This window comes from Balaenoptera physalus (genome assembly GCF_965194825.1).
Source record: "Balaenoptera physalus genome assembly, chromosome: 2".
NCBI classification, from domain to species: Eukaryota; Metazoa; Chordata; class Mammalia; order Artiodactyla; family Balaenopteridae; genus Balaenoptera; species Balaenoptera physalus.
The window spans coordinates 118,181,376-118,289,836 of record NC_138883.1 but is presented as its reverse complement, the minus strand read 5'-3'; the positions used below and the strand labels follow the sequence as shown (position 1 = coordinate 118,289,836).

The following is a 108,461-nucleotide window of genomic DNA, read 5'->3' as shown; positions in this document are numbered from 1 at the left end:
CATGTGAGCCCTGAAACACCATTGGATCTCCAGCTTCTATGCTGACTTTTCAAACTTATGTCAATGAATTTTTATTTATTTATATATTTATTTTTGTTTGAGCTAGATTTCTGCCACTTGCTACTGAAAGAATTCTGACAAATACTATTCTATAATTAAAAGTGTTATAGACATGAAGGCTCTTCCCTATTGGAAGGGGAAAGGTAATTGCAGTAGTCAGAGTTGTTGATGGCAAGTGACAGAAACCTAGCTTGATTTGGGTGGTGCAGACTTGGGGTTTACCAGAAGGAAAGAGGTGTAGCTGGGCCTCCGGGGCTCTGGGAACAGAGACAAGGTCTTGGCCATGACCTGTGTGCTTAGAGCTCTTCTCTGAGTTTTTCTGGCTCTGGTTTCATTCTCTTCGCTCACTTCCTCCCTCTGGGTGGACAGAACGTGGGCTTACTCCTCACTGCTTGGCCGCCAGAGAAGGATTGTTGCTCTTTCCTCACATAAACTTCAGAAGGTTCTGGAAGGGACCATGAATGGTCCAGTCTGGGTGCATCGACACTCAAGTAGAACTGTCCTCTGTGGCCAGGACCCATCTCTGTGTTTTTGGGGTCTTTCCCAGAGAAGAGGCTGTCATCATGAGACAGGGAATTACCCCAGAGTGTCTACCACGGAAATGAAAATACTGGTCATCTATTCTGTGCCAGGCACTGTGCTAGATGCTGGGGATTTCTAAGTTTCCAGGCACATTCCTGCCCCCCTGCAAGTTCTGCAGTGATTAAGTAATAGACCCAGATGTCAGACAGGGTCAGATTCTCAGCTTTATTCTTGGATGGAAGAACCAGGCTTCCTTCCCATTCTTCCCTGACTTGACCTAATTTACTGCAGTCAAGACTGCTATCTGGGTGTGTTGCCATCAAGATAAAAACTACATTTCCCAGTCTCCTTGTAGCTAGGTGCAATCATGCAGGTAAATTCTGGCCAATGAGATGTAACTGGATTTGTGTGAGACCTTGAGGAAGGCTGCTTACATGGAGCTGGCTCAACAGGGAGGGCTCTTTTTGTCTTCTTCAGTTCTTCCTCCTTTTTCTGGCCAGAAGCATGGTTAGAGGTCTGACAGCATCTTGGACCATGACGTGGCCATGGGGCTGCAAAGCAGGTGCTGGCATGCATGGAGCAGGAAGATGGAGCCTGGGTTTTCCACAGGACTGACCAACTAGCCCCGGACTGACCTCTATGTGAGAGAAAACCCACTCCTATTTTGTGTAAGCCTGTGGTTTGGATTTTCTGTTTATCCATCCAAATCACCTTCTCGGTCATATGCAGAATTTTAGATGGAGCTAAAAGTGTACTACCTCCACTCTGAGAACTGCAGGGTAGTTCCAGAATGCAAGAGGTGAGGGGAGAGGAGAGAAAAAGGGCTTTGTAAGCCCTGGCCAGCCCTCCTGAGAGAGCCAAGAGGGGCTTGGGCATGCCTGCTCATGAAGCCAACCGCATCCCTCAGAGAATTCACGTTCCCATTGTGAAGGGCTTGGTGAGGGTGGACCATAACTTCCCATCACTTTTGAGAGGGTGAAAGTTTCAGTTTGGGCACTGGCAGGAACAGAAAGGGAGGAAAAAATAATATACATATGTATATATAATATATACATATAGGAAATACATATCTCTCTCTCTATATATATGATTTCATTACTTCCTACTATACTTGGTGGGGTGGGGCTAATTTTTCCATGAACAGATGAGGAAGCTGAGCATTTGCCACGAGCCCCACAGCTGGTTGGGGTAGATATGAAACTCGACCACATATTTGTCAGATTCTTAAAATTGTTTACGCTTTTCCCACGACATGCAGGTGTTGAACGGAGTTGGAAGTTGAAGGCATAGGGAGGGTGTAGGACCCATCAAAGTCTGAGCCCACGAACCTGGTCTCATTGCTGGGACTCAGCTAAAAGGTCTCCCTGGGTTTGGTTTTGATCTTAAAAATCTAGTATTTGAACATTCTGTCTGGGAAACAAAATGAGAAAATGCCAGCTGTGTGACTGTCCTGGAGTTTACTCTTTTTTTCTTTTTTTTAAAATTAATTAATTATTTATTTATTTTTGGCTGCATTGGGTCTTTGTTGCTGTGCACGGGCTTTCTCTAGTTGCGGCGAGCGGGGGTTACTCTTCGTTGCGGTGCGCGGGCTTCTCATTGCGGTGGTTTCTCTTGTTGCAGAACTCGGGCTCTAGGTGCGCAGGCTTCAGTAGTTGTGGCTCACGGGCTTAGTTGCTCCGCGGCACGTGGGATCTTCCTGGACCAGGGCTCGAACCTATGTCCCCTGCATTGGCAGGTGGATTCTTAACCACTGCGCCACCAGGGAAGCCCCATGTCCTGGAGTTTATTCTTTTTTAAAAAATTTTAAAAAAATATTAATTAATTAATAAATAAATTAATTTATTAATTTATTTATTTTTTGCTGTGTTGGATCTTCGTTGCTGTGTGTGGGCTTTCTCTAGTTGCGGTGAGCGGGGACTACTCTTCGCTGTGGTGCGCGGCCTTCTCATTGTGGTGGCTTCTCTTGTTGCGGAGCACAGGCTCTAGGCGCTCAGGCTTCAGTAGTTGTGGCACGTGGGCTCAGTACTTGTGGCTTGCAGGCTCTAGAGCTCAGGCTCAGTAGTTGTGGCACATGGGCTTAGTTGCTCCGCGGCATGTGGGATCTTCCTGGGCCAGGGCTCGAACCTGTGTCCCCTGCATTGGCAGGCGGATTCTTAACCACTGCGCCACCAGGGAAGTCTCTGGAGTTTATTTTTGACCGAGTCTCCTCATCAGCTGGAGGGTGCTCCTAGGCTGACGGTTACTTAAGAAAGAGCTCACTGGCTCCTGTGCGCAGGGCAGCCCAGTGGGTGGGTGGGCAGTGTCCTGGATACCTCCAGGCAGTGGGTGGGATTGTCCTTGAAATATACCATAGGTTGGAATTCCCTGGTGGTCCAGTGGTTAGGGCTCAGCGCTTTCACTGCCGTGGCCCAGGTTCAATCCCTGGCTGGGGAACTTAGATCCCACAAGCCGTGTGGTACAACAACAACAAAAATATATATATATATGCCATGGGTGACTGGACCATGTGACTCTGTGCTGTCTTTTTCATTCCTACCAGGGGATCAGGAGACATTCGATTCCAAGCAGTAGAAATCCCCACTCAAACTAGCTGAAACTATAAAGAAAATTCACCGGCTCATGTAACTGGAAAGTCTCCAAGTAGGCTTGGTTTAGAGCTGGTTTAATCCAGTATTTCTACAGTGGCATCAAGGACCTGATTTCTTTACATCTTTCTAAAAACTGGTTTCCCTTTGTAATTGCAAAGATGGCTGCCCAGAATTTGGGGGGCTGTAGGCTTCCTTAGTGAGGATTAAAATATGTCCACAAATTCCTTGACGCTTCCTTTAAAAGGTGGAAACCCAATTCCCTTCTCCTTGAGTGGGGCTTGACTTAGGGACTTGCTTCTAACAAACAGAAAAAAGCAGAAGTGACAGCATGTAAGTTCAGAGATTAGGGCATGAAAGAGAATGCAGCTTTCTGCTTGCTGTCACTCAGATCACTTGCTCTGGGGAAAGCCAGCTGCCATGTTGTGACGACACTCAAGCAGCCCTGGAAGATGCCCCTGAGGTGAAAAACTGAGGCCTCTGACCAACAGCCAGGGAGAACTGAGTCCCGCCTGCCAACAGCCACTGAAAGGTCTTGAGGTAGTGCCAGTTTAATCCAATGAGCTTGGAAGGTCATCCTTGGCCCTGGCCAAACCTCAGGTGACAGCAACCCTCATGAGAAACCCTAAGCTAGAGCCATCCAGCAGAGTTGCTCCTGGATTCCTGGCCCTCAGGAACTGTGAGGTAACAAACATTTGTTGTTTAAGCCACTAAGTTTTGGGGTAGTTTGTTAAGCAGGAATACATAACTAACATAGTCATCCTTGTCCAAAGAGCAAGATATGCTTCTAGAAATTCTTTCAGAAAAGTGAAGAAGCCTCTCTCCCAGAAGCCGTCCTCATACCCTTCCTCACGTCTTATTGATCACAGGCTCAGACTGATCACAGGCCTGTTCTTCAACCAGTGACTGGCCAGGGGGTAGGATGAGGCCGATAGCCTCTGGCCTGGGCCACTCCTGGGGGTCAGTGCCCCAGACACATGGGCTGAGCAGGAGGGATGGAGGCCTGACCAGAGTTAGGGTGCTGTCAAGAAGAGGACCATAGTCTTTCATGCCATGCCAATTAGGGTTCCTTCCACGGAGGACTGTGGGACCACTTAAAGGGATTGGCTTTAAGTCAGAAATATACAAATTTCACCTTGGTTCTAAGATTCTATGAAGGAAAACAAGTTGACTGCTTTTCTTTGTGGAAGCTCATTGCCCCAGTGCTGCCTGTGAGACTTGGCCTTCCCGGGCTGATGTCATTCCAGGCTCAAGGTCATCAGTGAGGCAAAACAGGCTCCCGCCAGACTCTCTTTATCAGAGTCATGCCTGGATGGGGCAGTGGCCCCTCCCCTATAGGAGAACAACGACCACTCTTGACAAGTGCAGATAGAAAATATATATAAATATAAAATAAACAAATATAATATACAAATATAAAATATACAAATATAATATATAAATATAAAATACATATAAATATAAATATAAAAAAATATTTTTTTTCTGAAAAACTGCTGCTCCAAATTTGTTGGAAGTGATCCAACACTATTGGAATCCTGGGTCAAGTGGCTGTGTAGGGACAACTTTTACTGTTCCGGGTGATCTACGGGCTGATAAACGCAACAGAAGGGTTAGGAGGATGTCAGCTTGTGAGTGTGTGAGCCCGTACGTGTGTGTGTGTGTGTGTGTGTGTGGTAACAGCTTTGTTGAGATGCAGTTCACATACTACACAATTCACTCACTTAAAGTGTATAATTCAATGGTTCTTAGTATGTTCAGAGAGTTGTACAGCCATTACAGAAATCAATTTTAGAACATTTTCATGTTCATCCCCCCCAAAGAAACCCATTCCCTTTAGATATCATCCCCTCAGCTCAAAGCAACCGCCACTCTTTCTGTCTCTTATATGTGTGCTTTAAATATATCCTTTATTTGCCAGCAGGTAACATTTTTGGGGAAAAAAAAGGAGAAATATCATATTGTCCAATGTAAAACATAAGGTAGAGTGTAGATCGTAGTCATAAAGTGTGCTACGTGGTGTGTGTGCTTCCTGACAAGTACGCTTTCATCAAGTAAGCTGTAGTTTTGTTGAAACTCTATTATGATTGATCCTTGCTGTCTGGGGAAGTGGTGGGTGCAGGGAGAAGCTGTGTGTGGTGGCTGGGATGGGTCTGGGGGTGTGATGTGGTGGGAAGGGGCTGAGGAGACAGATCAGAGAGGAAAGCAACAGAGCCAGTGTGTAGACTGGAATTGACATCCTGGGTTCGGTGGTGACCTGATTTGCCAAGATCTTGAAGTGAGTCCAGAGTGGCCTGACCGCAGACCTCAACTCAAGGGATCCGGGGCTCCTTCTGAGTCAGCCATGCTGAATTACAGCCCCAGATCAGGGCCAGCTGGGGAGGGATGACGGGGATTGGAGTTCAAGGTGAAATTGCTTTGTTTGTTCAAGTTCTTCCAAGGCCTGGGGAATAAAGGCCTTCTCATCACCTCCTCTTCTTGCTCTGGCCTTCCCCACTGTCATAGCCAGGCATCTAGTCTGTGGAAGTCTGCAGTGATTGCCCAGCTGGCCTTACACAGGGCAGGCTGTGGGGAGGAGCCAGCCATGCCTCTCCACATGGCCACTCCTTTTTTTTTGTTTGTTTTAAATGATATATCTTCTTTGAGGCTGAGTTTATTATTATTATTATTATATTTTAAAAAAATATTTATTTATTTATTTGGCTGTGTTGGGTCTTAGTTGCAGCACGCAGGATCTTTTGTTGTGGCGCGCGGGCTTCTCTCTAGTTGTGGCGCGGGTTCCAGAGCGCGCGGGCTCAGTAGTTATGGCGCACGGGCTTATTTGCCCCGCGGCATGTGGGATCTTAGTTCCCCAGCCAGGGATTGAACCTGCGACGCCTGCATTGGAAGGTGGATTCTAAACCACTAGACCACCAGGGAAGTCCCTCCAAATGGCCACTCTTGACTTGGGCCCCTCTGGCTCTTTTGGGGGCTCGAGGCCTGGCTTCAGGCTTGCTTCTGCTCCTGCCTTGCTCTGGTGACCCAGGGTAGGTCTCTGCCCCTCTCTGGGGTCTTCCGATCTGTACCATGGGAGACCAAAGAAATGACTCTTAAGGGCCTTTCTAGGTCTCTCAGCCTAGTTCAGTTAGGGTAATGAGGTCATCGCTCTACAGTTTGCAGGATTTTGTCACATTGTTACTGCTCTCATTAGTGTCCTCAGGCCCAATTCTCAGTGGCATGGTGATGGGGCTGAGAGCCCAGGCCTGGGAGAGGGATAACCTGAGTTTGAATCCCAACTCTGTCTCCAGTTAGTTCTGTATCTTTGGGCAAGCACCCATTCTGTCTATGCCTCAGTTTCCTCATCTGTAAAACAGGGAAAGCATTGGAACCTACCTCATAAGGGAAGTGTGAAGATTAAGTGGAATAATGCCTGTAACGTGCCCTGTACATAGTAAACATTCACTATATTCCATCAATACAGACAGGGAAAGTTACAGGGCTTTTCCAGGTGCAGAAATGAAAAACCAGGCTCTTTCTGATTTTTCTGAACCCAGATGCTTGGGAGACAGGCAGCCTGGGAGCACACCTCCCTACTTCTGCTGAGGCTGTCTGGTTGGCCCCCACTGGCAGTGTGTTGAAGGGGACTGTGGAGGATTCTGGAGCCATGGACCAGGAGGTCAGGATGAGACAGAGATGTGGGTGGCCTGTGGGGTGAGTGTCAGGCAGCTGAGCAAGGCTGTGTGCTGCTCACTGGGGGCCGAGTTCTTCCCTCTTGTAGGGGTGCAGGGCAGGGCCCCAGGCAGAGATGCAGTGCCCAGGGAGTCACTTCCCATCTTGCAATTTGTTTTTCTCCTCCCTCACCCTGAGACCTTCTCATCACTGCCAGGCATGGTGTGACTCAGAAAGAACTTTCTCTGCAGCCGATCTCCTTCCTGTTCCCACTGGCTTTGCCCCCACTCCCTCAATCCCCTGCACCTGGACTCCAGGCCCTGCCTCCCACCCTGGCCTCTCCTTTTCCCTCTGCTCCTCTCTGCCTACACAGGTTTCCCTTATATTGCCCCAAAGAAGAAAAGCGAAAGGTGCCCTGATTGGACCTGTCTGCCCCATTCGGGCACCGTCCAGGTTCCTTCCGCCCATCACCTCACTCCTCCAGGGGAAGGTCCACACCCATGGTTCTGGAGTGCAAGGCTTCTGCAGAGGGTTCTGAGGGCAGTATTCTCTGACTTCCGATGACCCTGTCAGGTAACTCATTTGACCGAGGTGGACACTCTCAGCGAGGATGCATAAGTTTCTCGGGTCACCAGCTGGGAAGAGGCAGAACCATAGCCAGCCTGGTTGGCTTGATTCTGAGCTGTGATCTAACTAACCCCTCCCTGTTTCATCCTCTCCCACTCCCTTCTCATTTGTTCTCTGGAACTGATCCTTCAACTGTTGCCTTGGAGAGGAGGAAATTGGCATGAAACCAGCAAGCTTCTCCTTTGTCCTCTTTCCTGGATTCTCATCTGAGAGCCCATGGAGGCCACTGAGCCTCAGCCAGAAAATCCCGCTTCATCCCTCTCTTTGGAGTCCAGAGTCCTTCTAGCCTTCCCTGCTTCATGGCTTTCGCACTGCCTCTCCTAACTGTGTTGTCCCTGAGGGCAGGGCCTGCATGGCCCTTGGACCCCTCCTCTAAGCCATCACCTGGCCCAGTGTCTGGAATAGAGGTGTCGAATGCTGCAGGTGTGGGAATAAATAAAAGCACCAGTCCCCCCACCCCTTGGTTGTGACCTGACATGATCTGTTCCTACCTTATCACCCAAGTTGAACTCTGAACCTCAGAGTTTTGAACTTAAAAGAATAAGGCACAGATAACCTCGTTCACAGAATGTGATGCAACTTTTCCAAGAGATAGCTCACTAGTATTTAATAATAAATGAGAAATGCTTATGACAATTTTGGTAACGATGCGGCAGCACAGAAAGTTGTATGAATGTGATGATCATAGCTGTGTGCACAGAACACCTGGAGGGTTTCTGGGTCAAAGTGTTGAGGTTTGCTCCTTGGGTTCATTGAACCAGGAAGGCTCTGGGCCTGGGGACACCAGCCACAGTGAGGCAAGTGAGAGGTCTCGTACTGAAAATTACAAGATTCTTCCTTAGGGAAAATGATCAGCCTAAGTGAAAAGTCATATAGCTGCTGACATTGGGGATCTGTCAGAATCCTCTCTGATGATCTTACCCCAAAGCCACAGCTGGGCAAGCCCTGCTCACCTGCTCCAAATTGGTCAGCCTTTTGGGTCCTGACTGTTAAATTTGGAGTCCGCGCAGGACAACTAGGGATCTGCCAAAAATTAGTAGGCATATGAGGAAACTTCTAACATGAAAGGTAGGGACCAAAACAAATAGAAAAAGGAACTCAGAGGAAACAGAGATGATACAGAGAACAAAAGAAAACTGCAAACAAAAAAACTTAAAAAAAACAACCCTATGATTAATATCTTCAGAGGTTTGAGAAGCTGTCATGTCCATATTGTGTCCAAATGTAGATACAGGAAACGGCCCTAGGAAACTAGACAATGGATAGTGGAAATAAAAATTGCAACAGAGGGGCTGGAGGCTGAAGTAAGGTGTCCCTCATTAGGTGGAATGAAGAGACCAAGAAATGTAATACAGGAGAGAAAAGAAAAAAAAAAGATAAATCCAGGAGGTTCACATATAACTACTAGGAGTTCTAGAAATAGAGAAAAGAGAAAATAAAAAGGAGAAATTATGAAATAAATTATACAAGAAAATGTCCAGGAATTTGAGGACATGAGTTTCCAGATTAAAAGGGCTTACTGGAACTTCCCTGATGGTCCAGTGGTTAAGAATCTGCCTTCCAATGCAGGGGAAGCAGGTTTGATCCCTGGTCAGGGAACTAAGATCCCACATGCCACGGGGCAACTAAGCTTGTGTGCTGCAATTACTGAACCCGTGTGCCACAACTAGAGAGCCCCCCCGCCACAATGAAGAGCCTGTGTGTTGCAACTAAGAACTGACGCAGCCAAGTAAATAAATAAAATAAAATAAAATAAAATAAAATAAAATAAAATAAAATAAATAAAAGGGCTCACCAAGTAACCAGCCCAAGAACTAATGTGACAGGATGCATTGTGAAATTTGAAGCAGCCAAAATAAAGAGAAGGTCCTATGAGCAACTGGAGGCGGGGAAAAAAGACAAATGTGAAGGCTCAGGAATCAGAATGGATTTGGACTTTTCAGCAGCAGTTCCAGAATTCTATATCCAGCTAAACTTTCAATCAGGGTGAGGGTAGAATAAAGACATTGTCAGATAAGCAGGATCCCAACATTTTGCATTTCATGCACTCTTTCTAAGTAAGGTACCGAAAACAGGAGAGACACAGGATCCAGGAAACAAGGACTAAGGGAAATACATCAAAATGTATGCCCACCATCAAGTTCCACCTACAGTTTACCCTAAAAGGAATGCAGGAATGAAGGAATGAAGCACTCTGTGCTCTGGGAAAACAGGTAGAACAGGCCCTCAGAAGTTAGATATTTTCAGGAGAAAATTGTCTGAACCCAGATTCTTGCATCTTCTCATACTTAGAAAAGCATTAAAATAATTTACTGAGATATCGGTTCCTCGTGACTAACAGTAACCTTCTACCGAGATGTGTGTTTGACTGCACGTACCCTTTCTCCAAAATCACGTATATACTGACCTCCCCTCTTACCTCTTTGGATCAGTTCCTCAGAGCTATCTGAGAGGCTGTCTCCTGGGCTATATTCCTCAGTTAAGTCCCCCAATAAAACTGAAACTCACAGTTCTCACATTGTGCATTTTTTTTCAGTCCACATATGGTTTATGTTTATCTCGGGGTGATGGAATGACAGGTATTACAGTGGCAGTCCCCATAACAAACCTATTTGTTTCCATCAAACACCACTTTGTTATGAGACTTCCTCTCTTTGGTTCCCAGAACGTCCCCATAATGAGTCTATAGGGCATAAATTAAAAGTAGGATGGTACATAATGATCCATCTTAGCTGTATTAATTTAGTTGCAAACGATGTTTGTCATGTAGAAGTGTGATGGATTTTAGCAATATCATAGTTGTTTACTATGGATTCGTTGAGCATTCTTAGTTGTCAAGAACAGAATTCACTCTAGCTAATATTTCTCAGGGAAGGAATTTATCAAGGGATACTATATAGTTCAGAAAATCTCCGGGAAGGTAGATAATCAGGCTTGGATGCCATGGTGTCAGGAACATCAGTTGAATCACATCCAGGGATGCCTTGGTGGCCACCCACTGACCCCACAGGGCTCCCGTGCTGCAGCTGGCCCAGGCTGGAGGTCTCTGCCACCTTGGGTGCTACATACCTTCCACATGGTGCTGCCTCTCCATGCCACTACCTTCTCAACTAAAATTTCACAAGGGAGCATTTGATTGGTGGAGCCCAAGTCATCGGCTTGCCTGTGTACCAGGTATAAGGGATGCTGGGAAAGTGAACTTCTGGCTTCTACCTCCAGAGGGGGTGTGGAATTGTCAGATGGAGAATCTCCAAAAAGAGCAATGTATGGGCATTTGTGCCTGGGCAGCCCAGCACTGGGTGTCCAGCAGTTTTTGATAAAAGCCAGTTTTTGATTCATTGGCCCCATAAACAGTGAGTCTGATGACTGCCTTCTGGGCCAGCAGGACAGAGGTTCAGATGTGGCAATTCTGTCATCCTCGCGGGAACCCACTGAGCGAATTGCTGCCCCTTCCCTGCCAGAGGGCAGTGCTGTGCAGATCTTCTCAGGGCCAGGGCTTCCAGTACCCTCCCCGGTCCTCTGGGCTCTGCCCCTAGTGACTATTCACTCATCCACAGCCAGGGACTTCCTTCCTTCCACTGTACCTAAGGATCGGAGATTTGCACTAAAGCTTGATTTGGGTTTGACTCCTAATTAGAGAGGCAGTGTCCTCTTACAAAGAGGACACTGCCTCTCTAATTAGGAGCTACATCGTTTTTTTTTCGTTTTGTTTTTTAATTTATTTATTTTATTTATTTATTTTTGGCTGCATTGGGTCTTCATTGCTGCCGGCGGGCTTTCTCTAGTTGCGGCGAGTAGGGGCTACTCTTCATTGTGGTGCGCGGGCTTCTCATTGCGGTGGCTTCTCTTGCTGTGGAGCATGGGCTCCAGGCTCACAGGCTTCAGTAGTTGTGGGGCATAGGCTTAGTTGCTCTATGGCATGTGGGATCTTCCCAGACCAGGGCTCGAACCCGTGTCCCCTGCATTGGCAGGCGGATTCTTAACCACTGCACCACCAGGGAAGCCCTAGGCCCATTGTTTTTTTATGGGAAAAAGAATTTATTAGAAAAAGATGAATATTTTTCTTTACATTTTAATTGTATATATTCCATAGGATACAAATGTCACAAGTTTATGGCTCAGGTGAATTTTTACATATGTAAACACACAGATCAAGACAGAGAAATTTCCAGCAGCCCAGAAAGTTCTCCCATCCCCTCTCCTAGTTACTACCCCATGAGAGAACCACTTCTAACACCATAAATTCATTTTGCCAATTCTTGAACTTTGTCAAAATGGAATCCAACAGTATGTACTCTTTTGTGTCTGGCTTCTTTCACTCAACATGAAAGACTCAGGAGATTTTAATTTTTCATGTTTGTCCTTTTCCTTAGTGTTCTACAGTGAGCAAACATGACTGTAATTCAGTTTTATTTTTAGATAGTAATATCTTTAAAAATAATAATAGCAATACCTGTTAATTACAACATTTTCAGAAAATATAGGGGTTTTTTTATGAGCAGAAAGAGTAGAACTTTAAAAATCATGAAACTATACAAAAACAGTTTATAATCATATACATATAAATAATGGAGCTGCAGCTAAGATGTATGTTGCCCCAAAGCTGCAAGGTGGCTCCGACCTCCTCTTGGGCCCCTCATTATTACCTCTAACCCCAGGCTGTCTGCACATCCTCATGGATGTCTGCCAGCAGCTAGTGTTACCGAACCAAATTTGGGTCTGTTTGTCTGATGTGCAGCAAAGCCCGTCTGCTGACACCAGGTTGTGGCGAAGGAAAGTACAGTGTTTATTGAAGGGCGCCAAGCAAGGGAGTGGGAGACAAGCCTCAGATCCACTACCACTCGGTCTTTGAGTTAAAGTTTTTTTAAAGGGGAAGAACAAAGAAGTTGAGGTTAATCACGGTCTTGTGACATTTCTGTGACATTTCTTAATCATAGGAGTCAGGATGTCTCTGGTTTACGATCTCAGGCCAAGTGGTCCATGGCTTGGGGGTCTGTTAGCTCATCTTGTCCTGGAGAAACAACCTGAGTTTGTACACTGATGATGATGGCTACAGCAGCAATTTTAGTACATTAACGATGTTATCGACAGCAACAATTTTAGTCATCTGACTCTGGTTAGCACAGTTAGCACAGGATTGAGGTCAGAGGGGATGAGAAAGGAAATAAAGTTTTGGACAGAGAGAGTAATCATAAACTCGGTAAGGGAATTCAGTTTTAGGTGGACTCAGTTTCAATGCGTCCCAGAGGAGGGGTTAGCAGGAGGACCCAGCAGAGGACTGGCACAAATCCATACCATTTCAAGGGCCCACTGGGGCTGGCACTGAGGACAGAGACAGAGGGGTCTCCTTGTGCTTTGGGGAGCCTCTCTGACTGCAGGAAATCCAGACCAAGCCTTGGTACTATCAACTGAAAAAAATGCACAACGTCAGAGCAGTGGGTTTCAGTTTTATTTGGGGACTTACTGAGGCCTGTCAGGAGGAAAACATTTTCCTCTACCTTTCTAGTTTCTTCTGGCTGGTCTAGGAATGAAATTGACACGAGACAGATTAACAGGAGAAAATAAAACAAAATTTAGTAACATGAATACAGGGGAAAGACTCAGAAGAACTGAGTAACTCGCCAAAATGGCTGAAACCTTCACCATAAACACCATCTTCAGCTGGAGACAAAAGAGGATGCTGGAGGTAGGGGTTTAGGACTTTGAAGGGACGTGGAGATGGGAAAGCAAATGTTTGGTAAATAAATGTTTGCTGGCCATGCAGAGACTATGGGATGCAGAGTGGTCTCTGGTCTCTAAGAATTTCCCTCACCACACTTAGCCCATATTCTTTGCCGATGTTTCTGGTGATTCCTGAAACAGGCCCTCTATCTAACTTCTTTAGGCAGTTAGGGAGAAGGTCAGAAGTTTCTTCCTGAGTCTTTTGATTGTTCTCATTTTGAAATACTCTGCATTCCAAAGATACATTTTGGTGTGGCAAGTTTTGCTTCCTTACAGTCCTGCCTTTGAAACTTTTTAAGAATTTTCACCGTCCAGAGGCTGAGTTGGTGGATTGTTCCACTTCCTTAAGCCACTCTCTTAGCCCTGACAGCAGGTCAGTTAAATTCATTTTAGGAAATGGTGATACAGGGGGATTCTCAAAGTTAGGCCTATGAGGTGCAAGCAATCGGGTATTTAATAAGAGGCATTAAGGATTGGAGCAAATTACAAACCCAGTGTCTGAGTCCTGAGAGCTGCCAGTCAAGAAGACTTCTAGACATCAGGGTCGAAGCATCTTTTGAAGTTTGAAATGTCTCTGATGATGTTGTCAGGTATTTAGGTAAGCTTCCTGAGTGGCCCAAACAGCAGAAATGAAAATTGTCTAAACATGAGCTATTGTGGTGATTTCTCTGAAGTTTCTATCAAGTCATCTAGCTTTAGTTTGCAGGGCTTCAGAAAAGTGCAGTTTTAGTTCTCAATGATTCCAAGTCAAAGTAGGAGAAAAATTGGAAAAGTTTGGAGCGTTGTAGTCAAATCTTTGAGGAAACTATAAGAATTCAGGATACAGTCCAATTTACTGATAGAAAAACAAAACCTCAAAGATGTTAAACAGAACTAGAATCTAATATCCACAACCGTTGTGTTATAGTTTCTGCTGAAACACTGGTTTTTTCCTCTCTTAAATCACCCATCATCCCAAGCTATTTTTCTTGCTGACAAATTTTGTAACAGAGATAACATAGACTTATCTGACTTTTGGTAAACCTGGGTAGAATAAAAGTTTTAAGTTTAATGCTGATAACATTAATACATGCCTATTTAAATTAAACCAATAATTTAAAATTTGCTTTTATTTACTAAAGAGTAGTCCTACATCACATGAACTTGAAAAACATTTGGGTTCGTTTCTATTACACTTTTGAGATTTAGAAATATTTCATTTATAAGTGCTTACTTTTAAGCCAATTAAATAAAGCTCTTTTACAAATTAATTTTGGCAATACTATCAAGAGGTAGAAAAATACTACACCAGTAATATACACATTGAGACCTATAGACAGACACAACCAGAGACCTCATAGCTTTCATTTAAAAATTTTAGTCATGAATCAGGCATGAACTAGAATCAGGCTGTGAACTAGATTTTGGGTAAGAGAGCCTTTCCAGCAGTTTGTAGTTTTTAAAAGGCCCCTTTTCCTCTTTTTTCCTTTGGTTTCAAGTTCTACCTGATCAAGTTAACTAGGCTCAGTCTCAGGCTATTGCGTGCTGTATTTATATTTCTGATTTTGTAAGTTTTGCAAGACAAAGACAGTTGCTTTCAATTCCCTAAAGAACTGGGCTGCTGTCTAAATGATATCAAAAGATTGATTTGCCCAACTACATTTTCTTTAATTTGCTTCTTTGTATCAGTGAGATTTCCAACTAAACTAGAAATCAAAGGATTTTTATGTTCTACAACTTCAGGGTTCAGTGTATCATGCCTTCAAAAGTTTGCATGAGGCATTCAACAAAGACCCTCTTTCCAAGCGCACAAGTCAACACCAGACCAGTTCACCCTAGAGGCAAAAATCTTCCACTATTGCTCATGTTAACACCTGAATATTAGTCCCCAGGTTTTACCTCACACTGTGTGGGTTCAGGCAACCCTACTGGTTTCTATAGCATGTTCAGTTAACATTGCCTGAAGGTTGGATTTCTATGCCCTGTCTTAAAATACCAGGTGGGGGAAGCATTCCCCAGTGAGAAACAATGTCTATCCTCACAATACAATCAGGCAAAAGAGATGCAACCATATTACAAAAAGCCCATTCAGATACACCAATTTCCTTACAAACTTTCATCCCAATTCTGTTAACTCTTTTTTTTTTTTTTTTAAATTTTTATTTATTATTTATTTATTATGTTTATGTTTGGCTGTGTTGGGTCTTCGTTTCTGTGTGAGGGCTTTCTCCAGTTGTGGCGAGCGGGGGAGCACTCTTCATCGCGGTGCGCGGGCCTCTCACTATCGCGGCCTCTCTTGTTGCGGAGCAGAGGCTCCAGACGCTCAGGCTCAGTAGTTGTGGCTCACGGGCCCAGTTGCTCCGCGGCATGTGGGATCTTCCCAGACCAGGGCTCGAACCCGTGTCCCCTGCATTGGCAGGCAGATTCTCAACCACTGCGCCACCAGGGAAGCCCCTCTGTTAACTCTTATACCTTTAACCATAGCCTCCATTAGGACCCCATCAGCAAGTCTTTATCTTACCCCTGCTATCAAATCGAATTTGGGTCCACTTGCCCGACTCCATGGCAAAGCCAATTTACTGACATTGGGTTGTGGTGAAAGAAAGTACAGCATTTATTGCAGGGCGCTAAGCAATGAGAATGGACAGCTTATGCTCAAAACACCTGAACCCCCCTGTGGCTTTCAGGGAAGGGTATTTTTTTGTTTTTTTTGGCTGCATCGGGTCTTAGTTGCGGCACATGGGATCTTCGTTGCAGTGCACAGGCTCTCTAATTGTGGCGCGTGGGCTCCAGAGCACGTGGGCTCTGTAGTTGTGGCGCAGGGGCTCCAGAGCGGAGGCTCTGTTCTGTAGTTTGCGGAGTGTGGGCTCAGTAGTTGTGGTACTCGGGCTAGTTGCCTCGCGGCATGTGGGATCTTAGTTCCCCGACCGGGGTCGAACCCATGTCCCCTGCATTGGAAGGCGGATTCTTAACCACCGGACCACCAGGGAAGTCCCCAGGGAAGGGCTTTTAAAGGCAACATTAGGGGTGATGGTTGCAGCTTGTGGACTTTCTTCTGATTGGCTGGTGGTGAGGTAGCAGGGTAATATTTCAGGAATCTTTATCATCAGTCTTCTGGTTCCAACCAGTCTGGGCTCTATACGTGGTCATCGTGTAGTCACCATCCTTTACCAGGTATGGGGCGGTCTTAATTTCTGCAGAACAACTCTAAGATATGCACCAGATTGTTATCTATAGCCCTTGAGGAGGAACTAGGACTCTGTTTTATCACTGAACTGTTGTTTAAGCTACCATTACTTTTCTTGATTGACTGCTTTTCCTTTGTTTCTGCATTCCCTTACTTCTCTAATTAACTTCTTCTGCCTGCTCTTTGAAACTCGGGGAAGGTCTAGGAGACTAAAGTTTTTTCTACAAAAAAGAAGTGGGGGACACAGTGGGGTCTTGTCACGGGGAAGGCCCTAAGGGTCCTGCTCAGTTTTAATCTCCCTTTTTCTTTGATACGCCTCAATCCTGAGGGAAACAGGAATGGCACAAGAAAAGGAATAAAGTTTTGGATAGAGAGGTTAATCATAAACTTGGCAGGGGAACTCGGTTTTAGGGGGACTCGGTTTCACAAGGAGTCCCAGGAACTTTTTCCTTGTATCCCCTGGCTGTTTTATCCACTCCTGTATAAAAGGCTTTGGGTCCCGACTGAGGTGGGGAGCAAAGGGTCCCAGGGCCTTTTGTGGCTCTTTAACTTGATTAATTGGTCTAACTGTTGCCCTAAGCAATTGCTGGTCAGGTTTTTCAGTGTATTTTTTTTTCTTCCAGCCTCTAAAATTTTTCTAAAGTAGGGGTAGATAGAGTAGACATGTTTGGGGCCCTTTAATGTTTGCGGGGATCAATAGGGGGTCCCTTTGGCCCAACCAAAGTTAGGTAATGCTGTATTAAAATCTTTGTTTCAATCCCATCAATGTCTGTTTTATTTATCCCATTTCTTAATAACCATCTAAAGATTTCCATTCTGCTGGAAAAGTCCAGTGACTCTTCCCTTCCCAATTTCTCTTTATTCCACTACTTTCTATTTTTTAAATAAATTTATTTATTTATTTGTTTTTATTTTTGGCTGTGTTCCGTCTTCGTTTCTGTGCGCGGACTTTCTCTAGTTGCAGTGAGCGGGGGCTACTCTACGTTGCGGTGCATGGGCTTCTCGTTGTTGTGGCTTCTCTTGTTGCAGAGCATGGGCTCTAGGCACGTGGGCTTCAGTAGTTGTGGCACGTGGGCTCAGTAGCTGTGGCTCACAGGTTCTAGAGCGCAGGCTCAGTAGTTGTGGCGCATGGGCTTAGTTGCTCCGCAGCATATATGAGGGATCTTCCCAGACCAGGGATTGAACCCGTGTCCCTTGCATTGGCAGGTGGATTCTTAATCACTGTGCCACCAGGGAAGCTCTCCACTATTTTCAATATTTATTTTATTTACCTTATTTTTAAATAACCCTTTAAAAATTTCCACCTTGTTCCCTATGAGGGGAAGTTGGGATACCAAACTCCATAAGGCTTCCCAAACTGTTTTGTTTTGGTTTTTTTTTCTCATTAGGGCGTTCTTAAAATCAGTTGTTATATTTCTTTGTATCCACCCTTTAGTTTGCTCTTTTCATAGGTACCAATAAAATAGCTATTTATGATGAGAGCTCTCTAAAATATTTTATCAATTTAGAAGTTTTTCTAATTTAAAGGATCCATCGTCTGGCCGTTGCCAAGTAGGGTCTTAATAGTGACTCAAACCAATAAGATGCAAGAGGCATCCCTACAAGATAGTGTAAAGGATGTAGCCCTCACAAGATCCAGAAAGTTCAGTCTCAAAAATAGTCTAAGAAATTAAAGACCTTTGTCGCATCACTAATAAAGCAATGAGGGTCAAAATGACAAAGGCCCCCATATGGACTGGGACCCTATATGACAAACTCCCCTGAGAGCTGGCATGGCTGGACAAAGAGACTGCTAGGAATCCCAGTTTATTCAACAGGCTGCCAAATGCACACTGATGTGTGCACCTTCCAGGTGGCAGAGACCAGAGAGACTATTCTCACTGGTTTACAAGCCAAGCTCTCAAGACATAGAGCAAGATGAAAGGAAAACCTAATCATTTGAATGGTTTTCCTCCTTATGAGAAAGGACACCAAAAACAGAGACAAAGGAAAACAGTGACCATTTCTGGGAGCAGAAGAATCAACAAAGCAAGCGTACCCTGCCAAATTTCAAACCAAGAGTTACCCAATCCAAGGAGCTGCCCACAGATATTTTCTCCAGCTAATCTATTTTAGAAAAGAGAAAAACTCACCAGTCTCGTTTCCAACAGACCCTGAAGGCAGAGATCCGGGAGACTGACATAGTAAGAATTCTTACATTCTGGGGCCTTTCGTCAGTTATCCCAGGGTCTCTTAACTGTAGCAGCTTTGGAGTGAGTAGTGTCCAGCCAGTAAAGTTGCATCCCACCCTCATTGCCACCTGTTGGGGAGGAAGACGTTTTCCTCTATGCTTCTAGGTTCTTCTGGCTGGTCTAAGAATGAAATTGACATGAGACTGATGTCTCATCAGAAGAAAATAAAACAAAATTTAATAACACACCTAGGGACTTCCCTGGTGGTCCAGTGGTTAGGACTTCGCCTTGCAGTGCAGGGGCTGCAGGTTCGATCCCTGGCTGGGGAGCTAAGATCCCACATGCCTTGTGGCCAAAAAAACCAAAACATAAAACAGAAGCAATATTGTAACAAATTCAATAAAGACTTTAAAATTGGTCCATATCCAAAATAAATAAATAAATAAATCTTTAAAAAAAGAAAAATAACACACATACATGGGAGAGACTCAGAAAAACTAACTCGCCAAAATAGCTGAAAATGTCACCTTAAGCACCATCTTCAGTTGGAGACAAAAGAGGATGCCGGAGGTAGGGGTTTAGGACTTTGAAGGGACGTGGAGATGGGAAAGCAAATGTTTGGTAAATAAATGTTTGCTGGCCATGCGGAGACTATGGGGTGCAAGGTGGCCTCTGGTCTGCAAGATTCCCCCACCACACGTAGCCCATATTCTTTGCCGATGTCTCTGGTGATTCCTGAAACAGGCCCTCTATCTAACTTCTTCAGGCGGTTAAAGGGAAGGTCAGTTTCTTCCCAAGTCTTTTGGGCCTTGATTGTTTTCATCTTGAAATAATCTGCATCCCAAAGAGACATTTTGGGGTGGCAAGTGTTGCTACCCAAGTCGTTTGGGCCTTGATTGTTTTCATCTTGAAATAATCTGCATCCCAAAGAGACATTTTGGGGTGGCAAGTGTTGCTACTGGACTATTGCCTAGAAGACAGCCTTTCAGATAGCTCTGAGGGTCTGCTCCAGAGAAGTAAGGGAGAAGCCACGATTTATATGAACTTTTTGCTGGAAAAAAACCATGTAGCCTAACATGAAAAGATTACCGCTAATCACAAACAGCAGGCGTCTCAAGTTAATGCTTTTAGTGCTTTTCTATGTAGAGGAAGGTGTAAGAATCCGGGGGTCATGGAAATTTTTCCTTAGATATACATCGTAACTCTCTAGGGGCCAGTATAATCCAAATGCTTCCTGTTTTTCTTCATCCTGGAGTCTCCCTCAGGGTGCACTGAGGGGTTCCCCTCAGGTGGGTGACCGCAGTGGCTAATGGCTTGATCTTTGTAGAACTGGAATGGTGGACAGCATTCTTTCTTTACAGTACCCTACCCGAGTCTGGGAGGGGCTATGCGGGCTGGAGTCAGCAGGAGGAGGAGGGAGGCTGACCGCTTTGTCAGCTTCTCGCTTAACCTTGAGCTGGTGGTTATAAGCTGGGGCCCAGGGGCCCAGGGCCAGAGTCACCTCGTCAGGCCCTGCTGCAGGAGGAGCAGTTGTAGGGGCAGCATGCTGGCCAGGGGGCTTCCCCTCCACTCAGTCCTGGTCAGAGGCTGCCAGCCCCTCCTGAGCACCCCGCGGGAGGGCCTGGGGCATCCCAGGGTGGGCACTGGAGAGGGAGCCGGCATCTCCACTAAAACCCCTCGCCCCTTCAACGAGATCCCCACCCCTGGTGACAATGGCTGGCTTAACCTATACCGTTTCTGGAGGGAGAAGGGCTCACAGAAAATCCACTATCACCACGTCCAGAACTTCCAGAAGTACGGCCCCATTTACAGGTAAGCCTGGCAGAGGTTGGGGGCTGGCGGGATAGGGCAGCCCTGCTGTGCTCCCCTCTGCTCGCATGGTCTGCCCTCCCATTCCAGGCTCTTGTTCACCTCTGACTTTATTTCTTCCTGCCTGGGGGTGGCAGGAGAAGGGATAAGGCTTCCCAGACAGTGGGTTCACTTCCCAGCCCTGAGGCCTCAACAGTCCCCAGGTCCTATACCCTTTGAAACTTTAGGGAGGTGGGAATGCTAAGAGAACAAGCCCTGACAAATGCCTCTCTGCATCCATTTTCTGCAGGACACCTTGCAAGGTAAGTTTATCATCCCTATTATCAGAAGAGAATGAAGTTCAGAGAGGTTAGGATTCTTGCCCTGGTCACTCAGCTAGAACCCTGTCCTGCTGGGGCGCTGGCCTCGCCCCTTGGCCCTGTGCAGCTCTGGAGCAGCTGATTTTGTCCCTTCCACTAGGCCTGGCTGGAGCCCCTCTTTCCCCAGGCATCTGCCTAGCTTCCTGCCAGGAGGAAGGGCCTTTGGTCTTTTGACCACTGTGTACCCCACCTTCTTGCCCTGGGATGGGGGTGGGGCCTGGGGGCTGCCCTTGGTGGGAGGCCTCACTTGTTCTGGTCTAGCAGTTTCTAAGGTGGGTGGGCTTCAAGACACACCTGGGTTCTTTTCTGAGAGCATAGGTGAGGGGGATGGGAGGTGGTGAAGGTGGTGGTTGAGGGCAGGAAGGGGACACCAGGAGGGACAATACTTTACTTTTACTTTAAGTGAAAGGGTCGAGATGGGGAAAGGGCATCGTAGGACATGTTAGCTCGTTGGATAGGTGGGCTGGGGGAGGCGGCTAGTTTGTGTAGGGGACCAGCTGCTCACTCGTCAGGGTCACTTCCTCCCTCTCCCACAATGCCTTTTGAAGTCTTAAGTGCCTTTTTTATAGCTGGCTGGAGGCAGGGCGCCGCCCCGCCCCCCGCCCCCCGCCCCCCGCCAGGCTGAATGTCAGGCTTGGGAGAAGTTTGCTCCTGAGTCTCTCTTCCTTGTCTGTCTGTCTGTCTCTTTCTCTCTCTTCCAGGCCTCTATCCCCAACCTCACTTCATGGAGCTCTCTCGTTATCCCCTTCTTCCTCCCCTCCTCCTCCTTCCTTCTCCGAGTCCCTGTAGGAACTCTTTATTTTATAAAGCCCCTTTCTATTTTCTGACTCACTTTCATCTGAGCCTTGGCACATGTCCTTAAAGTTGATGCTATTATCCCCAATTTACAGATGGGAAAACTGAGGCCCGGAGAGGAGAAGGGTCTTACCAAGGTCACACCGCTCATCAGGGCAAAGCCAAGGCTGGAACCCTGATTGTCTAACTTCCAGTTCAGTGTGTCACTATTCTAACTATAGCCTTGAAATAACAAACATCTAAATGAACGTGAGGAATTTAAAAGACAAGTGTTGTGGACTTTTCCTTAATACAAGGCTGTTCCTGTTCTTTATCAAACAATTTAGAAAAATTGAAATCAGATACAATCTCAGTTTTGATAATATTTATGTTCCATTCAGAATGTGAATATATTTATATGCTGTTTGGCATTGTCCTATAGCAATGTATGGAGGACTTCTTTCCTCTTTTCTCACTTTAAGATAATTTGAAAAGGCAGCATAGTAGCCCATAGTATGCATAAGGCATATTTTTTTAGCCAGTTCTTTAAAGTGGACATTTAGTCCACTCTAGGTTTTTTTTTTTTTGCTATTAAACATCCTTTTCCATTTTTTTGCTATGAACATTCTCATCCATCAGGCATCATTGTCTGATGTCAGATAGCTGCCTTGGGCTAGATTCCCAGAGGTGGAAGTGATAATAACAATAGCAGTTCAAGGACTTTGCTTAGCTTTTTTTTTAATGGAGTCAGTGGTTTGAGGCCGTGTGGCGGCTGGGAAAACACTGACAGGATTTTCTAGGAGGCCGTGGATTGACATATATACACTAATATGTATAAAATAGGTAACTAATAAGAACCTGCTGTATAAAAAAATAAAAATAAAATTCAAAAAAAAAAAAAAGGAGGCCATGGCTCGCCAAGGAGACTTTGGAAGGTAGGCCCAGGCTCTATGGGTCAGTGGTTAAAGCAGTGCTCTTTACATCTCCCCATCCTTCCCTTCCCCCTTCCCCCTCCCTCTCCTTTCTCCAGGAAGAGGGAGGAAGAGAGGGGAGGGAGGGGGGAGGGAGAGAGAATGAGAATTTGGCTTATACCTGTATGTTACATGATATTTTACCTTAAAGTGTATCTTTTTTTTTTCTTTAGAAATAAGTATCTTTTATTTTGCTATTTTACTCTAAGAACTTAATTTATAAATATATTTAATTCCTTTCTTTTTTCTTAACATTTTTATTGGAGTATAATTGCTTTACAATGGTGTGTTAGCTTCTGCTTTATAAGAAAGTGAATCAGTTATACATATACATATATCCCCATATCTCTTCCCTCTTGCGTCTCCCTCCCTCCCATCCTCCCTATCCCACCCTTCTAGCTGGTCACAAAGCACCGAGCTGATCTCCCTGTGCAATGCGGCTGCTTCCCACTAGCTAGCTATTTTACATTTGGTAGTGTATATATGTCCATATATATACTACCACTCTCTAACTTTGTCCCAGATTACCTTTCCCCCTCCCCATGTCCTCAAGTGCATTCTCTAGTAGGTCTGCGTCTTTATTCCCGTCTTGCCCCTAGGTTCCTCATGACCATTTTTTTTTAAAGGGTATCTTGAATTAACTTTCTTATGCAAAAGGCAGATGCAAGTGAGAAGTAGAATTTTCTGTTGTTTCACAAACAGCTGTGCTTTAATACTATCTGCAAAGTGCTTTGAGGTATATTTATACCCGGGGTCTGATGTTTTACTGTAGTTTTATTTTAATAGCGACAAGGTACTTTGCTGGACATCTGATTCCAGGGGGCAGGGCAGCCACTCCCAGAACTTCAATCCTGGAGCCTAGAAGGGATTGCCTGGCCCGGTGCCTGGCCTGCCTGGCAAGCTATGGAGTCACTTCAGTACAGGGTCACTCCAAGCTGCCACGACGGTGCCATGTTTCTGAGCTCTGCCTGGGTGAGAGGGTGGAGGGTGCTGAGAGTGTGGACACACAGGAAGAATGAACATGGAGGACTTGATGGTCCATGGAAGGCCCTGGGTAAGTCTTGGGGATGTGCTGAGGTAGGCAGGAGCCACTGTGATGATAAGATAAGCACAAAGCTGTCACTTATAGAATGTCTAACGGGAATCACACCCATAGACTTCATATCATCTTATCCTTCAGCAATCCTGTAAGACAGGTACTGCATTTATCTCCACTGAGGAAACTGAGACTCAGAGAGGGTAAGAGACTTAGGTCACACAGCGAGGAGGCTGTGGAACGGGGTCCACTCCCAGGCCTGTCTGCTCTGCGCTGTCAGCCACAAGGTGGTTACAGACGAGCCGAGACCTGTGTCCTGATTGCCCAGGGTGTGCGTGGCTCTCCTCAAACCTTACATCACAGCACCCCTTCTCTGCCCCTCCAGAGAGAAGCTCGGCAATTTGGAGTCAGTTTATATCATCGACCCTGAAGATGTGGCCCTTCTCTTTAAGTTCGAGGGACCCAACCCAGAACGATACAACATCCCACCCTGGGTTGCCTATCACCAGTACTACCAGAAACCCATCGGGGTCCTGTTGAAGTGAGTCTTGGGCCAACTCCCAGGGGCTGGAGGGAGATGATGGGCAGCTGTGGCGAGGGCAGAGGCTGGGGGTGAGGGGCTGGGGCCATGCGGGCCCTGCCCTTTCTTTCTAGCGGGGGCCTCTAGACAAATCCCTGTCATCTTCCTGCCTCCATAAAACAGATGATGGGGATGGTGAACTGCCCTGCCAACCTTCAGCGACATGGTCAGGCAGAAGATCTTGCTGAGTAATTAAAGACCTGAAAAGTTCTCATTTACTGGTTCATGCATTAAGTCCCATTTTACTGAGTGCCTACTATGTACCAGTCCTTGTGCTGGGTTCTGAGTCACAAGTAGGGCAGGGCCCTGCCACTGTGAGTCCCTTATAGCCTAAAGGAACAGTGAGAAACATGAACAAATCAGTGTATTTAAATGTAATAGGTACCGTTTTCCACCAAATTGCTCATCAAAAATTTAAAATGTGACCATAGCAAGTGTTGGTGAGGATATAGAGCAACCAGAATGCTCATAGCTTGCTAGTGGGGCTGGAAACTGATGCCACCACTTTGGAAAATGGTTGGACATTACTTCCTGCAGTTGAATATTCACATGCTTATAATGCAGCCGTTCTGCTCTCAAGGATATACTCCAAAGAATATCCTGCCCCCCGAGGCGGACATGTACTAGAATGTTTGCAACACGGTTGTTCATAATAGCAGAAACCTGGAAACCACTTAAATGCCCAACAGGAGCATGAATGAATGACAGTGGCATACCCCAGTCAAAAAGAACAGACTCAGTGACTCACAACAATACAGCTGATACCTAGAAATATAAAATTGAGTGAACAAAGCAAATCATGACAGCTTTTATAAGAAGTTGAAAACAAGTATACATTTTTAAAAAGTATGTTTTAGAAATACATGTCGGTCAGATAAAACTATATACAAAAGCAAACAAGGGATTCAGGTTGGTGGTCCCCTTAGCCGGGGAGGCAGGCTGTGGGAGGACCAGGTGGGCATCTGTAAGTTATTGTCAAGTTTCTAGTTTTTCTGCTGGGTGGTGAGTTTATAATAAAATTCTTGTAAACAAACAAAGCCCCAAAATGACAAAGAGGGCTTTGCATGGATTTATTTTCAAGAATGGGCCATAAGCTGAGAATAAGAATGGGCATTAACCCTATTCTGGGCACCTGAGATTCCCCACCAATGTGAGTAATGGGATGTGTTGGGGGTGCAGAGGTTGGTCAATTGTGTCTGTGCAGGGGTCAGAAAAGGGGATGTAGAGGGGCCCTTGAATGGTAGGAGGTGAGATTGGCCAGGAGCAAGGGGAAGTGGTGAGGAGGGCAGGCCTGTAGCAGAGGCAAAGACTAGAGGGTTTGAAAGTTGCTTAAAGGCTCTAAGAATATGATTTCCTGGCTTGAAGCAGCAGCAGCAGAGAGAGTAGAGCAGGGTTGGGGTTTTGTTCTCCTTCAGCCTCTTTTTTCCTGTCACACACCTCCCCACTTCTGTCCCCGTTGCCCCGCCCAGGCCAGGCAGAAGCTGGGAGGAGGTGACGGCAGAGGAGCACGTGGATGTGAGTGCTGGGCTCTGAGCTGTGGCTCAGCCTCCTGGGAGAGCCAAGTCAGCCCCCTCTGTGTTTGCCAGGCCTGGGGTTTGTGACCATGAGGGCCCGAGGGCCCATGTTTTCTCAGGAAGGCAGGAGCTTGGAAGAAAGACCGGTTGGTCCTGAACACGGAGGTGATGGCTCCAGAGGCCATAAAGAACTTCATTCCCCTGCTGAACCCAGTGTCTCAGGACTTCGTCGGCGTCCTGCACAGGCGCATCAAGCAGCAGGGCTCTGGAAAGTTCTCAGGGGACATCAGGGAAGACCTGTTTCGCTTCGCCTTTGAGTGTAAGGGGCTTGAACCTACCTGGCCACAGTCTTGGGGGTGGGAGAACCCAGCGTCCCACCTAGAGACCCAACACAGACCCTGAAGAAGTGTCGGGATTGGCTTGAGATGAGCCGCTGAACACATTCTCTGCCATCAGCCACCCAGGGTGAGCTGCATGCTCTCATCTGATTCATGCTATGGGGGCAAGAGTCTCTAAAATGTAGGTCCCTATTGCCACTTTCCTCCAAAAGCCAGGCTTGGCTTGGTTGGCCCTTCATTCCGCAAATCTCCCTCTCCTGGGACGGAGACCTTCCCTTTGAGGTCTGGGAGGGAAGGGGCAGGTTGGGTTAATCCGAACAGGGTATTGGAGGATGTGTAAGAGTTATCCAGATGGAATAAGGAGGTTGGACAGTGTAGGCAGAGGAAACATGCACATGCAAAGGCCCTGTGGCTTGATGGGGGCTCATGTGGTCACTTCAGGAGATTTGGAGTACCCAGAGTTTGGCATGAAATCAGCATTCAGATTCCTGACCCAGGAGGTAGGAAAACCTTGGAGTTGTTGTGTCTTCTTATGTCCAGCCAGAGTGGGCCCTGGATGGCCAATTACCAGGGATTGATGTCCCCCAGGCACCCATCTGACATATTTCAGGAAGTATTTAGCCACTTTGGTCAATTATAGATGAGAAACCTCTCTTTCCAGGAGGAAAGCCGAGAGGCTGCTGGGGGTGCTGGGGGAAGAGGGGCAGAGCAGTTTCATCCCAGCCTGGGCTGGAGGCTCTGCTTCCCACTCAGGTGATCCCTTTTTAGGGTCGCCACATGACCCTCTGAAGGACCTGACTGGCCGCCAGAAAGGCAGTTTTCCTTAGCCCTGCAATTTTAGCCCTTTGGGGCTCAGGCCTCAGTTTCTTTACTGAAGGAAGCTGAGGTTGGGTGCAGGGGCTCTTATGTGTTGGGAGGGATGGTCTCCTGGGAGCAGAGGCTCTCAGATGGTCGGGTTGGAAGAGATTCCTCAACCTTGCTTCCCCTGCAGCCATCACCAATGTCATGTTTGGGGAGCGCCTGGGGATGCTGGAGGAAGTAGTGGACCCTGAGGCCCAGAAGTTCATTGATGCCGTCTACCAGATGTTCCACACCAGTGTCCCCATGCTCAACCTCCCTCCAGACCTGTTCCGTCTGTTCAGGACCAAGACCTGGAGAGACCATGTAGCCGCATGGGACATAATTTTCAATAAAGGTGAGGGTTGTATCCTGGGCAGCCATATGTGGGGGACAGGAGAGCCCTGTCTACCTCAGGAGATGGGAAATCCAGGCCTGGGTTGGCGGGGATGAGGTTTGGGGGAGTGGGGAGAAAGAGACAGAGGGAGAGAGAAAGTCAGCTGGAAGCCCCAGATCTCAGCCTGCCTCTTTGTCCCAAGTTATGTCAATGAGCACTGGCTTGCCATGTAGAAAACCCACCCTCTGGTGGGCAGGGATGGGCATCAGGAAGGCCCAGGAACCCCTGAATATGGTGGGCTGATGGCTGGCTAATGGGGATGATTAGATTTTTCTGGAGAAAGAGGATTTAAGAGGCCCATCATATTCTTCCAAGGAGCCCGTGATTCCCAACATGGGTTAAGGACCAGTATTTCAGACACAGCTGTGCTTGGTGACAGAGTAGGACTTTGGTGAGAGAGATTGGTAAAGGGTGGGGAAGGCTGATTGGGATGTGGTGAAGATGCCAGGCCTGGAGTCAAATCCTGCCCCTGCCCCCTGACACCCTTGTGACCTTGGGCAAGTCATTATCTTAGATGGACTTCTGTTTCCTTATCTGTAAAATGGGGATGATAGCACTTACCCCAAAGAGCTGTGGTCAATAAATCAAAACAACAGATATGGAGGATTTAGCAGAGAGGGCTGCTCAGAAAGACGGCAGCCTAGAAAGTGCAGGGCTCTAGAATCCCAAAGCCCCTGTACCGCCTCCCACCAGAGATCGTGCTCCTTCCCTCCCCTCTGCAGAGAGCCTCACTCTATTTTTTTTTTTTTTTTTTTGGCCACATGGTACAGCATGCGGGATCTTAGTTCCCCAACCAGGGATCGAACCTGTGTCCCTTGCAGTGGAAACACAGATTCTTAACCAATGGACCACCAGGGAAGTCCTGGCCTCACTCTATTTTCTTTCTTCCTGCCCCACAGCTGAAAAATACACCGAGAACTTCTACTGGGACCTGAGACGGAAAAGAGAGTTCACCAATTACCCAGGTATCCTCTACCGCCTCCTGGGAAATGAGAAGCTGCTCTCTGAGGACGTCAAGGCCAACATTACGGAGATGCTTGCAGGGGGCGTGGACACGGTGAGGACACAGTGAGGTGGCTGTAGGGGCACATCCTGTCCCTTCCTGTGCCCCTATGCCCCCTCCCACCAGCCTGCCTCGCTGTCTGAAACCCTGTCCATGTGGGGTCCATCTCCCTCTCCTGACTCTACTTCCCAGATACTAATCTCCTAGGAGGGTGAGGTCAAGCTGGTCATGCATGGAGCATGCCTTGAGGCTGATCCACCATTTTTTCTTTGCCTCTGAGGAGAGAGTGACTAGGCACACGTGGGTGACACAGCTCACTCCAAGTCAGGAAGGAAGGCAGGACCTCAGAAAAGCTGCCCCTGATGTCTGAAGGCATCATCTGTGCTGTCTCCCAGAGGCCGAACAATACTCCAGAAACTTCTGTTCTTTATTTTTTTTTAAAGGTCCTGGATGGCCAAGTCCTTTTGAAAAAATAATTAATTAATTAATTAATTAATTCATTAATTAATTAATTTTTGGCTGTGTCAGGTCTTCGTTGCTGTGCGCGGGCTCTCTCTAGTTGCGGCGAGTGGGGGCTACTCTTCTTTGCGGTGCGTAAGCCTCTCATTGTGGTGGCTTCTCTTGTTGTGGAGCACGGGCTCTAGCATGTACGGGCTCAGTAGTTGTGGCTCACGGGCTCTAGAGCGCAGGCTCAGTAGTTGTGGCTCGTGGGCTTAGTTGCTCCGCAGAATGTGGGATCTTCCCGGACCAGGGCTCGAACCCGTGTCCCCTGCATTGGCAGGCGGATTCTTAACCACTGCGCCACAAGGGAAGCCCCAGAAACTTCTGTTCTTGAAAGTCAAAACTTCTCTATCTTATGTGCCATCCCTTTTTCCAATACCTTAAACTTTCTCAAGCTAATGTGATGGTGAGGGTTAATTCCTTAGTGTTTCGTGGTTATTAGTTATGATTTGGGCAGTGAGACTATAAAGGTGAATATAGTAGACTTCAAATCTCCCAGATGGTTCAGAGAGGAAGAGTATATTAGCTTGCTAGGACTGCCATGACAAAGTACCACAGACTGGGTGGTTTAAACCACAGAAATATATTGTCTCACAGTTCTGGATCAAGGTGTCAGCAGGGTTGTTTTCTGCTGAGGCCCCTCTGCTTGGCTTATTGATGGCCGTCTTCTTCCTACATCTTCACATGGTCTTCCTTCTCTTCTTATACAGACACCAGTCCTATTCAGTTAGGGCCCACCCACATGACCTCATTTTACCTTAATTACCTTTTTTTTAAAGGCCCTATCTCCAAATACAGTCACATTGTGAGGTGCTGGGGGTTAGGACTTCAACATATGAATTTGGGAGAGACACAATTCAGCCCACGACAAGGAGGTAGCACGGACACAGATGACTACCTCGCCGTATTATAGGGCTGGATGATGAGGCAGGTACCAGGTACTGACAACGCTGAGAAGAAGGGAGAGACTAACATGGCCTTGTAGGGCAGGGAGAGTGTTCCATAGAGTAAAATCAATTTGTCTTTCCTCTTGTTGCCAGGAGGAGAGAGGAGGAATAGCATTTCAGGCCTGGGGAGAAGCACGTGTCATGCTTAGGTGAATAGCTTGATTTCCTAGGTATCATATTTACATTGTGCTCTAATGGAGGCGTTTCTGTCCCTGGGCTGCAGATGGAGCCTTTGAGCATATTTTAAATATAGTTCATTGTCAGTCATGCAGAAGAGATCTCCGAAAAAAGCTCACCTACGCCAAAGCAGCTATTATTCTTAGGTAACATTTATTAAGCAAGTACTATATGGCAGGCAGGGTCCTAAGCTTTTCACGTGTGTTAACTCATTTAGGATTCACAAACAACCCTTTTTTAGATGAGGAAACTGGGGCACAGAGAGGTTAAGGAACTTTGTCAAGGTCACACAGCTAGTAACTTAGTTGACTACCTTATTAAACAAGTATCTCCTGAGTACCCATTCTGTGTCAAGCCTTGGAAGTACTGAGACAAATACATGCATTTGATCTGAGCCTTGAGGAAGGAGTACACGCTTGCTTCCTAGGTTGGGGAAGGGAATTGTAGGAAAAGGGAGCAGCATGAGGAAGATTTCAGGGTTTCAGGAGCTGTGTGTAGCTCCGTGTGGCTACAGCATGAGGAGCATGTTGGAGAGAGGTGGCGGTGGGCTGGGAGCAACAGGCAAGTGTTGGAGGGGGTCCATGGGTCCGGTCAGAGCCTCTGGACTTGATCTGGGGACTCCAGGGAGCCAGGCAAGGATTTCAAGCCAGGAAGTGACTGGATGGCATTTTTTCACAATTGTTTCTGCTGGGAGGAAGAAGGAGCATGTCCAAACCTCTTGGACCAAAATATGGTCCTTGGTTAGATAATATGCCAACAACTCGTGTCCTAGCCCTAGGGCAGAGGGCTGTTCCAGCCCAGGGTCCCACCACTGAGGAATCTGAACTGTGGGGCTTGATGAGGGTCACTCATACCTTCAGTGAAAGTTAACAGTCACGACCTTGGGCTAATACTGAGATTAGCTGGTTAATCTCAGTATATACCACGTGCTAATTGCAATACTGATAGAAAACAGGTCTGGTTGTTCTGGTTTCAGCATTTTTGAGCCTCACTTTATGCTATGCTGCTATAGGCAGATGCTAAGTTTAGGGGGAAGTTCTACTGGGGAGAACGCTGGTCATTTAACAGGCATTTCAAGATGAATGGCAATCATTCAGGAGTACAACCGTTACAGAAGTAGGATTTGGCCTCTTAGGGCCTCTGGAGTCCTTTGGAAGAAGGCATTAGCTATGTGGATGACCCTCTGCTGGCTGGGGAGATGGGTGGGCTCTGGTGACATGAGGGGGGAGGGTAGGGACGAGTGCTGCCCCAAACATTCCTGCCTGGGCCACAAGAAAGGTTTCTTGGACATTTGCCTTCTGAGTTGTGTTTTGCTTTTTGCGGCTGGTGGTTTCTGGATACTGGGAGAAGGGTGGGGAGAGGTGTTTGGCAACGAAAATTTAGCCTGGGTCTAGGTGCCCCAGGAGTGACCTGTCCTCTTGGTTTTCTGTACCCTCACACTCCCTGCCAGACATCCATGACATTGCAATGGCACTTGTATGAGATGGCACGCAGCCTGAATGTGCAAGACATGCTGCGGGAGGAGGTCCTGAATGCCCGGCGCCAGGCCCAGGGAGACACGAGCAAGATGCTGCAATTGGTCCCACTCCTCAAAGCTAGTATCAAGGAGACACTGAGGCAAGCCCGCCACCACCTATGCCTGTCGCCCCCACCCCCCACAAATCCCTGGGCAGGGTCAGGGTGGTGCCTGCGCGCAGGGTTACAAGGAGACTGGGAGCAGGAAGTGGGAAGTCTGGGGAAGATAGCTGGGACTAGGGAGAAGGGTCCTGCCTCCAGGTCCTCCAGGGTGCTGCAGCTGGGGCTGAGATGCCATGCTAGGTGCAGGACTTGGTCCAGGCCTTAGGGCATCAGCTTCTGAATGCTTTTCACTGGCAGACTCCACCCCATCTCCGTGACCCTACAGAGATACCTCGCAAATGACTTGGTTCTTCGAGATTACATGATTCCTGCCAAGGTAGGTGCAGCAGGAGGGCTGCAGGCTCTGTCAGTCAGACAGACGAGGCCAGAGGCAGATTGCAGTTGCATACAGATGGGGGCGATGGGGGCTTCTGTCCTGCCTTTCTTCCTGGAGCTGGCTGGTGGGGTCCTTGGTGGCAGTGGTCCAAGTCCGAATGAAGGGCAGAGGTGGTGGACACAGTGGGTGATGGTCTTTGGAATGTTGCTGGAGTGTAGGGTTAGGAGGGAGATCCCACTGGCTGCCTGGGTCTCTGGGGACCCTCTGGCGCTGAGGAAAGGAGCAGGACAATCCCTTGGGCCGTGCCTGGCCTAGTGTCTTCAGTCACGCCCATTTGATGGGCGAGGCTCAGGGAAGTGGGGGAGGCCTCGTTCAAGGTCACACAGTGGGCAGTGTCCTGTGCTGCACAGCTGGGTAGCCAGGCTAGGGACTGGGAGTGCAGAAGCTGGGTAATGCTCCTGGCTGTGAGGAGGTGAGGCTTACTCAGACCTCTGCTCACTGTGTCCCCAGACATTGGTGCAAGTGGCCATCTATGCCATGGGCCGAGACCCTGCCTTCTTCTCGAATCCGGACAAGTTTGACCCAACCAGGTGGCTGGGTAAAGACAGGGACCTCATCCACTTCCGGAACCTGGGCTTTGGCTGGGGTGTACGGCAGTGTGTGGGCCGGCGGATTGCTGAGCTCGAGATGACCCTCTTCCTCATTCATGTGAGTCAAGCCTGGGAACATCTGTCTCCCATTACTTTGTCTCGCCTCCTCCACAATTCCCAGCTGTCTCCTCTCTGGGGACATCCACTCACCACCCACTGGTGCTCCCTGGTCATATGTTCCCCACAGTGGTGATGGGATGGGGGTGGGGTGGGAAAGGTTTTGTAGAAACCAAAGTGAAAGCCCAAACCAAGGGGACAAAGCACTAGTGACGTGTTCAGGCTCTGCGCAGGGTTCAGTGGGAGCTGGCAGTAGACCCCTTGGAGCCTCTCAGATCACACTCAACAGGCACTGCTCACAGGTGAATAAGCCTGGCCTGGGGGAGACAGACCCTCCCTGCCTCTCTCCTAAGCCCACCACCCCTCTTTCTCAGATTCTGGAGAACTTCAAGGTTGAATTGCAGCATCTCAGTGATGTGGACACCATATTCAACCTCATCCTGATGCCCGACAAGCCCATCTTCCTTGTCTTCCAGCCCTTCAACAAGGACCCACCCCAGGCGTGATTGGAGAGGGTGGGCACTGCCCTTCCCGCCAGTCAGGCTAGCAGGGGTGTGGGAGGACGGCCCGAGGGGGTGGGGCCCATGGAAGTGTCGCATCTCCAGTGCTTGGTCCCCACCCCTGCTCCTTTCTGGCCAGCTCTGACCAGATGGAGTTGGCGCTCAGCCGAGGCACCCCTCTCTCACCCCACCTCTTCCCCCTCTTCTCCCATCCCATGAAGGCAATAAACGGCTGAACTCTGTAAAGTGTTTTCATTTCCATCTGACCCCTAAGGTATCCATCACTCCTGTAGAGATGCTCCCTGACCCAGATCAGCAAATAGATCTGAGCGTGAATGGGGAACCCAAGGCAGCTGCACTTGACACTGTTTCTGCTGGGACCCGCCCACCTACGGCAGCTCAGGAGCCAGCAGGATCAACCTCCCTGCTGTCCCGGTTGGGTGTGAGGCAGAGTTGGTGGAGGGCTATTGCCGCTGCACCAGGAGCTACTGGCACAGCAGGCAGAGGGACAAAGAACTTGGCAGAGTTCTGCTGAGAGTACAGGGCAGCCTGAGAGGTGTGGGCCAATCTTGGCTACCAGGGCAGGCCCACCTATCAGGAGGCTCGTATAGGGCTCTGCTTGGCTGAGCCCTGGGTGGGAGTTCCCTGCAGGGTCATGAGGACTTCCTGCCAAGGTCCAGCCAGAGTCTTGGGCATGTCCAGGAACGATGTGGTGAAGAGACTGTGGGTGAGGGGCTGGCGTGAGGTGACCGACCCTGGGGACGAGAGGACAGCATGCTTCCTCTACCCCACCTGACCCTTCTCTGGGCTTCCCCAGGCCTTAACTTCCTGCTCCAGCAGGACGTGCCCACTTGTCCAAGCTCTGGGCATTAGGCAGGGAGACTGAGGCAGAGTCTTTGGTGCATTATTTGGACTGCCTGACAATGGTCCCAATTTCGGCCACCTTAACCCCCTCTGAGCTTCATGACTCCTGACTTGACCAGGTACCTGATCCTTCCTGGCCCTTGGCTACCCAAGTCTAAGTTCTTCAGGTAGACGGGGGGCTAGTGCCGCTAGGGACAGCAGCCCAGCTGGCTTGGCCTCTTCTCCCAGGATCTGCAGGTTCTGAATCCATTCTTGGAGCCTTTCTGCTTTTCCTCATCACAATCCTCTTCCTTGTTGTCTTTCTCTCTCCTTCCTGCTTCCTTTCCTTTCTCCAGGCTTGAATCATCTTTGCTTGGAAATGTTAGTGTTGGAAAGGGCCTTACTGTCAAGGATGTTAAGCTCTTTGGGGATAGATGGGGCAACTGAAGCCCAGAGAGGTTGCTTGAGTCACCCAAGGTCACACAGCATGCTTGTAGCTAGAAGCCAGGCCTCCTAACTCTCAGTGGAGGGCTCTTTCTTCTGACCCTATCTGCTTTTCTGTCCCTAGACACATTTAGACACAATATTCCCAGCTCAGCCTAGCCCTAGCAAATGGGGTATTTCATACTAACATGTAACTGATTGTTACAGGCAGGTTTCAAGTCTTTCCCTTCCCAAGAAACAGATAAACCAAACTTGAAAAAAGGGATTTCAGATATGATAGATGTTTGGGTGCAGGTAGGAAGTTCCAGCCTCTCACACCAGCTGGCCTCTGGTGGTCTCATTTCTTCCAGAGGTCTGGACAGGCCTTGTCTCCCTGGATCCTGCTTTGGAAGGCCTCTTCTCCCCCATCCCCACCCGCCCCCTGTCTGGGGTCCACTATGGCCTTTGGCTCTCCAAAGATGGTAGCTCCTGGGACAGGCAGGAGGCTACAGGGCTACAGCAGAGGACCCAGGCCCAGAGTGGGGTCTGGAAGGAGGAAGCTAAGGCACCCCAGGCTGCCCTGCTCAACGAAAGAGGTACATGCTCACTGACCTGCAGCATTTAATAAAGTCATTTTAGGGAGTGGGGCTGAGACTCCTCAGTACACAGAGAGGGAGGCCTGCTCCAAGACTGAGGTCTGCTAGGACTCAGTCAGCTGGGATTTAGAGAGCTTGTTGAGCTTAGTCTCTGAGCTGGGCATCGAGGGGTCCAGCTTGGAGGGTTGCCTTTGGTTCTTGGAGAGGGTGGAGGGGTTCTGTGGTGGGCAAAGCAAGATGAAGTGAGTATGCCCCTGCCCCCAGCGGGGTGACTCAATAAAATGCATCTTGCCTGGCAAGTCATGCCTCAGAGGATCCGAAATCCAGCAGGCCATGACTTCTCAAAGATTTCCAAACCCACTTCACCACAGCAGGTCATACCTAATTTCTGCCAAAGTCTCCAGGGCTCAGCGGGTGAGTTTGAAAAGGTAGCCCTGTGTTCCTCCCAGTTCCCTCATCCTTTTCAGGCCTTTCCAGCAGGCTGGAAATGAGCAGAGTACTGATGGTTCAAGAGCGGAAGCAATCAGGGGGTTTGCTTTGGGGGGCTGGCTGGCCCAGGGCTGAGCTTGAGGGACAGTTGTGAATAATCCTATTTGTTCTTGGGCAGCTGGCAGTGTTTCTCTCTGGCAACATGCCCCCACCTCTGGCAGGTCTGCAGCACTGCAGTGGCCCAAGAAGTGCGTGTTCATGGGAGAATCTTAGGCACTGTGGAGTGGAGAGTGGGCCACAGCTACTCTACCCATGAGCAAATCCAGTCCTAAAGTACAGTCAGTGCCAGAGCATTTGAGAAATGCCCCTGTGGGCAAACTGTCAACCACAGCCCCCCCTTTTTGATACTCATCACCACCCGAAGGGGAGGGGGTGTCTTGGCAAGGTTCTCTATTCCCCTTAGACAGGTGGGGGATTGAGATGGGGCAGGGGCTTTGGCTGGTAACTGATCAGAAGTTGAGCCCAGGTCTTCTGACTACCAGCCAGGGAGCAGGGCCCCCTGGACAGGTTTTCACAAGGTCCAGTGACTCGGGGGGTGGGGTGGCTGCCAGACCCACCCCCCGAACCCCACAGAGCTCCTCCAGAGGGATCACTCACGAACTCATCTGTGATGATCGTGTTGGAAGGGGCCCTCAAGCCATACTCTTGCTCCTGCAGCTGTGTGGCCAAGTCCTGCTTCTCTCGTCCCCAGCGTCGAGCTGAGTCCTCTAACTATAGACATGAAGAGACACAGCTGGAGAACCACTGGGCAGCAGCGCCCATCCCTGAGAGCTGGGACAGCCCAAACCTCAGCCTGCTCTCTGAGCAGAAATCAAAACCCTGGGCAACGTGGGCTTGCTACCTTCCCAAGAGACCTCAGGATAACAAGGGTGGGTGGACCAAGCGACAGTTTGAATATGACTGATGGACCCTCTCTGAGTGCCACCAACATACGGAGCTCCAACACTGGTCACAATGAGCCCTGACCCTCCTGACACGCGGAGTCCCGTCAGTCCCCAACCACGGAGCTTCAACACTCCTCACGATGAGCCCCAACCCTTCTCAAACGTGCAGCCTCAGCCCTGGTCACAAAGGGAGCCCTGACCCTCTTCACACACAGAGCCCCAGCCCTTCTCTAACACGCAGCCCTGACTCTGGTCACACACAGAGCCCAGACCCTCCTGAAACACAAATCCCTGACCCTGGTCACAAAGGGAGCCCTGATCTTGGATGCAGATCGAGCCCAGACCCTCCTCACGCAGGGAGGGAGTCCTGACCGTAGACAGACACCGATCACCAACCTGACACACACGGAGCCCTCACCCTGATCACACACAAAGTCTCGGCCCTCTTCTCACATGGAGCACCGATCCTGGTCACAAATGGAGCCCTGAGCCTGGATGCAGACTGAGCCCCGAACCGCCGTACCCACTGAGTCCAAACATGGTTAAACAGGAAGCCCTGACACTCCAAATACAGGGAGCCCCAACCCTGGTCAAAAATTGAGTCCTGACCCCCCTCACACATAGAGCCCTGATCCTTTTCAAACACAGAGCCTCGACCCTGGTCACAAATGGACCTTGACCCTCTTCAAACATGGAGCCTGGGCCTTCCTCACACACGGAGCCCCGACCTTCTGAAACACGGAGGCTGAGCCTGGTCTCAGGCTGAGTGGTGAGGTTATCTGGCCTGTGTGACCCCTGCACCTCACCTACCTGGCTTTCCAGGGAAAGAATCCGGCTCTGAGCGCATTCCAGCTTGGCTAGGAGGTTAAACTTGTCTGAATTATTGGCAAGAAGATCCTGTGGGCAAAGCAGAAACTCACACATGGTCCCCACTGGGGGCTGTAGCTATGTGAGCTCAGGAGGCCAGGTGACACTGAGGGAGAAATCAGCCAGGTCTGAGTTCCAAATTCGGCTCCCCGATGCAGAGCCTCAGACCTAGGGCCAAAGACCCTGAGGCCAACGAGCCTCAGACCCCTGCCCGGAGTTTCAGACCTGGCACGTGCCTTTTTCACAGTTGTTCTCCCCACATATTTTGAGTGTATGAAATTTTTGCACACCAATTTTTAAATGTAAAATGCACCAGGGAGCACTAGGTTAGGGCACAGGAAGGAGTCTTGAGCTGGGGGTCATTTTGTGAAGTGAAGGAGCTATTTGTAAAGCAAGCGTTCCCCGTCCTCCGCACTTTACATGGATGTCCATGCATCAGGTGTGCCTTCAAACAGAACTCACCCCCTGCGAGTCCTGGGATGAAGAGAAAAACTCTCCTGTGCCCAGCCCACCCCGCTTTTGTCATTCCAAATGTTCTGTCTTCGGGTTTGCATAAAGCAGGGGCACCTGTAACAGCCTCGGAGGTAGGGAGGGGCCAGGGACACCCAACCTATGTGGGCAGGGTACCCTTGCAGTGGCCTGGGCCATCTGTCTCTTGCAGCTTCTCTGCCAGGTCTCCCCTTGCTCCCAACTCCCCAGGGTCCACCTGGGATGGGGGAAAAGGGCTCTCCAAGGCTGTACCAATCCCAGGAAACGCTCCAGAATGGAGTTCTGAGAGGCCTGTGTGGAGCCCAACTGCAGGGCAGCCAGGTGGCAAACGGGGTCAGGGGTCAGTTAGGGGCTTGCTTTCCCTCCCAGGATGCTAAATGAGGGTAAGGGTGAAGCTTTCAGACTTGTGTGTGTTCCCCAGGGGAAAGGAGCCAAGGCCTGAGAGCCAGAGGCTCTCCAGGAGACTCCAGGCACATTGGAGACCCTGGGAAACCTTGCTCCTGGTCTTGGGCTTCAACTTGGATTGTGCCTGAGTGATTTCTGGGTGCCTGGTGACCTGTGCAGGCAGGCCCAGCCCAAGCCTGTGCTGCTGGCTCTTACCAGCAGGGCCTGCTGCTGCAGAATGATGGGGGCTGACTGGTGGCGGCTCTTGTCCAGCTCTGCCCGCAGCCTCGAGTTTTCCGCCAGCAGCGTTGAGTAAAGGTCAACAGGCAGATTCTCTCCCGTCGGACCCGGGGGAAGGCCAGAGGCTGAGAGCATGGGGAAGGCTGTGGAATGTGGCCATAGATGTTCATGAGATGGGCTTTCCTGCCTCCCTGTCCCTGGTTCAATCTGCCTCAGCGCTTTACTTCTTTCTGCCCCTCTTCTGCTCCCAAGCCTTCAATGGCTCCCTACTGCCCGTGGGATCAGGTCCATACGCCTCCTCAGGCCATCGTTCTAGGCTCTTTAGAATCTGACCCCAATGTCCTCTCTGATCACTCCCCCACCATTTGTCCTGGGTCTGTTTCAGCTCCTCACCTCTATTTTCCTCCCTTCTCTGCTCCTGGCATCGTCACTCCCCAGGCCTGTGCCTGACTGTTTCCCCTCCCTAGGTTGCCTTCTCATCTCTCACCCTAACCTCAGGGTTCCCGAAAGGTGGGCCCAGCTTTCATTGTTTCTTAAAGACCTTCACAAATGCCCCCTACCGACACCCCCATGCAGTGAAGGCTGACACAGGGCTGGGCTCACAGGCGTCCCCAGTGAGGTGGCACAGAAATCCTCTGCTTGGGCTGGCCTGATGCGGGGTGACCTGGCTCTTTCCTGCTCATCAGAGCCGCCTCTGATTGGCAGTTCTAGGTGGCTTTGGTTAACATCAGTGGAGGAAGCAAATCATTGATTTAACCAGAACTTTTTTGTGTGTTTTATAGAAGCAGACTCTTTCAAGATACAGGGAGATGAGCAAATAATTTGAAGGGCCCTGGAGTTAAGAGGTTGGGAACTGCTGCCCCAGACAGCCCCTCTTTGCAGGTAGCCCACCTCTGCTCGCTCTAATCTCAGAGCATCTTCTGGAAGGTCTGAGCCTCTTTCTAGCATGGCTCACATGCTGTGTCCCCTCCATGTGTTCTGAGGGACTCCCTGGTAGGAGAAGGGAGCTTGGGGGACCTCTGGAAGTGCTTACTGCCTGATGGAGTGGGGAACTGGCACCCTCTGCTGCAGTTTGAAGGTGCTCCTGAAACTGAGAGGCTCCAAGAAGGCAGGGCCTCCAGGGATGAGACAAAAGCCGGGGACCAGACTCACCCACACTGGGCTTTCCCTGCAGCTTGTTCTGCAGGGGCTCGTTCCTCTCCCGCAGCTTGCCCTCCAGCACCCACTCCATCTTCTCAATCACCTGGAGGGCAGAGCACAGAGGCTGGGATGGCCTAGGGGCTCCACCCCTTCCCGTCTGTGGCTGGGCCTGGGCAGCCGGGCCCTTCTGGCACCTGCCTTCTCCTGGTGCCTCACGGTCTCCTCCAGTGCCTTCATCTGCTGCAGCTTGTCCTGGTATCGCCTCAGCAGCGCCGCCTGTGGGTGCTGAGCCTGGTGCAGGAGGAGCAGCTCCTTTTCTCTATCATTCTTCTGATGGTGGGGGAGGGAGGGGAAAGGGGCGAAAGCAGGGGTGCCCTTGACCCTCAGGGTCCACCCCAGGCCACTCTGCTCAGTCCTCCACTGCCCTGGCCCCCTGGCCCCTATGTCCCTCTCCCTTCTGGCCCCAGACTCTTCTCCAGACGCTCCCTCCCGAGCCCCCTTCCCCTCTGCCCTCCAAGTCCAGGCTCACTCGAATCAGCTCATTCTGCAGATGCTGCACCTTGTCTCTCAGCTTCTTCACGTCCAGCTCACTCAGCAGCAGTTTCTGCTTCATGGACGCTGGTGGAGGAGGAGCGGCTCAGGGAGGAGGCACCTCCCAGTTGAAATCGGCATAGTTGGGGGGCGGGGGGGTGTCTCTCAGTCCTGGGGCTTGACACAGGACTGGACTCTCAGTTTCCCATCTCAGAGAGGACCCAGCCAGGCTCCTACTAGCCTGTGTCCTGGGGAAGGCTCCCGCCACCCCGTTCCCTTGGTGGCCTGTACGCCCTCACCCAGGTTCTGGGCTCTGTCAGTGATGTCTGGCTCCTCTTGTACCCCCTCCTGGGTCAGCTGGCTCCTCAGCATTTGGTTCTCTACCTCCAGGATGCTGGTCTGTTTCCGCAGTGACAGGATGTCCTCTGCCATCTTCTGCATGGCCCGCCGGTAGCTGTTCATCTCCTGTGGACCCCAGAACTCAGAGTTGAACCCCCAGCCCCACTGTAGCCCCCACCCAATATCTACGCCCACACATGGACGTCAGTGGGTCACTCCCGAGGCCAAAGAGCAGAGAGAATCCCAAGCTGTGCCCTCAAGTCTTAGCAGCTCCTTGGAGGAGTGGTCATGACAGGGTCTTCACCCCTTCTGGCCGTGTGAGAGCAGCTGCACAAATGTGCTCTCCTGGGGGTGACACCTTTTCCCGGGAGGCCAGCTAGGGGGGACCCAGGGTTCAGACACCAGGTGAGGAAGCCCATGAGCGATGGAGACTTGAAAGGCTCCAGGGCCAGGCTAAATCAGGGCCACTTCTCCACCTTTTCCCTTCTCCTTTCTCCCTTCTCTAATCCCTCTTCTTCCTCATGTCACTGAGAACCCAGGGAAGAATCTCTATGAAATCTCACTGAATGCTTCTTGGGATCCAACCCTAGGCACCAGCCTCGCAACCAGACCAGGGGGTATGAAGGGACACAGGGTAGGTAAGCCTGGGAGATCCAGAAAAGGACTCAGGGTCAGGGTTGGGATCCAGCTACAGGATCTAGGGTGTGAGGTGGGGACGGGATGCCAGGCTCTGTCACTAGGTTAAGAGTAACAATAATACTAATATCTGGTGTTCATTGAGTATTTACTATGTACCAAGTCACCTTTACTATGTACCAGGCCCACCTCCTTCATTTAGCTTATGAAGGCGGATACTATTATCACCCTCATTTTACCGACGAGGAATCCAAGGCCCAGAGAGGCGAGTAGCATGCTCAGTCACAAAACTAATGAGTGGCAGGGTCAAGGTCTGAAATCCAGGCCTGCTGGCACTTGAGTCCGTGCTCTTAAACGCTGCGCAATCCTGCCACGATGCCCCCATATATGGAAACTTCACAGTATGTTGAGAAGTGATGAAAGCAGGTTACTATAAACAATTATGATCTCAATTTGGGAAAAAAAATTCATGTTTGCCCTTGTGTGTGCATAGGAGAATTAATAGGCTATATTTACACGTACTTGTTTCATAATCAGAAATTCCCTACTGTTATTTATAAAAAGTTTTGGAAAGGGAGTTTCTTAATATAAATAGTCCAACAAAATATAAAAGAGGGACCCAAAATGTGAAGCCAGGAAGCTCGGTAGAGGGGGAGGAGGTAGGAGCCAGGTTTGGGGGAGGAGTGGGAGGAGAGAAGCGAGGCCAGCAGGAGCTTGCTAAGCCCTGTCCTTCCTGAGACTGTGAAGCCCTTGCCTGTGGGGGGTGGGCCTCCTAGGCCCGGCCAGGAAGGGGCTCCCAAGTCCTCAGGAAGCAGAGCTCTGTCCCCAACTCCCACCTGGGCCCCATGCTGACTGAGGATGTGGCCTGGCTCCCAGCCACTGCCTTCAACCTGCTGCATGGTGGGCCACTGGCTGCCTGGGGATGGGTTTCCAGACAGCATGGGCTCGTCAGACACCACTTGTCACCTGCTGCTGTCTAGCCTTCTGGCTAGACTCCCTCTAAATGGTGCCAGTGCTGGGCCCATCTCCCCAGCACCTGCCCCAGTCAAGTTTCAGGTCTTGGCCCCTCCAGATCTGCCCATCTGGTGCCCTCACACAGCTTCATTCACTAGGATACTCAGCCCAGAGACTGCACACACACAGGGCTTTGTGGTCAGGACTGAGTCAGAAGCCCAGCTTGGCCACTGACTCACTGAGTGAGTTTGGACAGACCCCTTCACCTTTCTGAGCCTCCGATTCCTCTCATGGGAGAAGCATGGGGTATCTGGAAGCTCAGAGTCAGTGTGTGTGGTTCAGGGCCCTGCCTAGGGCAGACATGACTTGGAGGCAGTAGTTCTCATCCCACCCCATTTCTATTCTAGTGCCAGCTTTAATCAACAGGCCAGACCCCTTCCTCTTCCTCCTTGCTACCCTCACCCTGGGTTCCCTTGCTCTCTCCTCTGCTCTGCTCTACATCTGCAATTTATAACAGCCCCTTGATGGACAGGGATTTGGGAGGTCCAGTAGACTGTCAAGAGGAAGCACATGATATTTTGGAAAAGGGAATTCATCTCTCCTTTCCCTCTGCAGCCTAGTTCAGGCTCTTATCATGTCTGCTCTGAACAATTACAGTAGTATCCAAATGGGTTTCTTTGCTTTAGGGTTATCTTTTAGAGGAGCACACACTCGTCCAAGAAAACATGTTCAAGGATGCTCCATGCACTGCAGTTTATGGTTTTATTCTAGGGCACGCTCAGTCACTGGATACAGGAAGTACTTACAAAGAATGACCTAGATTCGGAGAGGAGATTGGTTCAGGATGGCAGAGTAGAAGGACATGTGCTCACTCCCTCTTAAGAGAGCACCAGAATCATAATTAACTGCTGAACGATCACTGACAGGAAGACACTGGAACTCACCAAAAAAGATACCCCACATCCAAAGACAAAGGAGAAGCCACAGTGAGATGGTAGGAGGGGTGCAATCACAATAAAATCAAATCCCATAACCGCTGGCTGGTTGCCTCACAAACTGGAGAACACTTATACCACAGAAGTCCACCCACTGGAGTGAAGGTTCTGAGCCCCATGTCAGGCTTCCCAACCTGGGGGTCCAGCAACAGCAGGAGGAATTCCCAGAGAATCAGACTTTGAAGGCTAGTGGGATTTGATTGCAGGACTTTGACAGAACTGGGGGAAACAAAGACTCCACTCTTGGAGGGCACACACAAAGTAGTGTGCACATCGGGACCCAGGGGAAGGAGCAGTGACCCCATAGGAGACTGAACCAGACCTACCTGCTAGTGTGGGAGGGTCTCCTGCAGAGGCGGGGGGTGGCTGTGGCTCACCATGGGGACAAGGACACTAGCAGCAGAAGTTCTGGGAAGTACTCGTTGGTGTGAGCCCTCCCAGAGTTCTACATTAGCCCCACCAAAGAACCTATAGCCTCCAGTGTTGGGTCGCCTCAGGCCAAACAACCAACAGGGAAGGAACTCAGCCCCACCCATCAGCAGACAAGTGGATAAAGTTTTACTGAGCTCTGCCCACCAGAGCAACACCCAGCTCTACCTACCACCAGTCCCTCCCATCAGGAAGCTTGCACAAGCCTCTTAGATAGCCTCATCCACCAGAAGGCAGACAGCAGAAGCAAGAAGAGCTACAATCCCACAGCCTGTGGAACGAAAACCACATTCACAGAAAGACAGACAAAATGAAAAGGCAGAGGACATGTACCAGATGAAGGAACAAGATAAAACTCCAGAAAAACAACTAAATGAAGTGGAGATGGGCAACCTTCCAGAAAAAGAATTCAGAATAATGATAGTGAAGATGATCCAGGACCTTGGAAAAAGAATGGAGGCAAAGATCGAGAAGATGCAAGAAATGTTTAACAAAGGCCTAGAAGAATTAAAGAACAAACACCTAGAAGACTTAAAGAACAAACAGAGATGAACAATACAATAACTGAAATGAAAAGTACAATAGAAGGAATCAATAGCAGAATAACTGAGGCAGAAGAACAGATAATTGACCTGGAAGACAGAATGGTGGAATTCACTGCCGCAGAACAGAATAAAGAAAAAAGAATGAAAAGAAATGAAGACAGCCTAAGAGACCTCTGGGACAATATTAAACACAACAACATTCGCATTATAAGGGTCCCAGAAGGAGGAGAGAGAGAGAAAGGACCTGAGAAAATATTTGAAGAGATTATAGTCAAAAACTTCCCTAACATGGGAAAGGAAATAGCCACCCAAGTCCAAGAAGAGCAGAGAGTCCCAGTCAGGATAAACCCAAGGAAAAACATGCCAAGATGCATAGTAATCAAATTGACAAAAATTAAAGACAAAGAAAAATTATTAAAAGCAATGAGGGAAAAATGACAAATAACATACAAGGGAACTCCCATAAGGTTAACAGCTGATTTCTCAGCAGAAACTCTACAAGCCAGAAGGGAGTGGCACGTTGTGTTTAAAGTGATGAAAGGGAAGAATCTACAACCAAGATTACTCTACCCGCCAAGGATCTCATTCAGATTTGACGGAGAAATCAAAAGCTTTACAGACAAGCAAAAGCTAAGAGAATTCAGCACCACCAAACCAGCTCTACAACAAATGCTAAAGGAACTTCTCTAAGTGGGAAACACAAGAGAAGAAAAGGACCTACAAAAACAAACCCAAAACAATTAAGAAAATGGTAATAGAAATATACATTTCGATAATTACCTTCAATGTGAATGGATTCAATGCTCCAACCAAAAGACACAGACTCACTGAATGGATACAGAAACAAGACCCATATATATGCTGTCTACAAGAGACCCACTTCAGATCTAGGGACACATACAGATTGAAAGTGAGGGGATGGAAAAAGATATTCCATGCAAATGGAAATTTAAAGAAAGCTGGAGTAGCAATACTCATATCAGATAAAATAGACTTTAAAATAAAGAATGTTACAACAGACAAGGAAGGACACTACATAATGATCAAGGGATCAATCCAAGAAGAAGATATAACAATTATAAATATATATGCACCCAACATAGGAGCACCTCAATATATAAGGCAAATGCTAACAGCCATAAAAGAGGAAATCGACAGTAACACAATAATAGTGGGGGACTTTAACATCTCATTTACACCAATGGACAGATCATCCAAACAGAAACTTAATAAGGAAACACAAGCTTTAAATGACACAATAGACCAGATAGATTTAATTGATATTTATAGGACATTCCATCCGAAAAGAGCAGATTACACTTTCTTCTCAAGTGCACACAGAACATTCTCCAGGATAGATCACATCTTGGGTCACAAACCAAGCCTCAGCAAATTTAAGAAAATTGAAATCATATCAAGCATCTTTTCCTACCACAACGCTATGAGATTAGAAATAAATTACAGGGGAAAAAACGTAAAAAACACAAACACATGGAAGCTAAACAATACGTTACTAAATAACCAAGAGATCACTGAAGAAATCAAAGAGGAAATCAAAAAATACCTAGAGACAAATCACAATGAAAACATGACAATCCAAAACCTATGGGACGCAGCAAAAGCAGTTCTAAGAGGGAAGTTTATAGCCATACAGTCCTACCTCAAGAAACAATAAAGGGCTTCCCTGGTGGCGCAGTGGTTGAGAATCTGCCTGCCAATGCAGGGCACACGGGTTCGAGCCCTGGTCTGGGAAGATCCCACATGCCGCGGAGCAACTAGGCCCGTGAGCCACAATTACTGAGCCTGCGCGTCTGGAGCCTGTGCTCCGCAACAAGAGAGGCCGTGATAATGAGAGGTCCACGCACTGCGATGAAGAGTGGCCCCCGCTTGCCGCAGCTAGAGGAAGCCCTCGCACAGAAACGAAGACCCAACACAGCCATAAATAAATAAATAAACCCAAAGTTTAAAAAAAAAAAAAAAAGAAACAACAAAAATCTCAAATAAACAATCTAACCTTACACCTAAAGGAACTAGAGAAAGAAGACCAAACAAAACCCCAAGTTACTAGAAGGAAAGAAATCATAAAGATCAGAGCAGAAATAAATGAAATAGAAACAAAGAAAACAATAGCAAAGATCAATAAAACTAAAAGCTGGTTCTTTGAGAAGATAAACAAAACTGATAAACCTTTAGCCAGGCTCATCAAGAAAAAGAGGGAGAGGACTCAAATCAATAAAATTAGAAATGAAAAAGGAGAAGTTACAACAGACACCGCAGAAATACAAAGCATCACAAGAGACTGCTACAAGCAACTCTATTCCAATAAAATTAACAATCTGGAAGAAATGGACAAATTCTTAGAAAGGTATAACCTTCCAAGACTGAACCAGGAAGAAATAGAAAATATGAACAGACCAATCACATGTAATGAAATTGAAATTGTGATTAAAAATCTTCCAACAAACAAAAGTCCAGGACCAGATGGCTTCACAGGTGAATTCTATCAAACATTTAGAGAAAAGCTAACATCCATCCTTCTCAAACTCTTCCAAAAAATTGCAGAGGAAGGAATGCTCCCAAACTATTTCTATGAGGCCACCATCACCCTGATACCAAAACCAGACAAAGACACTACAAAAAAAGAAAATTACAGACCAATACCACTGATGAATATAGATGAAAAAAATCCTCAACAAAATACTAGCAAACAGAATCCAGCAACACATTTAAAGGGTCATACACCATGATCAAGTGAGATTTATCCCAGGGATGCAAGGCTTCTTCAATATAGGAAAATCAATCAATGTGATACACCATATTAACAAGTTAAGGAATAAAAACCTATGATCATATCAATAGATGCAGAAAAAGTTTTTGACAAAATTCAACACCCATTTATGATAAAAACTCTCCAGAAAGTGGGCATAGAGGGAACCTACCTCAACATAGTAAAGGCCATATATGACAAATCCACAGGAAACATCATTCTCAGTGGTGAAAAACTGAAAGCATTTCCTCTAAGATCAGGAACAAGACAAGGATGTCCACTCTCACCACTATTATTCAACATAGTTTTGGAAGTCCTAGCCACGGCAATCAGAGAAGAAAAAGAAATAAAAAGAATACAAATTGGGAAAACAAGAAGTAAAACTGTCACTGTTTGCAGATGACATGATACTATACATAGAGAATCCTAAAGATGCCACCAGAAAACTACTAGAGCTAATCAATGAATTTGGTAAAGTTGCAGGATGTAAAATTAATGCACAGAAATCTCTTGCATTCCTATACACTAATGATGAAAAATCTGAAAGAGAAATTAAGGAAACACTCCCATTTACCATTGCAACAAAAAGAATAAAATGCCTAGGAATAAACCTACCTAAGGAGACAAAAGACATGTATGCAGAAAATTATAAGACACCGATGAAAGAAATTAATGATGATACGAACAGATGGAGAGATATACCATGTTCTTGGATTGGAAGAATCAATATTGTGAAAATGACTATACTACCCAAAGCAATCTACAGATTCAATGCAATCCCTATCAAATTACCAATGGCAATTTTTATGAAACTAGAACAAATAATCATAAAATTTGTATGGAGACAAAAAAGACCCCGAATAGCCAAAGCAGTCTTGAGGGGAAAAAACGGAGCTGGAGGAATCAGACTCCCTGACTTCACACTATACTACAAAGCTACAGTAATCAAGACAATATGGTACTGGCACAAAAACAGAAACACAGATCAATGGAACAGGATAGAAAGCCCAGAGATAAACCCACGCACCTATGGTCAACTAATCTATGACAAAGGAGGCAAGGATATACAATGGAGAAAAGACAGTCTCTTCAATAAGTGGTGCTGGGAAAACTGGACAGTTACATGTAAAAGAATGAAATTAGAACACTCCCTAACACCATACACAAAAATAAACTCAAAATGGATTAGAGACCTAAATGTAAGACTGGACACTATAAAACTCTTAGAGGAAAACATAGGAAGAACACTCTTTGACATAAATCACAGCAAGATCTTTTTTGATCCACCTCCTACAGTAATGGAAATAAAAACAAAAATAAACAAATGGGACCTAATGGAACTTCAAAGCTTTTGCACAGCAAAGGAAACTATAAACAAGATGAAAAGACAACCCTCAGAATGGGAGAAAATATTTGCAAACGAATCAACGGACAAAGGATTAATCTCCAAAATATATAAACAGCTTATGCAGCTCAATATTAAAAAAAAAAACAACCCAATCAAAAAATGGGCAGAAGACCTAAATAGACGTTTCTCCAAAGAAGACATACAGATGGCCAAGAGGCACATGAAAAGCTGCTCAACATCACTAGTTATTAGAGAAATGCAAATCAAAACTACAATGAGGTATCACCTCACACCATTTAGAATGGGCATCATCAGAAAATCTACAAACAATAAACGCTGGAGAGGGTGTGGAGAAAAGGGAACCCTCTTGCACTGTTGGTGGGAATGTAAATTGATACAACCACTATGGAGAACAGTATGGAGGTTCCTTAAAAAACTAAAAATACAGTTACCATATGACCCAACAATCCCACTACTGGGCATACACCCAGAGAAAACCATAATTCAAAAAGACACATGCAGAGAGGAAGAGAGAATAAACTTTTTCTTTATTAAAAAAAAAAAAAAGACACATGTACACCAATGTTCTTTGCAGCACTATTTACAATAGCCAGGTCATGGAAGCAACCTAAATGCCCATCGACAGATGAATGGATAGTGAAGATGTGGTACATATATACAATGGAATATTCCTCAGCCATAAAAAGGAAAGAAATTGGGTCATTGGTAGAGACATGGATGGAGTTAGAGACTGTCATACAGAGTGAAGTAAGTCAGAAAGAGAAAAACAAATATCATATATTAACACATATACATGGAATCTAGAAAAATGGTACAGATGAACCGGTTTGCAAGGCAGAAATAGAGACACAGATGTAGAGAACAAACGTATGGACACCAAGGGGGGAAAGTGGGGGGTGGGGTGGTGTGATGAATTGGGAGATTGGGATTGACATATATACACTAATATGTATAAAATAGATAACTAATAAGGACCTGCTGTATAAAAAATAAATAAAATAAAATTCAAAAAGAAAAAAAAAAAGAAAATGGAGAAAAAATAATAAAATAGTGCTTAATATTGGGAAGATTCTAATATCCTCCAGTAGAGAACTATTTGGAAGTGTTAGATATAGGCTTAATCTAAAAGTATAAAGCAAGCAAAATTGATCTTGTCATTTGTTGATTCTGTCAGTTTTCCTACTCTTATATCATGCTGTGTACAGTACAGTTAAGAGAGCAGAAGGTTTGAAATGACAGCAAAATCTACATTTACTATAAAACAAAACTCCCAGCTTCCCTGCAGAGTGTTGAAGCACCAACTTTTCATCATTTAAGCCTATTAACGGTTACACCAAACAATTTCACACAAGTGGAACAAGCACATTTGCCTATAAGGATGAAGAATCTTAGGATATAAGAATACATAAACTATTTTCTAAACTGAATTTAATAAAAATTATGGAATGGTCTAATACAGTATACTTATAAGCACGTAAAATATCTTAAATGCATGTAATACCAATTATCCAATAAAATCTGAAACAGTAAAGCCTAAAAAAAAACAAAGAATGACCTAGGTTCACTTGTTCTGACACAGAGATGTCCACACTGTATTACTAAGTAAAAAAAATGTGGCAAATTAATATGATCCCATCTGTCACTGGTATGTGTGTGTGCATGCGTGTGTATGCACGTGTGTGTGCATGAGTGCATACATGCAGATGTATAGTTAACAGTGGCTACTGCTCAGTTTGGGAAGAGAAAGGAACACTTGCTTAATCTCTAGTTTTTGCATTTTTACTAAGAATTTGTCCATATATTACTAATGAATTAAAAATAATTTAAACCTAAATACATTGAGGGCCATACCATGTTTCTGGATTGAAAGATGCAATATTTAAAGAGTTAGTTTTCCCTAAATTGATTTATAGATTCAATGCATTTCCAATTAAAATCATAACACTCTATGTGTATGTGTAGAAATAGATGAGCTGATTCTATGAGAAATAAAAAGAGCAAGTGTAGCCAAAATATTTTTGAAGAAGAACAGGTGGGAAGACTTGCTCTATCAGCTTTCAAGGCTTATGATAAAGCTACAATAATTAAGACAGGGTAATATAAATGCAAAGACTGATAAGCAGACCAAAGCAAAACAAGAGAGAGCCCTGAAAGAGACCCACACATATATGGACCCTTAATATATGACAAAGATGGTGTTACAGGGAGGCAGGGAAAGGATTGTAATTTTAATAAATGGTGCTGCATCAATTTGATATCTATCTGGAGAAAAGGGTAACTTGACTCCTATTACATACCATAATTAAAAATAAATTCCAGGACTTCCCTGGTGGCGCAGTGGCTAAGAATCCACCTGTCAATGCAGGGGACACGGGTTCGAGCCCTGGTCCGGGCAGATCCCACATGCCGCGGAGCAAATAAGCCTGTGTGCCACAACTACTGAGCTTGTGCTCTAGAGCCCGCAACCCACAACTACTGAGCCCATGTGCCACAACTACTGAAGCCCACGCACCTAGAGCCCGTGCTCCACAACAAGAGAAGCCACCGCAATGAGAAGCCCACGCACCGCAACGAAGAGTAGCCCCCGCTCGCTGCAACTAGAGAAAGCCCTCGTGCAGCAATGAAGACCCAACACTGCCAAAAATAAATTAATGAATTTAAAAATAAATAAATAAATAAATTCCAGATGGATTGTAGATCTAAATGTAAAAGGTAAAACAATAAAGCTTCTAGAAGACGAGGATAAGAATATCTTTATGCACTTTGGGTAGGGAAAGGTTTTTCACAACAGGACATGCCACAAAAGCACAAACCAGAATGGGAAGGATTGATAAGTTAGGTACATTTAAGTTAAGAACTTTTATTCATGAAAAGACATCATTAAGGGGGTGAAATGGGCAGGAAAAATGGGAGAAGATACTTGCAACAAACACAACTGATGATGGACTCATATTCAGATATAAAAACAACTCCCACAAATCAATAAGAGAAAGACAGACTACGCCATAGAATAATGGACAAGAGATTTGAACTGGCCCTTGGCAAAATAAGCCAATAATCATCTGAATTGGTGGCCGCCCTCATTAGTCATTTAAAACCACAACAAGATACTACTATACACCCACCACAATGACTAAAACAAAAATAAAACAACCCTGAGCGTATCAAATGTTGGTGATGATATAGAACAAGTAGAATGCTTAGTCACTGCTGGGGGAACAGGAAGTGTCACCATCCTTTCCGAGAACTGCTTGGATACTGCATCCTGTTCAAGTTGAACACATGCATAGCCTATGATCTGGCAATTATACTCCTGAGTATATACCCAGTAAAAATGTGAATGCATCACATTGATGCAGTGAATGCATTAAGAAGCAGGGGTAAGAACATTCCTAGCAGCATTATTTGTAATAATCCCAAACTGGAAATAACACAAGTGCCTGTCACAGTAGAATGGGGGGACAGTCATGCGATGGGATACTATACAGCAATACAAATGAAGGAATGATGGTCACGTGAAACCACATGGAGGAATCTCTCAAATTGTGAGCAAAACAAATCAGACACAAGGTACCTACTCTAGAATTCCATATAGATTTTCTTCAAAAACAAGCAAACTTAAAAGAGTTAGAAATCGGGGTATTAGATCCCCTTGGGGAAGTGGGGGGTTGGGGGACTGGGGGCATGAGGGACCTTCTGGAGTGCTGGTAATGCCACTCTTCTTGACTTGTAGGACCTGTGGGGTTACATGTGTGTGTTCACCTTGTGATGATGCATCGCTGTGAATACATTTATGTTTTGTGCATTTGTTTGAATGGGTGCTGTACTTCACACCATGACCCAGATTCCTGTTGTGGTGTTGCCCCTCCACCTACTCCTCCTTCCCCCCAGCTCCCAGGCTGTTCTGGTGTGCGGTGTGGGCGGGATGTCAGCCCCATTCCTGCCCAAGGTAGGGGTTGGGGGAGAGAGGCCCTAGGAAGGGAAGAACCCTGCTGGATGCTGGGGTCCGGGACACCTTAGTCTATGTGTGTGCGGGTGGAGGGCTGAGATCTTCACGCTTGTGGTTCAGAATGAGCTCCTGAGGTTTGGACCAGCTTCCTCCTGGCTCTGCATCAACTCAGATGCAAAATCTGAGGCTTGGCATTCAAGGCCTCTTACAAGCCACCCCCTCATGCCCATCAACCCCGCCCTTCCCCTCCAGCACACTCTTATTTCCCCCTTCACACCTCCACTCAGGCTGAACTATCTGCAGAGAACCCCTCCCTCATTCCGACTACCTAACCTTTGACATTTTATAGTCCACTCAGTAATCTGTAATTGCATGAGGACTGACAGTGTGTGCTGCTCCTGAGTGTGCAAGTGTGTGCACACATGCACGTGTGCATGGAGGGAGTCCTGGGGAAGGCGCTGCCGGTGTTTAGTCTACCCCATGGGTCTAATAAGCTCCTCTTCTCATTCAGGGGTTCAGCCTTTCTAATATCCTGTTGTTTTTCACTCAGCAGTCCTGGGGGTGAGCAGAATTCACCCCTCCTCCTTGACGAAGAAAGATGAGGCCCAGAGCAAGGAAAAAAAAGAAATGGAGGAGATGGAGAGCATGACTCCTGATGAAGTGGGGCACCCTTGCCTCATCCGGACGGCTGATGGGTTCTTGGGGACTCCACGCCTTGGAGATTAGCCCTTCCACAGGCCCCTACACCATCCCCAGCCGGGATGCTCTCTGAGAGTGAAATCTCCCCAGTAGGGATGAAGAGGGACCTGGCCCTGGCTTACCCTCCCTCAGTCTCTACCATGGCTGGCACCCTCGGTCCCAGGGGACCCAGAGAGGAGGCAGCTTGGTGGTCCTGCCCCTCCTCCCCAGCTCCACCCACCCTCACAGCTGAGCCAGGATTCTAGACTGCAGCCCTGACCTCTCCCCACAGACTGGGATGGGCTCCCCACTCAGGGCCATGTTCTGCGTCACAGCCCAGCCTTGAGAACATACAGGACACCATGACCCAGATTCCCGTTGTGGTGCCGCCCCTCCACCTGCTCCCCCTTCCCCCCAGCTCCCAGGCTGTTCTGGTGGGGGTGTGGGTGGGATGTCAGCCCCATCCCTGTCTCCTCTCTGGGCTAGCACACCCTCTAGGGACACTGACCCCACCTGTTCCTGACCCTGAGTGCCCACTGCACCCCCCTCACCCACTGACACCCCCCACCAGGACCCCAGCTCTCAGAACCAGCTGAGGTAAGAGGTGTCAGGTGGCCCTGGGTTCGAATAACTCCCCTGCTACTGGGTACTGGTGGCCTTTGCTGCACTAACACCCGCTCTCTGGCTCTGGAAAGGTAGTAACTGTTCTCTGAGCCTCAGTGTCCTCATCTGTGGAATGGGAAAATAACCCCACCTCAAGGAGTGGCTGTGGAGTCAGGGAGTGTGAGCCTGGCCTTGCATATAGGATGCCTGGAGATGCTACCGCCATCTCTGCACCACCTTTTGAGTGTTGTTGTTTTTTTTTAATTATTCGGACAATAGCCCTGAGTACCAAGCACAGAAGGTATGATTATCTGACTGCTCTCACTTTACAGAAACTGAGGCCCAGTACACACCTCACTCTCCCTTACCTTTAATTAAGGAGGAGGGGTGGTGGTTATCTTTCACAAAAGCCTGAAGAGGGCAATGCTTGCCCCTCTCCCCCACAAATAAGAAGTTTCTTATGGTGGAATCAGAGGCACCTCATCCAAGTGGGGATGTTCAAATATCCCTGTGGTCACTACTAACTATGTTGGCCAAAAGGGTCCTTATACCTTCATTGTTCAGATGGGGAAACTGAGGCTAGGAGACAGCAGTGTTCCCAAGGTCTCAGAAACTTGGTTATAAAGCCTTGACTGGGAGCAGCTCAGTAAATACATAGTCAACCAACACTTGCTGAGTGCCGCGTCTGTGCTGTGTTGGGGACTCGGAGCCCAGAGGAGCCCAGACTGTCCCCACCTGCAGTGGGCTCCCCTCTACACTGAGGAGATGGCAGGAAGTGCCTGTGACAGAGGGAAACTCAAAGGAGGCTCTTAACCCAGCCTGGGGCGGGGGAGGGGGGGAGGCAGGAAAGCTTCCTGGAAGAAGTGATGATCTGAGCTGACTCTTGGCAATGAGTAGGTGTTACCTGGGGGTGGGGAGAGGGCTCTCAGGGCAGAGGAGACAAAGGCAGGGAGGTGAGAGAGCCTGTGATGACGAACAAAGCAGATGAGAGCAGGGTGCAGGGAGGAGAGGCAGGGGTACAGCTGGAGAGGTGGCAGGGCAGACAGAAGACAGCCTTGAAGGCCAGTCTCAGGAGCTTGGACTCCATCCTGAAGGCCGCTGAAGGGCCTAGGCTGCGGGGCAGTATCTGCCTGTGAGAAGCTCTCTCTGGCTCTGAGCAGGGAGTACCAATCAGGAGAATGAAGACCAGTAACAGCCAGCCTGGTGAACGTGTTGGGACCTGTGGAGGCAGTGGGCATGGAGATGAGGAGGGAGGACTGCGGGAGGGAGGAGAGCACGGAGGAGTCATCAGGAGTCAGAATCTGGAGTCCTGGGGGGAGGAGGTGCCTGCACGGAGTACGGAGGACAAGGAACTGGTGCTGGGTGTGAGGTACCTGCATGCCCTCCAGGTGAAGGTGGTCACAGGCAGCTGATGGCTGTAAGCTTCGAAAGAATCTCAGCTGGAGATAGAGGGGTGGGAGGATAGCCCGCCAGGTGTGATGGAAGCCTTGGAAGGAAGGAGATTTTCCAGAGTCAGAGGAAGTGTAGAGTCAAGAGGAGATTCAAGGACAAATGAAAGGAGTGGTGGTGGGAGAAGAGCCCTCAAGTTCAGGGAAATTGCCAGAGGGGTGGGAGGAAAAGGGGTGGGAGCAGGCTGGCAAGGCCAAGGCCACAGAGCTTCAGAAAGGAGGGGAGATGGCCTTCGGCTTTGGGTAATGGCACATTCAGTAATATAGACCAATCTTCCCTTTAGATAACCTAAAAGCCTGGACACAAAGTAAAAGTCACCTTCTTAAACATATAAAGAGCTGATGGGACAATGAGGAATTATTGGACATAGATAAGAGAGGGGGGTGGGGTGGGGGTGGGGGAAACCCACACAGTGGAATACTACACAGCAATGAAAAAGAGGACCCACAGCACCAAGCAAAGATGCAGATGAATCTCACACAAAAAGTTGAGGAGAGGAACTATACATAAAATAAAACACACATGGCACGATGCCCTTTATAGAATGTTAAAAACAGGGACTATTAGGCCATAGCGATTAGGGAGGCATACAGAGGTGATGACAGTATAAAGAAACAAAGTAAGACATGAGTGGGCCCAGGGTCCAGGTTATCTAAAGGGAAGGTTGGTCTGTACTACTAAATGTGCCATTACCCAAAGCAGAGGGCCATCTCCCCTCCTTTCTGAAGCTCTGTGGCCTTGGCCTTATCAGCCTGCTCCCACCCTTTTTCCTCCCACATCTAGGAGAAGGGGCTTTGGGTGCTGGTGATATTCTATTTCTTGACCTGGGTGGTGGTTTCATGGATGTTTGCTTTATAATAATTTGGTTGTGTTTTATTGGGTTGGCCAAAAAGTTCATTTGGGTTTTTCCATAAGATCTTACGAAGTTTTTGGCCAACCCAGTATTTTTATGTTCAGTGCAATTTTCTCCACAGGGATTGTATTTCACAGTTTAAAAGGTTTTTGAAAGAAGGAGAAAGCGCAATAGCTTCCCAACCTGCAGAGGGAGCCTCTGGGCTTGACCTCAAGGAGGTGGCCCCTGGTGACACTGGCCAGTGCTCTGAATGCCAGGAAGAGGATGTGCAGGAGGAGGAGGACGGAGGGGGACAGTGAGGCTGAGGAAGGTCAGAGGTAGCTGAGGACACAGGGTCGAAGAGAGGCATGCGGATGGAGAGACAGAGGGTTTTCTGGAGGATGAGAAGGCATGCGGGGGAGGTGTATGGGGGGCATGGGCTGGAGTAGAGGGCGTTGGGGGGCTGGGCAGGTATAGATGGGTGTCTGGATCAGAGGCAGTGTCGGTGGCAGGGCTGTGCAGGGGATGGAGTGGGTACAGAGGGCGGGTGGCGATGACCAGCCAGGGTGGTGGGTTTGCTGGGCTGGGCACGTACCCTTCCCGCTTTGCCCTTCCCTAGGCAACCACTCTGGGTCCCCAGGCCTCAAGGATCCCTGGCTGGCAGGCCTAGGCTACCTGCCATGTGGTTTGCCTTTGCAGCCGGCAGAGGGCATCCGCCTCCCACAGATGCTCTGGTTTCAGCCTGTGGTGGGACCGAGGCTGGCCTGAGTGGGCCCCGCAGCTCTTGGGGGGGCATGCCTAGGGGTGCTGTCTTGCTGTCAGCCCCAGGCACACGTGTCCCTCCTCCAGGTAGTCCAGCCTCCCTTCTCACACCTCCTGCCCCAGAACTCTTATCTGCTGGAGATTCTGCTGGGTGCCCTCTGCTGAGAACCACCCACGGAGGCCAGAGAGGTGCAGTGACTTGCGGAGGTCCCACAGCAAATCCTGATCCTCAACTGGGGCTTCTGTTCTGAGCCAGGGAAAATGATGGGGTTGAGTAGGGAGGGGAGGGGCTCAGGACAAGAGCCATCTCAAAGCACTGAAGTGACCCTGACTGAAGTAATACCTGCACAACGCCAGGCACCTGAGGCCGACCATTGTGCAAAAGGAACAGTTGAAAGGGACTGGGATATGCAGTTTAAAAAGTGTACCCCGCGCCCCCCGACACACCCCCCAAAGCCTAAAGCTTTACAAGTCTTCTATCCACCCAGGAAGATACACTAAGCCCAGGCAGAGCCTGTAGGGGTCATGGGGGCCTCATGACAGCATCCCTGAACGTCTGTCACTGGCCAGGCCCTTTATATACTTCTTCTCTAACCAGAGCTATGAGTCTGCAAAGGAGGCATTTTCATTCCCAGTTTTCTGAGGAGGAAGCTGAGGCCCAGAGTGGGAAGAGCTGGGTGACTTGTTCAAGGTTGCCCCGCTCACAGAAGCAGAGCTGCAGTTCCACCTGGGGCTCTCTGGGCCTTGTTGAGGGAGGGTGCCATGGAGCCCAGGGAACCAAGCCTGGGTTGGGGGTACTGAGCTGTGGTCTCCACGGGGACAGGATGAGATGCCACCCTGCCCTTGACCTTCTCCTTTTCCCAGGGACTGGGGCTATTCTCCTAGGCAACATGTCTGCTGGGGGAGGGGAGGCGTGCCCATCCCCTTCAAGCAAGGTGCTTTTAGGGCCCTTAGGAGCGGCTTTTCTGAGTCAGAGATAGAAAGATTCCTGCCCACCTACCCTCCCACCCCGGCTTGGCCAGGCCTGTTTCCTGGTTTTCCGGGACCCCTACACAGGCAAAGAGGGGCCATTTCTATTCCCTCATAACCCCCTCTGCCCCTGAGAAACCAGCTAATAATGTAGTAGTGTATCCACCCTCCCCCCCAGGGATTTTCTCTGCCCAGAAGGGCACAAGGGTCGGGCAGCCGCCTCCCACTGCTCCTGGCTGACTGGTCTGATCTCTGCAGCCTTCTTCAGGCCTCATGGTTCTCCGTCTCCCTATGGCTGGGCTTTCTTTGTACTGCCTCAATACACGGCCTACCTCTCTGGTAGATGCAAGATGGCCGAAAATGCTGGCTACTCCTCTTGTTAGTCTAATTTCCCTCCCCGTGTGACTGGACGAGCCTTAGAGACTTTGCAGAATGCAGCATTGCAAAGTTCTGGGACTTCTCAGGCCAGGTCATCAGAAGCCTTGTAGCTTCCACCCTCCCTCCTGGAACGCTTGCTGTTCCCCCAGGGAAGGACCCCCACTACCCTGAGATAGCCATGCTGTGAGGAAGCCCCAAGTTTGTGTGGGAGAGAGAGATGTCCACCAGGCTCCAGCTGCTCCAGCCCCCTGTCCCGTAAGTCATCGCAGCTGGGAACCCACAGATCGTGGATTGAGACCAGCGCTCCCTGCTGTGCCTGGGCCTAGCTCCTGACCCACAGAACTGAGATAGAATAATAGAAGAAAACATTATTGCTTTAAGTTTCGGGGTGGCTTATTTTGCAGCAGCAGATAACTGGAACATTCTCCCTGGCCTCTGGAGCCCTTCAATGGCTCTTACATGCATAATAAACTTCCAACTCTGAATTTCAAGGTGGTCTAACCCAGCACAACTACATCACCTGGCCACTCAGCTTATGGGCCAGCCTTCCTGGGCCCCTCCCTATCTTTTATCTCACTACTTCTGTCAAGAAGCCACCCCTGACCTCCCACTCCAACCTGGCACTCCTTATCCCACCAGGGACCACCTACACAGTCTCCCTTTAGTTTCTGGGAGACCCTGACATGTGGAAGGACCTCCCCTCCACTCCTCAGCCTCTGGTTGCCATCCTGAGTTGGGGAGGTTGGGCCAGGAAGACCCCCTGGGACTGGTGGCCAAGGACCCTGCCAGATTTGTCATCAACTGATGGACAGAGCCCCCTGTAGGTCCCCTCAGGACATCTGAGAGGCCACTCTTGGTTAATCCAATACCTTTAAGGGGGAATTAACCACATTTCTTTAAAATAAAATGGAAACATTCAGCTTGTACAAATTGGTGCTGGCTTCTGTAGTTCTTGAGGTCAGAACTCTGAGCAAGAGCTCAGTGCTGGGGGGCTGTCTCAGGGAGATGCGGGAGAGGACAGAGGTTGTACCTGACATCAGAAGCAAACAGCGATTCCAGGACGCTGGAGCTGACCCATGTGATTATTTATAGTGTTTTCTTGATTTCTTGAATGTTTGCATATGAATCAAATGTTTTTTCTATCATGAGCACAATCCTATGCAGAGTTTAAAAATTAATCCAATTGTTGGGTTTATGGTCAATTACCTACGACCAGTACTTCCTGGTGGATTTCTCCTCTCTAAGGCTCTAATTGGATGACCCTTAGGAAATTTATTCTAGAAGAAAGAAGTTGTAGTTCTGTTTGGGCCACTACTGATATTACTAGATGGAACCCACTTGGCCAATTAATCATACTGGCTCTAAGGAAGACCATAAATATGAATTTTCTTTAAATTTACTCACGCTCAGAGAAATGACCTACATTTCAGTCAAAGAATACAACTTCCCAATTATTAGGAGGGACCCTTCCTCTGTTATGGGATGGATTTATATGGCTTACACCAGGCTATTGTGGCTTAAGTTTAAGGGACCCCCTGCTTATGTTGGAGACAGTTAAATTAGCCTAATAACACTAGGAAATTGGGCTGGGTGCCTTATGAACAATGCCAATATATCATTTCCCTTAAAGATAACAAATGGCACCAAACAGATTGGGTCACATGACCAGGGATATACTGGGCAGCACCTAATGGAAGTTCTTGTCTTAAATTCTTACTTATGACCTTATAAATGCTACTAGCTATATGATTATATTCTGCCTATTTTACAAGATTATTGTTTCTTGTACTACCCAATGTGTGACTGAGTCTCTGATAAAAATGTTGACTAGGCGACTTGAAATGATTGCCCAGGTACATAGTTCTATATAAGATCAATGATTGCAATAGTGTAATTCTAGATATGGGAAGAAGCAACAAGAGGGAATCTTTTCCTGGCCCAAAACAGACTAGTAAGACACGTGGTCCAAAGATTTTTGGCTACTGTTAACGGGGCCTAGTCCTGTAATAGCATGTTGAGTGACCTATCAATGAAATCCCCGCCTGACCTAGGAATGAGCATTCCTAGTGCCGTGGAACAAATTGGTCATGCAACGCCTCCCAAACCTTGGTCGAATTTATGTCCCAAATAGGGGAACTGTAAAACAAAGAATGTTGCCCCCATCCAGTTCTACCTATAGTATACTCTGAAAGGAATTCAGGGCAAAGATCAGGAATGAGGCATTCTGTGCTCTGGGAAAACTGGCAGGATAAGGTCTTCAGACAGTTAGATATTTTCAGGAGAAAACTGTATGAATCCAGATTCTTGCATCGTCCCATACTTAGAAGAGCACTAAAGTCGTTAACTGAGATATCTGTTCCTTGGGATTAGCAGTATCCTTCTCCCAAGATGTGTGCTTGACTGCAGGTACCCTTCTCCGAAACCACATGTATACTACTGACCTCCCTCCTTACCTCTTCAGAGAAGTTCCTCAGAGCTATCTGAGAGGCTGTCTCCTGGGCTAGAGTCCTCAGTTAAGTCCCCAAATAAAACTGAAACTCACAGCTCTCACGTTGTGCATTTTTTTTTTTCCAGTTGATGTCTCGACACCTCAGTTGTCAGCTGAGCCTCCCAACCACAAGCAAATCTTGCAAATTGCTGTTTAAAACTGGTTCCCTGAGGGGGAGGCAGTTGCCTCTTTGTTCAACCCAAGGTTACAGCAGTGAAACAAAAGAAGTGAAATTTCCCTTTCTTCTGTTCTTTCTTTTCCTTCCTGCTGCAGCAGAGATGGCGCCTGGAAAGCTTTTGTGCTTAGCACACTGAAGCTCAGAGGGGTGGCGGGGCCTCGGCTGCTGACCCCAGCCCCTGCCTAATTGGCCCCCGCCGGAGCCAGGCTGGCTAATTGAGCAGGGCCTGGACAATGGGGCTGGGGGTGGGGCTGGCTTGGGGGCGGGGCTTCCTGGAGGATGCTCTCCCATTCCCGTTTCCCTTCCCAGGCCTACCAGAAGTCTGCTGACCTTCAAGGCTCCACTCTGGACCCTCCTCCTCCAGAAGGATCCCAGGGGCCACCTCAGCCCAGCCATCCATCACTCTTCTTCAGGTTTGGCGCTCAGAGTCCTGCCTCTCCTAGACTCAGCTTGGGGTTAGCCCTTGACCTCAGCCCAGGGAAGTACAGGGCCAGGCAGTCACGGGGTTGGTGAGGGGACAGACCCCAGCCCTGGCCTCACAGGCTCTGCTTACTCTCCCGTAAAGAACCCCTTCCCCAGTGGTCACCTCCTGTTAGCATTCTCCTTGGTTAGAGCTTTGCTGCCTCTGAGTGCCCCGTGTGGGGTATGAGGAGAGCCCTGGCTGGAGTCCAGAATCTTGGGTCTTAATGCAACCTCTGCCCAAACCTGCTGAATGACCCCAAGCAAGGCGCTTGCCTACTCCAGGCCTCCTCACCTGCAGGCTAGGGATATGATTGCTGTGGGGTGTGCTCTGGTTCTTGCCACAAAGAAAGAACAAATGCTTTGGCTACTGGGGTCTGAATGAGAACGTTGTCACTAACCCAGGCAATGCAGGCCCCCTGGCCTAAGGCTAGTTCACTTCCTTTTGGATGCCCCCGTCTGCCTCACTCTTCTCCCTCACTAGCCCTTGTGAGCTCTGCCCTACCAGCAGGACTTCCTGGCCTGACTGCCCCAGGCTAGCCCAGGCCCAGCCACTTTCTAGGATGTAGGCCTGGACCTCCAAGAGGCCAGAGCCAGGGCCCGAATTAGCAGGAAACAATGATCACTTTAAGGGGTTTTCCCAGAAGTCCTTCTCTCTTCCCTTTCTGGGTTCCCAGGTGTGGGCTCCGGTAGCCTTGGCTGGGCCTGGGAGGCCCGCAGAAGGTCCCTGTGACCACGGGCATCTAGGGGCCAGTGCCTGTAGGCCTGATCTTCTAGTCCTCCCTCTACCTTGCTCTGGGGACACCTTTATTGGTTGCCAGGCAACACACCCCAACACACCTGGCTGCTAGGTGAGCCAACCCATCCTCCCAGAACCAGCGAGCGTGGGAGCAGACTTACAGAGCAGCTGTCAAGGAGGCCTGGGGCAGACTTTGGGGCTGGAGGGGATGGAGACTCTGGCTCCCCCATTTTTCGTGCTAGCAGTTCTGTTCCCCAGGGGCTGTTGCTACAACAAGTGCCTGCCTGGTGACTGAGCCCAGCCCTGAGCTGGCCGCAGGCAGGCCCGGGGGGCCACTTCCTCTTTGTTCCAGGGTGGGGGCATCTGGGTGGGGTGGCTGGAATCAGACTAGGCTCATTCCTTGGCCAGGGAACTGCAAGGAGATGGCAAGGCCCTGAAGGGCTCTGGCCTTCTGTCTCCCCACCCGAAGTCTCAGCACCCCTCCCCCTGACCTGCCCTCTATCTAGACCTCAGTCTCGCCTTTAGTCTCCCCGCTCCATCCCCACTGTCTCTGCCCCTTAGTTACCCAGTATCCACAGTCTCGCCTTTCCTCTCCCCCTCAGCCTCCTCCTATCTCTGTCCCTCAGTCTCCCCTCTATCTGGCCCTTGCACTCTCACCAGTCCTTCCACAGCAGCCCAGGCTGGGTTCACCCTTCTCCTGCAGCTGCACAGCGAGGCCTAGGGCCCCCGCGCCTGCCCCTGGGGCCTTCCCATCTCTGCTTTCCTGATAGTCTGGACAAATTCCTTTCCTGTTAGTTCAGCGGAGAAAACATGGGTGGATGTTTTTAAAAGGAACACACTGGGAAGCAAATGGAAAACAAACCCAAACAAGGCAGCCCACCACCTAGAAACGGCCTTGGTCACTAAGGCAAAGCCATCTACTATAACTGCCCTTGGCCCAGGGTTGTAGAGACACCCTCCTAGGGCATGGAGCGGTCTGTCTGCCTTTTCTCCAACTAAGCTGGGTCCAGCCTGTCTATCCCAAGCAAGGTTGGTTCCAGATCCTTTCCTGATAACCCTACCCCTTCATCTGCCCCTAGCAAGATGCCTGCATGAAACTGGGACTCCATAAATATTTGTTCACCTGTTAATGAATGGATGGAGGAATGTCGCAGGTCTCGGGGGTTTCAATGGTGACACAAGAATCATCCCTGACTGGACAGTACAAGACAGACAGCTTGACCTGTTTCAAAAGCTCTAGCCCTGTCTAAGGCACCCCTACCCCTGGCTGCTGGGTGCTAGCTCAGGACTCTGCATGGGTGAGGGTCTCTGGCCTCTGTCAGTGTTATAGGAGGACTCTTACTCTTTTCCTTTGCAGGCCTCACTTTTCATTTAATTTACTTTAAGACCCCAGAGAGTTCACTTTTTCTTAATGGGGTTTCTTCCTCCCTATAATAGGGATGGGGCAGGATTGTTGAACAGGGTAAGCCCCACACGGCTTTGGGGCTCATTTCTGAGCTGGCTGGGAGTAGTGGGAAGGCAGTGGGCTTCGAGTTTGCTCAGTGCTGTGCTTGAGTCCCTCTCTGAGCCTCAGTTTCCTCCTCTGTGAGATGGAGAGCGTGACTGTGCCCATCTCCCGGCACTGCTGGGGATGTACTGAGGCTGTGGGGATAAAGCTCCAAGCAGAGTGCCTGGCACGTGAGCGGCTCTGGAAATGTTATTCCTTCCTCTGCAGGCCTCATGGGGGCCCTGGAGGCTCTAACACTCCTCTAAGGAAATGAAAATGAGGCTTGTGACGGAGTTGGCCATCCTCTCTGGACGGCACCAGTCACCCAGATGGTACCCCAGATGTGGGTCTAGACCTTCCTGATCCTGCCCCTCAGCCTCCCCACAGGGAATATGGGCTGCTGCGTTCTGCTGTGTGTCCCCCCTCACCACCCGCCTCTGTCCCAAGACCCTGGAGCAGAAGCCTGGGATAAAGGCAAAGCCAGACTGATGCCCCCTCCCAGCCCGGCCTTCAGCCGCCCCCTCACTGAGTGGGGCCAGGGCTCCCACGTCTGCTGCTCTGCCAATCGATTGAATCTGCTCCCATCCTCGGGCGTGCCATGAATTTTTCATCAAAGGCCTGTAGACTTTGGGAAACGCACAATTAGAAGCCCCATCAATAATGCACCATGTGGAGGCATTGCTGCGCTCAGCCAGGCCCTAGACACGGCTGTCTTCCAGCCCTGCTCTGGCAGGGGCTACGAGTGGAGCCCTCAGGGGGGTCCATCGCTGGACGCAGAGTAAGTATGGGATCCTGGGAGGTGGGGAGAAGCCGTACCCAAAGACTTGAGCCTGCCCCTTGCACCCCAGAGAGACCTGCCTGGTCTCAGGCGCTTCATCCATAAAATGGGTGCTAAGGAGCCCCCCACCCCTTAAAGCGTGGTGAGGCACGGCAGAGAGCTGCTATGTGAAAACTAGGGTTCTTTGTGGGGCTGGGGGATGTCCTTCCTCTGTGAGTCCAGGAAAGCAGGGTAGGCACCAGGCTGGGGTGGGGAGGAGGTAGAGGGGAGAACAGAGAAGCCTGGTGGCATTGGGCGGGGGTTATTCACCCAGCTCGGTGGTCAAGGTCCAGGGGGATCCTGGCCCCGCCCCCTCCAGCCTCACAGCGCAGCTCCCTTTCCAAGAGTGCTTCCCACCCCACGCATCTGCCTTCTGCAGCCTCAGAACCAACTGCTGGGGGAAGAACAGAGGTTCTGTTCTGTCCTGCCTCTGTGCCTTTGCAGTTCCTGCACCAACAGGATGGAGGCGCCTTCACCCTGTCTCTGCAGATCTGTTCTAAGAGTCCACCTCCTGACAAAAGCCTTTCCACAGTCCTTGGTTAGAAGAGATGGCAGCTTCCTTTTCAGAGCTTCTAGAGCCTGAATCAGACAAGAAGCACTCACCGTGGGCGAGCACTGTTCTAAATACTTTGTATGGATCAACTTAATTTCATCCCTCCAGTAACACAATGAGGCAGCTGCCATTATACCCATTCTACAGAGGGGGGAAACAAGGCAGGAAGAGGTCAGGGAACTTGTTCCAGTGGGGGAGCTGGTTCCAGAGTCCACTCTCTTAACCATCTGCCCAGACTCTGGGGCTGGCTCTCCTGTCCTCAACTGGCCTTCAGGTCCACCAAGGCAGGGTTCAAGCTCCCCACTTCCTCACTCACTAGGGCTGGGATCTTGCCACTGCAGGGCCTGGTGTTCCCCTGCTCCCAGCTCAGGGGAACTCCGAGCAGGGCATGCGGGCCTTATAATACCCACTGGCTGCCCTACTCCTGCCACCCACACAGGCTCCAAGTCTGGCTCCTACATCCTGAGGCTGTCCTCTCGAACGCTGCCTCTCCCTGCAGTAAAGCACATTGACACACAGGAGAGGAAAAGAGGGGACTGGGGACGAGGTGGTTTGTCCCGTTGCTTCCAGCATGTTGCTGTGTTTCTTTGGGCCCTGCCAGGTTACAGGCCTCTGCTCCAGCCTGGGAGGGGGCCCTTGGGCACCCAGGGCTCTGTGTCCCTGCACATGGGCTGTGTGGGACCTCAGACACAAACACCCAGAGGCCTGCCAAGGGCCCGTGGGTTCCCATTTCTAAAACCCTCTCCTGGCAGAAATGCCATCAGTGGGCCTGAAACACACATGGAAGCCATGAATCACACGTCCCTCGCCTTGCACCCCCCAGGCAAATCCCAGCTCCAGGCACCCTGGCAGGGTACGGCTTGGAGCTGTCTGTGGCAGAGGACTCACTATGATTCCCACAGCAACATTCACACAGGGGCCCTGTGCTGGGCCTGGGGCAGGGGTGGGTTGGGGGGAACATGGGCAGGGAGCTGGGTAAAACCCCTCCTTGGGTGCCTCCCCGGTTGTGCATTGCATTTGGCCCTAATGGATCCACAGCCCACCCCCGAGACCTCCATGGCTCTGTTAGTAGGGAGCCAAGGAAGCAGGAAGAACGTTGCCCTCCATCTTTGGGAGAGGGTGAGTACTGCTTTTCCCCCGACCCGGGCTAAGGATACTAGGGTCCATCTATTCAACACACACTGCCCAGCAGCCCCATTAGGCCAGGCCCGTACTGGGCACCAGGAACACAGATGTGACCAAGGCTTGGAGCTTGTATCGTCCCCGAGGAGCTTGTCTTGTAGTAGATGTGGCAGCAAACACAGTGTGATACGATACATCAGTAAGGTCGGTGCGTTAGTGGGGGATCCTCTCAGCCAGGCCCTTCCCCCCACCAGGGTGAAGGCAGAGGAGTAAAGGGAGGGCATCCCGGAGCCCCAATGACTCTTGAAGGGTGAGAGGATAAAGGAGTAAAGGGGTGGGCTCCTGGCAGAGGGAACAGCGGGAGCAAAGGTGTGAAGGTGAGAAGCAGCCTGGCACACTGGATGAAGTGCAGACAGTCAGGATGTGTGGGGAGGAGGGGTGGTGAGAGATGAGGCTGGGGCGACTGCAGGGCCCAGTCACGGGGGCTTTAATGCCAGGCCGAGGCCTAAGCATGGAGCCTGTTATAGTCAAATGAGGTGGGCTGGGCGGGAACGAGACGCTGGCACCAAGCCTGACTATGAGTTTCCCGAGACCTTCCCAGGATAAGGCCTGGTTGCCTTGTACACATGCCCAGTGAGATGCAGAGGGCACCAGAGCCCGGAGAGGGCAAGAAGTTGCCCTGCTTCCCACAGCCCCTTCGTGGCAGAGCCAGCTCAGCCTTCATAGCTCTTCAGGGCCGGGAAAGGCAGGCCGTCTCAGGGATCTGCGCGGAGGGCTCGAAGCACGGTCTATCAGAGTTGGAAGGGGCTGAGACCTTCTGGAGGAAAGAGTGGCCCTGAGCGGGTAGGGTTGGGATGTTGGCCGCCAAGAACCTGGGGATGGGGAGCCAGTCACGGGCCTGCAAACTTAGGATGTTGCCCTTTCTCAGTTCTCTGGGTGGGCCACCTGCCCTGGGGACTGGGCACGTCTAGGCCCTGTACCACCCTTGACCCACACTGCTCATGGGAAACAGACCTGCCTGTGGCTTCTCAGCCCCCGCCCACACTATGGCTAAATGGTGTCGCTGTTCTTAGAGCAGGGACCTGAAAACCTCAGGCTGTGGGAGCCAGAGGTGGGACCAGGACCAGAGCCCTGCCCCTCAGCCCCCAGGGGCGGCCAGCCTTCTGCGGGATGGCTTGACTGGCATTAGAGGGCCAAGGCCCTGCATGGTGGGGGAGGGCTCGGAGGTGGTCTGCAAGGGCCTCAGGTCAGGCACGGCTCACCAGGGTGAGGGGCTAGAGGTGGGGAGGGAGGTGAAGGAAGAGGAGGACTTGGCCTCACCTTCAGGAGTCCTAGACTGAGCGGGGGGACAGTGCCCCAGCCTGTGGAGCCCCAGTCTGAGGGGAGGTGCTATGTCCCTGCCTTGGAGCATATCTGAGGGGGAGGCAGGACCCACACGCTCCCGATAAGGACACATGAAAGGAACAGATGGTGCCAACAAGTGCAAATTAATTGAGCGAAGCCTGTGTACATAGGTGCTGTGAACAGGCAGGCTGACAGGCCCGGGAGGGGGTGGAGGGGGTACAGGGCAGGGAGCAGGGAGAAGCTATAACGAGCACTTATCGATGTCTCGCTGGATCTGCAGTCCCGAGCACAGTTATTGACAAAGCCTGTCTATAAATCTCCTGGCCATGTCTCTAGAAACCTTAATTATGGGGCCTCATTACCCCTCACACCTCTAGGCACAGGAGACCAGCCTGAGCCAGAGCGGCTGCTGACGCTGGGGCTGGCCTGTGACAGCCGGGCTAAGCTGCTGCAGCAAGAGATGCCCAGCTGGGATGCCTGGGGGGACACAGCTTAGGGTCCTGTGCCCCAAGGTGTGGGCAGAGGCTCAGCCTCCAGGCCAAGGGCAGGGAGGTGGAAGAGACTTTGGTGCCAGGGAGCTCAGGGTTCATGTTCCGGTTTTGCCAGTTACTCTTGGCTCTGCCAAGCACTTGGCCTCTCTGAGCCTCAGTTTCATCATCCGTACAATGGGGACAGGGCTGGGGTGAAGACTAAGTGGGCAGTGACTGTCCAGTGTCGAGCACAGTGCCCAGCACTGGTGCATGTGTAACACATGCCCTTCCCTCTCTTCTTGGTCACTCTGCTTAGAAGCTACCGGGAAAGAAAGCAGCAGCCCCTCATGTGCCAGGAGCTCACCTGGCACACTCAGCTAGACCTCAGTGTGCTCCTGTTGAACATAATTTCACAGCATCATACAAGGCTACTCTCTGACCAGCAAGACAAAAAGAAGACCACTCCATAATCATGTCTGAACACAGATGAAACACGAACATTGTCCAAACCACACAGATGACGAGACAGCAGCCTTTCCTGGCTAATACGAGCGCCTGCTGCTTCTTTACCAAGGACAGTTGCAGCCTCGTTGTTCCCCTGCTTTCTGGGTAAGAATCACTAAAATCCCCACTCATAGAATTATCCCACCTCCTGAGAGCATCTGACCAGAGCAAAGCCTTATATCCTTGAACTCTCCCCTGAATCACCTAACAGGAGCCTAAGTCCTTTATGTCCTTTCCCAACACACCTTCCTAATAACCTCCACCCACCTTCTTGGTTGTCTTTGGTTGGAAGGAATTGAGATTATTAGTAGAACATCATGTCTTTAGACTAGCGTGCTCCAGGCCTGAATTCTAGACTCTCATTTTCACCCTCCCCCATCTCACAATTTCTGTGAAGGTGTGTGCCCACGGCTTCCCATTCAGTGTTCCCTCCCTAGGCCAGGAGAAAAAAAGCCCTGGAGCAGGCCTGTGGAGGGAAGAGGTCCCAGGGCCACTTTCCAGATCTCTGGTGTGGGGGAAGGAGCCCCAGGCTGGACATCTGGGCCTCTTGTGGGATTCAAGGGGGGCAAAGACAATCTGGAGCTGAGGGAGGGACTGGGGTGACAGAGGAGCTGAAGGTGGGGCCTCTCTTCCTCCTTCCCAGGGCTCACCTTAGCCCCTGGAAAGCCAGCACCGGGAGGGGTCCTCTGCTCCAAGTGCCTAGGCCTGATGTGCCAGAAGGGGCCGACTCCCAGAGCTTTCTAGGGGAGGCTGGCATGGATGGGCAATGCCTCAGTGTAGTTGGGAATGGGCAGGTGTAGGTCCCCATCCCTGGGAGCTCACCAACCTTTTCTCTGCCTCTCTGGCCCCATCTAGATTCTTTTAAAAAGGCTGTTATGGCCTCTGCCCTCCATCCTCAGGGACTGGACCCTTTTTGGCTGGTTCTCCCCGCCTGCCTCCAGCCTAGCCCTGAAGTGCTGAAAACTGTGCTCCATTTCTGCCAGGCTCTGGGCTCACCACATAGCTTCACAGAGGGTTTCTGCTCTCAGACTCCTGGGCGATGCTTCTGGAAATCTGTGTTACACTTTGCCATCGGAACCTTGAGTCACAAGGTCCTTTCAGAGCCCCTTCTCACCTGGCTGGTGACCCAGCCTCTTTTAGCCACTTTGCCCTCATGACTCGCCCCCCTCCCATCCCTGGGAATCCCCCTGGGCCCTAGCCCTCACAGATGCAGGCAGCAATGAGGGGAGGGGTTTCATGAGGGGATGCCCCCATTGCCTGAGGGCTCCCTCTCTACCCAGTGCCTCTGGGTACCCATGCCCCTGTCCACCTCAGGCCCAGGGTTCAGTCTCAGAATGCAAATCCTGATTAGTCAGACCTGCCCCAAGCACATCTCCAGTCCTGCCTCAGGGCCAGCTCCCCTCCCACTTTCAATGTCAGGCCCCAAGTCCTGCTGAGATGGCAGTAAGATCACTCACTCCACAGAGGATTTGGGAAGGTCTGGGGTGGGTAAGGCAGAGACCCATACACGGTGGAGGAATGTATTCCCCAAGGGAGTGGCTGATGTTCGTCTGATATGAGGGTCTTGGAGGGGCTGAGAGAGAGGAAATCTGGCCTCCCCCCATGCCCCAAACTCTCCCATACTGTCCTTCTCACCTCCTGCTATGAATGTTAAGGCACCAGAGGCCCTTCACAGCTCACAGAACCCTTTCCAGGCACCACGGGGTTTTTGCAGCCAGCCTGTGAGGTTAGCATTATCATTATTCCCATTTCACAGCTGAAAAGACTGAAGTTCCTATAGGTGCTGGCTGGGTGCTGAGTGGGAAGCAAACTTCCTGCCTCTGATCCAGACCTGTCTTCTCCCCTGGGCCATGTGGCTCCTTAGGAAGGGACACTTTATGCATCCGTGGACCCATTTACGGAGCACCTACTGTGTGCCAGGCCTTCCAGAGTGTGGGTGGGGAAAGGATATAAGGCAGAGAGAGCAGAGGAGCAAAGGCCTGGAGCTGTGAGTGAGTATGATTAGAGTTGGGTGTGGGTAGAATATTCTGGGTTGGGGCACAGGCTTCAGAGGTCACAGGGGTCGTCAGGCTGAGGGGCTCATGCAGCAGGTGAGGGAACTATTGGAAGGGTTTAGGGCAGGGGCAACACACCTGGTGGCTGTGTCCTAGGGTGGAGGCGGTCAAGTGGGCAGGAGGGTTCCACCTGGACTGGCTCCTGGACTGAGCCAGCTTCCTGAGGGAGCCCCTCTGACACTCCACAGGAGCTCCCACTTCTTAAAGGAGAACGTGGGAGGGAGAGGCCTTCATCTTGGCCTCCACGAGACTCTCCTCCACTGGTGAAGCAGGGCTCAGAGTGCGCTCCCCACCCAACCAGAGGAGGGACCCTGAGATGCCTCCGGTCTCCCAAACCAGTCTTCCGAGGGGCTCCAGCCACCAGGTCCTTGCCCTTGCTGGCCCTTCGATATCCCTGAGCCACTATCCAGCCATCGCCTGCGTCTACCACATGGAGGTGGATTTGCATATCTGAGAGTAAAAAAAATTCTGCCGCAGAAGCTTAGCGCCATCAGGGCTGCTGAGCTCCCTTTTGTCTGTCTGAGTAAGAGCCGGCTAAAGGCTGAAGGATAATTAGTCCCTTGTGGGCAACGCTGTCCCCCCCTCCTTGAAGATTTAAAGGCACAGCCCACCTACTCAACCTGCTTCTCCTCGCCACAGTTCCCACTGGCATCTCGGTCCTTCTCTTGCAGCCCCTCCCAGCCCAGCTTCTCAGTCCTGGTGGCACTGAGGAGGGGAGGTCTGCCGCTGGAGGAACGATGAATGGGCATTTTATCTGATTAAACTGGGAGTGAACTGGCTCTTCTCTATTATCTTTGGACCTGATTGGATATTTAACACCAAATATAGTGTGTGTCAGTGCGTGAGTGTGTGTGTGTGTGTGTGTGTGTGCGCGCGCCTGCATGCGCATGAACTGGGCTTTTCTAGTGCACGTCAGGAGGAAATTGGATTGTACTGAAAAGCATTTAATCTGAGCTCAGGAGTCCACCCTAATAGAGTCACTGAGCTGGGGGAGGGACAGTTCTGCCCTTAGCCCTGGACAGGAAGGGGCCCTGCCCTGGGGCCTGTGTGTTACAGGATCCTGCTCTGGCCCTCCTAGGGCTGCACCCTCCCCATGGGGTGAGAGGAGTTGGTGAGGCCAAGGGGTGTGCCCATGCAGAGCCTGAGTACTGTTCTAGACCACACCCCGGTACAGGGGACCCCAGAATCCTCTCCTGCTTCCAGGGCCTCTCCTCCTAAAGGGGACCGTGCACTCTTACACAGGTGAAAGGTCTCACAAGATCACTGGGTCATTAGGGTGTGGGATCGAAACTGAGCTGGATGAGAAGGAAAGCGGACGTCTCCTGCTAGGTTTGAGGGGACTGGGGCAGGGGGCTGGGAGCTGCTCTCCCCATGTCGCCAGGGTCCAATGTGGAATCCAAGAATCCTCTGAGGTGGTTTCTAAAATATATTTGTCAAGGTAGAAGAATAGAACATGTATAATAGTTTGTGGGCTCCAGCTTGATTTATAATTTTTCCTTATCTGGGGTATAGGTAAAGTGGTGTGTAGACCTCCACATGTATTCTCAAAGGTTTGGAGTGGGCCTGGGGAGGGGACCGGCAGCCACAGAGCTCTGTTCTGGGGTTCAATAGAAACTAAGGCAGCCATCCCGCCCAGACAGGCTGGGGAGACGATGAGTCAAACTCACCAGGCTCTTGACTTGAGTCATGAGGCTTGGCCAAGGCAGCTGCAGGAGCAGGCACTGGGCTGAAACCCCAAACCTGTGTTGGACCAATGAGTGCTCTCCCACCGTCTTGCCCTGTGGCCCTGGGAGGGTTACTGAGCTACCAGCAGTTTCCCCAACTGTAAAATGGGGATGATCATTGTACGTCCTTCATCAGATGGGCGCAAGGATGAAACAAGATTATGACAAAGTTCTGGGAGCAGAGTAAGAGCTCAATAAAGATTGATGGATATAATTAGTATTATTAAAAGGTGGGCTAAGCTGGCAGTTTGCAGAAGGGATGGGCCCCATTTCCCAGGTTAGCAAATCTCTCCCAGTCCCCCCTGGTTCTGTAGTCCCCCCTCCAACCCTCACCAGTCGATGATTTGAGCCCTCAGCAATTTATGGTCTCATCATCTTGGCTTTATTTACAGAGAGAGCTGCACTCCTGCCCCGCCCACCCACCATTTAATCAAGGAACTGAGATGCATAGTGATACAGGGCCGCAAGAGCCATCTCACCAAGGAGCGGAGCCAGGAGGCCGTCGTATCTCCGCCTGCCTTGTTTGCCGGGATGAAGGAGGATATCATGAAGACCAGGCTCCTCACTCCACAGAGGAGGAGGCGGAGGCCCAGAGAGGGAAGGGGGTCAAACAGGGTGACTCCTCAAGTCAGTGGCAGAATAGAAACTGCACCCCAGGTCTCCGGATACCCTTCCCGTCCAGTGCTCTCTCAGCTGTTGATTTTCTCTCTTCTGGGGGCCGCTGCCCCAGTGGCCCTCTCATCCCCATCTCCTCTGAGCCCAATCTTTGGGTGCTTGGGGCTAGGCCCTGATTTGGCCAATCCCCATTTTATAGACAAGGAAACTGAGGTCCAGAGAGGGAAGGGACTAGCCCGAGGGCCCCACAGTGTCTCTTGGTGAGATCCTAGGCCAGGGTTCCACCTGGGAGATACAGACATACACACACACACACACAAATACACACGCACAAACACACACACGTAATCTCCACTCATCAGATTGCTCTTGTAGGAACAAGTTCACCCACCTACACTTCTCTTCTACCAGCAAATCAAAGATCTATCGTGGTTTTCATACTAACAACCACTGACAACAGTGCCGTCTGTGTACCCTGCCTGGCATTCCGTATAAAGTGTGCCCTGCCTGGCAGGGGAGGTTAGAGTTAGGTACACTCCCCTCTGTGCTCCTACAATCCCCTGAGCAGACTGCACCCGAGTCCTGGCTATGACTCTCCTCCACTGAATTCTGATGTGTCTCTTCTGCTGAATGGGGGCTTCCTGAGGACAGGGACCTTTGTAGGGAGTTATCTTTATGTTACTGTCACTTAGCCTGGGGACAAGCTTCTGGAGAGGGATCAAAAGGGAAGGTCTGGGACTTCCCTGGTGGCACAGCGGTTAAGAATCCACCTGCCAATGAAGGGGATGTGGGTTCGATCCTTGGTCCTGGAAGATCCCACATGCTGCAGAGCAACTAAGCCTGCGAGCCACAACTACTGAGCCCGTGTGCCACAACTACTGAAGCCTGTGTGCCTGGAGCCCATGCTCCACAAGAGAAGCCACTGCAAGGAGAAGCCCTCATACAGCAACGAAGACCCAACGCAGCCAAAAGTAAATAAATAAATAAATAAATAAATAAATAATAAATTTATTTTTTTTAAAAAAAAGGAAGGTCTGGGTGAGTTGTGCCACCTCCCCCTTTCTCCCTCCATCTCAAAGGACCCCATGAATGCAGTGACTATTAATAAGCTTCCTGCAAAGTGGACTGCCTTTCATAGTTTCTAATGCACTGCCATCCACTCTCTTGTAAATACATTCAAAAGCCTCAACAGTAGAGTAGGGGGAGAGTATTCCCTCCTTTTAACAGATGAGAAGGCCCAGAGAGGTGGAGTGACTTATACAAGATCACACAGCTCCTGAGTGGTGGAGACAGGACTCAGACCTGCTATAGCTGCACAGATGTGTAGATGGGTCTGCAGTGGGAGATAACAGGACTTGGCACATAGTAGATGCTCAGAAAGCTGGATGAATGAGTGAATGAATGCACAAGTGAGTGCATATGCCTGACTGTAAAGTCAACAGGGAAGGGGAGTGGCTCAGGGTGTGTGGGGGTCAGGCAGTGCTTGACATTTTGTTCCCTGTGCTCACGTGTCCCCTTCTTGGCTCCTCAAGCACTGCTCAGATTTGGGGCAGAGCTCTTTCCTTTTCCCAGCCCCTGGGGAGGCGCCACTTTCTCACCCGCCTCCCCAGGCTGTCTCACTTCCCTTGGCCTCTGCAGGCTCCTCCTCATTTAGGCTGGGGGCCTTCTCCTTCGAAGCATGCCTCCCCATCTCCAGATCTGCCCCTGATGTCTGTGAGGCCCAGAACAAGGGCATAAATGGAGGTTCCCTGCAGGTGCCCACCCTCCCCCCTAAACAGCCATCGCCTGATCCTATGGGTGCATCCCTGAAAGTATTTGACTCTTGGGAGGATAGACTTTGGGAAGAGGCCTGCACGGCCCTCCGAAGCAGGCTCAGGTCCATTTGGGCAGGAAATTCTGGGGTCTTGGATACCTAAAGACTGGTCTAGATTGTGGGGCTTGGGCTCCAGAGTACATTTACCTGGCCCTGTGGACCCCTTGCTCTGTGGGGAGAGATGAGGCTGCAGGAGGCCCGGAAAGGGCCCTCTAAATCATCTAAGGATGGTATCCCTCTCCCATCCTGTCTAATACCCTGTTCCATGGCCCTGGGGACCTTTCCTGGAGCCAAGGCCACTTGTCCCTCTGGTCAAGTTGGTCAGAAAAACGAGCCCACTCCAGCAGCCAGTGCCTTTCCCTGGCTGGTCAGCCCTGGGCTCCCCACCAGCGCCAGGGACCTGGCAGGGGTGGGAGATGGTGTGGGGGGAGTGAGCCGACGAGTGAGAGAGTATGTGGAGTGGGGAGATGGAGCCAGCCTGCAGTGGGCCTTGCTCAGCCATGCTCACACACACACACACACACACACACACACACACACACACCAAGACAATAAATCGACAAACACTTAATCTCTCTGCAAATTGAAACGGAGCTGTAAATATCTGCTGTATCCCAGCAGCTGAGTTATGAGTCTCGTTTATTAATCTCTTTAGTCCCAGGTGATGGATGGAGGAGGAGAATGGCCCACTGGGGAGATTCTGGGGATGGGGGAAGGAGGGAGGAGAAGTGGGTGAGGGGTCTGGGAGTAGCCCTTCTGGAGAAGGGGTCAGAGCGGGGAGACCTGGGGGCTATGTGCTTTCCCCCGTTTTATTCTCCGTCTTGAAAAGCTCCATCAACACAGTGACTATTAATAAGCCTCCTGGCAAAGTGGACAGCCCTTTACAGTTTCCAATTCACTGTCATCCACTCTCTTGTTATTCCTTCCCACTGCTTCAAGAGGTTGGGGGGGTGGGGGCGGGAATCTCTTTTACTTAACAATAAGGAGACAGGCCCAGAGAAGTGGAATGATTTATCCAAGGTCACACAGCTCTTGAGTGGTGGAGACAAGCTCAAGCCTGCTAGAGCTGCACGAATGAGAGGAAGCCGGAGGAAGGGTCTGCAGGGAGAGATAACAGAGATGCACAGGATGGGGTCCTTATTTCTCTCAAATGATTGGTAAGCACCTTTGTCTCTCTCTCTCTCTCTCTGTAGGAACTGGAGGAGGAAGAGAAGGATGGGCAGTGGAGTCAGGACTACTGAGACTGGGGTGTTGGAGCAGGAGGGATGGGGTGACAGTGATGTTTCTGGAAACACCTGGTGGCCTGTAGGGGGCACGGAGTCAGGGCCCTCTGATTGGAGGCTGTTGAGGTGGGCACCAGAGGGCTGTGCTTTCTTTTTCTCTGTCTCCATCTGTTTCTCTTGTATTTTCCCTCCCTCCTGTGGTCCAAAGATCTGGGTGGGGCTCAGACTCTCAGGACCTGGGTGATCTGCCTCCCAGGTTGGGCTCGGTGTCCCTCTGGTTTATGGAGGCCAAGCCCAGGCTCCTGGGCTTTGTGATGCCAACACCCTGAGCTGCCGTTCTTGCTACTAGGTGCTACTGACGTCAGTAGTGTCCATACTCAGGCGACCACTGCTGGCAGCTGCCTCCTGCTCAGGACCCATCACCTGCCACCAGGTGGTGCCCGGGGAGCCGAGGTTGGGCCTGAGCTTCTCAGCCTCACCAGTCTGCAGACCTCCTCCTGGGCCAGAGCCTGGGGGCAGGACCAAGGCTCCAGGAGCCCCAGGGGACTTTGGAACATCTGCTCCAACCTCCTCTGCTGACAGAGGAAGGGACTGGGGCCCAGAGAAGGGAAGGGAGTTCAAGGTCATTTCAAGGAGGTGGTGAGAGTGCTGTGAGCGCAGGGGATAGTGTGGAGCTGGGCTGATGGGCGGAGGGTATGTGTCCTGTGGCTGTGGGGTGCTGAGGGGGCTGAGGGTGTAGCCATCATGAAAGGAGCAGGGCTGGGGCAGAGGAGGGCCCACACCATGACCACATCCTGATTTGCCTAGGACTATCGGGTTTAGCACTGCAAGTCCTATGTCCCGGGACCCCTCAGTCCTGGGAAAACAGGGATGGTTGGACACCAGAGGACCACACCAGGCACACTCACAGGACCAGGTTCACAGGTGTCTCTGCTATACTGCCAGCCCTTTCTGAAGGCCCCTCACCTGTTCCATTTGACCCTCAGAGGTAGGTAAGGCAGGTAAGCAGCTCTTTTCTATTACAGACAGAAAAATCAAGGCTTAGAGACACAAAGTGCTCCAAGTCACCCTGGGAAGGCATGGGAGAGCCAGCACTTCTCCGCCTGGCTGGGAGGGAAGCAGTCCCTGGGTTGGGAAGCCTGCCCTCCTGTCACCCGAGCCCCAACCTCCTCTGCTGTGTGACCTGGAGGAGCCGCAGCTTCTCTGGCCTTCCTTCTTCTCCTCATCCTTGAAATGGGGCCCTTTGTCCAGGGGAGCTGAAGTCAACCTACCAGGTTAAATGGCGGTGAGGACAGCTGGGGAAGGGGACACTAAAAAACCAGGAGGTGAGGGGGATCAAGGGATCATTCTGGGTTCAGCAGACTCAGGAGAGGGAGAGAAACAAAAGTGTTATGCTCAGAGCAGGGCGGGCATGTGGGGACCGACCGCGAAGGGGAGAGATGAAGGGAGGGGTTTAGGCTTTCAAACAGAGAATGAAAGAAATGAGTTATTCCAGTGTGGTGAGGTTGGAGAAACTCCACTGAATCTTTAAACAACCCTTGTCAATTATTCATCTGCTGGTATGAGGGCCCTCTGGTCTGCCACAAATCTCCTCTGAGCAGTGGAGGAAAGGAAGGAGGGAGGGGAAAAAAAGGGGGCGGGGGGGAGAGAGAGAGAAAGAGAGGAAGGCAAATATTTACTGGCTACTGTGCACCTACTCTGTCACTCCTGCCTGCCGGGGAACTCCCAGAGCTCAGAAGCTTGGCCTCTTCCCACCCCACCTGCCTCAGGACCCTGTGCTGCAGGGCACAGTGCTGGGCACCTGGCGGAGGGGGGATGTCTCTTTTCCTGGCTGATTGGAGGAACAGCTGATACAGCTGCTGGGGAAAGGGAATCTGCACAGTGGCAAGGGTTTCACAAGCCCTGGTGAATGGAGCTGGCTTGTCTGGAGGCTGCGGGGAACCCCTCATCTCACCGGCTCTCACCGGTGTCAGAAGACATTGCCTGGCTCAGCATGAGGTGGGCTCAGGGAATCTAGGGGTGAGCGGGGAATGCTTACAAGTTGTTTAGTGTTTGGAGAGTTACCATGTGTGGGATGCCTCTTAATATCTCATTCTTCACCCTCACTTAAAAGCCCACCTCTTCCAAAAAAGACTCCCTGGGCTGCTCAGAAGGGAGGTGAAGGCTTCCTCTAGCTGTGCCCAGGCCTTACACTTGACCCAAGGTCATACCCACAAGATCCTGACCCTGGTGGGTCCACTCAGGACTGGAGCTTTGCACCCACTTTGATAGAATGGAACGTGAAAGGCCTATGTCAAAATCAGGTGTCCCGGATAAAGGGAGGAAGAATTGACTGGATTGAAGGCAGATCCAAGGGCACAGTGTGGGTAAGGGCGTCCGGGGGCAGGCCCCAGGGCAGCAGCGAGCATCCGTGGCATCCTATCCAAAGAGAGGGTACAAACCCTGGTCTCCTCCACTCCTTTCTCTGTTCCCAAGGTGATCCTTTCTCCAGAAAGTGTTCAATTTTCTATTAAGCTCTGGAGGAAATCAGTGGCAGAATTGTTTCTTGGGCTCTGGGGAGTGTGCTACAAGACCAGACACAGACTAATGCACTTCTGGAATCAGGTGCTGCTGAGAGGCTCACAGCCCAGATACAGTGGCCGAGAGCTGAGGGACACAGTTAATCGTTTGCTCACTGCACAATCACTGCCATGTCACTGGGGCCCACTGCTACACCCCCAGGCTCTACTGCTGGTGGCCACTCCCTGACCGCACGTCCAGGAGTCACACACCTTGCGACAGTGCCATTGCCACCCAGATGTGTTCTAGTGCAGTCAGGTATTTTCCATGTTCTGTGACTCTGTCTACAGTGTACACGCTGTATTCCGTGCTCATTGCCGTGTTCTATGGCTGCATCTTCCTGTAATGCAGTGTTGTGTGATATCATTGTATAGCTTGGGTCTATTGCTATGCAACTACACTCCACTGCCCCTTCACCATGTCCTATAGCTTGTCATTGTGTCTGTTGGTCGCATGAGCTCACGGACTGCTATGTAATTTTGTTTGGTTGTTATGGAACAGTGACCCATTGCTTCACGCTACCTGTCACGGAGCTGTGTGCTGTTGCTACCCACCCACGTTCTAGTGTTTGTTACTGGGCTCTACTGGCCGCATGAATGTTTGTCTGGCCCCTACCCTGGTCCTTCTGGGCTCTGCCTAGGGGCTTGGAACTGGAGCTGGGGGCTGAGTCTCTAGGACCCAACCGAGGCAGAGGTGGGAATAGTCAGCATGGTAAATCTGTGCTGACAGAGAGACAGAGAAGAATGATGCGTGGGAGGACTGAGGCAGGGGTGGAGGGTAAATAGAATGAAGCCAAAAGCCAGGAACAAGGAGGGAATAGGCTGGAGACTGGGCCTGGGACAGACTGGGATGGGCAAGGGAGAGGGGCAGGCCTGCTGGGCCCCAAAGCCTTTACCTACATCTGTGTAGGGTCAGGCCTGGCCTGGGCCCTGGAGCCCAGAGATGAGGAAGGTGGTGGCTGAGTGTACCTAACTCAACAGCAAGCTAGGGAGAGCAGCCAGTGCTTGTGACCTTGCCAGGTGCCCAGCAAGGGGAGGGTAGAGGAACAAGCCCACCAGTGGGAGTGCTGGGGTGATACCCAGAGAGGGCATGCTTGAATTAGTTCTCCATATAGACACAGCTCACAACATCTCTGACAGGGTAAAGGGCAGCCTTGAGCCCCCTTGTTCATACTCAGAGCCTCCCCAAATCCTGTCTTAGTGCTCTTCGGCCACTTATTTCTCCTCCCGCCCTCTGTTTACTCAACCCCTTGCTCAAAAACGGTTCCTCCTCATGGCTAACCTTGACTTCTCAAATGCAGTCTAGTTTCATCTCCATGGTTTAATCCTTTAGAGAAGATCCACACTAGCTGGCCTACTACCCAAGTTATTACGCTTTAAATATTAAAGGATATGAAAAGTATATATATTGTTTGAATTGCTCACCTACTGGATCCATCCTATATGTCAAGGCCCTTCCCCCTCAGCTCTGCTTTTTTCTCCTTCTTTCCCCCATTATCACCATCAACAATATCACCATTGCATTTTATAAGCAGAATGAAGAGTCCAACTCAGCCGATTCCAACCCTTTCTACATCTTACCTCCCCAAGCAAATATATAATATTAAGTCATCTCTAATTTCTCTCAAATAATCCAGACCCTGAGACCCACTGACCTCCACTCAGACCTTGGATCCTTTGCCAAGCAGAAATGTTCACTAGACTCCAAACCATAGAGGGCCTGCCGTGCACGGTACCAGGAGTGGGGCCCATACTGCTCCCTCCTTGACCCTGCTGGGTCCAGCACCCAGTGGCTGAGATGAGAGGCTCATCCTGCTCCCCGGGGTAGTGTGAGGTCTGCATCCGGCGGTGAGGTGAGGGCCTCCCTGGGTGATGCCTGAGACTTGGCTGGCTTGGCACCCCAGGGGAGGCTCCTGGAGCTGGAGGGGTGAGGGGAGGAGAGAGCCCTGAGCTCTCTGCAGGGTTGTGACCAGGGAGGGAATGCCTTCATCTTTCCCCTTCCTTTCTGTCTGCCTTTACCCTTCCATGGCGCCTTCCCTTTTCCTTCCTTCCCTGGCCTTTCCCCCTCCTTCTTTCTCCCCTGCACTACCTCTGCTCAGAGGCACAGGAGGGGCGTCATGAGGCCAGGCTGTGAAGGCAGCAGGCATTGGTTTATTCATGCTGCCCAAAGTCTCCAAAGGCAGGTCTGGATCTTTATTTTCAACCCAACTGATGGCTGACCTGGCAGGTCAGGCCCGGGAGCCGCCTTCCCGAGGGGCAGAGGTGAGAGGAGTGAGTGTAGAAGATGGCCTCGGGGTGCTCTGGACCTGCCAGGGAGGGTCCTGCTTGGGGTGGGCAGGGGCACTCCATGTGGGAGCATCCTGGGCACACCCAGCAGACAGCACCCTTCCTATTCGTCCAATGGGACATGTTCCAGGAAGGCGCAGTAGTGCCAGGGGAAGATGCGAAGGCTGTTGATGGAGACGGTCAGGTCCTGGGAGGAGGAGGCCCAGGGTTTCCCTTTGGGCCGGTGGCCTTGGCTCCGGCTTTTTCTCAGGATCTTCCGGAGCAGTGCTCCCCATGGGATCCGCCGTGGAAGAAGGGAAGAAGTCACGTATAAATTCACCCATGGTGGTTGGGACAGGACTTCAATTGGAGCCTTTGACTGGACTGTCTTTCTGGTGGCCTGTCCTGGAGTTTTCTGCATCAAGGGGCTAGGACTCGGCACTGAGCCCTCACCAAGTTAAGGCATCACCTCGGCTGGCTGTCTGCACCACCCCTTTCCCAGCATCTTGTCAACTGGTAACGGGAAGCCAGACCAACTCCCACAATCAAGGGTAGAGACTCTGTGACCAAAGACAATATCCTCTTTGCTTTGAGTCCTACTTTCCTCTTTCGAAAGTTAACACTAATCTTTCCAGGGCTTCCCACTACCCAGAGGACAAGCTCTCGAGTTGATGGCTACTTGAGTCAGAGGAGCCCAGTCTTACAAGTGTTGCAGGGGTTGTTTTGAAAGAAATCACCTGAGAGTTCCATTCAAAGGTGAAGAAACTCTGTAAGACGAAGACCCCACACCTTCCACCAGTTTAGGGTGACTCATATATAGAGTGTGCCTAAAGGGAAGGTCCACTCGCCACCCGAGGAGTGAACAACTCACAGGTGGCAGGAGAGCCCCTTTTCCAGGCCCCATCCCCACTCTGGCCTTCCTGGCCCTGGAGGGGAGACACTCACCATTTCTCGGGACATCTTGGGCACCTGAAGCTCTTCCTCTGCTTCCTGAGAAGTGGATGTGTTGGAGCCAATTGTGGAGCTCACTGTGGCCTTGGACCAGGACTCACGGATGGTACCCATCTTCTCGTCTAAGATCTTGGGGTCCAGGATGGGCAGAACCTTGCTGTTGTTTGGTGTCAAGAAGTTTTCCGGCCTCTGGGAAGAGAAGGTGCAGAGACATTGCTCTGTGCCTTTCTACCATCAGTGTGCCTTTCTGCATCCCCCAAGCCACTCCTCCTCATGGCTCAGGAAGCCCTGCCTGCCTGGGCCCTGTCTACCTCCCACCACCTGCCCCCTTGCTCACTGCACTCTAACCACACTGTCCTTGCCTTTTCTCCAACAAGCCGAGCTCGTTCCTGCCTCAGGGCCTTTTTATCTGCTGATCTCTCTATCCGGAGAGCCTCTCGGGTCTTTACATGCCTGTCCCCTTCTCATCATTCAGGTCTCAGCTCAGATGTGATCTTCTCAGAGAGGCCTTTCCTTTGAGATAGAGGCCCACCCCACCTACAGTAACCCCTTCTCCAATATACTCTATTCACATTATCCCATTTTACTGTGTTCACAGTACTTACTCTACCAGAAAATTCATTTCCAAAAAATGTGTTTACATGTTAACTGTCTGCCTTGCTCCTCCACTCTCCACGCTCGAATGCAAATTACCTGTAAGCTGGGAACTCATTTATCCCTAGTGTCTGCCTCATTGTAGGAACTCAAGAAATATATGTTGAAAGAATAAACAAACCATGCCATCTATGACTCCCACCCTTGGTGCAGTAACAACAGATTCGAAAATCTCCATGCTTCTTTGCCACCCTTTGCTGTGTAGACTTGCCTTCCATTCCATCTCCTTGTCATCCTCTCATCTTCTCACCCATTAAACAGTGTCTCTTCTCTCTCTGCTCTGATGGGCCTCCTTCTCCATCCATGTTCTTTTTCCTAATTCTCTTCTTCCTCTCTTGACATGACTGCCACTCTCATCTCTGCTTGTTTAGAATTTAACCCCACTCAGATACCAGCCCTTCCAGGATGCCTTCAGGGCCTCCACCCACACTTGCTCAAAGCTTTTCCGGGTTCTCCCAGCCCAGCAGCTGGCTCTCTCTGCTCTCACACTGTTCTCTAATTCCAGGCTTATTTGCCATTTTTATTTTTTTGACAAAACTTTAAGTTCCTCGGGCTTAGGGACATGTCTTATACTCCCTCTGGGGAGAGGTTATTCGAAAGCTCTGTTGGAAATCCATGGTTAGCCCCCCAGACGTGCCCATTGTTCAAAGAATCATGCAGACTCAGGTTTGTAGGGACCTCAAAGATGACCCGCTTCCACTCTACATCAGCTGTTAGAATCCTGTCTTGGCCACACAGTAGACAAATATTCCACTGTCTAGAGTGTTGCGTTAGAAAGAAGCAAATAGAACAATGGGCACAGTGCCAACCAAGACAGATGTGCTCAGGGTTAGAAGTGCCCAAATGTCTGACCCTGAACAAACAGAGAGAATGAGTGCAGGTGGGCCTCTCTTTAAGTGGATGCTCTTTACGAAAATCCACACCTATGAACCAGATGAATCAGGACAAGGACCCTTCCGTTTACCTCTAGGATCCTTTAAATAACTACCCTTTAAAAATAAATTTGGTGTTCAGAAATTCATTAACAAGAAGCATTTTCAGTCTTGCATCAATAGATTAAGGGACATTCATACAAGTACAGAAGTATCCAGTCCAGTCTGGGCCTCATCCCCCCATCCCTCTACCATCAAATAGGTACCAGGAGAAAGCTGCTATATGAAGACTCTTGGGGTGGGAAGAGTGAAGCATTGGGTGACTCTGAGGCTGACTTTGGCACTGACTGCACTTTATAACCAAGACTTCTGGGGCTGTTTTGTCCCTGGGTATTAGACCTGGCTGTCTCTCTCACCTGCTCCTCTCAGTAACTTTCATTCATTCGGAGGCTCCCCACTGAACATGCCCTCTGTACAGCATCTGAGTCAGATGGTTTGGGGTTTTCTAGTTGTCTGTGTGTTTTAGATAAGAAAAAGCACCACATCTGTCTCCTGTTCAGAACAGCTGAACACGATTGGCTGTAGCAGAAAAACTACAGAATGTATATTAGATGGATGGGTGGGTGGATGGATGTAGGAGAGAGGGAAGGAAGAAATAACTAGCCAAGGCAAAGACCAACTCGCCGTTGACCAGGTGGCCCCTGGGGTGGGGTGAGATGCTGATTCAGGACCTGTAATGACATTTCTCCTCATTTCCAGGCAGAAAGCCAATCTTGATGCCCTGGATTTCATAGACTGCCATCTAATCCAGTTAGGGGAGGAAGTAGAAGTAATGAAATCAACGGAGAGGTCTCCAGAGGCACCCTCATCAGTTCTGAAAGCAGGGACACACTGCTGAGAGAGTCCCTTCCTCCACAGCCTGTCACCCTGACATCCACCCTGCGTGGCCCCAGTACCAAGTGGGTCAGCTCAGTGACACAGAGCTGACACTTACTGGGCCCCTGATCAGAACTGGGCACTCACTAACTTTATGTGGATTCTGAAATTTATTATGTATAATTAATTTAATTTCATCACAAAGATGAAATAAAAATGAGATGGACCCCTCAGTCCAGACCACCCCATGAGTCTCCGGTGGGCATGGGTGTTGTTCCAAGAAGGAGGAAAGGAAAGGCAGAGTATCTATGGACTTCAGTCTATTCTGCCCATCCCACCCCCTCCTGACCCCCAGCTGCTCTTCCTGTAGCTTCTACCAGACTCAGTGGTCCTGCTCTGCCCTCTCCATGGCTGGCTCTGGCCTATACCTGCTTCCACAGCTGCTTCATGAGAGTACCTCCCCAGCCCTCACCCCTGCAGGTCTCCCAATGAACTTTGCCAGGATCTATCCCAGCCTGGGGCTTGGGGTAAGATGGGTGGGTGACTTTTATAGAAAAATCTTTACACTTCCACATAATGCAGGCCCCAAAGGGAAGGTCAGAGGCAGTTGTTCTAGTCATGCGAGGTAAGTGGTCCCAGGAGGACCACAGTGCCTCACATAGTGCTTAAATTCTCTCTATTGTTCCCTTACATTACCTGTCCAGACTCATCAGCTTCAGTCTGCCTACATTTTGGGGAGGGGCTTGTGCCCCCCTCCCCTTGCTCCCCTTGGGAGGGACCTTGTCTGAGACTACAGGGAGGAGTCAGGCTGCTGGAAGTGGTGGGTCAGGGTGGAGAATGGGGGAGAAACAATGCTAAAATGGGGATGGAAAGAGGGGGGGATCTCTGGGGACTAGCTCTTCCGTATTCGGGCCCAGCCTTGCCTTGCTCTCCCGTCTTCCTCCAGGTGGGGGAGGAGGCTTCTGGCTCACCCCACAAGCCTGTTTATTTGCTTTTCTATTTGGCAGGCTTTGCCCTGCCTGCGGAGGCAGCTTGGGGCTGACAAGTGGCCCCTCGCTCTGTGGCTCCGTGGCTACAGCACATCCTGCTTCATTAGGACTGTAATTAGGAGACCTACTTTGAAAGCTCAAAGTGATGCATGACCGCGCACAGGCTCAGACTCAGCGCCCAGCCCACTACTCCTTGTCCTGCTGCAGCTGTCCCACACCGCATGAACGCATGGTGGGGAGAAGACACCCCTTCTTCTTCCTTCTCAGCCCTCACTGTTGCCTGCAGAGGGTCTGTTGAGACAGACCAGGCCAACAGCATAACAGACTCGAGGATTCTTGGGTCACCTGTTTCCCCCTCCTCCTCTAACATCTTCTGCCTCCCTCCTACCCAGTCCATCCCCTAGATCCCTGATCATGCAAAATGCAGCAGTTCCAGCCTGCCCTGGCAATTACAGACTAGCCGAGCTGCAGCTGCTGTCCTCGGTGCTGAAAGTGCCCGTCTTGCGGCCTGCCTGCCTCTCGCCCCGCCCTGAGCCTTCTTGCTGGAGCGCACAGGCTCTTAATTCAATTAGCTGGCCCTGAACCCTCCCCAGGGAGCCTGGAGCGGAAACTGACAAATTCTGTTTAACAAAGACATTTGTCCCCCGCCCCGCTGGCTTTGGGCTCTGCCCGCCTGTATCCTGCTCATTAGGTATCTAACAAAGTGCGTCCCAAGAAATCTGCTTCCAATCGCTAGTAATTCAGGAGGCCTGATGCAATTTTCTCCCTGATAAGGGTGTCTCACCCGCTGGCAAGTGCCATAATAAGCCCTGTGCAGCGGATCCCCCATCAGTCGCTGCTTTGTCATTTCCTGTGGCTGCAGTTGTAGGTTCTTATCTCTTCAGCTGAAGGAGTTTCAACGGGTCCCTCCAAGGGGGCTTGCTGCCTCCCCTGCATATCGTAGGCCTCATTTATGACAAGCCATGTGGTCTTGCAGCTGCGGTGGGGTTTGAAGCTCTGAGTCTGTCTGCCAGCCAAGAAGGGCCCAAGTGTTAATCCTCATTGGGGCCATGATTCATTCTCCTGAAAATGGTGTCAGAGCGTTAATCTAAAAACAAGTTGTGGCACCAGAGGAGGGGAGCCAATGAGAAAGATTTTTTTAAAATTCTGGCAGGGATTTTATTTATTTATTTATTTATTTTTGGATGTAGGTACCATTCTTTTATTTATTTATTTATTTATTTATTTATTTATTTATTTATGGATGCAGGTACCATTTTATTTATCTCTTTATTTATCTACCTATTTATTTATTTATTTTTGGACGTAGATACCATTCTTTTATTTATCTATCTATTTATTTATTTATCTATTTATTTATTTATGGCTGTGCTGGGTCTTCGTTGCTGCACGAGGGCTTTCTCTAGTTGCGGGAGTGGGAGCTGCTCTTCGATGTGGTGCACGGGCTTCTCATTGCGGTGGCTTCTCTTGTTGCGAAGCTCTACGTGCGTGGGCTTCAGTAGCTGTGGCTCGCAGGCTCTAGAGCACAGGCTCAGTAGTTGTGGCACAGAAGCTTACTTGCTCCACGGCATGTGGGATCTTCCTGGACCAGGGGATCGAACCCGTGTCCCCTGCGTTGGCAGGCAGATTCTCAACCACTCTGGCAGGGAGTTTAGTATTAAATAGAGCACTGCCTATGGCTCAGTGGATAGGCTGTGGGCTCTCTACTGTTAGCCTGAAACCTGGTCTTTCTGCACTTAATCTTTTCCCTTGGGTTCCCACTATTCATATCTAGACAGACCCTTCCAACATATAGGTCAGATCACATCCTACTGCTGCTCAAAGATCTTCCTTAGCTTCCTATTACTCTATGATGAAGTCTATACCCTGTATTCTGGCGTTCAGGCCCTCCACAATCTAGGCCCTGTCTAACCCTCCAGTCTCACGGCCCACAACAGCTTCCTCATGTCCCATGCGCTCCAGACACTGTCGTGTTTCCATGGCTTTGCACTCGTGGTTCCCTCTGCCAGAAGCACCATTGCCTTGCCTATTTCCAAGCCACTCTTTGAGGCAGAGTGCAAACCATGCTTCTCTATGACTCTTCCCCTGACAATGCAACTACCTCAACTAGAACCCTTAGCAAGATGAATAATGATGATCTTTTGGGGTGCTTTACTGCTTGGCACAGGTTAAGGATCTAACAAATGGTTGATGAATTCATGCCTGAATGACCTTGGCTGGACCAAGGGTACACATGGTTTGGCTAAAAAGAGGTCTAAGGCTGTGGTAGTCTGGCTTTGAGATGGGGAAAAAACCCAAGAGCGGCCCCCAGTTTCTGAGAAGTCTGGTCTGGAAGCTTCTGCCCTTTCTTACTTCCTCTCCTCCCCCTTCTTCAATCCATCAGCTATGCATTTGGCTCATGCGGAGAGCAGAGCAGGCCAGAGGAAGGCCCGAATGTCCAGTTCCTTAGTCATCCCTGCATCCTGGCTCAATCCACTCCATCTGTGGCTGGGAGTCACAGGCTCACATTGTCAAGGCAACACAGGGTGGTTGGTGAGGCATTCTGGATGAGCCTGCAGTGTGGCTCTGGGTCCATTCCTGCCCACCCTGGCCTGGGAGCTCACAGGCCAAGAAGCAGGTCTTCATTTTCTCTATCTCCTCTGTAGCCCCCAGCTCAGGGCTCTGGCCTCTAGAGAGATGATTGTCTGTCTCTTCTCCATTTCTTCATTCTCTGAAAAATTGGTGTGAGACCAAATGTGGTGCTGGTGACGTTTATCTTCAGCACTTGACAAGGCCTCCTGATGTCCTTATAGATGTGAATCTGGTGGAGCAGCTGTCATGAGGGGCGGGCGCTGAGTGATGGATTAGCAGGGCTCTGTCGTTCCCCTCCCCCTGGAGCTCTGTCGTCATCCCTGATGAGTTCAGCATGTTTGTCAGCAACTTGGGTGAACAATAGTAAGAGCTCCCTTTACTGAGTGTCTGCAAGACCCTTTGCTGGACACTTACACACGCTCCCTTATTCAATTTTCACTGCATTTCTGGCTGGTAGGGATCACAACCCCTTTCTATGGATAGAAAAGGAAAACTCATGGTGGCTACGATCATGTGGAAGATCCAGAATTCAAACCCAGATCTAAGGATGCACGCTTTTTAGTGCACATTGCAGCCAAGTGTCCTAACTACATGCACAGGTGACCTGGAGCTTGGGGTAGGGGTGGAGGTGGGGCTGTGAATGGGTGACGCATGATGAAATCAGGGTCCAGAGTGATCTCCAGCCCAGACAATATGCTGAGACAAAGAAGGTGAGTTCAAAATAGAGCAGCAGAGGTTCAAGGTGAAGGTGTGCCACCTGACAGCGGCTCACATACCAGACAGGACTCCCAGGCTCTAAATGGACCCCACAACCTTGGTTAGGAATAAAGCGAATGATAGACTTTGGCTGCACCAAAGGGGAGAATGTGTTTGCAGAAAAAGGATGATAGTCCTATTCTACCCACCAATACTGATCCAGCTCCACAGTTTGGGGGGACACTTTAAGAGGAGTGCTGTCAAGATGAGACAACCAGGAGGATGAGAAGCGGAAACCCAGTGTGACAAAGAGCAGCCAGAGGGAGAGTTGGTCAGGCTGCAGATGACACAACTAGTTTGCAAACAGCAACAGGGCCGACCTGTGCATGGGCACTAACTTCTCTGGAGCCAGTCTCAGGAAGGAAAAGGCAGGATTGGGGGAGGCAACTGGAGAGAGATAGGAGGAAGAGGTCTACCATGGAGCTGATAGAGGCTGGAGAGGGCTTCCTGAGAGGAAATGAGGTCCCTGTCACAAGAAGTGAGCAAGCAGAGTCTGTAAAACCCTGTGTGTTGGAGGGAGTGTCAAATGCCCTCCCTGAAGTGGAGAGCATGGGGGGAGTTGCATCATAACCAAGAGACTGTTGGGGGAGCATGGAGCACTGCTGGGAGGGGTTCAGGGATTGTGAGAAGCAGGCAGGAAATGCCTATGGTGGGATGGTGAGCCCTGACCCAACGCTGAGCATCTGTGAGCCAAGGGCCAGGCTGGCCCCGGAAAGGCACGGGCTCTCCCCTCTCACTCATCTGTCCCCAGCTTCCTTGGGTTGTATGGGTTGATCTCTGAATTGGGCCTAGAGTCTGGGCAGGTGGGGAAAAGGGTACCTGTGAGCTGGGGAGGAATAGGTCTTTTCCTCTGTCTCCTGCCATGTGGCCTGGGAGAGTGGGAGGACAGGGAGGTAGGGGGCGCAGGGTGAGGTTGGGGGTCTGTGCATAGGGCAGGGGTGTTGTGAGGGTGAAAGAGGGGAAAGGGTATTTTTCTCTGGATTCATCATTATCCTTACGGTAGTGTTTTCAGAGCTGGAGTCTTGCGGGTGGAACAGAAGCTCCCAGCGGATGGAAGCAGCTGAGGAGACTGCTGTGCCACCCTGGACACTGGGCCTTCTGGGCAGCTGCGCTTGGTGAGGAAATGGAGGACGGCTTGTGTTGGGGCTTCTCTGAAGACCGGCCCAGGGCTGACATGCGTGGCTTTCCAAAAATCCATAAGAATTCACCAGAAGTCAGCACGTTTCTGCCTGTGCCCTGCCCTCCACTCCACATTTGCTAAACAGTCACTTGTCCCCACTCCGGGCTGGTCTCCAGAGAGAGTGGTTTGAATAAAAACACCCGGCAGCCTTTCACATGGCATCAAAGACCTGCCCGCACCCCCCCTCCCTTGAGGGGAACAGGGAGGGGAGGGTCAGATGGGACTGTGGGAGCCGCCCCGTCCCTCAGTGGGGGATAGCAGGGGCCACCTCATCCTCTCCTTAAAGGCACCCTCTCTGTGCCAAATCCAAGGAAGCAGTGGGTTTTGAATCCTCCAGCATCTCTCAAGTCTGTGGGCTAAGGAGAGGGGGCTGCTCATCTGAGAGGCTCTGCCTCTGCCTGGTGCCCTGGCACCCTGCCTGGGCAAGACCCTGGATCCCAAATCCCAGCCCCAAGAGGGCACCTGTTGCTGAACACCCAGATGACAGCATGGACTTGTCCCACCTCATGGGGAGGCACATTTCCAAGCAAGGAGGCAGGAGTTGACACAATGAGCACCTACTGTGTGCAAACCAGGCTCTAATCCACATAGTCAGCCTAGGAAACCTGGTCAGTTGTCTCACTTCAAAGAGGTTGTCTGCAAGCTGGAGGGCACCCAGGATGCTGTGGGATCTTGAAACCAGTTCATTAGAAGAGGCAGACTGCTTAGCCCGGAGAATCATAGACTCCTGGGGGACCAGATCACACTCTTCAAAGAGAAGAGGCCAAGATCAGAGGGTGAATAGAGGAGACTAAGGGTTGATTCGTGTTTGTATATATGGAGTAGTCATAGGCTCGTGGGTTTTCAGAGGCTAATGGACCTCCAAGGTGAACTCCCACTGAACACGGAATAAAGGGAAGTTTTCTGTGTATACACAGATGTCTGTGTTTTTCTAGCTTTTTGTAGCTATATGTAGTTATACATGTATGTACTCATCTACACACACAACCCTAGCTTAAGGCAGAACACTCTGAGCAGCAGGTGTCCATAGAGAAGTTCCATCAGAGGGAAGAAGCTTAACCCAACACCAGCAGAACCAGCTTCAAGCACAATATCCCAAACCAGGAAACCACTCCTTCTTGCCATTGACTGTGACTGCTAGTCTGCCTGCCAGCGGGCTGGAAGGAGGCTTGCAGGGGTTGCACTGCAGTCCCAGAGGGCAGAGTCCAGAGCTTGGGGCAGAGGGAGAGCCCCTGGAGGTAGGGTGGGCTCAATGTGGGGTAAGCATTTCTATCAGCTGTAGGCACTGAGCCATGGGATGGGCTGTTTCTAGAGGTAGTGAACTGCCTCCTGACATGGCAGAGCAAGAGGAGAGGCTGGAATGACCACCCGTGGTGGATGGCATCAAGGAGATTTCTGTCCAGGGTGGGCTGTGGAGAGACACCTCTGTGGTCTCTGCCTATTTGGAAATTCCACAATGTTCTTGTTCCTGGAGCTCTGAGAATGGGTGATATGGAAGCAGTGGGTGTGGGGAAACTGTGTTCACCAAAATGTCAGTTAACCAGGATGGCCTGTGCCCAAACCCCCAGGACATGAAGGCTCTCAGGAAAGAGGCTGTGTCCTCAAGTGGGAGGTACCCAAATAGGACAGGCATATTCATTTGTTATGAAGCATTTCTTCTCTGTAGTACAGCTGTCTATGAGCAAGAGTTGCCCCTAAGATGGAGCTGTTAGCCAGGTGGACAAGGGGTCCGGAGAGGCCCATTATCACAAACCCCGCTGCAGATGGAGTATCCACAGGGCTCTAAGATCTCCAGGCTTCAGGTAGTGGCTCTTGGGGCTTTGAGCAGTGTTTGATTTAAACAGTGGAAGAATCGATAGTTCTGGTCCTAGGTCTGGCGCTTCCTTCCCACGGGCTGGAATGCAGAGATGAAAGTTGGGTGCCTCTCACCATGAATTGGTGGCCAACACCTTAGGTGAAACAATAAGATGGAAGGAACCGGGTCTTCTCTGTAACAGCGGCTTGGCTGGTAACCTTACACAGAGAGCACATCAAATCCAAAGAGCCTGTCTGAGCACATTCCCTATCGTGTAACCTCGTTTGAGTTTCATCAGGCCTCATATCATGAGCTGATATCTGCTCATGAATTGATTTGCTCTTATCTGGTCCACACTCCCTGCTCTCTAAGAATGCAAGTTTTATGAAGACAGGGCCTTTTTCTCATCTTTTTCAATGTAAGATTCCTAAACCCAGGACAGTATCTGCTCCACAGCCAGGTGCTCAGCAAAGATTTGCCGTTGCGCGGAGAATGGTGGTGGTGTTACAGAGAAGGCGATGGTGAGGAATGGAGCTGGGGACACTGTAGATGCAGTGCCATCTGATCTGTTCATCAACACCCTCCCACCTCCACATAGGGAGAAGGATGACAAAAGGGATGAGACACGAGCAGAGAGCCATGTCCACGCCTGAGGAGGGTAAATGCAAGCAGACGGGCTCCACGGCTGCCGGCCCCTCCCTCTCCTCATTGCAGTCCAGAAGGGCAGCCAAAATTCTAGTCCTCGTCAAATATATGTGGGATAAAAGAATGAATGACCGGGTACCATGGCTGTAAGATTATGCCAAGTCCATCTTAGCTTTTTATATTAAGGCCCCCAAATTGGACTTCAAGCTTCTAGAATCAAAGTGAGTCAGTTATTGGCCAATTCTCAGATCGTTTCACCAAGAAACAGTTTAACCACAAAAAGACTTCTCTTCTGTGTGTGCCAATGCGGGTGTGAAAACGTCTGTGTGTCAGTTTGCTCGGGTGTGGGAGCATGTATATATGCACTAAATGTGTGCACTCTTGCAGAGGGATGTGTATATTTGTGTTGCATGTCTTTGCATTTGTGATTGTCTCTGTGTGGGTATTCAAATGTGATTGTCTCTGTGTGGGTATTCAAATGTGATTGTGTGAGACTCTGTATGTGTAGAGCTGTGTGTGTGAATTCTTGGCTGCAGAATTTGAATTTCCTCCAGTACTATTTTCCTGGTACACACCCAATCTTGAGCCCCTTTCTTTTCCTTTCTTCTCGGAAATCCACTACTGAAAGGTTTTTTTACCCGCCTCCAGGGGGAGGGGGCTGGGGGAAGGGGAAGCTAAAATCACAAGGCCCAGATCAAAACACTCAGCAGCTAAATGAATTCGGCAGCATTTTCCCGCATGACTTGGAGGGATAATTTAGTGAAGCCACCAGCTGGAAGGAAAGGGATTAATTCTGCACTTAGCCCAGCTCCAGTGAATAATTCATCACTGAGACCTTTGTGCCCAGCCCCTGGGCAACTGGGGAAGTGTCCTGCCCACCTGCCTGTTGCCTGCCTGGGTCCCCCAGTGCCCTGACCAGCGGCACTTGAAGCTTCTTTCTGTTCTCAGGACACACGTGCCCCAGCGAAGGGGTAGGAGGCAGGGGGAGGTGAGGAAGGGGCTGGCAGTGGCCACTGACAGACTCTAGACCCTGAGAAGAGCCATGGAGGCTTGAGCTCCAATCTGGGACATCTGGGATCCCTGCTTCCCCTTTCCTGGGGTCTTTTGTTGCCTCTGTGTCCCCTCCCCTCTCAGTAACTTCTCCATCCTGTACCTGGTTTGGTGGTGATGGTGGTGGTGTGGATGTCAGGTTGTATCTAACAAACTCTCTCTCACCAAGAATTAGAGGAGTCTCTACAGGGCAATGTGGAACATTCTACAGTGGGGAGTGTTAATGGGAGGTTTCAAGCACTCACGAGAGGCCTTGTGGGGAGAGAGCTTTGGGTGGGTACCTTCCCAGATAGACCTCTCAGACCCTCCAACAAGGAACTCCCTGCGTTCTTCACAGGTAAGGTCACAGGGCCAAGTATTACCCCAGAGCTGGTGGCTATTTTTCCTGGCATGGGAAGCTAGCAGGAGTGGACTGATCCAGACATCAGCCCCTGCAAGCATTTCCAGGGGCTCATGGTCCTCAACTGCCCACATCCCAGCTTCATGCCTCTCTCAGCACCACAGAGAGAAAAGTGGGAAAGTTCCAGCCTGTCAGGTGCACTGGAGCCAAATGACCCGAGTCCAAACTGGACTTCAGAACCCAGGTATAGCTGATAGAGGAAGTGATCCCATCCATCAGGCAGGGCTCAGCCCCTGGGGACTTTCAACTTGGGGCAACCCAGCTGTGGTGGGCAGGATTCCAAAAATGAGCCTACAAGATTCCACACCCTAATCCCTGAAACCTGTGAATATGATGAGCTTTCACTCCTGTGATTATGTTACATGACACAGTTGACCTTAAGATGGGGACATTATCAGAGTGAGCCTGACCTAATCACATGAGCCCCTTTAAAAGCAGAGTGTTTTCTCTGGCTGCTGACAGAGGAGAAAGTCAGAGAGCTTTGCAGTGTGAGGGGGAGTTGATATGCCTGATGGCTTAAAGATGGACGAGGCATTGTGAGAAGGAATGTGGGCGGCCTTCAGGAGCTGAGAGAGGCCCCCGGCTGACAGCCAGCAAGGAAATGGACCTCAGCCCTACAACTGCAGGGAACTGGATTCTGATGACAACCTAAGGGAGCCTGGAAGCACACTCTTCCCCAGAGCCTCCAGATAGGAACAGAACCCCGCCAGTATCTTGATTTCAGCCTTGCTGTATTGGATTGCCTACCTACAGAAGTGTGAGCTCATAAGTGGGTGTAGTTTTAAGCCACTAAGTCTGTGGTAGTTTGTTACACAGCAACAGAAGCTAATATCCAGTTCACGCTTGTAGAATCTTGATCCCAGTAAGCCAGGCTTGGCTTGGGCTGAGTTAGAGGCTGACTCCCCGGTCTGAGTGGCCCTCTGTTCTCAACTCTCTCTTCCTAATCTCAGTTTTTTCAAGCCTTAAATCACCCTCAGACATTTCCATCCAAAACAGCAGCCCCATCCTTCTAAAAGCCCCTGGCCCCAGCCCCTGAATAAGGCCAGCGATTGACAAGGAGGTTGGAACCCACGGAGAGGCTACAAGAGCTGACGCATGGCTGCCCCGGCCCTGAGCGTCCCCTGACCTACAGTCTTACCTCAGAGGAAAGCAGCTGGAACGAGAGATCCACCGTGGGGACATCACCACTTATGGTTTTCAGCTTGGTGTCCTGGAGGAGGAGAAGGGAATAGTCGGCCACACTGGCCAGGGCAGGCAGCTTTTGCCTCTGCTTTGTCCATTGTTTCAGATTCCCCGGGGAAGTACCTACTGGCCGCTGTGCCCAGAGAGTGGGAGGGAGGCGGTAGCTGGTCTCCCACCTCTGCTCACCCTCACTGCTTCCTTACTACCCTCCCCAACTCCACAGGAGACCTGACTGGCTCCTTCAGACTTGCCTCCTGGCAGAGTGGGGAAGCTCCAATTTGTTGAGGTCTATTATGTCAGGATGGACAGAGTACTTTAGGGAAAAAGGTGGCATAGAAATAGACAACGATCATAATAACACATTGATTCTTATTGAGAACGTGTTCTGTTCTAAGTGCTTTACAGGTATTTCCTCCAAAAAAACCTCATAGCAACCATATGAGAAAAGTACAATTACTATGAACCCATTTTACACACAGGGAAACTAAGTCACTGAGACCGAGTAATTTTTCCATGGTCATGTAAGCTGGTAAGTAGTAGAACCAGACCGTCTGGCTCTAGACTCTCTTGCTATGCAGAGAAATAATGTACGGCATGTTGTTCCTATTTTAGAGATGGGCATTCTAAGGTTCAGAGAGGTTAAGTAACTTGCCCCAGGTTCTACAGTGAGGACTAGGGCAAGTCAGGGTTTGAACCCAGGTCTGGCTGGTTAAAAGTCTGAACTCTTGCTGCTATCCCCTAGGGCCTCCCTGTGCTTCTCCCAAGTTGTCTGGGGGCAATTTCATCACAAGCCCGGGGGTAAGACTGAGTTTTGGTGTTGGGGGTACTCCTCACACCTGACAGCGGTCAGATTCCCTGGTGCGGGCTCTGGTGGAAGCTGCTGGAGAAGCCAGATTTGCCTCTGTTGGCGGGGGCAAGGTGGAGCAGGTTGGGGAGGGGTGGGACCAGGTGGATCTGCCGTGGACCCTGTCTAGGGGACGGTGGTGGGTACTCCCGGTGATGGGGAGCTTCTCCACACGCAGCCCATTCAGGCCCTTCCCTGTCAGCATATGCGGTGCAAACGGCTCTTTAGCGGCAACATGGAGATACCCAGGGGCTTGTTGAGGGTCCATGGTTCACTGCCTTTCACTGTGGAGGTAGGACGGGCTGGGGTTCCCATCAAAGCCCCCAGCCCAAGCTTCTTGGATCCCAGTGTCTGAGGTCCCAATGGGGCCCATCCTTTGGTACCTGACATCTAATTCTCCCATCCCTCACCGCCCACCTCTTTCCTGCCTCCTGGCCTCTCCCTGCAAAAATCTCCTCTTCCTCCTCTGCCCTTCAGGGCTTCCTGAGTTCAAGACCAACTCTAAACATATTCCGTGTCTCTGGGTGTTTATATAGCTATCCCTTGTCTCTGTCCTTTGCGGGCTTCACTCTTATGGTGTGGAACTAAGACTGTGGATCAGCCGGTCTCTGAATCCTGTCTCCCCACAAAGCTCCCTCTGTGAGCTCTGAGGGCTCCTCCCCTCCCTGATAGGCACTGTGGACGGGGTGGTGGTGTAATAATACGAGGGTCTAGTATGGGAATAGGGCCCATGTGTCCTGGCCCATATCCCAGTGTTGTCTTTGGGACAAGGAAGCCAGCCAGGGGCTCCCCAACCTGTCTGCACACATGGGGAGGCTGCCTCGGGACCCCTCACCCAACCTCACAGGATGCAGAGGCAGGATGGTCTGAACACCCTTTCATACACATGTCCTGGTATGTGGCAGCCCTGACATGGCAACGGGGGTCACTTACTTGAAGACGAGGAGTAGTACTCCGGCACCAGGGCTGTGTCCTCTGGGAAGCTGGTGGCTCCAGCTCGGCCTTGGAAGAGGAAGGACTGATTCCACAGGGGCAGCTCTGGGGGTCCCCCAGGCTTGGACAACTGACAGGAGAAGGTGGGAGAAGGTGGTGAGGCCACAGCTTCTCCCAAATCAAAGGATGTCCAGATATTTGGTTGTGTGCATGTCTATATATGTCCCAGATGTTTGTCCCGATTATAAAAGCAATAAATACACACTTAATGAAGAAACTTTGGAAAAAGAAGAAAAGTAGAAAGATGAAAGAAAAAAACCCACCTAAATTCTTACACTAAAGACAACTGTTCATAAGATTGTGTGTTTCTTTCTAGTTTTTTCCCTATGCCTATTTTGTATGTAACTGTCAACCTAACATCCTGCCTTTTTCATTTACCATTAAAACCTAAGCATATCCAGAGTCCTAAGTAACACTAATTACCCAGCTTTAGTAGCTGCAGGATATTCTGTCACGTCCAAGTGTCCTGGTTTCTCCCTTCCCATTTGTTCAATAACACTGCATTGAATGTTCTTTGATACATAGCTCTGTATCTCAAATTATTTCCTTAGTACAAATACCCAAAATAGAATTGCTGAGTTAAAGGACATGCATATTTTAAGGTACTTGATTCATCCTGGGTAAACTGTTTTCCTAAAGAGTTGCACCAGTGTTCCCACCCATGGCTGGTGGTGTCATAGATGCCAAATTAGGCGAGACCTCTGCCCTTGTCACCAGCCCTTCTCTTCCTCGCAGGAGCCACGGCAGGTCTTCAATAGGGGATCTGGGGGACATGATGGCATGCTAAGCCAGCAGCTGGAGCACACATGTGGGTAATATTTAAACAACAAAATAAGACAACATAACTATAGCCCCTAAACAAAGGACCATCTGAGACACTCCGTGGGTGATCAGAAAAGACATCTTGGAGGAAACAGGACCAGAGGAAGCCTCTGAGGGAAGATCTGGCAGACTGAAGGGAGGGAGGATGTTATTCTGGGTGGGAAAACAGCCTAAGCAAAAATGTGGAGGCGGCATCAAGCCTGGCATGTGTGGACACCTAGAATGAGGAAGGACTCCAGGGGAAGGAGGTCTGGCATCTGCAAAGGCCAGAAGGTAGTGAGTGAGAAATGGGACTTGGGGGCATCAGCCTGTGACAACCAGCAGGCAGCCCTGCATGGTCCCAACACAGGGAGGGGCTGGGGGGTCATTGGCACAGACTCTCCAAGTGGCTACCTTGCCTCTGCCCCCAGCCAGGGGCTGTCAGCAACTGTGGCAGCCGCTCCCACCTCCCGCTCCCCTGCGGGAATCAGTCATCACTCGAAAAGGTCAGCACAAATGCACCGCCAGCTCCAGGAGTTATTGATGCAGGATGGCGAAATATCAGTGTGGGTCCACTCCCCCCGCCGTGGCAGGGCCCTGATGCCTGTCACACTAATGTGTCTGCTCCTGTTCTCCCAGGCCCAGCCTGTGGCCCAGCTGTGTCTGCCCCTGCCCCTGGGGAGATGAGCTGCAGTCACTCTGGGGCTAGGGGGCCCTGAGTACAGGGATAGTGACTTGGGTGACGGGAGTGTTCTTGAGAGCAGGCTCTGGTGGCAGTTCAAGGACAGCCATTTGGCCACCAGGCCAGGCCAGAGAAGCTTCTCTGGGTTCTGTGGTGCCTGGGAATGGCCTTTCAGGATTTATCCCCAAACCAGGCTCTTCCCAGAGCCACCCCATTCTCCTGAATCCCCAAGGGGCATCCGCACAGCCTGGACCATCTGCCAGACACTAGGGCACTCAAGGAGGACCTGTGACAGCCCCCTCCGCCCCATCCCTTGCTCCCACCCAGGAAGAGGGGTGTTTAATGGACGCTGGCTGTCCTCTCTAGGGCCTATTAATGTGTCTAAATGGAGCCTACAAAGCAAGAAACAGTGTCTCCCTGCCCAGAAAGGACAGCTCCTTTCCTGAATGGTTTCCCAGATAAGTCCCTGAGGAAAGAGCCCTTGAGACCTAGAACTGGGGAGGGAAGGTCAGCCTCTCTCATGTGTGTATGGGGTGGGGCAAGGAATCAAGGTTAAACCACCTTCAGAGTCTGATGCCAGGGACCTGGCGAAGGTGCTGGTGGCATGTGGGGGTGGGGGTGGGGAGCCCCGCGAGCGGGGAAGCCATTCCCCATAGATGCTTATGGGAAAGACCCTGGCAGGCTGTGCAATAAGGAATGTGATTAACCTTCAGCTGTGATCTTCAGCAAAGCCATTAACCCCCAGCCACTGAGGCAGACCTGCCTTCTCTGGGGACAGAGCCTTCGTTACATGGGCCTATGGTCCCTCCTCCCATTTCCCCAGGGCCCACCCACACCTACACCCACACCCACACCTGCTGCTGCCTGCTCTGCCCAGATGTAGTGGTGGCCACCCTGGGAGGAGTAGCTGCTGGGGCAGCTGATGCTGGGTGGCTAGGACACCTAGGCTCTGGGCCCAGGTTTGCCTCAACCTTGCTGTGTGACCTTCAGCAAGTCCTTTCCCCTCTCTGGGACCTGGTTTTGTCATTGTCCGGTGAGAAAACATCTTATGCTCCATGCTTTGAAAGGCTGTTTTGAGGGTGGAAGGAGACAGTGGATGTTTTGGTATGAAAGTGCAAGTTCAATTCAATTGAACTCAGCAAATGCTGATTGGCAGCTTCTCCATTCTAGTGGCCTCTGGGGTTCAGCAGGGCATATGGGAGAGCTAGAGCCAGACCCTGCTCCTCTCTGGAGCTCATCGTCTTGCAAGAGGATAGGACACACACACACACACACACACACACACACACACACACACACACACATACACATCCCTATGATCCGTGCAGAGGCCTAAGCAAGTTGTGGGATGTGGAAGCTGAATGTCTGAGGGGCAAGCTATGACTTCCAACCTGGGGAGGGGAGGACCTTAGGGATCGTGCAGTAGGTAAGAAGGTGGAAGGGCATTCCAGGCTCAGAGCACGGCAGAGGCAAAGACTGGGAGGTGACGGAGGACAACATGGATGTGAAGAGCCAGTCATCCAGTGGAGCTAGGGAACTCCTGGGTGAACTGGGGCAGTGAGCCAGGAGGCTGGAGGGGACAAGTCCTTGTGTATCTGGCTGACAGTGAGGGCTTTGTCCTGTCCATGGTAGGGACAAGGAGTCCGGGGTAGGACCTAATCCAGGGCAGGGGGTCACCCTGGCCACTTGTCACAGGATGGATGGGATGGGAGTCTCCTAGTGGAGGCTGCTGCAATGGTCCGGGCAAGAGAAGATGCCAGCAAGGTCTATGGGATGGACAGGAGCCCATGAGAGCTTGGGTACAGACTGCTATGGGGGCTGAGCAAGGAGATGAGAGTGGACACAGACAGCTTTTTTCACCACTGCTTGTGTTTCATCAGCCAGGAGCTCTATCAGCTCTGCAGGAGGCCAGGCCAACAGGAGCCACTTGTTGGGCAATGGCTCCCCTCAAGAGTACAGGGTGCAGGGCAAGAGTGACTCCCAAGTCCCACCCTATGTTGGGTCCCACAGGCTGGCCCAGATCAACAAGTGCATGTGATCAAATTCTGGCAAAAAAGATGAGAGGAGGGAGTCTGCTGAAGGGCAGCTGGAGGGGAGGTTTCCAGCTCCTCATAAAAACCATCTGTGGGACTTCCCTGGTGGCGCAGGGGTTAAGAATGCTCCTGCCAATGCAGGGGACACGGGTTTGAGCCCTGGTCCGGGAAGATCCCACATGCCGCGGAGCAACTAAGCCCGTGCACCACAACTACTGAGCCCGCATGCCACAACTACTGAAGCCTGCGCGCCTAGAGCTCATGCTCTGCAACAAGAAGCCACCGTAATGAGAAGCCCGCGCACCGCAAAGAAGAGTAGCCCCCGCTCGCCGCAACTAGAGAAAGCCCTCGTGCAGCAACAAAGACCCAACGCAGCCAAAAATAAATAAATAAATACAATTATTTAAAACAAACAAACAAACAAAAAACACTTGTGGGAAGGGGAGGCTCTCTCTTCCTCTGGTCTTGGTCATGTCTGCTGGCGGGGGGGGGGGGGGGGGTTGGTGCCAGGAACATTTTGCCCCCTGAGCTCTTAGCCAGCTGAAGATGGCAATACAGGGGTGTTGGAAAGATCCTGAGTCCTTGCGGATGCTGCTGAGCCCAGGCATCAACCAATTCTGGCAGCGTCTTCATGGGGACCCCTCCCAATGTGCCACAGTAAATATCCTTATAGTCCATGTGAGTTGGGGTTTATATTACTTGTAGTCAAATGTAACAAGAGCAATGGTGAGGCTGGCCTCAGAAGGGGCATTGGCACTAGGGGAGGGGCAGCTCTGAAAATGTCTGAATCCGTTTAGCTTCCACCTTGGACTTGGACGTTTTGCACAGGTTATCCCTGTAAGTTCTCCTAATAGCCTAATAAGGTAGGACTCAGGAATTGGAGAAATTAAGAAGCTTGCCAAAGGTCACACAGCCAGTAAGTCACAGAAGACGGGTCAAACCCAGATCTGCTAGGCCCTCAAATCCCTGCCCAGAGTGTTTTTTCATGGTGGGCAACTGGTGGGACATCACAGCATCCCAAGATGTCAGAGAGACAGGTCCTAGAAATAACCTAGTCCAACCGCCACCCGCTCAGCTGAGATGAGGGGACTGATGCTTGGAGAGGGGACAGGGCAGGGGTCTGTGTGAGCTGCTGACTGGTGCTCCTTCCAGGTAGGGCTCTGCCCACTCCCCCCATCTCCCCACCTGTGCCACAGAAGCCTGCCCCTGTCCTCTCACTGCTGGCACCTGGGCACCTCTGCCGGCTGCCAGTGAGTTCTCAACCTGGCCCAACTGCCATGGTGCCGGGTGACTTTCAGCAAGCATCCTGCCATCGCTGGACCCCTGGCCTCGAGTCCCACACATGCAGGAGGCACTGGGGACACCTCCCTCACCCAGAATAGTTAGGCAGCAAAGGCAGCCAGAGAGGCCCCGGGGTAGGGAGGGGGCTCACTCATTAAAGCAGCCAGCGCTTCCTGCCCCTCGGGACTGCCTGCTGATTGGTTCATAATTTTCTGGGCAAATGCAGGACCACGTGTGAGATGACTCTGGGGAAATCAGGCTGAGGATTGGTTTGGGTTTGAAGCCTCTGTCCCCCGAGTCCCCCTTTGTCCCACCCCTCCTCATCACCATCACTCTTGTTCGTGTCTAAGCCTTCTTCAAATGTCTTTGCCTTTAAATGAAGGCTGGGGCTCCGAAGGGGTATCTCATGCTGTATTTGCCACGCCAGACATGAACTCTGGTTGGCAGACAACAGGAAGGACTTCCCAAGCTCTCCTGTCTTCTTCAAGGCCCCTAGGAATGTTGGGACCGTCATGTGGGGCAAGGTCCCACTGAAGTGTAGACTATGGGAAGAGATTGATAGGGCCATGGCCCTGGACCCAGCCACAATCTGCACACCCCTCCCCGACGTACTCAAACCTACCACCCTCCTCTCCAACCCTGATGTGTATCATGTCCGTGCGTCCCCATCTCCACACCTGTGCTCTTGTTCTCGATCGCCCTGCACCAACATTCCCCTATTAAAAACTCAGGAGTCCTATGTCTGGACACCTGTTCAGGCTTCACATCCCTCTCACCTCTGGCTAAAATAAATTTTTTTCTATTGTGGTAAATAGGCATAACATAAAATTTATCATTTTAACCATTTTTAAGTGTATAGTTCAGTGGCATTAAGTACATTCACAATATTGTATAACCATCACCACCATCTATTTCCAGAACTTTTTCATCATCCCAGACAGAAACTCTGTACCCATTAAATAATAATAACTCCCCATTCTCTCCTCCCTCAGTCTCTGGCAACCACAGTTCTACTTTCTGTCTCTATGAATTTGCCTGTTCTAGGTAGTGAATGTAAGTGGAATCATACTATATTTGTCTCCTCTCCTCTGATTTTTATAGCTCTGACAGTCCCTCCTGGTTTGTTATTAATTATACATTATCTTGTGTTGATATTTAACCTTTTCACATGTGTGACTCCTGTCTTCATCAAACCAAGAGCTCCCTGAGGGCAGCTTCTCCACAGCACAGACAGGCATGGCCTTGGGTTGGGATTCAGTAAACTCTTACTTAATCGTTAAGTACTCACTGAGTGAGTGAGTGAGCGAATGCACAAGTCGGTGAGTTACTAGAGGTATAAGCCAGAGAGAAGCCAAATGAGGGAAAGAGCCGTACCTGAGGGCACCCATCCTGGCTGACCCGAGGAACATCAAAGTTCATCACGGATGGGATAGGGAAGGAGAGTGGGGTGATGGGAAGCCCCAGGGATGCCGGGTCCCGGTTTACCTGATTGACTCTGGGCAGGCAAAGAGACAGGGGTCAGCACAGGAGTGCTATGGGTCTCCAGCACCGTTGGCTCTGCCCAGCCAGGCAGCCAAGGACTCCCACGTGTGCTCTGGATTGATGTGAGAGAGGAAAAGATGAAGTCGCCCACGTAGTTCAGGTCTGGACACCCCGACAGGTGGTGGACCCTGGTCCTTCTGATCGCTGGTCCAAGCCTTGAGAAAGCCTTGGTCAGGAGATGGGCTGAGGCTCCCAGGTTCCCTTCCCCATGACTCACTGTGGCCTTGACTGAGTCCCCTCCTGTGGACTGTGAAACCCAAAAGTGGCCTGGGGAGGAGGGGGATGAACCAGGGCTGGGGCCAGGGAGACCCCCAGGAGGGTGAGGAAGCGGACTCCTAGGCAGGGCTAAAGGTCATGAAATTGAGAGGACCTTTAGGCTGCCTCCTCTGGGGACAGCTAGCCACTTGATGGTGCCTGGCCCTGAACTAGAGTGGGAGGGGAACTGTGGATGTGGTGGGTACAGATGGGGGGGCACGTTTGGAGGGGCTGAGGACCCTTCTCCTCTACGTGCTGGCTCCCCCACTCCAAGCCTGCTCTTGTGAAGGGTCTGAGCTGCCCCTCTCCAGGGCTGTGGCAGCTTCCTGGGACCTCAGCCCCAGTGGGGAGGTTTGTCGGGCCTTGTGGGGAGGGCAGCCTCCCCCCTCCTCTATCAACCCCCCTCCCTCCCTGCCCACCCCTGCCTGGGCCCCACTCACGGAAGCTCCCTGTAGTTGGGAACCAACCTGGCGATGACTACCGTGGGGCCGGGGCTGTTGACCAGGGGCTCGTTGACCCCCCGGAAAAAGACCTGGGGAAGAGAGGAGGCGGGTGAGCCCTGGGTGGCCTTGGGCCCTCTCGGGGACATGGCCAGCCCACCATCTTTCTCCCCGACAATGAGACCATCCCTGCATCCACATTTCTGCACATGCTCCCGCCTGCTCCTGCCTCACTCGGTTCTTGAACAGAGGTTCAAGGCTGCCCTCCTTCAGGCCCTGGGCCAGACATTGGGAAGGCAGCAGGAGAAGACGCTGATTCTGTCCCCACATACCTCCGCTGCCATCCCAGCGGCTCCTGGTCCTCACCTCTGTCCACTAATGGGCTCCCACTCCCCCTTCAGCCCTCACCCCAAACCCCACCCCCCAGCTGTGGCTCCTTTTACTCCTCTGACCCCTCGTTGGCCTCTGCTTCTACTCCTGCGCCCAACCCATTCCCTTTCCCAGGCAGTTTGGTACCCGGTGACAAAAGCTGCCTTCTTAAAGATGACTTGGATCATCTTATCCCCCTGCCCCAACCCCACTGCCCTTAGAATGGATTCCATAATTCTAACCATGATAGCCAAGGCCTGTACGGGTTGGCCGGTCTGCCGCTCAGCCCACATCTCCAGCAGCCCCCCAACCTCTTTTGTCTCACCCCTCCAACATGCCCCACTTGTTTCTGCTTCAGGGCCTTTGCTTGCGCTGATGCCTCTGCCTACACTCCCCACCTCCACCCCCACCAACTCAGTGGCTGGCTCCTTCTCCTCTTCTAGAGCTTAAATATCACCACCTCGGAGAGGCCTTCCGTGACCGCTCTTCCTAGAGAAGCACCCCCCTCCCTCAGCCCCTAGATTGCCTCGTCATAGCATCAGCATCACTTGTGTTAGTCTAATTTCTTTCTTGTTTATTTTCTGTCCATTCGACTAGAACCCTGGCTTTGCAGGGGCAGGGACCATATCTATCTTATTCACTGCTGTATTCCCAGCTTTTAGCAAAAGTATCTGACAGAGAGTAGAAGCTCAATATGTGCTTGTGGGATAAATGAGTGACATTAATGAAGGAGAAAAGGGGAGAACAGGCTCGAGAGAGGTTGACTGTGTTTATGAGTGTGAGAGAGAGAGAGAACAAGAGTCCTGGGAGGGGGAGGAACCGGAGACAGGCAGTGGCCTCAAGGAGGCGCTGGGGTTGAGCTGGCCTTGGAGGATGGGTGGTGATACTGATTACACGGTGCTGATGGGAAGAAAAGCAGGAAGAGGAAGGGACTCCGGACTTGGCTAAGGGGCCACGTCTCAGGGACACCTCAGGATGGGAAGAGGCCCCTGCCAGGTTGGACCATACCTTCCCTGGTCCTTCTAGCTCTGCCTTCAATGGGAGGAGAGAGGCTGGGAGTAGGGGCTTGTCCTGGATCTTTTCCTTTTTCTCCTCCCCCTACTCCCCCAGCACCCTCTCCTAAGCCCTTCTGCCAGGACCCGTCTCAGCTGGTTGTCAGCTCACTCCACACAGGTGTGGGCTGATAAGGGCTTGAAATAGTGATGAGGACTTTTCAGGTCTCACTGGGGCCTCTGGAGACTGAATCCCTTTACCAAATTCAAAGGACTGAATCTCTGATGGTGGCATTTCAGACTTCGGATGGGGGTGAGGTCTGGGCCTGAGGGATTTCACTGGAACCTGTTAGACTCTCTATTGCTCACAGGACTCCAACAGGTGTAAGGGCTGAGAGGAGGGTCTGAGAGGTGTGGGGGGGGGTGCTAATTTACAACTGTTCTGTGGTGAATGGTCAGGTGTGAATGAGACAGCTGCCCAAGCAATTTCTTCTTCCACTGTGCTCCCTGGTCTGCCATCAGGAGCAGACAAGGAGGACATCTGTGCTGGGGCAGGGGAGTGGGCAGGGTGCTGGAGGGCAAAGGGGCCCAGATTCTGTGGGACAAGTCAGAGGGCTGGGGTGGGGTTGAGGCAGATCCACCGGGAGGCGCCCTGCAGGCCAAGGTTCAGCCTGGGTCTCAGAGGTGTGGTCCCCTCTCTGTGGGGCATGGCCTGGGGACAGCAAGGCCAAGCTATTGTTACTCTTCCTTGTTGTGTGTGTGTGTGTGTGTGTGTGTGTGTTTGTGTTTGAGAGAGAGAGAGAGAGAGAGAGGGAAGGCTGCTGGCTGTCCTCAGGAAAGACCATGATCAAAAGGCAGGGGGAGATGGGAGCAGAGGGTGCCTGCAGGTCTGACAAATGCTGACATCAAGTATGGCTGAGGGGAAGCAGAGATGTGGGTCAGGAGCTCTGGGCTCCCATACCAGACTCTCCTTGGGTCTCAGTGTCCCCAGCTGTGAAATGGTGCTAGTGCCCTGCCGGGCTTACAGTGATATGGGGCAGATCAGATCAGCCCTGCTGGGGTAGGGGAAGCCCAGAGCTTAAGCCCCCTTGGCTTCCGCCCTGATCATACTCAGGCCATGACTGGATTTGAATCTGTCATCCTGGGCAGTGTGAAGGCTGAGGGAAAGGGAGAGGGGCTAGGTCCCAGGACCACATCTTCCTGGAGCATCTCCAGTCCTCCTGGGGCTACTGAAAGACCTCGGGATAGAAGGTAATGGGGGGTGCAGAGCATGTATGGAAGCTAGGCTTAAGCTGGGCCCAGCCCTGGCCTGGTTAATGGAAAAGGCTCCAAAAATAGTCATTGAATGAATGAATGAAGACCTAATTGGAAGACCAGCCAAACAGAAACGGGACTCAAGGAAGAGTGGGGAGACCCTAAAATTTTCATTTAGGGGATGTAGATCCTAGGTCAGGAGTCACTACTCCAGAAGGGAGCGAATAAGAGACAAAACACCAGAGAATGTGGGGCCAAGGTAGGGGCGCTTTACTTCCCCACATGAGAGTCAGGGAGACATAGACTTTAGGAGCCTCCTGTCCTCCCTACGGCACTCCCTGCAGGGTGTGTGAGGAGCACAGCAAGGGAAGGCAAGGTTAGGGCAGGGTCATATGCCTGGAAAGTGCTGGAAAAGATTAGGCAACGTCATCATCAACTTTATCCCCATCATCCCTGCCATCCCAGGGCAGGTTCTATACCAACTACTTTGGCTACTTTTGAAAAACCCAGTTGCTTTTTTCTTTCTTGATTTCTTCCCCAGACACCCCTGTCCCACACCATCAGACCAGCCAGAGGTGGCCAAGGGCAGAGCCTGGGGCCTGCTCAAAGCTTGGCCCCTTCCCACCCCATCCCACCCCTGGGGGTCCCGGTCCCAGCACCTCCAGAGCTGTGTGGTTGTGGCCCACGTAGTGGGAGATGAAGCTGCCCTTCCGAACGACTGTTGCATAAAGTTGGGTCTTGGCAGTGGCTTCATCGGCTTTCCCAGACTCAGTGGGCTGGGGACAGGGTCGGGGAAGAAGACACACGAGGAGGAGAGTGACTAAGGGGCAGACCCTGGCCATAAATCCAGCCCTCTACAGACAATCACTTGGCATTGCTCCACTGGGGCTCCGAGATGATAATTAAAGCTCATGGTCCCTGCGAGCCCTTCCAAGGAGATCAATATAATAAATCTTCCCTTTTCTATTTGAATATTTCATCGCCCTCACAAGGACCACTGCCTGCCTGCTCTCTTTGTAAAGATGTGATAACAAGGTCTGGGTTGTAAGTGGACAGAGAGCCAAGAAGTCTGGGTGATGCTCCCAGAATTACAGCTGAAGTGCTGAGTCTCCCAGGTGAGTCACTAATCTCTCTGGGTCTTTGCTTCCTCATCCTGAGGCCCTCGGCTTGGGGTTCTCCTTAGAGTCTAGGGAAGGTAAAGACCCCTGGGGCCATGGTTGAAGAGTTGCTTGGAAAGAAAGTCAGTGCCAGGGCCTGGGGGAGGGAGGGAGGAGGGGAAGTAATCTGAACTGAGCACTTACTATGTGGCAGGTCCCTTGCTAGGTGCTTTATGCCCGTCATTGCACTTGACCCTCCAAATGGCCATGCTAGGAGGGATATTATCTCAATTTTGCTGATGAGGAATTGAGGCCTGGGGTTTTGGGATATACAGTTAGCAAGCAGCAGACCTGGCTTAGGAACCCAGGCTAACGTCACATTGTTCTTTACTCTAAACAACCATAGCGGTCTGGAATGCACATGGAGAGAGGGAAAAGTGATGCTTCTGCCCATCTCTTGCCAGTGCCTGGCACACAGTAGGTGCTTAATAAAGTACTTGAACAATGAAAGAGTGAATTCTCCCTTCTATCAATCAGCACTGGGGAGAGGGGTTGGGCAGGGGGTCTGGCCTGGGAGGTTTAGGCCATGGACTAAGGGGCCCTGAGGCTCCCCACTCCAGGCTCATGCCCTATTGCCCACTAGAGGGGTGCATTCCAGGGAACACTTCATTTCCCACACACCCCAACTCTCCTGGGCCTTCTTCCTGTCAATGCAGTGTGAAGAGACAGCACAGAAAGAACTGGCTTGGGAGACAATGTGACCTAGGCTCACACTTGCCTCTGCTATTCACTTGCTTTGTAACCCAGGAAGAGAGGATTCTGCTCTCTGGGTCCAGTTCTATGTATGCAAAATGTGATTCACATTGAGGATTAGAGTTGGTGTGTGTGGTGTCTAGCCCAGAACCTGGAACTTAGTAGGTGCTCTGTAAACACTGTATTTCTTTGATTTTTAGGTACATTTCCACTCTTTAAACATGTATGCAATGAGAATACAGCTTTAATTGGTGTATTCATTTAATGTGGTAGATGTTCCATGTTTATTGGGCTGTTTTATGGAGATGAACTTGAAGAATTCTAAATTCTTATGGAAATCATTCCTGTCTATCTGCCAGGAGCTATTTTTCCTGAGCCCCACATGGGCCAAGAGTTGTCACACTGCTGGGTGGGCATGGGATGCCCAGGGTTGCTCTGAAGGAATAGCTAGGGCATCAAGCTGGTTCCCACCCTCTGTCCCCCTACTTGTCCCAGGCCCAGATGGGCTCAGAGCCCAGGGCTCTGACTCACTTTCACCAGCTCAGAGTGGTAGGGGTGGAAGACACGCAAGTACTGGATGGGGATTTGCTAGGACAACAGCCCCTCTTTCTTTTTATTGTCCACCACCTTGAGGATAACGTCTGGAGAGAGAAAAGATGAACACAGGGTCATGGCAGGGCTTAGCTGACCCCTGTCCCTCCCAGTGAGGTGAGACAGTGAGAGGTGGGCAAGGGAGCAGGGCCCACACTGAAGAACCAACATGCATGCACATGTGTGGAACACACAGATGCACACAACTTCACAAGCACTGTTTGAGCCCCTGCACAGGGCAAGGCTCCATGCTAGGTGCTGTTAGGACTGAAAGATGCAATTCTCTCCTGTTCCAGAAACTCCCAGCCCAGAGATGAACACACACAGAACTGACCCCAGTCCCCCTAGCAACAGACACATGTGCAGACACAGAGACACACACATAAGCAGGAATAGGACCCCCTCCCAGGAATAAGGCCCCTTCCTCTGGTCACAGACACTCTCACTAACTCCTCAAGCAGGAAGGGGAGGGCTTATCTCCCGTATGCTGTAGAGGGGGAAACTGAGGCTCAGTAAGGAAAAGTGATCTGCTCAAGGAATCTTTCAAGGCAAATATCAATAAAAGTCTACTCCAAGTAAATGAAAACTGGTCTAAACACTAAGAATGATGCACCACTTAGGAAACTCCTTCCAAAGAGACTACATTTTGCCATCAAATGCATGAACTTCGGAATGAATTCTGAGGAAAATACCAATGACCCGGAAATAATCATGGTGGTCCTACTTAGTGAGCACCTACTGATTGCCAGGCATGGGG

General features: G+C 50.5%; 3 protein-coding genes across 13 annotated transcripts; 1 reads left to right on the top strand and 2 right to left on the bottom strand.

Moving 5' to 3' along the window:
* Positions 1-19,641: 19,641 nt before the first annotated feature.
* CYP11A1 (cytochrome P450 family 11 subfamily A member 1) lies at positions 19,642-35,821 on the top strand. The gene is given in 10 exon segments (XM_082449489.1): positions 19,642-20,312; positions 23,835-23,990; positions 25,663-25,862; positions 26,873-27,076; positions 28,015-28,172; positions 31,194-31,360; positions 31,619-31,697; positions 32,208-32,405; positions 32,779-32,907; positions 32,911-35,821. Coding segments are annotated over 10 exon segments (1,929 nt in total). The 5' UTR covers positions 19,642-19,887; the 3' UTR covers positions 33,124-35,821.
* On the bottom strand, positions 29,878-65,001 carry LOC309654899 (coiled-coil domain-containing protein 33-like). Of its 11 annotated transcripts, none has more exons than XM_082449481.1 (6): positions 40,090-40,106; positions 39,272-39,877; positions 38,096-38,262; positions 36,950-37,036; positions 35,853-35,966; positions 29,878-30,430 (listed from the first exon to the last, which is right to left on the bottom strand). In XM_082449481.1, exons 2-6 carry the CDS (start codon positions 39,348-39,350, stop codon positions 30,416-30,418), a joined length of 462 nt encoding a protein of 153 aa, XP_082305607.1. In that variant the 5' UTR covers positions 39,351-39,877; positions 40,090-40,106; the 3' UTR covers positions 29,878-30,415. The 11 variants fall into 11 exon arrangements, 7 of the variants coding, with proteins under 7 accessions (XP_082305607.1, XP_082305608.1, XP_082305606.1 ...); XM_082449482.1 differs by having other exon boundaries at positions 29,878-30,427; XR_014260482.1 differs by lacking the exons at positions 35,853-35,966; positions 36,950-37,036; positions 38,096-38,262 and adding an exon at positions 61,470-61,561 and having other exon boundaries at positions 39,272-39,589; positions 39,789-39,877; positions 40,090-40,255.
* Positions 65,002-79,980: 14,979 nt separating this feature from the next.
* Positions 79,981-98,921, bottom strand: LOC309655629 (coiled-coil domain-containing protein 33-like; the record flags this gene model as incomplete). The annotated part of the gene is made up of 5 exons (XM_082450963.1): positions 96,038-98,921; positions 95,555-95,684; positions 93,734-93,805; positions 80,802-80,996; positions 79,981-80,064 (listed from the first exon to the last, which is right to left on the bottom strand). Exons 1-5 carry the CDS (start codon positions 96,097-96,099, stop codon positions 79,981-79,983), a joined length of 543 nt encoding a protein of 180 aa, XP_082307089.1. The 5' UTR covers positions 96,100-98,921.
* Positions 98,922-108,461: the final 9,540 nt, after the last annotated feature.

Coding starts and splice junctions, on each gene's coding strand:
- LOC309654899 (XM_082449480.1), bottom strand. CDS start 39,350: ATGGAGTGGGTGCTGGAGGGCAAGCTGCGGGAGAGGAACGAGCCCCTG. Junction 38,263..39,271: donor GCAGGGAAAGCCCAGTGTGG/GTGAGTCTGGTC, acceptor CACATTCCACAG/CCTTCCCCATGCTCTCAGCC. Junction 37,037..38,095: donor TGCAGCAGCAGGCCCTGCTG/GTAAGAGCCAGC, acceptor CTTTGCCCACAG/GATCTTCTTGCCAATAATTC.